The sequence below is a fragment of the Dipodomys merriami genome, unplaced genomic scaffold (genome assembly GCF_024711535.1).
Source record: "Dipodomys merriami isolate MVZ:Mamm:240054 unplaced genomic scaffold, mDipMer1.0.p SCAF_81, whole genome shotgun sequence".
Taxonomy (NCBI): domain Eukaryota; kingdom Metazoa; phylum Chordata; class Mammalia; order Rodentia; family Heteromyidae; genus Dipodomys; species Dipodomys merriami.
The window spans coordinates 4,368,108-4,512,286 of record NW_027206413.1 but is presented as its reverse complement, the minus strand read 5'-3'; the positions used below and the strand labels follow the sequence as shown (position 1 = coordinate 4,512,286).

The 144,179-nt window shown below is 40.0% G+C and overlaps 1 protein-coding gene, 1 long non-coding RNA gene and 1 pseudogene across 3 annotated transcripts; 1 reads left to right on the top strand and 2 right to left on the bottom strand.

Moving 5' to 3' along the window:
- Positions 1-30,918: 30,918 nt before the first annotated feature.
- Positions 30,919-51,137, bottom strand: LOC138819682 (uncharacterized). The gene is made up of 3 exons (XR_011369572.1): positions 51,035-51,137; positions 38,696-38,777; positions 30,919-33,023 (listed from the first exon to the last, which is right to left on the bottom strand). It is a non-coding gene; the product is annotated as an uncharacterized lncRNA (long non-coding RNA).
- Positions 51,138-52,008: 871 nt separating this feature from the next.
- LOC138819724 (centrosomal protein of 120 kDa) lies at positions 52,009-112,274 on the top strand. Of its 2 annotated transcripts, XM_070011269.1 has the most exons (21): positions 52,009-52,096; positions 52,326-52,406; positions 56,656-56,812; positions 58,352-58,466; positions 60,225-60,366; positions 62,263-62,411; positions 64,784-64,981; positions 67,717-67,944; positions 69,036-69,252; positions 70,324-70,501; positions 73,834-73,983; positions 75,223-75,405; positions 76,097-76,196; positions 76,283-76,435; positions 76,871-76,960; positions 83,533-83,625; positions 85,238-85,399; positions 90,338-90,460; positions 97,677-97,775; positions 107,613-107,758; positions 110,501-112,274. In XM_070011269.1, the coding sequence occupies exons 2-21, from the start codon at positions 52,358-52,360 to the stop codon at positions 110,733-110,735; spliced, it is 2,967 nt and encodes a 988-aa protein (XP_069867370.1). In that variant the 5' UTR covers positions 52,009-52,096; positions 52,326-52,357; the 3' UTR covers positions 110,736-112,274. The 2 variants fall into 2 exon arrangements, with proteins under 2 accessions (XP_069867370.1, XP_069867371.1); XM_070011270.1 differs by lacking the exons at positions 52,009-52,096; positions 52,326-52,406; positions 56,656-56,812; positions 58,352-58,466 and having other exon boundaries at positions 60,343-60,421.
- A 13,892-nt stretch (positions 112,275-126,166) lies between these two features.
- Positions 126,167-127,034, bottom strand: LOC138819721 (centromere protein N pseudogene; annotated as a pseudogene).
- Positions 127,035-144,179: the final 17,145 nt, after the last annotated feature.

The window sequence follows — 144,179 nt, the reverse complement described above, 5'->3', positions numbered from 1 at the left end:
AGATCTAGTTAGAGAACTAGTAAGAGCTAGACTACGGGTGGTTTATCCTTAAATGTGAACCAGAATTTGCCTAGTAGGTTACTGCTCTTGGCTTTATTGCAGATTATGTCTAATGATTTTATACTCATGACCTTGATGAATGCCTTCCCCTGCTTTGCTACCACAAACACATTTGTTGCTTAGCTGCCTGCATATGAGAAGCTCTTTCCCACCCACTTGCCACCAACTCGAAGAAACACTGCTCTTCCAGAATCTGAGCTGTCAGCCACGACGGAATCAACCCCCACAGTAACTGCAAACGTACTTATTATGTGCTCTTTTGAATCTGATGTGTGAAAGTCTGCTGTATTTTCTCTAATGGAAAGCAACACTGTGCATATTTATAGACTTTTCTAAATTGGATTTAAAAAGGCTTTTAGTGATTTTTACAAGACAATGTCACAATTGTTGGATTTTTTGAGTAATTTTCATTGTTGGCAGAATGGGTTTTTTTTTTTAAGAAAGAAAAAAATGGATACTATAAAACCACGGGAATTTCACATGTGGGTGGCAATTCACTTAGACATATCCATTTAAGCTGAAATGAACAAACTTAGGAGTGTGATTCTGTCTGCAATCAGTTTCTAGAACATACCCCAGACACACCACAGGATAGCATGGTGGAGGAGGAGAAGGGCATGGGTGTGGGCATGGGAGCTGTGACCCCATGGAGAGATCTTGCTCACTGTTCCTGCCCGAGTATGAAGCATTCTCCCGCCCACGCCCGCACACACGCAGACCAGGCCAGCCCGACACAGAGCACTGGATTGCAGGGAATGGAAAACAGTGGGATAGTTTATTACAGGTTCAGACACAGTCTAAGGATTTCTAAATTGATACAAAAAAGCAATTTGAAACCATTCTTTTCATAGATCTGTATCCTCTTTTAAGGATCTTACATGTGTAATATTTAATTTATTTTAAGGTTCATTATACACACACTGTTTAAATATTTTATGTACTTATTTGTGTGTGGGAGGGTGTGTGTGTGTGTTGGTGTGGGGGGGTGTTGGTGTGTGTGTGTGTGTGTTGGTATGTGTTGGTGTGGGGGTGTGGGTGCGGGTGTTGGTGTGTGTGTGTGTTGGTGTGGGGGGTGTGGGTGCGGGTGTTGGTGTGGGTGAGGGTTTTGGTGTGTGTATGTTAGTGTGTGTTAGTGTGTATGTTGTGTGTGTGTTGGTGTGTGGGTGTGTTGGTGGGGGGTGTTGGTGGGGGGTGTGGGTGTGTGTGTTGGTGTGTGGGGGTGTTGGTGTGGGTGTGGGTGTTGGGGTGTTGTGTGTGTGTTGTGTGGGGGGGGTGTTGGTGTGGGGGGGTGTGTGGGTGTGGAGGGGTGTGTGTTGGTGTGGGGGGTGTTGGTGTGGGGGGGTGGTGTGGGGGGGTGGTGGTATGGGGTGGTATGTGTGTGTGGGTGTGTGGGTGCGGGTGTTGGTGTATGTGTGTGTTGGTGTGGGGGTGTGGGTACGGGTGTTGGTGTGGGTGCGGGTGTTGGTGTGTGTATGTTAGTGTGTGTTAGTGTGTGTGTTGTGTGTGTTGGTGTGGGGGTGTGTTGGTGGGGGGTGTGGGTGTCTGTGTTGGTGTGTGGGAGTGTGGGTGTGGGTGTTGGGGTGTTGTATGTGTGTTGGTGTGGGGGGGTGTTGGTGTGTGTGTGTGTGTGGGTGTGGAGGGGTGTGTGTTGGTGTGGGGGGGTGTTGGTGTGGGGGGGTGTTGGTGTGGGGTGGTATGTTGGTGTGGGGGTGTGGGTGCGGGTGTTGGTGTGTGTGTTGGTGGGGGGTGTGGGTGTGGGTGTGAGTGTGTGTGTTGGTGGGGGTGTGTGTTGGTGTGGGGGGGTGTGGGTGCGGGTGTTGGTGTGTGTGTGTGTGTTGGTGGGGGGTGTTGGTGTGGGGGGTGTGGGTGCGGGTGTTGGTGTGTGTGTTGGTGTGTGTGTGTGTATGTGTTGGTGTGGGGGGGTGTTGGTGTGGGGGGTTGTGGATGCCAGTGTTGGTGTGGGTGTGGGTGTTAGTGTGGGTGTTGGTGTGTGTGTGTTGGTGTGGGGTGGTGTGTTGGTGTGGGGGGTGTGGGTGTTGGTGTGTGTGTGTGTTGGCAGGGGGGGTGTTGGTGTGGGGGGTGTGGGTATGGGTGTTAGTGCGTGTGTGTTGGTGTGTGTGTGTGTGTGTTGGTGTGGGGGGTGTTGGTGTGTGTGTGGGTGTTGGTGTCGGGGGGGGCCTGTGGGTACCGTGTTGGGGCATAAACTCAGGGCCTCACCCATGCTCTGACTTGGCTTTTCCACATAAAGCTGGTGCCCTACGACTTGTGCAACAGTTCCATTTTCTAGCTTTTTGGTGGTTAACTGGAGATAAGAGTCCCACAGATTTGTCTGCTTGAGCTGCCTTCAAACTGGGATCACTATATCTTAGTCTCCTGAGTAGCTAGAATTACAGGCATGAGCCACCTGCACAGGACATAAATGCTATTTTCAGATCAAAGCCTGCACGGGCTAGCCTTGCCTCTGCTCCTTCCATGACACAATTGAGGTAAGTACCTACCATGCTCAGACAGGAAGATAAAGGCAACCCTTAAGAAGCTGTCTACCAGGAAGAAGGACGCCGAACAAATAACAAACATCAGTCATCATACACTGTTTAACTGAAATGTACGTTCCAGAGGAGGCTGAGCAGCAAAGGCTTGAGTGAACACTGATAGCGAGATTGGAGGGATGATGAAACAGAACCGACCTTCACGTGGCCATGTTCTGTCTTGCTATGATAACTTTAGTTCTCTCTATAATCTTGTATCTTAGAGACAGGGATAATGAAAATCCTGAAATGGACTCGGCCTACCTTTCCTTCAGCTGAAATGAAGATTATAAGACATCTATCGGGCTCTGTTCTTAAGATCACTTCATACTCCACTGCAAAGGATTTAAGGCTCTCTGGTCCTGCACGAAGCATCCTCACCTGGGAAGGGCTGGGCAGGTAACTGAGGGCCGCAGGCGGCAGATACTCACCCAGAGCATTCAGGTAAAGGACGTGTGTCTCTGGAGGTTAGCTGCCTCACCATCTGCCTTGAACAAGGTAGATTTTTAACTGAGGCTCAAAGATAAGCTGGAGGCAATCAGGCAGATCGTGTCTGCGAAGGTCAATCTAGGAAACAGGGATCCAGGTTCTTGCAAGTCCCTTGGGCAAGGATAAGAGAGTAGCAAGAAGCAAAGCTGGGTTCTTACTCAGATCAGGTCGAGAGATTAAAAAACAAGTTTCTGGCCACTAACCTGAAGGCTCAGAAACAAGAGAATTGTATTTTAGGACTATGCCAGATTTAACTGTAAGGCATTATCTGACCTAAGAAAGCGTTACTGAATGAATGCACAGTCCTCTCAGAACGACTAGAGGTTTTACGTGCTTTCTAAGTGAGAGTATGTATGTAATGAAAAACATCAGATAAGGGCTAAAGCTACTGTCAAATATGTAAGTGTGTGAGAACGGAGAGTATTGGGATATCACAAACTGAAACATCAGGGTGGGAAAATGCTACCTTTAGATGTATCTGGGCTGAGAAGGTGGCTCAGTGGTAGAGCGCTTGCCTTGCATGCATGAGGCCCTGGGTTCAATTCCTCAGCACCGTATAAGAAAAAGCTGAAAGTGGTGCTGTGGCTCAAGTGGTAGAGCACTAGCCTTGAGCTGAAGAGCTGAGGGACAGCGCCCAGGCCCAGAGTTCAGGCCCCATGACTGGACCCCCCCCCAAAAAAAAACAAACAAAAAAATAGAAGTATCTATTGTGTATTTATATTATTTTATAGATATATCTATCTGTCTATCTATCTGAGACCCTTCCCATCCACCATGACTATAGACCAAGCCATATATATATATATATATATATATATTATATATATATATATATATATATATACACATACAGGTATACATCTGTATATACACATACATACATGTGTACATTTGTATACACATGTATAAAGATGTATACATGTATGTATGTGTGTACATATGTATGTATGCATGCATGCATGTATGTGTATACATGTCTTGCCTATTCTAATTCCAAGACCCTAGTTTGATCAATTGTACTTTCACTGAATTTTAATATCAGAGGGAAGGAAAGTATGGGAAATAATTGATGTTGTCTCACTTTTAAATTTTTTGATTGTTCTGTATTTTGTTTTTGTATTGTGATATACAGAAAAGTTACAGTTATATAAGTTATATAAGTTATATAAGTTGCTGTCTCACTCTTAAGTCTGGACTTCACTGGACACTTGGATTCCCAAGGCTGTTCTGGTTCCTGTCTTTTTGAAAGTCTGAGTCTTCAATATACCTTGTATTCTGGAAAGAGCCACATTCCTCCAGTGTATTATTTTCTTCATTTAAATTAGCTGAGATCATTTCTGTTGCTTACAAAAAAAGTATCGTAAGTGACTCAGTATAAAAAATAACAGCAAGTTTCCAGTTCTTTTCAGAATCAGCTTTCCCAAAGGTAGAGTCAGAATCAATGCTCCCCAACTGCGATTTGTGGAGCTCCAAAAGCTTTTCTCTGTCAGGAGAATCATTATTTCTCCAGGAACCTACCAGGCCAGGCTAATGTCCTCCCACATCCTGTTCTGGTAACTAATGAATGCATTTTTCCAAGTCCCCAAAAGCATGACATGTCATTTCTCTAAAATTTAAAACAAGTCTATGTCAATAGTTCGCTAAATGTTGTCTTTTGTGTTCAATGTTGTAAAAGAAATGTCAGTTCTAAAATAAATATATCACAATATATTTTTGATATATTCTAAAATTGTATGAAAGTTTTCAGACAAGTAAATATTTAAATTGAAAGCCTATTTTATTAATGATGTGAGCAAGAAAATAGTACTTTTCATATTAAAGAGACCGAGCAAAATAAACCTTTTTAGGTCAAGGTTGAAAGTTTTTTTCAGGATTATTTATGGATTTACAAAATTTAGTAGTTGAACTTTTTTTCTATGTCTTTGGTTCAGTCTTACCATTTTAATTATAAAAACTCAGAGATCCATAAATGGGGAACCTGTCACAATGGACCTTAAACTAAAAAGAAGAGCCTGAAGTTATTTGTAGACGTTTTCACTGGCAATCAATATGGTATTGATTTTCTATTCTTGCTGCTCTTGCAGTAATGTCCTTGGCTTGAGACTCAACCTAGGCTAGGAAATATTGGCAAATAAAATAGTTCCAGCTTAAGGACATGAAGGGAGACAACAAGACATTGAAAGCCTGGATGTACATTAGAGATGTACTATCAGAGAAACACGCTAGTCAGAAGATAATACCATAATGCACCAGGCTGAAACGAAGCCCAGGATTAGTTCCAGGTTTTACTCTTCACAGCTGAAGTTTAGATCTGCATCTTATGCCTGAGTCTGCTTTCATTCACAACACCATCTTTGCAAAACTACCGGAAGTACACACCTCACTGACTAAATCAAGAGCATTACCTCAGTTCACAAGGAAAAACAGAATCTCATACAAATTTAAAAGGAACTGATCAAATTGGAAAAATTTACACTCATCATCTAAACTCATAATACACCTGCCATTAAAGAAGCCTTGGGGGAAGTTCCTTATAGAATGGAGCACATTAATTTCTTATAAAATGGATCCTATTCAGGTCTATGGTAAGTAATTCTCAGGTAAAGATCAAATCCCAAATTTTCAAGTGGGAATACTAGATTCTAAAAATGGGCATATATTTATAAGTATAATTTCAATGAGTGCGGAGAAATTCACTCAAAGTGGCTTTCAGAAGATGAATCTATGCTTTCCCAATTGTATAGTATTATTTTGTGCTGTCATTAATCATATCTAAGTTTCACACATATAAAAAAATGCGAACATGGCTGAAAGTGAACTCTGCCTCTCGGTCAGCTGTGACCATAGGACGTCTGCTTTCAAATACTTCTTTTCTTCTGGGGAACATTTACTGTCTGAGATGCGTTAGTCTACCATCATTCGTCATTATCAAAGCTACTGAGACAAGTTCATGTAGATAATTTTCAAGGATATTTCAGAGTAGCAGTATGAAAGCATTACTTAATTTTTTGTATTACAATATTTGGGGCAAGGGTCACATTCGTTTTTCCAAAGTAAAAGCTTAAACAAGCACATAGGAAATGTGGACTTGGTTGCAAGTAGTACAACACTGCATAATGACAAAGGCTGGAAATTCAACTGGGCATGTAAAGAAGTTCAGTCTGTCAAAAAGGAGGCTTTACCAGCACTACAGACTGACTGACATCAGTAAGAGTTCACATGGGAGGCAAGACCCACCAGCACCTGCGTTAATTCTTCATTTATTGATGGTTCCACTTTGTTCCAAAGCATGAACATGAGTATTTTTATAAACCACATTTTCCATTCAATCAGTTCTGTTACTCTCCTTTCATATACACCACAGTTGCTCTTTTATTCTGGATAGTAAAAGAAAGGTAGCCAGGCGTTGGCGGCTCACACCTATAATCCCACCTACTCAGGAGACTGAGATCTGAAGATTGAGGTTCTAAGCCAGCCAAGGCAGAAAAATCCACGAGACTCAACTCCAGTTTACCAGCCAAACGCCAGCAATGGAACGTGGCTCACGTGGTAGAGTGCTACACTGAGTGAAAAAGCTAAGAGACAGTGCCCAGGCCCTGAGTTCAAGTCACAGTATTGGCAAAAAGTAGAGCTCAGCTTTAAATTACACAATCAACTCTGCAAATTACACAAATATACTACCTTGATTAAAATTGCCCTTTAAATGATTGACTAGTATGTGGTTATGAATGTAGAAAGTAAATTCTTTGTATAGTTTTTTTTTTTGAAAGATTAGCGCCCATTTGAATAAAGGATAATAATCAGACACCAAAATAGAAAAGAAAAGAGCTGTTTGGTCAGTTTTCCTGGTAGATCTGAAATTGGTATAAAGGTACTATACAGAGCCAGTTAGACCTATACCCACTTTCCCAGTGCTCTATACCACCTCTTGAAGCAGATAGCTACAGGAAACCTTGGTAGCCCAAGTCTCTCTATCAAGACTTGTTTGATAATGACTAGCAAGACATTAAGTGTTGAGAACAGATTTTGATTGATTTGCAAGATTGGTTTTCTATCTGGTATGCTTAGACAAAATTAAGCTTTTATTAAAGTCTGCAATTCTGCCATTCAATTTTTGTTTGTGCTAGTCCTGAGGCTTGAACTCAGGGCCTGGGTGCTGTAGCCCTGAACTCTTTTGCTCATGCCTCGCACTCTATACCTTGAGCCACAACTCCACTTCTGGCTCTTTTGGGAGGGGGGTACTTAATCAGAGATAAGTCTTCACTGCTCAGGCTGGCTTCAATCCATGATCCTCACATCTCAGCCTCCTGAGTAGCTAGGATTACATGCATGAACTGTGTCTGGCTTAGTCATTAAAATTTAATCACATTTAATCTCTGGTCACCTTAAATGAATATTCTTTGATGATAAGCTTTGTTAATGTCCTAAGGTCATACAGAAAGTAAATACTGTAATCACATGTTGGATTCTCTGACATATTTCTTCTCACATTTGAATTGCCATAAACATCTCCCTCCAACTTTCTAAGTGTCCTGGCATGGACAATAGGTCCTGAAAGAGGAAAGCAAAGGTAGTTGGATGAAATTGTTGTCTCTGTTGGTATCTAATAGTTTAAAGTTAGTGAACAACAACAGACTTGATTTCAAAACAGGTAAATATTGAAGGGATGTCGGGGTTTGGAGGGATGAGGGAGAATGATGGAAGGGGTGACATTGATGAAGATGAGTTGCAAATGAACTGTGCAACTTATGGTCAGGGACGGGAGCGGGGAACCTGGGGAAAGCCAAGGAAGGGGTGAGTAACATGGTCCAAGAAGCATCATACTCATTACCCGACTTATGGAATTGTAACCCCTTTGTACAACTCCTGAATGATAGAGATAGGAATTGGAACCCATTTGTACAACTCCTTAATGATAGCAATCGAAATCATAACCCTTGTGGGCTACTCCTTAATGATAATAAAGGGGAAAAAAAGCATTGTACTCTCAGACTGACATGTTGTATTAAAACCCCTCTGTACAACTACTAAAGATAATTTTTAAAAGGCCAGCTAACATGACAACAAATTAACACAAGCACTTTAAGAATGCATTTAACCTAGCTACTCAGGAGACTAAGAGCTGAGGATTAAGGTTCAAAGCTAGCCTAGACAGGAAAAAAAATGCATTTAAACAAATACATATGCAACTAAAAATGAACTTCATTCATTGTTTCTTTAAAATTCAAGCAAATTAAAACACAAAATATGTTTTCAAGTAATGGGGATGAAATAGTAAAACTCAAAATCTGATATAGTTGGTTAAAAGCACAGCCTTCCCAGGTGTGAAAATTAGAGCAGTTATTGAAAAACATGAAGAATTGGATAGAGATAATTGGAAGTAACTGAATGGTTAAAAGTAGCTTGTTCCTTTCTGGAGGAAGCCCTTCCTGCCTTGCTTGAAAACCTGTAGGGCTTTGTCTAAGGAAGTCATCAAATAAAGGAATGCTGAGTCCTGTGCCCGTCCCATTGACACTGGCTATCTCCTGGCCTCTCAGAATCCCTAGAGAACAGCCCACAGAGGTCTGCTTGGTTACTCTAACAACAGCCTTGTAGGCCTGGAAAGTTTGTCTTGAACCATCACAACTCAGTCCCAGCTCCCCACCGCGTCCTCAGACCTGAGTCCTCACACAAACACACCCAGAACATTACGTCTGAATGCACATGTAGAAGTTCACTGTAGTAACAAGTGTACACCATGATTTTCTTTATGAACCGCCATGAAAGTGGAATGCAGTCATTTACTAGAGTAACTGTGCATTAGGGAAAGGAAAACCCAGATCTTTCAGGGATTATTAGACATTGGCTCTAACCCCAGGGGTGAAGATAGATCATGGATATGGTTCACTGGTTTCAACAGAAGCTTTAAGAGATTAGGTGATGAATAGAGTTTTGACCCATAAAGGTTCAGTGAGTTCCTGAATCTATGTTTGGAATTCTTGATTCCTAAATGGATTGTCACTATAGATGACCTGAACAGATGACCAACTCTTCATTCTGGATTCTTGACCCTCAGAGTAAGTGTGTGTGTGTGCTTTTTAAGCATAATTGTTGCTAATACTGATTGTTTACTATTAAAAATATACTTGTTTTAAGAATTAGTCATATGGTAACTGTACCTCTTATGATAGGAAGGATTAAGTAAAAATCTTAGAACTCTCTCTTCCTGTTGGAAGAATAAATCAAAATCATGTAATATTCTAGGAAGAGACTAAAAGAAGACATAAAGCAAGGCACTGATGGCTCACTCTTGCAGTCTTAACTACATCAGGAGATCTGATGATCAAGGTTCAAATCTAGCCCAAGCACACAAATCTGTGAGACTCCTATCTCTAATTAACTAGCAAAAAGCTGGAAGTGAAGATGTGGCTCAAGTGGTAGAGTACCAGCCTTGTGCAAAATGTCCAAGCAAGAGCATGAGGCTCTGAGCTCAAGCCCCAGTACTGGCACAAAAAGAAAAAAAGACTTAAAAAACATAGAGCTTACACATTTATAAAATGTATAGAATTTATAAATGTAACTTTATGTAAATTTACAAATTTACAGATGGGGTTGTTTGCAAATGTATACAGATATATTAACTGGAGTATGGTATTTGCAGGGGAGAATGCAAATGATGCAATTCCTTAGAAACACTTACAGTCCAACAAAACGAATATCAGGCCACATCCTTGAAGGGGGTAGGAGAGGTCAAAGGGAGGAAAGAAGAGAAGGAGAGGGAGAATGCCGTCATAATATTCAATGTATATCCTGTGAAACTAAGAAAATTGAGCGGAAGCCTAGGAGGGAGAATGATGAAGGGGTAACACAGATCACATTGCCTTGTACTTACCAACTGATTTGTTGAATGGCAACCACTTCCTACGACTACTTAAAGACAAGAGAGATATAATTAAAATAACAATGATAATCACATGCTCATAAGACTAATACCCTTATGAAAAGTGCATTTCCCAAAATGAGAGGCACTGTGTTGTTCTACCTTCTTCCAACTATATCATTACTGTCTGGTGTAATAGAAAACAGCGGTAGGTGTGCGCTTCTCAGCACTCGTGCTGTTATGATACTGCTTTGGATGATCCATTTTAAGACGTGCCTCACAGAGATGTCATTGAAAAGGGGAAGACTATCCTCTCAGGTCCTTCAGATGCTTAGGTTGTCCTTGGAAAACTCCAGGGGGCACTCAGGATGAGACTAACAAGTATCACAATAGTACTGGGTGGGGGCGTTTTGTACCCTTAGTATTACTCATGGGGAGTGGGTAATGCCCAGAGGTCCTTGGGATCCACTGCTCTTGGTTTTTGTATGCACCAGATGTATTTCCAGAAGACATGAGGTTTGCTGTTCTAGTAAACTAACTGTAGGACTTACCTCTAGGTCTTTTCAAGAGTGTGCACCAGTACTGGGACTGGAACTCAGGGCCTGGACACTGTCCCTTAGCTTTTTCACCCAATGCCGTCTGTCACCCTACCACTTGAGCCATATCTCCACCTCTGGATTTTTTGGATATGCATCTTAAGAACTTTCCTGCCTGGGCTGGCTTCAAGCCATGATTCTCAGCCTCCTGAGTAGCTAGGATTACAGGTGTGAGCAACTAGCTCCCAGTTTATCTCTAGGTCTTGACTTGCTGCTTCTTCATAGTTCCATAGTCAATGCCTCCTCCTTGCAGTACATAGAGGTCAGCGTGTCTGATTTTGTGGAAAATATGAAGCGTCTGAGGAAAGGGCACACGTCAACATTGTTTTGTTCAATAAAATGCAATACAAATTATTGCATTTATGTCTTATTAAAGTATTATTGATCCATAAAAGAAAATACATTTGTGACCGTGTCTATTTCATATGTATGTGTGTCTGATGATATGTATTTGTGTATGTATATGTATTCACATATGTGTGTATTAATTTATGTTTATGAAGGTACATAAAATTTACAAAATCTAAAAAAGGATATAGAAAGAGCTCCTTTGGTTAAAGCAGAATTCACCTAGGACTCAGAAAAATCTTCCACAAGCACTCTTGTATACATGATTGTCATAAACTTTATCTGGTTTACAAATCACAGTGACCAATACAGATATTTCTTTACTGGATCAAATGATCTGACAAATAATATTTCAAAAAACAAACTCACTTGACAGAAACAGTGATATACTTACCTTGTTTCATGATTACAATTCCTGAGCTCTAAGACTACATAGTGATTATCTTACCATCTCATATGGCATCATGATTGTCAACTAAATTACTGTATCATACTGATAATAACTGAAAATAGAAAGTAGCAATGACTTTCTACGGGACTGCCATTTGTCTGAAGCACATAGAGATATCCTCTCAATATAAAGGTCCAGTTATTACCCCCTCAGCTTGCTCCCAATACCATTAAAGAAACAGCCCTTACTACACCTCATTGGATTTTGGAAGCAACAACAATGCAACTGTGTTTCTTTGATCTGTTTGCAGGAGGATCCAAGGTGCCTCAAGTTTTAACAAGAACCTTGAACCAAAAGTGTTTAGGTAGTCAAAGTCTCAGTGCAAGCTGTCTGGTGGCTCACACCTGTAATCCTAGCTGAGATCTGAGGTTCTAAGTTTGAAGCCAGCCTGGGCAGAAACGTCCACGAGACTCTTATCTTCAATTAATCAGCCAAAAGCCAGAAGCGCAGCTGTGAATCAAGTTGTAGAGCACCAACCTTTTGCAAAAAAAAAAAAAAAAAAAAAGCTAAGGGGAAGCACCTGGGCCCTGAGTTCAAGTCTCAGTGCAGCAAAAATGCTGCACTTGAGCAGTTCCTACCACTCGATGGTCATGGTCTAGTGAGGCCAACACGGCTCAAGATTTCTTTCTGCGGCTGAGTGGAAACCTTCGAAACCCTGTGGAGATTCCAATAAATGACTGGCAGAAGAGGCCCCAGGGTATTTGTGAATAAGCACAACCTCTTTGCCAAGTAATAATGTTCCATCTGAGAAACAGCTTTCAGTGGCTACTGGGCCCCGGTAAAGAATGAATGGAAGAGATTTGTAATAAAATTGGACATTGTCTAAGGCACGCTCGTGCCCATTCAGTAAGCTCATGAAAAAAGAAGCGGACACACAGTGACAGATAAACTACGCGAGGGCTAACTGCATGGACTCTTCCCACCAGACTGACAGGCATTGCCACTTCCGGCTGTCCAGTGTTTTATCAGCAAAAGCTAGACGTGAGCCTCCACGGTGGTTCCCAAATCCAGAAGAACCAGAAAAGGCCCCTGGTGCCAAGGTAATGACGCTGCTCCCTCAAGGGAACCTTTTTTTTTTTTAACCATTACTGGAATGAGCAATTGTTCGGGGTTTCAGTTTGCTTTTCCTAACCGTCCTCTATCTAACTGTCGTATCTCAGCGCACACAGCCATCCGTGGATTTAATGAACACTATTTATTAGCAATCTCTTGAAAATATTACTTCTGATCCATTTATCTTTTCAGTCCAATAAGGTAATAGACTGATATCCCTGGAAGCACAATCATCATTCACATCCTTTGAAAGTAACTTGCCTTCACAGGATGGCAGAATGCTCTGCTGTACTGTTGTGTGTGCTCTTAAATTAGTCCATGTTTTGGACTAAAACATGGGATATGTTAACCTTATAAAGGAAAGAGGTTTGTTTAGCTCACAGTTCTAGACATTGAAGGACAAAGGGTTAGTATTAGCTTGTCTCTGGTGAGGACCTAGGGTTGATGGGATTACAGGACAGAAGTACACATGGGAGTAAAAAAGCCATAACTGCTGGGCACTGGTGGCTCACGCCTGTAATCCTAGCTATTCGGGAGGCTGAGATATGAGGATCACGGTTCAAAGCCATCCCCAGGGAAGAAAGTCCATGGGACTCATCATCAATAAACCACCAGAAAACTAGAAGTGGCACCATGGCTCTAGCCTTGAGCTGAAGAGCTGAGGAACAGCGCCCAGGTCCAGAGGTCAAGCCCCAGGACTGACAAAAAAATAATAATAAACAATAACCTCCCGAAAAATAAAATATTTAGGAATTAACCTAACCAAAGATGTAAAAGAACTATTTAATGAGAACTATAAAAAGTTAAAGAAAGAAATTGCAGAAGACACTAGGAAATGGAAAGACCTCCCATGCTCCTGGATAGGCCGACTTAATATAGTAAAGATGGTAATACTTCCAAAACTAATATACAAATTCAACGCAATTCCTATTAAAATCCCAATGACGTACATCACTGAAATACAGAAAACAGTCCAAAAATTCATATGGAACAACAAAAGACCTAGAATAGCCAAAACAATTCTAGGGGATAAAGACAATATGGGAGGGATATCCATGCCGAACTTCAAACTCTACTACAGAGCTATAATAACAAAGACAGCATGGTACTGGCACAAAAACAGACCCGAAGACCAATGGAACAGAATAGAAGATCCAGAAATAAATCCACAGGCCTACAGCCAGCTGATATTCGACAAAGGAGCCAAAGACATACAATGGAAGAAACACAGCCTCTTCAACCGCTGGTGCTGGGAAAACTGGGCAGCCACATGCAGAAAACTAAAAGTGGACCCCAGCCTATCACCATGCACCAACATCAACTCAAAATGGATTAAAGACCTTAACATTAAACCTGAATCTCTGAAACTACTGCAGGACAGAGTAGGAGAGACACTTGAACTAATAGGCACAGGAAGGAACTTCCTGAACAGAGTCCCAGGGTCACAACAAATTGGAGAGAGACTCGACAAATGGGACTACCTTAAAATAAAAAGCTTCTTCACAGATAAAGCTATCGCAACCAAGCTAGAAAGACAACCAACTAATTGGGAAAAAATATTTACCAGCAATATATCAGACAAGGGGTTAACATCCTGTATATACAGGGAACTCAAGAAACTAATCCCTCCCAAACCCAACAAACCAATTACTAAATGGGCAAGGGAACTAAAGAGGGACTTCTCAAATGAAGAAATAAAAATGGCAAAGAAACACATGAGGAAATGTTCATCATCCCTGGTGGTGAAGGAAATGCAAATAAAGACAACCCTGAGATACCACCTTACCCCAGTCAGAATGTCCCACATCCACAAATCAGCCAACGACAAATGCTGGAGGGGATGTGGAGAACGAGGAACGCTATTACACTGCTGGTGGGAATGTACACTCATACAACCACTTTGGAAAGCAGTCTGGAGGGTCCTTAGAAAGCTAAAGATTGACCTCCCTTACGACCCAGTCATACCACTTCTAGGCATCTACCCTGAACAACAGGAACCAATATACAAGGACACGTGCACCTCCATGTTTATTGCAGCACTGTTCGCAATAGCTAGGATATGGAAACAACCTAGATGCCCCACCACAGATGAATGGATCCAAAAATTGTGGTATCTATACACAATGGAATATTATGCAGCCATTAGAAATGACAAAATAATGGCATTTGCAGGGAAATGGATGGAGCTAGAAGGAATCATGTTGAGCGAGGTAAGCCAAGAACGAAGAGACAAACAGTACATGGTCTCCCTGATAAGTGGATGATGAATCCAAAATGTTAGTTGATATGACAAAACTAACAGGACTTAAGAAACAAAGAACTCCCACTCATCTGGTTGAACCACTACTAAATATCCCCATGCTGCTGATCACATATATGGTATATAACATATGAGCACCGTTATATATTACAGACTGTGATAGACAATTTGCTCGAGGAAAGTTAGAATGAACTTGTGACTTTAAATGAGCATCATTATTCCACAATACTGTGAATTTCCGGAAATTAAGTAATCACTTAATCACAATCAAAAAAAAAAAAAAGAACCTTGGGGAAGGGAGGGAGGGAGGGGATGGTAGGGGGAAAACAATGGAGGGGGTAACAATGTTCAAGAGGAAGTGTACTCATTACCTCACTCATGTAACTGTAACCCTCTGTATAGTATCTTTACAATAAAAAAATTAAAAAAAAAAAAAAAAAAGCAGCTCAGGGACAGTGCCCAGGCCCTGAGTTCAAGCCCCAGTACTGGCAAAAAAATAAAATAAACTTTTCTTAGTTATAAAAAAAAAATAATAATAATAAAGCAAGTTATATACTTCCAAGATATAATAATGGGGTAAGTATAGGACAGGCTTTTTCTTCTAAAAGGGAGGAATTGGAGAGTAGACAGGATCAACCCAAAGCTAAGCCAAAACCCAGCAGAAACAACCTTAAATCCTGATTTAGTTAGCTTTCTGTCACTATAACAAAATGTCTGAGGTAATCAAAGTACTAAAAGATTTACTTTTTTTTTTCTCACAGTTTTAGAAGTTCTCATCCATAATCAAGCAACCTTGTTTCTTTGGGCCTGTGGCAGGAAAAAGTGGCTGAGAAAACACCCTGGTCTCTGAGAAGGGAGCGAAGAGAAAGCATGAGCGAGGGACCCACAGTCCCCTTGGGGAGCATGTCTCCCGCTATCGAAGGCGCCCCAGCAGGTGCTAGCCCCATCCCGAAGCGCCAGCCTCCAACCTCAGACCTTCGAGGGCACTCACACCACAGACAACGCGCAGCTTTCCACCAGAGGCAAAAGTCGATGTTCTTTCACCTACAGTGTCTCAGTGTCGGCTACAAAACGCCTGAGAACTGGAGATTTATAACAGAAATTTGTTTCACAGTTCTAGAAACTGGGAAGACGGAAAGCGAAGGTGCCCGCAGAGTTAGCGAGAACCTGTCTTTGCTTTGTATGTGGTGCCTTCTTTCTGTGTCTTTCTAGCAGGAAAGAAGACAAGGTTACAGTTAGTAGCTCTCTCCTCTGTCTGTCTGACTGTCTCTCTGTGTCTCTATGTCTGTGTTTCTCTCATTCTCCCTCTCTTTCTCTCTCTTTCTTTTTTTCTCCCCCACAGCAGTGTTTGAAGTCAGGTCTTGAGCTCTTACGTGGCTTCTTGCTAAAGAAAAAAAAAAGCACTTATCTCATCTGAACCACACCTTCAGCCTAGCTTTTTGCAGGCTAATTGGAGATGGAGTCTCGTGCACTTTCCTGCCCAGGCTGACTTTGAACTGCAGTCCTTCACATCTCAGCCTCCTGAATATGTCACATGTCTGAGCGAATGTACCCAAGAACCTGGAGATAGCATATTTGATCCCGTAATAAGAGAAATTACACAATGGAGAATTCTGCTCAACTCTTGAAGATGCCTGACTCTTCAAGACATTCAAGCACAAAGGGCCAATATTAGCTTTACAAGAAAAGACAACTTAACAATCAACAATCTAATGTCATGATACTTAGCATATTGTAGCAACTTAGCATTTTATTTAAACATGTCAACTACAGATAAAAGACAAAGTAAAAGCCAGGCTTGTGACTGTAGTCTTTGCTACTCAAGGAGGCTGAGATCTGAGGATTGCCAGCCTGGGCAGAAAAGTCCATGAGACTCTTATTTCCAATGAATCACAAAAAGCTGGAAGTGGAGCTGTGACTGCAGTGGTGGAGCACTAGATTCAGCACAAACGCTCATGGACAGTGTCCAGGCCCAGAGTCCAAGCCCCAGGATGGACAAAAATAAAATAAACAAACAAATCTTTCTTTAAAACTAGGATTCAACATTTGTTTTAACATTAACAGAATCTTAGTGTTGCAAAAGAATCTTGGCATTCTCTTACAATTCATTGAAATGAGATTTAACTCTTTTTCTTCTGGGTCTTGAATCAGGACTCTGAGAACTTCCTTAGCTTTTTCACTCCAGGCTGGCATTCTACTATTTGAGCCACAACTCCACTTTGGGACTTTTGGTAGCTAATTAGAGATAAGAGTCCCAGAGACTTTTCTACCTAGACGGGCTTCAAGCTGTGCTCCTCAGATCTCAGCCTCTGGAGTTGCTAGGCTAACAGGTATGAGCCTGTGCCACCCAGCTGAGATTTAACACGGGAGGAAAGAAAGCCTCACATAATCCTGATGAGTGTAAAGACAAGTTGACCATCATGGGGTCATAACGCTGCCATGTGACTTCATTATATGATTTTCCTCAAAGAGAAAAGTGTTTTTTCATCTGGATTGCATTCAAGGGGTTCTCTGGAAGGCGCTCATGCACTTGCCTGGGCTGAGAGACTGAGAGGAGCAGAAGTACTTTTCCTAAGCAATCTCGAGCAGCAAACCAGAGAGGCAGACATCAATTATGATGGGAAGGTATTGCCAAAAAGAAAAGAAAAGCTTAGGAATCCAGCCAGGTGCTGGGAAATAGAGGAAACAAACACAGCCCTAGAGGGATCAGGGAAAAGGCTTTTAGCCCAGAGTTCACAAAATATAGCACAGTTCATGGCATGCAAACAGTCCAGCGAATGGAAAGAGGTCACGGCAGACCAAGCCTATAAGGTGAAAGCCTCTTGATTTCAGCCCAGGAGGCAGCTACCAGAAATCCAAACGATTAGAGTCCTGTGGGCTTGAGCCCATGAGCCAAACCCATACTCTGCCCATACAGCAGAGTAGCTGAGGCCTGGCGCTCAGCTCTGGGGGATGCCTCCCATAGCCCTTTGTAGGTCACTGGGCAACGTGTGTACATGCAGAAGAAAAGTGATCTACCCTGCTTCATCAAGTTACCCAAGTACTCTCTGTCCTTTTTATTTAGACACCGAACTGGGCTGCTAGTATATAACGAGATCCCTCCCCTACTACACATCAAGCAATCTGTTCACCGCTTACATCACTTTCTCTCTTCTCTCCCACCCCCACTGATCCCCTCAATTTACCTAGTCCCGTTTTCCCATATGTACATTGAGTATTATGGCTACCCGCCCTTCCTCTGTCTGTTCATTTATCCTCCCCCCCTCCGTCTCACCATCTGCTCCTGGCAACACATGTTCCAGCCTCCTGCTAGTCATTGTTGAATTGTAATTTAGTTGTTCTGAGGAGTTACACCATTGATACTTCCCAGACATTTAGTTATCAGCAGACTACACGTCATTAGATTGTCCTCAATATTTCTGTGGTCTGATTTTACCTTCTTAAAAGCATATTCTCATTAAGTGTATCTAATGGTTAGCTAAAAGAGCCACATATGCCAAAAAAATTTTTAATTGTTTTATTGAAATTTCATGCCTTGTACAGGACACTATTTCTGAACATATGCAAATTACAAAAGACAATGTTTTTTCACAATCATAAGACTGACATTTGGTTCAATCAGTTAATACCACTAGCAGTGAACCAAAGGAACGAAGACTCTTGCCTTCATGGGTCTGCTTGAGGTCTCAAATTAATCTTTTTTTTTCTGATTGACAACTGAATTTATTTACATTTTCATTAATGCTTTTAATATTTATTTGCAAGGAACTCAAGCATAGTGAGAAATGCCTCATCACCAGGCAAATACCTGAGAAATCATCATTCCGATGACTCTTACTTGTTTAGCTTCTAGACAGATATTCAATGTGTATGTGTTTATACACACACAAATGGTCACCTACGACACATTCTATTCCACTCGTTCACCTGAACTAGTATCATGGCTTCTCCTAAATGCAAGGAAAATTGGGACCTAAAATCCTCCCTATGCCTGGAGGAGCGGAGAGCTGGCCATGTAAGTAATGGAAATGCAAAAGCCATGTCTGAAAACTGCATTGTTGTCAGATGCCAGAGGCTCACGCCTGTAATCCCAGCTACTCAGAAGGCTGAGATCTGAGGATCAAGGTTCAAAACCAGTGTGGGCAGAAAAGTTGGCGAGACTCATTTCCAACTGATCAGCAAAAACTCAAAAGTGGCTCAAGTGGTAGATACTAGCCTTGAGCAAAAAAGCTAAGGTATAGATTCCAGGTCCTGACTCCAATCCCCAGTACTGGCACAAAAGAAAAGAAAAGTGGATTGTTAATGTGAGTTTCCCCGGGTGGTACTTCCCATATTGTGGGTGTTCAAGAAACAGAGATTGGTTAGCCAGCATTAACAGCACATGCATAGCCATTGACAGTGTAATCAATCAGCATCATTAGTATAAATTAGTCAAAAAGTTATCATCACAAGTTAGAGCTGAATTACTGTGATCATTTCAGACAAAGTAAACACAGATGATAAATGGTAAATATATGGGAAATCATTCTAGTACTGGATTGGCTCATGATTATGAACCAAACTTACCTGCAAAAGTGAGTTATGGAACCGCTCAGTTTGACAAGAAAGAAGAATGCTATCTATGCTTATAACACAACAGCCAAAGGCAAGGAAACCTGTAGGTCCATCAACAGATGAATAGACAAGCAAAATCTGGTGTATACATGCAATGGAATATTACTCAGCCTTAACATTGTGCTTCTTTTTTCTTCTAAGAGAGGGCAAAGGAGGGGCACAGAAAGAGAGGGAGGGAGGTGAGAAAATGTCATCGTGCTATTCAGTGTACACTATGTGGACAATGACCCCAGTCGACAGGGGTGGGAGGGGAAAACTAGGGGAAAGAGAAGGAATGGGTGACATTGTCCAAAAAAAGGAAACGTACTCATTACCTGACTTATGAAATGGTAGCCCCTCCGTAGAGCACCTTAATAACAATAAAATTATATTCTTAAAAATGATGGAAGCTCTGACATTTGTTGCAACATTGATGCACTTGAAGATACTGTGCTGAATAAGTCTGTCAAAAAGGAATCCATTTTAGTTCTTCAAGTAGTCAAGTTCACAAAGAAAAAGTAGAAGCTGGTCACCAGGGGCTGCAGCAGGGGAAGAATTGGGAGTTATGGTTTAACAAGCATAGAGCTTTACTTTTGTAAGATGAGATGGATACTTGCACCAAACTGTGAATCAACTTCATGACACTGAAAAATACTGCTTAAAAATTATGAAAGTGCTGGGTGCCGGTGGTTCACACCCGCAATCTAGCTACTCAAGAGCTTGAGATCTGGGGATCACAGTTTGAAGCCAGCCCTGGCAGGAACGTCTGTGCGACTCTGATCTACCAAAAGATCCAGAAATGGAGCTGTGGCTCAAGTGGTAGAGCACTAACCTTGAGCAAAAGAAGCTCAGGGACAGAGCCCAGACCCTGAGTTCAAACTCCAGAGCTGGTACAAAAAACATTTATGAAAATGAACATTTATTTTTGAGACCAAGTCTAATTATGTAGCCTGAGCTGGGCTTTGAAATGGCGACTGTTCGACTCAGCTTCATGAGTGCTGGACATCTACTTGCCCTGAGCATGGTAAATTTGATGTTACATTTTATGACAAAGAAGGAAAAGGACATGAGCAAAATTCTCTAGAACACAATGACAAAATTCTATAAGAAAAGTTTAAATTCACTTTGGGGCTGTGGTTTTGCTCTGATTTCTTAGAGAAATTTAAGAAGCAATAGAACTGGAAGTGGAGGTGTGATTCAAGCAGTACAGCATCAGCCTTCGGTGAAAAAAGAATGCAAAAGCACAAGGCCCTGAGTTCAAGCTTCAGTACTGGCAGGGGCAAAGAAAGAGGAAGAAAAAGGAGGAGTAAAAGGGGAAAGAGAAGGGGAAGTGAGAAGGGAAGGAAAGGGGAAGGAGGGAAGTAAAAGGGGAGAGGGAGAGAGAAGGGGAAGAGGAGGAACAGGGGAAGAGGAGGAAGAACGGAGGGAGAAGGAGGAAGGAAGAAAAGAAGATGAAGAAATAGAGCTGAGAGAAATGAAGTATCAAACTAGAAAGTGGGAAGGTTCTAGAAAGAATGGGTATAGGGGAAAGAATGAGTATAGCAGAGTGAGACCAGCTCAGATGGTGACAAAGTCTAGGGCATTTCCATGGAACGAGAGGCAGAGGCAGACTGAAGGAAAAGCTAATGGAATCAAAGAACTAAGAGGCTACAGTGTTGGATGGGACGGCCTAGGACTGTGTGAATTACCCACGTGGATGGCAGAGGCCGGAATAAAGAGGAAGATTGTGAAAAACAGGACCAAGTTTTAATAAGTGAAATAGACAGTTCACACTATTTGGTCAGCATGCCTAGACTATATTTAGCTTCTAGACATCTAACATACACCATCTCAGCTTAGAAGAGTTGCCTTTTGTAAATTCGAATAACCACTAACGAGCTAAGAAAAGAAACATAGCAAACCCATGGACTGTTCAAGTCTGCAAAAGCAGCACATTCCTTCCCTTTAGGAAATCTGCGTGGGAAAGCACATTACAATCAGAAGCTATTTTGTGAGCATGGAATGAGAGCAAGGGTAGTGATGGCTACGGGGAAGAGGGAGAGTTGTAAGGTTTAAATGCCTGTGACATCATCCTGAAGTAATTTGATTTATCAGCCTCCAAAGTGAAGTCACATGCTGCTGGGGCCTCAAGATCAGCCTCAGGGTTCAATCACTGCGCCCCACACCCCATCCCCCCGAACACATGAAACAGCGCCACATCTTTAAACTCTCCTCTCTTTTCCTTTCATCTCTTTTCCTTTAATTTTTTTCTGTTCCTTTCTTTTGTGCCAGAACAGGGGCTTGAACTCAGCATCTGGGTGCTCTCCCTTAGCTTTTTCTTTTTTTTTCAGGACTCTACTGTTTTCAGCCCAGGCTGGCTTTGAACCATGATGCTCAGTTCTAAGCCTCCTAAGTAGCGAAAGCCCGGCTCTTCCTTTTTTCTCGGTATTTACTCTCTCTGTCCAATTTTAATTCATCTATTTTTAAATGGAAATTAACAAAAGTGTTTAATATGGATTTAGTTCTAATACAACTAAGGAATTATTCTGATCTTGTTAGTTATGTTGGTATTTGCCATGGAGTAAACATTTGAATCCTCCCCCCCCCCCAAATTCTTACATTGAAGCCCTCAATCTCAAAGGGATGACATTTGGGAAGAGGCTGTGGGATATGCTTAGATCTAGGCGTGTCGTGATGGGGAAGTCTTTGGGGTAGAAATGATGCCTTTGTATAAAAAAAGGAGAGAGGCAGGCTTCTGCAGGGGGTCAGTCAGGGAGGGCTAAATGAGGATGTGACCGGAAAGAAACTCTTCACCAAGAACGTAACCATCCTGATCTCAGACGTGCCGTCTCAGACACAAGTTTGTTCTTTAAGCCACCCAAGCGGTGGCATTTTTATGACAGTCCCAACGAAGAACATTTTTCCCACATCATTCTTTGGTGTCAGTGATAGTAGCTTGTGAAGAGCTAAGTAGTTGACAACCATTTTTAATAACTATTGTTAAGAGTAGTCGGGTAAGATGAAAGAAGCAAAGACTGGATGCACACCTAAGTGTATAGGGTTTAAGATGACAAGATCAGAAAATGTTTTTTCTAGCTCCTTTCTTTTCAGTAAAGGTGGAAATGAGGAAGTCTCCTAAGACTGACTAAACCTTTGAAAGAAGAAGAAGAAGGAGAAAGATGGAGGAGGAGGAGGAGGAGGAGGAGGAGGAGGAGGAGGAGGAGGAGGAGGAGGAGGAGGAGGAGGGGGAGGAGGAGGAGGGGGAGGAGGAGGAGGGGGAGGAGGAGGAGGGGGAGGAGGAGGAGAGAGGATGGATGGTGGTTAATTTTGGTTGTCAACTTGACTGGGTGGGGAGATGCCTACAACACTGGTATGGCACCCTTGTTGGTGTATCTGGGTGGGTGTTTCCAGAGAAGATTGGCTTGAGTGTCAGCAAATTGAGTGAGCAAGACTCACTCAGAATGCGGGTAGCACCATCCAATAAGAAATAGCACAGGAAGAAAAGCCAAATGAAGGCAGCCTCCCTGTATGTATGCTCAGGCCTTTCTGAGCCAGCACATCCTTTGTTGCTGTTGTCACCTGTGGACTTCAGGCTCCAGATTCTTCAGCCTTTGAATGTGGCCTTGCAAGCAGCAACTCCCAGAGGGTTTCGGGAGCCCAGCCTCACACTGGAGTTATGTCCCTGGTCTCTGTTGTTTTACAATGCCTAGCCTCATGGACTGAGCAGCTACTTTTTCCCAGATTTCTAGTCTCCAGGTAATCATTGTGTGCCTCTTTGGCCTCTGCCCATGTATGCCAACCTAATGATTATGTGTGTTTGTAGTTGCAGAAATATAATTATGTAATATAACAACATATGTTCTGTTCCTCTAGAGAATCGTGTGTGAGTGGTTCTGATTTTGGAAATAATGAACACTATTTTGGAGTAGCCCCGATGAAGAACTGGAGAATAGGTGAAGTAACATAAATACCTTCATAGGTCAGATGAGGATTGAGGTTAATGCTTACGAGTGTAAGGTAACATGGACCTGCTTAGCGTAGCGTTTTTCTCCAGTAGAATGTACAAGCCTGAGTAGACTTGGTAAAGGCAGGGAAAGAGAGGTCTTCAAGGTTAGTAATATTCCAGGAGGGAGGACAGAAGAACACTTGAAAAAGGAGGTCAGGGTATTGGGAAGAGGATGTGTAAGTGTTGGATTATAGGTAACTAAGCTATATAACAGGGAAGTAAAGTCAAAGGGTTGTCAGGAAACAGATGAAAGGTCAATGGACAGGTGATCTAGAAGAATCAAGAGTTGACAAAGGAGGAGGTAACAATGCTCCATAGGAAATGGACTCATAACCTTACTCATGTAACTGGAACCCCTCTGCACAGTACCTTTACAATAAAAAATATATATTTAATAAAAAAAAGAGTTGTGCTGAGTAAAATTAAGAAGAAACTACGAAAAGGGAAACTTGGATCACAGCACAGATTACTTAGTCATCCTTAAGGTGGGTATCTTCTGTGCTTCTAAGTTCCAAGGAATGACCGTGGGAATGGGCAGCTAGAGTATGATTAATGGAGGTGGTAAGAGGCATGTGCGGCAGATATCTATACTACCTGGGCATGCAGTAGTTTGGGATAGAGAAGAAGAATAAGCTAGGTGACAAAAACAGAATGGAAGGGGATAAGCTAGAACAAGATTATAAAAGAGGACTTAGAGAGGTGAAAGGGGAAAATAATCCAAGTATATTATATAAATATGTAGAAAAGTCACGATGACAATTTAGTATAATACATGGCAATAATTTGTATGTGTGTGTGACAGTCCTGGGGATCGAAGTCAGTGTCGGCACTGTCCCTGAGCCTTTTTGCTCAAGGCTAGCACTCTACCAATTGAGCCACAGCTCCACTCCTGGCTTTTTTGGTGGTTAATTAGAAAGAAGAGTCTCATGGACTTTCTTTTTTTTTTTTTTTCTTTTCTCATGGACTTTCTTGCTCAGGTTGGCTGAGAGCCAAGATCTTCAGCTCTCAGTCTCTCGAGTAGCTAGGATTACAGGCTTGAGCCACTGGCGTCTGGTTAGCAATAAAATTTTTATTGGCATTCTTCCCACATTAAAACATCTGTCCCTATTATAATGATGCATGAGATTTAAATTTTCTTTGGAGACTCCCTTTCCTCTGAGTAGGCTAAGTCATTTGTTTTGCCTAATTCCCAACTTCCTTCTAAAGAAAATTAGAAGCCAGGCGCTGGTGGCTCATTTCTGTAATTCTTCTTACACAGGACTAAAATATGGAGGACAAAGCTTTTAAGGACAGCTCAGAAAGCCAAGTATGCTTAGACTCCAATGACAAGGTAACCACATAAAAGCAGGACTAAATGTGTAACCCAGCCAAGCAACTACCAGGCCCTGAGTTCAAATTCCAGTACAAAGAAAAGAAATGAAAAATAATATTAGGAGCATTGTAATGCAATTGCTCTCCTAGTGAGAATTTGTCACAAACTAAAAGGATGTATGATTCCAGAAAATTTGGAAAAGCCATAACAACATTTCCAATATTTACACAGATGTTTTCTGCTCTCTATACGCACTTGTCTCTATTGATTTTTTTTTCTGGGTGAATGTGATTTGGCTTGGAATATGCACTGTGTTGCGAGTATCTTTGCTTGATGATTTAATAAGTAAATTCTTCAACGCAGAAATGGAATAAGATGTCAATCATTGTCTCACTGAGATATGCTTTTAGATTAGGCATGAAATGGATTATTGTTTGCAATACATGCTGCGTATGCTCTATAGTACTATTTTGGGAAGCAAAACTCGGTGTAAAATATGCACTATTTTATATTTATACACACACAAAGCGATAAATGCACAGAAAATAGTCATCTGTCCGGTCAGCATTTACTCACTGTCTCCTGAGAGCCGGCCGCTGCTGGAGGCTCTGTGGATGTGGCCGTGTGTGGAGCAAGGAGATTCCGCTTCCTGAGCATTGCACCTCCGGGAAGAAAGCAGACACCAAAGCAGTATTTCAGGCCTGGTTACTACACAAGGGAAATAGCGAGTGCCGTGGGCATGTTAAACAGACAATGATAAAGACTAGTGTCCAAAACATGAATAGAGGTTATTTCTGGAAACCCAGAAAGATGGCAAGTGATTTTTTAAATGTTTTCCCTGTTTATTCTTTTTATTTCCCACACTTTCTGTTTTCTTTTATTGTGAAAATACTGTACAGAGGGGTTACAATTAGATAATGAGTACATTTCTTATCAAGCATTGTAGCCTCCTCCTTTGTTTCCCCTTCTCATCCCTTCCCATCCTCCCCCCGCTCCCCCCCCCCACTTTCTGTTTAGAGCAAACCTTGTGTGTGTGATTGTGTTTGGGGAGGGGGAGTTACTGGGATTTGAAATTGGGGCTTAGGCTACCACTTGAGTCACACTTCCATTCTGACTTTTTGGTGGTTAGCTGGAGAGGAGGCCCTTGGGTTTATCTCCCCAGCCTGGATTTGAACTGAGATCCTCGATCTAAGCTTCTTGAGTAGCTAAGATTACACACATGAACCCTTGGTACCCTGTTAGAGCATTTTTTCCCTATTACTTAGGAGTCTTTCAAAAAACAAAATGAAGAAGGAAGAGAGGTAAGAATAGAGAAGGAAAGAAGGGAGGAAGGGAGAGAAAGGAAAAAATAGAGGAAAGAAGTTGCACAGACAATTAGATGATAATTTTACCTATAATAAGGAGGTTTATTATGACAATTGTCTCACACAATGATGGTGGCCAAGAGGCAGGAAGCTGGTAGTGTAATTCAGACCAAACCCAGAGGCCTGGGAAGCACAGGGCCTATGGTGAAACTCTCAATCAAAACTCGAAGTTCTGAGAGCTTGGCTGGTGGCTTGGGAGATGTGGGTAAAAATCTTTACATACAAAAGCCTGAGCCCCCGGAGATGTGAAATCTAAGAGCAGAGGATGGAGATGCTGAAGGAAATCGAGTACATCTTTCCTTGTCCTGTTGTACTCTCTGCAAGCAGTCAGCAGATGGGCTTATGTGAAAGCATATTGTCTGTATTCAGTCTACTGATTTAAATGTTGATGTACTCCAGAAAAACCCAGGTAGACATGCGCACACAGAAGTCCTGCTTAACCAGCTATCTGGGCATCCTTTACCCAATCAAGCTGACACATAAAATTAATAATTTAATTTTAACAACATTTGTGTTAAAACAGGAGACTTAATTTTCTTTGAGTGAAAAAAACATCACACAACACTGTAGTTCTGCTTCATCTCCAGCAATTTTAACCAACAACTTTAGAATTGGAAAGTTTATTTGCAAACTAAGAACAAGGTTGTGGGGCTGGAAAAACATCCCAGTTCAGTGCTAAAATGTATGCTGAGCACTTGTGAGTCTCTGAGCTCAGTCCCTTGAATAAAAAAAAAGGAAGAAAAAAGAGAGAAAATAATGTTATATTCTTTTCCCTTACAGAGCAAAGTCAGTATTTCAAAGACATATCTACATCTTAGGTTCACTGCTGCATTATTCATTATGGCCAACATATGGGAATAACCTAAGTACTTATCAATAGGTGAAAGTGTATAGATGCGCACACACATACATATGTACACATACTTATCCACACAAATGGAATATTATTCAGCCACTACTATTATTATATATTACTTATATATAATAATTATGATATATTATTATTCAGCCAGTAAATTCTGCTATTGGCAACAATATGGGATGAACTTAGAGGGCACTATACTAAATGAGATAAGCCATACACAGAGAAACAAATACTCTATGATCTCATTTTATCTATAGAATCTAGAAGACTGGGTGCCAGTGGCCTATATCTATAATCTTAGCTATATAGAAAGCTGAGATTGAAGGATTGTGATTCAAGCTAGCCTGGGCAGGAAAGTCCTTGAAGATCTTATCTCCAATTAACCACCCAAAAGCCCCCAGTGGAACTGTGGCTCAAGTGGTAGAACACTAGCCTTGAGTGACAAAGGGACAGCACTCAGTCCTGAGTTCAAGTCCTAGGAGTAGTGTGTGTGTGTGTGTGTGTGTGTGTGTGTGTGTGTGTGTGCACGCACACGCGTGCATGCGTGCCTACACACACACACACACACACACACACACACACACACACACACACACACACACACAGAGTGAACTCATAGAAGCCAAGAACAGAATGGTGCAGTGTACGTGAGGATATAGACTTATTACATTCGTTACATTTATAACATAACAAATGTACTCAACACTCAAACTTGGACTACAGTGTAGGGCCTTGTAGAGTTTTCAAGTTCTTTGAAATAATTTGGCACACAGCTAGACACAAAAAGAGTATGAATACCGAGTAGAATTGTTCCTGTGATATCAATATGCTAAAGGCAAGGTACAAACTACAAACTAGGGTGATTCCTTGTTTTTCAAATGAAAGTGAGTTATCCATTGCTTCTGCCTAGTAACTGGTAAACAAGTTGAACTTTTTAACTTTAAAGGAAATACTTAGGAAGAAATGCATGGCATTTTGCAACTTATTTGAGCTTCCTTTAAGCCAAATTTCAGACTTCAGTATGTTGAATGAAAGCACTACGATCATAGACAGTAGTAGAAGCATCATATTTATGTGGCCTTTAGAAAGAGATCAGTGATGAATGAAGCCAAGACAGCACAGCAAGGGTTAATGTGGAAAATGGTGTGACAGAGACCACAGCAGGGCTGTGGTCCTGGCAATTAGCTAATGTCAGTGATCCTCTTAAGAAATGCTCTCCAGGACAGCTAATAAATCATAGCCAGCCATCATTAATAATCCATGACAGACAGAAAAGGGAGCAAAAGAGAAAGGCAGGAGCACTCAGTAACAAGATACACAGCAAAGCATGAAGTATCTTATAATTAGACTTTTCCTACACCAGAAGACCCAGAAGGCTTTGTAGTGACTAGTTCAACAAATCACTATAGGGTTCATAAGTATATAGTAAGGATGTAAGATTTTTCATTTGCTCCATTTCATTTAAACTCTGTGGGGACATGCTGAATTGAAACACCATTTGAACAATTATTTAAAGATATTTTTTAAAAATGAAACAAAGAACCATCTGAATAAGCCCTCCCCAATAAAAGAAAAGAAAGAAAAGAAAAGAAACCAAAATAAATGAATTAAGTCGGGAGCCAGTAGCTCATACCTGTAATTCTAGCTACTCAGGAGGCTGATATCTGCGGATCATGATTCAAAGCCAGCATGAGCAGCAAATTAACCAAAAAAGAGCCAGAAGTAGCTGTGGTTCAAACGATAGAGTGCTAGCCTTGAACAAGAAAAGAAGCCAGGCCTAAGAACTGGCACAAAAAGAAAGAAAGTGAAAAAGGAAGGGAGGGAAGAAGGGATGGAGAAAGGGAGAAAGGAATGAAGGGAAGAAGGAAGAAAGGAACAAAGGAAGGAAGAATCAAGGATAGAGAGAGAAAGGCAGGCAGGCAGGCAGGCAGGCAGGCAGGCAGGCAGGCAGGCAGGCAGGAAGGAAGGAAGGAAGGAAGGAAGGAAGGAAGGAAGGAAGGAAGGAAGGAAGGAAGGAAGGAAGGAAGGAGGGAAAGAAGGTGGGTGCCTGAATTATATAGTTAAGACTTTGTTTCAAAAAAATTAAAGTTATAGTCATCACACTTTGCTAAGCATTTTAGCAGCAATTCTCAACAATAAGAACATTATGTATATAAAATAAGCATAAATAAGAATATTTATATCTCAAACCATAATAATATTGTTGCTAACAAATTTAACAGTAATTCATCTAACATAATTAGCTCTTTGAGCTTCTCCAATGATCTCCAAAATACTTTTGTAATTTTCTTTCAAACAATAATCCAATTAAGGTTCCAGGATCTGCTTGATTAAGTCTCTAGAAATGCAAGTTTTCTGTGTAAGGAATAAGAGTAATCAAACTATTTAACCTGAAACAAAATACTGAGGATCATTTAATATTTAGCACTCAAGTTTGAGCAAGCAAGTTGGTTTTCTGACTGAAAATGCTTTTCTCTTGAGCCAATTACTTCATAAATAAACACACAAGTGTGTTACATTTCTTTTTTCTTTTTATTATTTTTTATTGTCAACGTGATGTAAAGAAGGGTCACAGTTACATAAGATAATGAGTACCTTTCTTCCTTTCTTCCTTCCTTCCTTCCTTCCTTCCTACCTTCCTTCCTTCCTTCCTTCCTTCCTTTCTTTCTTTCTTTCTTTCTTTCTTTCTTTCTTTCGTCGGTCATGGGGCTTGAACTCTGGGCTTAGGCGCTGTCCCTCAGCTCTTCAGCTCAAGGCTAGCACCCTATCACTTGAGCCACAGCACCACTTCTGGTTTTCTGGTGGTTTATTGGAAATAAGAGTCTCACAGGCTTTCCTGCCCAGGCTGGCTTTGAACGGGTCCTCAGATCTCAGCCTCCTGAGTAGCTAGGATTACAGGCATGAGCCACCTGCTCCGGGCTACATTTCTTTTTGAACAGTGTTACCCTTTCCCTAATTTTCTGCCACTCCCCTTCTCCCTAAGTTGTAAAGTTAATTTCCAACATAGTGTCTAGTATCACTGTTGCATTGGTTCACCCTTTGACCCCACTGTTTCTGGGATTCTCCTTCCCTTTCCAGATCAGATAAAATTATATACAAGACAAAGGCTACAGAAATCACTATTTCCGAGTCCTAGGTCGAAGGTTTATTCTCCACGTGGGCCTCCTCCACAGTATATTCCATGCTCTAGGTTATCACTAGATAAAGGATTGGCCTTTGTCACCACAGGAATTAGATAGGTGCATATAAATGGTTAGGTGAAGTCTATTAGGCCTTGAGATACTCCCTTGGTGAAACATCCTTGTATGCAAATGGCCTTTAGCATGCACATGCTTACAGGAGGGAATGCTCTGAATGGAGCTTCTCTTAGCATCGGTGGCTGCAATGAGGGACACGCTGAGATAAATGCTAAATGCCAAATGAAGCTGGACATCTGGTTCTTCCATTCTACCTACCAACCATCCAAGTGTAGAAGCTGTTAAATACAAATATCTGAGCTAACCTCCGATGGCTAATAGTTTGTCCTTTCACTTCCCCTTTCCTCTCCCACTCCTCCATCTTTAATGGACATGCAGAAAGAATGTGACAGTGATGGATAGCCTCATAGCACCACAACGAAGTCTGCAGGTCTGCTTCTAGATGCACAAGACTGAAAGCTGATAACCTTTCACCCCTTTGCATATATTCAAATGTCATGTGGCATCCTACAGGGTGACATCAGACTTGTTCAGCTTCAGCCTGTTGATCAGTTCTGTCATTTTCAGGAGGTGGTAAATGCTGGTTTATTTACTGTGGTTCCAACAATAGGAATTAGATGATACAACTTGCATTTCAGCTGCCTTTGTTCTGTGTATTCATAGATTTCTTGCTTCTAATGAGAAAGAATGACCAAACAGGAGCATTCTCTTCTCTAAGTAACTGATGTGTTTGAGGGTTTTGGGGGAGGGGTATTTTTTGCTACTAAAATGAAATGCCAGAAATTGTGTACTTTAAAAAATATTTTAATTTAATTTTATTGTAAAGGTGCTGTACAGATGGGTTACAGTTAGTAAGTAAGGTAATGAGTGTATTTCTCATTGAACATCGTTATTCCCTCCCTCATTTTCTCCCACTTTCCTTGCACCCCACCCCAAATTGTAAAGTTCATTTCTAACAGAGTGTCTTGTGAGTTTGCTGTTGCATTGGTTTACCCTTTGTCTTTTGTCTCACGATTTTTTTTTATTCCCCTTCCCTTCCCCAAATCAGATAAATGTATATACAAGACACAGGGTACTAAAATAAAAAATAGTGACAACAGGGGGTAAACCAAAGGAAAAAAATGAAGGGAAAAAAATAATTTCACACAGTACATTAAAAAATTAAAAAACGACAAAAACCTCGTTTCCATATCTTTGAGTTCATTTTGATTAGCATCATTTTATATGGTCATATGTACATAGCTATTGAGCTATTGTGATCCTCTGCTAGAACTATCTTAGACATAGGCTGACTATTACAAATGGGGACAACCATCGAGCCTAGATTTCTTTGGGTTTGGCTTACTTCACTTAATATGATTTTCCCCCCAAGTCTTTCCATTTCCTTACAAATGGGGTGATATCATTCTTTCTGATGGAAGCATAGAATTCCATTGTGTGTGTGTACCACATTTTCCTGGTCCATTCATCTACTGAGGGGCATCTGTGTTGGTTCCATATTTTACCTATGGTAAATAATGCTGAAATGAACATGGTTGTGCTGGTAGCTTTAGTGTGGCCTTGTTTCTGATCATTTGGGTAAATGCCTAGGAGTGGGATTGCTGGATCACAGGGGAGCTCTCTATATATAGTCTTTTGAGGAAGCTCCATACTACTTTCTAGTGTGGCTGAACAAGTTTACACTCCCACCAACAGTGTAGTCGTGTTCCCTTTTGGCCATATCCTTGCCAGCATCTGTTATTATTTGTTTTCTCAATACTTGCCATTCTAACTGGGGTAAGGTGGAATCTCAACATAGTTTTGATTTACATTTCTTCTATGGCAAGAGATGTTGAATATTTCTTCATGTGCCTATTGGCTATTCTTATTTTCTCTCCAGAGGAGACTTAAAAAAATTCTTTAGTCCACTTATTAAAGGGGTAGTTGTTTCTTTGAGGTTTTGTTATTGGGGGTGGTTAATTTTTTGAGCTCTAGGTATATTTTTGATATGAAGCCTATGTATGTTGTATAGCTAGTGAAGATCTCCCAATCTGCGGGCTTTCTATTGATCTTGCTAGCTATGTCCTTTGCCCTGCAGAAGCTCTGCAGCTTCATGCAATCCCATTTGTCCAGCCTACCCAGGTTTTTGTTTGTTTGTTTTCCCAGTCCTGGGCTTGAACTCTGGGCCTGGGTGCTGTCCCTCAGCTCTTCAGCTCAAGGCTAGCGCTCTACCACTTGAGCCACAGCGCCACTTCCTGCTTTTTCTGCTTATGTGGTGCTGAAGAATAGAACCCAGGGCCTCATGCATGCAAGGCAAGCACTCTACCACTGAGCCAACTTCCCAGCCCGTTCTTTTCTTTTTTTTTTTTTTTCGAGATTTTACAGGTATTTTGCAGGTATAGCTGCTATATGACTGAAAGTCTTTGTTTGCTGGGAGGGGGGAAGGAAGGGAGGTAGGGAAGGGAATGCCTCTAGCATGCCTACCCTGGTAAAGTTGACCCTTCCTGGGAGAAGCTTCCTGGGCAGAGCAACTTTCCCCTGAGTGGAGCTGACTCTCACTGGTCAGATTCCTTTGCCTTGTTGAAAAATAGCACCTCAGTCATTGCTTCTATGGCCCAAGGTATCTGTTAGCTGCTCGGGCAGGCTCTGTCAATATCAAAGATGGTGTCCTCTGGTGTGGGGGGAGGGCTACCTTCCAGAAGCTGTTGTGTGAGGAGTGAGGTTGTCTTTTGTGGGGTATTCATGCTTTCCCTTGGGTTTTTGGACTGTCCGTGATTGGCATCGGTCTGTGGCCAGCAGGATGTGGCTCTCTGCACCTCGTCATCCATCTCGTGCTGACAGTGAGTGAGAAGCCATGTGCACTCTGTCTCTGGTACCTTTCAACGGTGGGGCTGCCATCCTGTGCTCAAATCAGTCTTCTTATGCATGCTGCCCGAATTTTCCCTTCTGGGCAAAACCTCTGTACTGTTACAGTTCTCTTGGTGTGTCTCTCTAGCCGCGGACTTTTCACTGGGTCGCTAAAACTGGTTTCTTGGAGACAGCTCAGTTAGAGCCCAGCTGCACCTCTGCCATCTTCCTCCGCCTCTGAGTTTATGGATTTGTAAAGAAAAAAGGTTTGTTTAGCTCATAGTTTTGGAGGGTGAACGTCCATCTATATAGTATCACCTCTGGTGAGCTGGCTTTTTATCAATATCACGTGGAAGATTACACTACAATCAAAGTAGCTTCGGAAGGAGAGATCAGAATGAGGCCAAGAAGCTACAGCAAAGGGGAAGTGTCAATGTTGTGATCTCATACAAGGCAGCACCTCTTAAAAGTTCTACCCCTTCTTACATTACCATGCTACCATGCTTCCAATGAATCCTTGAAAAATAAAACACACCTGCTGGGCACTGGTGGCTCAGGCCTGTAATCCTAGCTAGTCCGGAAGATGAGATCTGAAGATCTAGGTTTGAAGCCAGCTGGGGCCGGTTGTGAGACTCTTATACCCAACAAATCTACACAAAGTTGGATGATGAGCTGTGGCTCAAGGGGTAGAGTACTAGCCTTGAGCAAACAAACAAAAACTAAATCAAAACCCTCAGCACCAGTGCTCAGGCCTGAGTTCAAGCCCCAGGCTCAAAAAAAAAAAAAGGGAGGAAACAAAATACATCAAAACAATAGCAGCTGAGTTCATGTCTTTATTAGCATTTTGTCCCTTTAAAACTTAATAACATCTCATTTCTATATCCTATGATCTGTTTAGTAAAATGATCATTTTGATTTTTCTATGCAGATTAGTTTTGAAACATCAGTGTTTGCAAGAGAACATTCTGATAATTCATGGGTGCTAGCAGTGTTTTTGAATTTTGCTCATGAACAATAATCCTTTCCCAATTATAAAACTTGCTCTGTGCATAGCACAACCCAGAATATAAATTGTCTTCACTATTTATTTATGTATTTATTTGTTTTGCTGATATTGGGTCTTGAACTAAGGGCTTGAGTGCTGTCCCTTGGCTTTTTTGCTCATGGCTGGTACTCTACTACTTGAGCTACACCTCTACTTCCTGCTTTTTTGGTGGTTAACTGGAGAGAAAACTCCTATGAACTCTCCTGCCAAGGCTGACTTGAAACCATGATCCCCACCTCTCAGCCCCCTGAGTAGCTAGGATTACAGGGATGTGCCACAGGTGCCTGACTAGGTGTTTTCACTCTTAAGGTTTTTCCTCTAGCATTTGTTTCTGGCAAGCTGCTAGTTCTCTAATTGCTCCACATCAAGCCAGTCCCTCTCTTTTCTTACATACTTGAATGGCACTTAGTTATATTAAAAGCTGCGATGGTTAAAAAAAAATATTGGAAATTCTATGTGAAAAACATTCTATCAACATTCCCAGCTCAAGGTAGTTAAACAAAAGTGTTTACTGTTGGTATGCAGAGATAGCTCCAGGACCAAGTTATTACTAATGCATGAGAAAACATTGTCATTTTTTATTAGAGTTGATTCAGAGCTAAAACTCACTAAAGTAGAAATACTACTAGATGAGCTACAAGCAGAATTAGCTATTCTTTAGGATATTTTAGCCAACCAAAATCACAATTAACTTAGCAGTACGTTTATTGTCAAAAGGCCTCTCAGTAGGGAACTCTGAAGCTGAGTTGTTGACCTGGAAAAGGTTGGAGGGGTTGGAATGCTGCCTCGATGGTACTGGGCACGCTGAGAACCAGCCACGGAAAGGTTGGGGACAGCTCTGGAGAGCTTTAAGAGCCCGGAAGGCCGCCCCCTTCCTTAGAGTTGGAAGGGCTGAGGGCTGGACCTTGAAAGCTAGATAGAATAGAATACATGTCTGAATCATGCCTGGATTGCAATCTTCACTCCCCAAACAAGAAGGGAGCCAGCTATTCACAGAAATTCTGTTTTGTCTCCATGATTGTAATAATAGCACAGATGTCTTGTTTTCTGCATATCCCATGGTAACCTTCCTGGTACTAAATCTAATAAATAAGCTTGCTTATGGGAAATCGGGGTCCAGATGCCGGTGAGCACCAAAACCCCTGGTCTCTGCTGTCTCTATGTCTTTTCTCATTTCTTTGGCTCTGGAATCTCTTCGAGCTGTCCAAGGTGGTAGGCGGCAACACTTCTCAGTGGAACAGGGATTCCCAACTGCCAGTCTATGGTAAATTGATGGGAACTTTAGAGAGAGGTTGATAGCAGCTCTTCAGATAGTTGTGTACAACCTGCCACCAACTGTACTTCTTTGGATCCTGTAGTAATAGCAGATGTAAATGCTTGTGCACACAAACATTATCCACCCAGAATACCCTGTAGAAAAAATGGTTGGCATGCTCCACTACTAGCAAAGCATCATTTCCTCGCTGCCTTCCAACGCCACCACCTTCTGCATATTAATTTCCTTTCTGAGTTGGACACTGTCAGTTTCATGTCTTTAATTCTAGTTACTTGAGGATTATGGGTTCAAAGACAGCCCCGGCATAAAAGTCCATCATACTCTTTTTTTGGGGGGGGAGGGTCCGGTCGTGGGGCCTGAACTCTGGGCCTGGGCACTGTCCCTCAGCTCTTCAGCTCAAGGCTAGCACTCTACCACTTGAGCCACAGCTCCACTTCTGGCTTTTTTTCTTATGTGGTGCTGGGGAATTGAAGCCAGGGCCTCATGCATGCAAGGCAAGCGCTCTACCACTGAGCCACCTTCCCAGCCCTCCATCATACTCTTATCTCCACTGAACCACCAAAAAGCCAGAAGTCAAGCCATGACTCAAATGTCAGAGTGCCAGCCTTGAGCAAAAACTCTAAGGGACAGCGTTCAAGCCCCGAGTTCAAGCCCTAGTACCAGCACCAGAACAAGAACAAAAATGAAAACGAACCCAAACCCTTCTTGTTATTCTGAATCTCAAAGAAAATGTCTTCTAGGTAATAATAACTTGATTGGTCACCTCAATTGATAGAGCACTGACATTAGAATTTTGCTCATAGTTGCTATCATGGAAAATTCATCATTTTGATGGTAAGTTGTTGAGGCAGTTTGTGCCCTTGGGATGGTTTAAGAATGCTGTGCATACCCGAGGCTTTGCCTCTGCCTAATCACACAAGAATGTAGAGAATACATTTAGAGAATACATATTCTGAAAATAGTACAGGAATGTATCATAGCCTAAAACTGGACATGGAGAGGACACTCTTAACACTAGTTGCTCAAAGAGGAAGTGAGGGCTTCATTTGTATCTAGCCTCGATGAGTTCTGGACTGAGGTGGGGTAAGATTTCAGTACTTGTGAGGAACTTCTGGCTGGACTTTGATGAATCCATTTCTCAGGCCAAGTGTCTGTGGCTCATGCCTGTCTGTGTTCCTAGCTACCCAGGAGGCTGAGACCTGAGGATCAGTGTTCAAAGCCAGCCAAGGCAGAAAACTGTAAGATTCTTATCTCCAATTGACTTCTCCTTGTCCCACAGGGCAACAGTTGACAGGTGTGCACCACTGTACCCAGCTGTTGGGCGACAGGGCATCTTGTGAACTTGAACTGTGATTCTCTCCATCTCAGCCTCCCAAGCAGCTAGGATCGTAGGCATGACACACCAGCACTTGATTGTTCTTTCCTAGATTTTGAATGATTCTCCAGAAGGAAGGATTGGGTTTGTCTTTGTTCTTATGCTCCTGTGACTCAATAAAAAGTATGTGATATAGAGGAATCAAAAGCAACCAATCAGTGATTCATTAATAGTCACCAAGGTGACTAGGTGGAAAAAACGGATAGAATTTTCACCAAGTTAAAAAAAAATGTTAGTTCTTAAAAAATTCTAAAAGAAAGAAAAATTGGATTTCTGGCTTAATTACTGTATCCAATCTTCTGAGCTCTTGTTTAATGTGTTTAGACATACATAAATTTATTTAGGCTACTACAGTCCCTTTTAGTTAAAATAGAATTTTTTTGTCATCCTCACAACCTTCAAGCATTAATGAAACTGTTTAATTTATGCCTGAGGCTAAGTCACTTACCAGATGAAGTCACATCCAGAATTCAGATATGGGGCTTAAATCACTTCGGGACAACGAAATCTCTGCTCAGTGCCACCGAGGCAAGTTAATGAAGACTAGGTCTGAGTGGTGGGAGGTGGGGGCTCTAATCCTGATCGTGTGGCCAATTAACTTGTGATATCTCTGCTAATCAAGGCAGACCCCATGCTGGGGGTGGAGGGTCAGACTTACAATCCTAGCTAATCAGCAGGCAAGGACTGCTGTTCAAAGTCAGTCTGGGCAGAAAAGTTCATAAGACTCTTATCTCCAATTAATCACCAAAAGGCTAGAAGAAGAGCTGTGGCTCAAGTGGTAGAGCACCAATTTTTTGAGCAGAAAAGACTAAGGGACATCTCCCAGGCCCTGGGTGGCCCCCAAACATTACTAGTTCATCACTAGCATAAAGCAGGGTCAGGGTCTTTTGAACAGATTCTAAGATAGTATCACAATGGAAGCAAACACAAAACTTCACAGAAAATGTTGTGTTAGGATATTTTGCTGCTATTGTTGTTATATCGTTTTTCCTATTATGGTAGGATCTAAGAGCATTGGAACTAGATAACCCTGAATGCATCTCCATTAGATGATTCCTAAAGTTGGGTGCCAGTGGTGCACATCTCTCATCCTAGCTACTCAGGAGGCTGAAATCTGAAGATCGAGGTTCTAAGCTAGCCCAGGGAAGAAAGGCCATGAGACTCTTATCTCCAATTAACCAGCAAAAATTAGAAGTGGAGCTGTGGCCCAAGTGGTAGAGTGTAAGCCTTGAGCAAAAAAACTCAGGGACAGCACCCAAGCCCTGAGTTCAAGCTCCCAGACTGGAACCCCAAAATACATACATAAATAATCTCCACTCTAAGGTTCTGGAAGGGCTGGGAAGGTAGCTCAGTGGTAGAGTGCTTGCCTTGCATGCCTGAGGCCCTGGGTTCGATTCCTCAGCACCACAGAAGCAAAAAGAAAAAAGCCAGAAGTGGTGCTGTGGCTCAAGTGGTAGAGCGCTAGCCAAGAGCTGAGGGACAGTGCCCAGGCCCAGAGTTCAGGCCCCACAACTGGATGCAAAAAACAAAAACAAAAACAAAAAAAGGTTCTGGGAACCTCCTACTCAAATGCTGAAGCTCACGTGAAAAGAAGCAAAGCTGGCCATGAGCCACAATTTGTTCTAGTGATCACACCAAACACTGCCTTCAAAATAACGAGCTTCTGAAGAAGCTAAAACTGGTTTTATTCTTAGCCTTAGAGTGAGTAGCCTGCTTATAATACAAAGGTAACAGACTTGATGTTAAGAGTGCTCTATTCCCTGCAAATCTAATATCCACATCCAATGAATCTGCCACGGACAATTACAGTTGCAAAAATTAGAAATGATTATGGTAATTCTCCTTTAGAGGTTAACCAGATGGGATGTGGAATTTTTTCAAGGTTACCTGCTATATTTTATAAAGACAACCCCTTTTTTTGTCTCTGTAAAACACCAAATCCTTTAAAAAATTAAAGATAGAGCTATCATTTCTTTATCTCATTGAAAAAGATAGAGCAACACAATGTTCCGATTAGCATAAACAGACAACAGAGATTCTCTCTTCTGTTACAGTCACAGATCTCTGATAGACGGCATTATGTCTGGTACAAGTTATCAAGGAAGGACCAGAAGTTTTTTTGCGATATGACATAAACAAAGGCATAGAAAGCAGAAGGGAAAAGAAAACTGTAGCCACCCTAGAATATTGAAACCATGTAACATTTTACTAACCTTTTAAAATTCCCAAGATTCAGGCCTAAGTCTGGAGTAGTAGGTTGGTTTGCTGAGATAAAATTAGGTATTTCTAACAATCCTAAGGAATGGAAGAACAGAAACCAAATAGTCATTCTGAAATTTTGTCATAATAGAAACAAGTTATCAAGAGAAATAATTAGTAATTGAAATGGCGTGTATTGAAATCCTCCCACCCCCTACACATATCAAATAAACCTATCTTTACCCCCAAAGTAGACTAGGCTGGAGAATAGTTTGTGAGCAATAGTTTGTTATCTAGCTCTTATTTATATGAATAGGTTTGAGGAAAATCAAGATCTCCAGATGACAACCCATTAATCTATTAGTTAGTGTTTTTAAGATGCTGAACTCTTTCAATTTATAGCATTTGATGGGGAAACACTTTTTATGAGCCTTTCCGATTGCTACACATATTGTGACTGCTCTGTGGTCTGCACTGTCTCAAGGATATTTGTAAAGAGATGAGGAGCTCATGCCTAGAATCCTAGCTACTCAGTAGCCTGAGATCTAAGGGTCATGGTTCAAAACCAGCTTGGGAAGGCAAGTCTGTGAGACTCTCATCTCCAATTAACCAGCAAAAAGCCAGAAATGGAGGTGTGACTCAAGTGGTAGAGTCAAGAGGTAGAGTGCCAGCCTTGAGTAAAAAACTCAAGAGACAGTGCCTAGGCCCTGAGTTCAAGCAACAGTACTACCATATTCACACACACAGACACACACAGACACACACACACACGCATGCATGCATGCACACATAGATGTGGAAAAATAGAGAAAGTACTGTTGTTTAGTATGAAGGGCAGTCCTAGAAAATACAGTAAGGGCTTCTGTAACAATAGGTGGGCATGCTTTATACTCAGTGTAACAAACATAGTAACCTTTCCAGAGCAAAGGACAAGCATGGCTATTGCCCACTACCATATAGTCTGGCTCTGTGAGTGAGCTCGGGTTCTTTCCCTCTTACACAATACCAGTGTGTTACAGCTGTCTGTGTGTTGTTCTATGGACGTTAGTGAAGCTGGGAACCAGCCCCAAAATTCTGGCACGCTGGCTACTGCTATTGCCGCCCTCCATCTCTAGTCCAGGAGTCCTAACTCTCTGCCCAGCATCCCTGAAGCTATGGTAGCATAAGCTGTGAGTGAGCAAAAATCTCAGAATTTTCATAGTTCCTGACATTGGTAATGACTGACTTTGGTAATCACTGTGGAAATATCATAGGCTCTTCTCTGAAAGTTTGGTAAATAATGAAAAAGATCATGCTTTCTAGGGAGAGGTGAGAGAAAGGGTAAACAGGTCTGACTGCCAATCACAACAAGCCTTTGAAGTACCAGTACTTGCTGATACAAAAACTCCGTCTTGTCTGAGTTCTTAGTATTGATAGAGCTTAGATGACAAGGGAAATTCACATGCAGCTCATAAAAACTGTGTGTGTGTGTGTGTGTGTGTGTGTGTGTGTGTGTGTGTGTGTGATTGAATGCAGCTCATAAAAACTGTGTGTGTGTGTGTGTGTGTGTGTGTGTGTGTGTGTGTGTGTGTGTGTGTGTGTGTGTGTGTGTGTGTGTGTGTGTGTGTGTGTGTGTGTGTGTGTGTGTGTGTGTGTGTGTGTGTGTGTGTGTGTGTGTGTGTGTGTGTGTGTGTGATTGAATTCCTAGCCAGGCACTAGAAGCTCACGTCTGTAATCTTAGCCACTCACAAGGCTGAGATCTGAGGATCCTGGTTTGAAGTCAGCCCAGGCAGCAAAATGCTTCACTCAAAGTAAGCAGCTGTTTCTAAGGAGAACTTAATGTTCACGGCTATTTCCTCTCTACCTTCAGCTATTCATCAGTGTCCTTTCAGCAAGTATACATTAAAACGGAGTCAAAGCATGTATTCCCCAAACTATGAAAAATTGTTGGCAGGTTCTAAGTATGTCTGCTGAAAATAACACCAGAAAGTAATTCTGGATGCAAGGAAAGGTATTAATTTTCTTCTTCTAGCCTTTCAGTCAGCGAGGCTAGATTTTAATCCTTTTTCATCCTCTTTAAAACAATCTCCATGCAGAGAAACAGATGGTTTACCAGCCTGGCACACCTGTTTAACTGGTTACTCTTTGAGCTGAAAACACAAAGACTCCCAGAGATTTACTAAAAATACTGCACAATTATAACACACACTTCCCACTCTACAGAGTGGGAAGAACCGAGGTGTTTTCCAGTTCTTAAAAAATTTTATTTTTCTCATTAATAAAAAGGTATTTTAATTCAAATTAAGGCAGATCAACTATTTCTTGTCTTAATGGTAAAAGCAAAAAACATGCTCATTGTAATAATTTCAAACAATTAGAAAAATACGAAATATTTTTTAAAAACTACCCTACACCCACTATAAAGATTTTGCGTACCATACTTCCAGGCATCTTTCAACATAGAGATTAACAGAATTAAGGTAATGCTATCTACATTTTACTATAGTCTGCTCTTTTCAAATGTATGTCATGTTCTATATATGCTTCTCTGTCAGACCTCAATAATCATTTTTCATGCTGGCATAATAGTCAATGGTTTTACCATACTTGGTAAGTTAACACTGAATAACAACTGGGTTATTCTGATTTCTTACTTTGATATACGAATTCCATATACCTATAAAATTCTCAAGTATTTATTTTTATTATCTCTGAGATCAATTAATAGCACTATTGTATAACTAAATTAAAGCTTATGTTGTTTTTTGGAGGTTGTTGCCAAATTGTCTTGTAAAAGTTTTGTATCACTTTATATTCCTACCAATATTACAGGTGTTTATATTTTCTAACCAGCTTACTGATCCACCAACCCTGGGTATTTGATAGCTAAACACATCATCAAAATACTTATAGTTGAAAAATTATGAATCAGTTTTGTGTCTTTTCATATTTCTGTAAACACTGAGCATATTCTTACTTGCCCGGTGGCCATTTATATTATTTTCATCACTTACTTAAGAAACATTTTTGGTATTGGGATTTGAATTCAAGGACTCAAGTCTTTTGTTCAGCTTCCTTGCTCACTTGGTGCTCTACCACTTAAGCCAGTTCCACCCCAGCTTCTTGCTAAATATTTTGAGAAATTTAGTCTTGTAGACTTTTCTACCTGGGCTGGCTTTAAACTATGATTCTCCAGACATTAGTCTTCTGAGTAGCTAGGATAGCGGATGTGAAGCTGATACCTGGCTATGGGCTCATATTTTTATTAGATTTTTTTTCTAACTGCCTTGAAGGTACAAGAGAGTCATAATGTATTTCTTACACTTCAAGAATCTCTAAGAGTACCAGCAAATTACCCTGCTGATGGACAAAACATGCATGCAGCTAGGGGAAAAAAACGATCAAAACAGTTCGTGTTCTATTCTCAGAAGAGATTTCAGCAGAAACCTGGTGGCTCATGCAGAAAATTCTGTGAGACTCTCCAATTAACCAGCAAAAAGCTGGAAGTTGAGCTGTGGCTGAAGTGGTAGTGTCAGCCTTAAGTGAAATCAGTCAATCGAGAGGTTACAGCCTTGAGTTCAAGCCTCAGTATGAGCACACGTGTGCACATGCACACACACACACACACACACACACAATAGAAATACAGTATTTTATGTTTGATTCCTAAGAGAGATCACATTATTAAAAAATAAACAGGGATCACATTATTAGCAATCTATATGTTTAATAAAAGGGAAAGAAAAATAGTAAGAGAACCAATGACTTATACACTCTACTTTTGCCCACCTGCTGTCCATTAAACAAACAGATTTCATTTTCCATTTTTCTTAGAACCAGTTACAGTGACCTTAAACTTAATGTGGTAGGTGCTATGCTAACTTCTTGACTCCCCATACTTTGAAGTAGTTATTATTAAATACATTTTGTAGAGGAGAAAACTGAGGCTTAGGAAGGTAACTTCCCAAGGTCACAAAGCTAGTGAATAGGTCTGAGGCTGAGATTTTATTGTAGCTTCACTTTAGTTCCTATTCATTGTTTAAGAAAACAAATGCTGCTGGGCTAGGGGGTTGGTACTGGAGCTTGAATTCAGGGCCTCACACTCTCGCTTGTCTTTTTGTTCAAGGCTGACTTGTATCTCCAATTCTGGCTTTTTGCTGGTTAACTGGAGAAAAGAGTCTCACAGACTATTCTGCCCAGGCTGGCTTTGAACCTTGCTACTCAGATCTCAGCCTTCTGAGTAGCTAGGATTATCAGTAGGAGCTGTCTTTGACTGGCTGACTCTTCATAACAGGAGAATTCATAAAATGTGAGAACCTACCCTGACCAACAGATCAGATCAGCTGTACAGCAGAGGCAACTCCCCCAAATCTGAGCAGGTCTTAAGGCTGGCCTAGGGCCTCTGTTTCCACACAAGGCAGCTCCTTTTAGTCCAGTGTTTGCTGGAGAGAGGTGTGCACTGCTAGACAGGATGTTAGGTGATATAAATAACACTGAATCACATAGTGAAAGTGATTTAATTTCCTTGCAGCTCTTAGAAGGAAGTCCTTGGACAGACAGGCTGTGTTTTGTCAGTAATGCTTTTAACACCTGCTAATTCCTCTTTAGCCTCTCAATCTTTTAATTTTTTTCTTGTTGTAAACAGGCCTCGGGCTCAAGAGCCTTGGGCAAGCAGTATTCATTAGCCTTAACTAATTCTTTTCTTGTTGTTACATTTTTTTTTTCATGAATTTGTAAAGTTTTGTTTTATCTCTGTTTGGACTGAGTGATGCTGTTTTCCAATTGAAATAACAGTATGTTTTAAAGCTCAATATAAAGAATTTATGTTATAAAAACTGAATTGGTTCTAAAGGACAATATTAATGATAGCACAGGTGGTAGGCAGATTGGGTAATTTAAGGGGAATCTGAAATGTTAGAAATGTTGCTTAGCCAGGTGCTTAGCCAGGTGCTAGTGGTTCACACTTGTAATCCTAGCTACTCAGGAAGCTGAGATGTAGGGATTGTAGTTCAAAGCCAGCTTGGCAGGGGAGGTGGGAGGGGCAGTTTCAGGGAAGGCTGCAAGACATTTATCTCCAACCAAACACTATGGCTCAGGTGGTAGAGTGCTAGCCCTAAGTGAAAAAGCTAAGGAACAGAACCCAGGCCCCAAGTTCAGGACCCAGTACCAGAACAAAAACCAAAACTATTGCTCTATCTAGACATACTGATTTTACTGACAAGCCATCCACTCTTAAGGGAAAGGCACTTCTAGTTACTCCCCAAGCCGTCACACTCAATGCTCACCATCATTTGTTTTTAGGGATCATTTTCCCAGGTGAGCTGACTTCTTCAATGAACAGGGCAGAACTGCCTTTGACCTTAATTCTCCTGAAAGTTATCCCATCAAATATTTAAAATAAAACGCCAACCCATGGGGCAGGGGTTCACACTCTAGATCCTTCCACTTTTAGATCAGTGTCAATCCTAGTACTAATTGGGTTCTCAATAGTAATACAGCAGTTAACAAGAGTTTAGTGAACATACATATAAAGAAAGTTATACTTTCAACTCAGGAAATCCCATCTGATTCAGATTTTTTTCCCATTTTTATTCCTTCATCACATTTATTTTACTTGTGTTTCTTTCTTCCCTACAGGATTTACTTTAATCCAATTTCAGGACTCAGGTAGCACAATTAGAAGACTAGGATTCTGTGTGTGTTGGCTAGTTTATGATTTATCTGAAAGACCAAACTCTCAAGTTTGCTTAAATAAACTGTTCTTATACCTGCACAAAGGCTTTAGTAGATGGGGAAATGCTCATGGTAATTTTAATAAGGAAAGAAATTTATAAGACAGAATTTCTGGTAAAAGCACTAATTTTTTAAAGCATTATATACATATATGTTCATTCATATATAATTGGAAAACTATGCCATAATATTCTTTAGGTGGAGACTAAGGGTTTATTGATTTTTGTTCTTTTTTAAGAAATTATCATTATCAGTTCAACATGTCAGTTTGTGAGTACAATGAACCTTAATCAATGTCAGCCCTTCTAGGTGTTATTGTCTTTAGACTTTTTTTTTTAATACATTCTTAATTTTCTTCATGGAATTTGTACTTTAAATTTGAAAAACATACTTAAAAATACATCCTGCTCAGATATTTCCAAAATGTAGCTTCTATCACCAAGAATGGAGCCCATTTTAGTGGGGGATTTTTGAGAAGTTTCTATTCTTTTCTGCTGAGAAAAACAAAGCAGTGCGTCAGCCCTGCATCATTCCTTACTAAGGAAACCATCTGAGGTGTGGCCTAGGTCAGCATAACACATCTGGCTTGTTGTTTCCCTTAGTTAGTGTGGTGGTAAAGGGATTACAAAACAATAGCTTTTATCATGGGATTTGTGAAAACCTAATCATTAAATATAGAGGCTGATGCTAGGATGAAATTTCAGCCACCAGACACATCATCATATTCCTTTGTAGCCACTTACTTCTTCTGACACTGCTTTTCAGTGTGTGTGTGTGTGTGTTATGTTCTGGTACTGGGGCTGAAGCTCAGGACCTGGACATCATCACTTATCTTTTCACTCAAGGCTTGTGTTCTCCCACTCAGGATTCTACAGCTCTAGCTTTGGCTTTGGGGCGGTTCATTGGAGATAAAAGTCTAATGGATTTTTCTATCTGGGCTGGCTTTGAACCACGATCCTCTCCGCTCTGAGCCTCCTGAGTAGCTAACTTACAGGTATGAGCCACTGGTGCCTGGCTGTCAACCTTTTCAATCCCTGAAAGATCCAACAAGGCATCTAAGAGTCACCGATTTTCTGTAGGAAGAGAGACTGAGCCTCATTCAGGTACAAATCCAACCAAGGAAAGGGAATTCCAATGGAATAAAAACCACCAGAGACTTCTGAGACCTAACTACTCTCTACTTCTTGGTCTTTTGCTGAATATTTAGGTGACTATTTTCAGCCCACACCCTACATTTAAAAAAAAAAAAAGAAGCCTTATTTTTCTGCTTAGATGTTGTTGATCCTGCCAAGTCTTCATTCTCTCTCATCGTACATCACGTGGTCCTGTCTTCACCACCCATTCACTTGGGGGAATGGTGACCACCTCCTGTTCTAAGCTATGCCTGGTACTTAAAGGGTTTTCTCAACCCCTTGCCTTAATGGTTGGCTTAGGGACTGGGCCTCTGGAAGTCGCCATGGGCACTCTCCTGGCTACAGGTTTAGCTCAGAAATAAACAGAAAGGGAAGGGGGAGGCAGTGGGCTCCTAGAAGAGCCATGTTCTCCTCTAGCAGTCACTGCGTGCGGGCATGAAACCAGGCTTGCTCCTTCCCCACCCCACTGAGCAAGGTGACCCGAGAACCAAGCAACTCAGAGCGGAGGGCCCTTAGAGGCGTCTCCACAATAACCAGGGCCATACACTTCGCTATTCTCTAAATCGGTTGTGGTCACTTTTTCCTTTTTTTCCAGCTATCAGTCTGCTGCCACAGTATGTCTATAGTGAAGTATTCTTCAAAGTACAGGTTTACCATCCCATTACTCCATGCGTTTTGTGTGAACTCGATTTCATACAGATCGCAAAAAGTGAAATTGCATTAGTCTATAAGTATTGATTTAAGTTAATTCCATGTTAAATATTAATTCTAAAAGTTTCCATTAAATACGACATAACAATATGGATAGGTTATGAGAGATTTAAAGCTTTTAGCAATCCAAAATGTCAATGATCTTAAAGTAAATCTCAATAATAGGATTTATGCTTAAACTATATTTTACCTGAAGTGTCCTTGAGATCGAATCTTAAAATATCAATGCTGATAAGAAATGATTAAAATACCTTTATCTGTGAATAATTTATGGAGCACATATCATCAACCTGAAGAACTACAGAGTTCAGTAACTGTAGTACAACTAGAAAATAATCCTTGCATTTTATTAAAACTGAATCATTCAGTTCTTTAAATGTATTGCAATACTTAAAAATAGCACTAAAAGGGCTGGGAAGGTGGCTCAGTGGTAGAGCGCTTGCCTTGCATGCATGAGGCCCTGGGTTTGATTCCTCAGCACCACATGAGCAAAAAGAAAAAAGCCAGAAGTGGTGCTGTGGCTCAAGTGGTAGAGCGCTAGCCTTGAGCTGAAGAGCTGAGGGACAGCACCCAGGCCCAGAGTTCAGGCCCCACGACCAGACCCTCCTCCCCCCCAAAAAATAGCACTAAAACCATAAAAGTAGAAGCACAGAAATAAGAAAATATAGAGTTGAGTTCTTTTCTTAAGGTGTGAAATTATTCCTCTTCAATGGAATTGTTTTATAACTTGTGTGTCTAGTAGGGTAGGCAGGTGCTAAGAGACATGTAATCATGTTATTTTCTAGAGGACATGTGACTGTATTGAAAGCCCATGTTTTTATTTATTACTACTTTGGTACCAAAATAATTGTGGAACATTTTGATCGACAGCCTCCTGCCCTTCAGCCATGCTTATTTGCAGTTTCTACTTTCTCTCCATTAAACTCAGCAATATTTATTTTGCATACTTGGAACCATAGGCACTTCGGTGTCCATCTTCCATTATTTACTTATATTTAATTTGCTGGATTTATACATTCTTACATATTACAACAGCATGTGGCCACAGGGGAAATAAAGTAGTTAAACTGGCTGACTATTGATCATTTAGCATGAAATTGATTTGTTTTGTTGATACAAGAAAGTAAGAAAATACTTATACCAAAAGAGAAAGCTCTTAAATTTGTTGAAAAATGCATTAAATGACATGTTTTTTTTTAAAAGAAATTTAATTGTAAAGGTGATATACCAAGGGGTTACAGTTACGTAGGTAAGGAAATGAGTGCAGTTCTTGAACGTTGTTACCCTTTCTCTGGTTTTCTCCGCTTTCCTTCCTTTCTCACTCTGTTTCCCCCCAAGCTGTAAAGGTCATTTCCAATATAGGTTCTTGTGAGTATCACTGTTGCATTGGTTCACCCTTTGTCCTTTGTCTCACCATTTCTACGACTGCTGTTTTTTTCTATTTAATGGTTTATAGTTGAGATTCAGATTCAAAGTCAGGATCTGATAAGGTCTAAAGAAATAATATGAATGATCACTAGACTTTACTTCCAAAAAAATGTAAAATATTTTAATCTGATGAGACTTTGTTCTAGGGAGAAGAATTTGTGAACAGAAACATCATTGAGCGAAATTTTGACTGAAAAACATACATGGATATATTACCTATGAAAATAATCATAGTTAATTTCTTTAATGGTAGATTAAAAAGAGGAAAACTGTGTGAAACAATTTGTCGTATTAGGTTTTGGAGTATTCTTGATTTAAATGGATTTGAAGTTAATGTAACAACCAGCTATGAAATTCTACCTTTTCATATCAAATTGATAGCATTAGGGACCTATACTCATGAGAACCTGGTTGAGCAAGTAGAAAACTAATTGATCTAAGCAGAACACTTCAAAGGAAAAGGCAAACAAGAAACCTGACTACTCATGTAAAATGAGTGTCCCCTAAGCTCTAGTCTTAGAAGTGCTAAGCTGACTGTTTGGATAGGATGATAATTGGGACTGTTGAGATGCATTTATTAGAACTATTCAATACTTTTTTTTTTAAGTGAAAGTGATCTCAAGCCTTGGAAAATCTGCTCTGCTTTCATAAAACATAGATGCTTACTTTAAGAAAGAAAAAGTCACCAGTGACCACTACTTCAAATTGATATTTGATAAATTTGTTCAACTCCCTTGTGGAAGTTCAGAGGTAAATTTTTCAAGATTGACAGCTATCTGGGTTTTGGTCTTTGAAATTTGAAGAAACCCTTGGGAACCCCATGGAGCCTGAGTCTATATTGGTTTAGCTAAGAAATAGGAGACAGCCCTTGAAATTTCTGGTTTCTACAAAGAATTGAAGTGCAAAAAGTTTATCAAAAAGTAGAAGCTAGTATTCAAATACAGAAAAATGATACCATAACATTGTAGATTGAATATTCTAAGACACATTTACAATTTTGATAAATTTACTATACAATAGAGAATAGTACTCAAATATATATCATGTCAAGTTAGGTCTAGCGTCCATTTATAAGCTAAAATATATTAGTTTTTCATTTATTCAACAAATGTATTGAAAGATTATTGTAGGCCAGATGCTTTTCTAGACCTTGGGGATAAGAAATGAGAGTCCTATCTCATGGGACTTAATTTTAATAGATTGTGTTTTACTGGCAATTGTGCTAACAACATAATCTGTTAACTTCAATGAAGAGTTGGGCCTCATGGTATCTAAACAGTGCTAAAATTTCCAGCAGGGAAATAACAAGTAATAAAACATTGTTTCAAGTGTGCCTTGTTGAATAGAGGTCATTTTGGTGTGTTCATATTTCTTAACAGAAATAACAGAATCTGATTTGTTAATATTGCCTGCATGGAAGACTAACCTATGATACCCACATCGATTTTTGCTTTTGTGCTCATCCTGGGGCTTGTACTCAAGACCTGAGCGCTGTCTCTGAGCTTTTGTACGCCAGGCTAGCTCTCTACTTGAGTCACAGCTCCATTTTTCTTTTTGGTAGTTAATTGGAGATTAGAGCCTCTTAGACCTTCCTTCCCTGGGATGGCTTTGAACCATGTCCCTCAGATCTCAGCTGCCTGAGTAACTAGGATTACAGCTGTGAGGCACTGGTGCCTGGCAATACCAATATCTGAACATAATGTAATACTGCAGCAGAACACCTTATTAGAGGAGGCTGAAAAACAGATAACTTTTAGAGAATTTGTTTATCAACTACATCTCATTGTATCCAAGGGCACTAGTGTAAGTTTTGCAGGTCTAGCTCATTAGTTTGCCTCATTTATAGAATTTAACATTTATAGAATAAACTAACACTTATCCCATTCAACAATCATGAAGACCTCTCAGGAAGCAGCCAATCAAGTACATGTGGAAAAACTGTAATATCCAAGCAGACCTTCCTAAGAACTTCATTCACTATATTGATATGTGATGGAAATATATATTGAGGGCAATTACTTTAATTTCCTCCAATCCCATGGAGTAGTTAGGTGGAAGCAGGCTACTGCTTCCTTAGACATGATACTTTTCCCCATTAAGTGCTATTCAATTATTTTTTAATGTGAATCTGGCTCGAGAATATTGGTGATAGCTCGGTGCTGTGGCTCACATCTATAATCCTAGCTATTCAGAAGGCTATCTGAGGATTGTGGTTCAAAGGCTACCCAGGCAGGAAAGTACACAAGACTCTTATCTCCAATTAACCACCAAAAAAGCTGGAAGTGGTGCTGTGGTTCGTGGTAGAGTGCTAGCCTTGAGTGAAAAACCTAAAGGACAATGCCCAGGCCAAGTAGAAGCCTCAGTAACAGCATGTTCACATGCATACATACATGAATATAGGTGGTGAGATGGAGGTCAGTTTTTGTAGATGCTGGAAAACAGGGGAGAGGGATCCATATCCATGGACAGATTTTGTGTCGGGTGAAGGCTGAAGATGTAGTCCAAAACTATTTTCCTTAGACTTACATTTTATCTTTAGAAACAATGCAAAGGCTATCATACCAAATGTCCATATTTGTTTTGTGTAAAAACAATGTTTTAATTTCTTGCCATTGATACTGTTGCTCCTCAGTATGATGAAGTGTATTTCTCCTCTGTTTTCCTGGTTTAGCGCCATGTTGCTGGGGCATTTGTGTCTCCAGATTGAGAATGGGTAGCCTAAAGTTAACCCTTGGAATGCCTGAGCCCTGATGGTTATCAAATTGCTCAAGTTATCCAACTTCATTTTCTCAACTGCTAACAGGTAGTTAAAAATGCCAGTGTTTCTGGAAAGATCAATATGTATTAACTAGTTTATGCAATAATCTGAACTTGTGTTATATATAAACATGAAATGGTTTATTTTTTATCCACTTACTGCTTTCAAGCTACACAGCATTTCAAAACCAACCTGGGCAGGAAACTCTGCAATTAGCAAGCAAAAAGTTGGAAGTGGAGGTGTGGCTCAAATGGTGGAGCATAGGCCATAACCAAAAAAGCTGAGGTATGGTGCCCGGGTCCCGAGTTCAAGACTCACTACGGTCACATACAACCCATACACAAAGACTTTCAAGGGAAAAAAGTAATAAATACAACATTACAGTAGATAAAAGACACTCAAATGTAGTGTAATTCGGAACTTGTTTGGATGCTGATTTGAGCTGTAGCTAGGATGACAGGCGTGAGCCACTGGCGCCTGGCTTAAGAATCTACTTTTTCGGGGCACTGATCAAAAGGGATGAATGGGTGTGCTGTCAGACACCGCATCGCCGAAGTCCACTGGTCTCGGGTCTAACTGCGGACGACGCGAGGCTGACCCCGCCATCTTACCTAGTTCACTAGGTCTGACATCTTCCACCGGATGCGGCTTGGTAATGCGCCCTGGCGCTTCCAGAAGGGTGTGGCGTGGGCCAAAGGCCCTGGGAGCTTTTCAGACGTGATCCAGGCCCATCCCCAAGTCCTTCCTCCCTCCCCCTCCCCCGCCCTCCTCCTCCTCCCCCCCTCCCCCGCCAGGCCCCCCGCCCTCCTCCTCCTCCCCCGCCCTCCTCCTCCCCCCTCCCCCGCCCTCCTCCTCCCCCTCTCCCCCGCCCTCCTCCTCCCCCCTCCCCGCCCGGCCCCCGCCCTCCTCCTCCTCTTCCTCCCCCCCTCCCCCGCCCTCCTCCTCCTCCTCCCCCCCCCGCCCGGCCCCCGCCCTCCTCCTCCCCCCCGCCCGGCCCCCGCCTGCCCCCTCTTCGTCTGTAGGGCACGAAGAGGGGGAGAAAACCGGAGCGAGAACACGGAAGGAGGCCTGGGAGGCGTTATGTGCGATCTCCAGACGGCGTCTGGTTTAACAGGGCCGGAAGCCGGCGGGCGAGGTCAGGGGACCTCCGCAGGCCTTGACGTCAGCGCCCCCCTCACCGTCTCCCCCAAACCCAGACAGGGCAGCGTGGGGAGTCCCGGGCGCACACCCAGGCCCCGCTCTGCGGCTGGCCGCCTGAAAGCACGCTGACCCGGAAAACGAGCTTCCGCCGCGTGCACACCGCGGACACGACGGCACGCCCCAAGCCGTGGACCACGTCTACGACAGCCGCGGGGACGCTTTACGGCAGCGGCGCGCCTGCGCACAAGTCCCCCCTCCCCCCCGCCGGCCTCCCCCGGCCGGCCGGCCGGCAGGCGGCGCTGTGGGCACGGCGAGCTGCTCTCTCCCTCGGGGCTCGGGAACCCAACGTCCGAGGGCGGCGGTGACGCGGGCCGCGGGCGTTCTATCCCCGCCGGCCCTGGACTCTATGGCTCTTCTTCCTCCAGCCTCCCCCGGGCTCTGGGCCCGCCGCCCCGGTTGCTAGGCGGAAGCGTGGCGCGGCGGCGGCGGCGGCTGCCGGGGCGTTTGAAAAGCGGCCCAGCCGGCGGCAGCAGGTCCTGAGGCGGCGGACTCGCTTCCGAGGGCCGCGGGGCCGGGTCGCGGAGCGGCTTCCGCGTCCCGTCACGGGCCGGGCGCGGGCCGGGGCCGGGGGAGGCCGGGGCCGGGGGAGGCCGGGGCGCGCCGCGGGCCCGGAGCGGCGCCGCGCGGCGGGGGCTGCGGCGGGCGGGCGCCCCGGGGCCTCCCGCCGCTCACCCGCGGCCTCTCCCCCCCGACCCGCCGCAGACCCCGCCTCCGGCCGCCCGCCCGCCGCGACCATGGTCTCCAAGTCCGACCAGCTCCTCATCGTCGTGTCCATCCTCGAAGGTGAGCGGCGCGGCGCCGGCGGCCGCATCCGGGGCTCGGAGGCCCGGCGCGCGTGCGCGCGGCCCGCCCGACCCCGACCCCGACCCCGACCCTGACCCCGACCCCGACCCCGAGGGTGCGGGGCCCGGGCCGCGGAGTGGAGGCGCCGGGCTCGGACGGCCCCGGGCGGTGCGGTGCGGTGCGGTGCGCACGGTGGCCCAGCCTCCCGTGTGCTGGAGGGCGCACGGTGTACCGCCGGGCCCGAGGGCCGGGGGGCCGCGGGGAGTACACCTAGCTCTTGAATCGGGAAGCCATCCGCTGAAGAGAAGGTACGGCTGCCGAAACACCGCAGACCCTCTCGCAGCCCGGCCGGAGAGCGCCACGGCTTCCGTCGAGGCCCTGGGTCCTGAGGGCCTTTCCCTTGTAGCGTGGGAGACCCCGTCCCCCTGGGATGATCAGTCACTCTTAGTAACCTGGACGGTGAATACATACAGGTCTTGAGGGTAGAGCATGATGGTTGAAGTGTCTTTTATTGTAAACGTCTGATAGCCGAGGGCAGGAAAGAAAAATCATCCCTGGGCCAGGCATTGATGGCTCACACCTATAATTCCAGCCTTTCAGGAGGCTGAGATCTGAGGATTGTGGTTCAAAGCCAGCCCAAGCAGGAAAGTCCCAAGACTTCTTAACTCTGCCCAAAAGCCAGAAGTAGAGCTATGGCTCACGTGGTAAGAGTGCCAACCTTGAGGGGAAAAGCTAAGGGGCAGCACTTGTCCTTATTCGAGCCCCAGTATTGGTGTGTGAGCCTGTACGCGCGCACACACGAAGTTGTTCCCCCAGCAACTGGATGATCAGGACCACAAGTCTGTGGGAATGAAATGCTGGGTGGAGCACTGGGGAAGGTAGCAGGACCTCCAGCGGTGAATATTTAGGAACATCCTCCAAGACAGCAAAAAAAAATCCTGTCTAGTTGGAGTGTGGTGAGGATCTTGAAAGCCAAGTAGTTCAGAATTCATGTTCTAAGAAATAGGTTGGTGGTAGATAGTCCTAAATAGGAGAGCACTTTACACAAGTTTAGCAGTAGCCTTTGGGGAGAAAAACCTAGAGTCAGGAATGTCAGTTAGCTTGTTGCCACAACATACCTAACCTTGGTATATAGTCCTTTCTCCAAACTGTTCCTGCTCTTGTGTTTGTTTATTTTCCCTTTCAGTACAACCTTACAGTTGCCCCAAGCCAAGAACCTGGAGTTCCTAAGAACTTGACTCTTTCCCATCCCTATCTTACAAATGGCTACCTGGTGTTGTGGATTTCTAAATAATAGCAGGGGTCTCCATATAAACTTTTTTTATACTTTTTTATTGTAAAAATACTGTACAGAGGGGATACAGTTACATGAGCAAGGTAATGAGTACATTTCCTATCAAGCATTGTTGTTTTTCCCCTACCATCCTTTCCCTTCCACTTCCACAACTACACTTCCCCTGCCCCCAAATTGTAAAGTTCATTTTTCTTTTCTTTTCTTTTTTTTGTAAAGTTCATTTTTCAACAGTGTCTTGTGCATCCCATTGTTACAATTGGTCAACCTGTATCCCTATTTAAGCATTTTTTTCCCTTCCCCTCCCAAATTAGAAAAGTGTATATACAAGATGCAGGGCACCAACATCAAATACAGTGGAGGAGGAGCATACAAAGAAACAAAAAAAAAAAATCACATGATACATTATAAATTATGTTAGAAACAATAGCAAGAAAGCAAAAACCACTTGTGTCCCTATCTTGGTGTTCATTTCACTTCACATCTGGTCATATGTACATTGCTTTTGACCTTTTCTGCTTGTCTCAGCCGTATAAACTTTTTTTTTTCAGCCATATAAACTTTCAAATGGACAAATTTCCACTGTGAATACCTGGATTAGAGGCATTTGTTATCCACTAACCTATTGTAGTAATCTTCAATAATATATTTCCTACATTTTTTCTTCCTCCTAGAAACATCTAACATTTCCTACAATCTGGCAATAACCATTATGACATTAAATCTTACAGTCTTCAGATTTTTCTGTTCCTTAAAAGGCAATGACTGCTCCTTAGAATAGCAAATGTTATCCTTTGTGGCTCTGTCAGTCTCTTATACAGCCAGCTTCTCCCTTATATTGACTGCTTTTAATTTCTTGTCTTCAGTTCTGGGAATACCTTTTATTCAAAAGAAATTGAATTCCTACTGAAAAGTAACATTTAAACTGTGAATCAAATTTCAAGGAAAGGATAAGGCTTCTTTTTTTTTTTATTGTGAAAATACCATACAGAGGAGTTACAATTACATGGGCAAGATAATGAGTACATTTCTTATCAAGCATTGTTAACTCCTCCTTTGTTTCCCCTTCCTACCCTTCCCATCTCCCTCCCCACTCCCCCCCAAAGTTGTAAAGTTCGTTTTTCGACATAACAACTTGTACATCTCCCTGTTGCAATAGGTCCACTTATATCCCTATTTAAACAATTTGTTTTTCCCCTTCCCCTCCACAAATTATACCAACATCAAATACAGTGAAAGCAAGAGTTATACCATGGGGGAGGGACATACAATGCAACAAAGAAATCATCTTAGGGATAAGACTTCTTTTGGTCTTAATATGTTCCTTGTCTTTGGGTTGAGGCAGGCATCTTGTTCTACTGCCTTTCCTCTGTTCTCAGATAAATTGTGATCTTTGGTATCATTATCTGACTGAAACTGTAAGTTAACATATATGAAGTTCACTTTCATGTGAAATTTATAAGAGAAACTAATGATCTTGTAGAGCAGTCAGAAATGAGGTTCTGAGAGAGGCCTTTGGGTACTAATGAAAGAATTGGGCTGTGCGTGTCACCACTCAGAGTGGAGTGTTTACCCTCAAGTGAGAGCCTCAGGATGAGACTCAAATTTGCAGTCCAGTCTTTTCTGACCAAGTAGCTTCAGCTAGAGTAGCAATAGAACTCCTTAATAGTGGTCCCTTCACCAGACTTTTTTGTTTATGAACTGTGACTGCTTTATCAAATATTTTTTTTATTACTCCAGTTTTTTTTTTATTACAGATGATGATAGAGAAACTAATTTAAAAAAAAATGTGCCAGGTACCAGTAATAGAATTTTGCATTTTTCAGGGTTTTTCGAAAAAGACATTTTTACTTTTTTTTTGTCAGTCATGGGGCTTGAACTCTGGTCCTGGGTGCTGTCCCTCATCTCTTCAACTCAAGGCAAGCACTTTACCACTTGAGCCACAGTGCCACTTCCAGTTTTCTGGTAGTTTATTGGAGGAGGTAAGAGTGTCACGGGCTTTCCTGCCTGGGCTGGCTTTGAACTGTGATCCTCAGATCTCAGCCTCCTGAGTAGCTAGGATTACAGGCCTGAGCTATTGGCGCCTGGCTTCCTTTTTATTAATGGAGCATGGTGGACGTTTTTAATTTTGTTCAGATGGTGGCAGAACCTCGCAAAGCTGATACCACTACTGATTCATAACATACTGCTATTACTGGCCCTTTATATAAATAAAAAACATACCTATGCATATAGATATATGCATATTTATATATAATTTGAATTTTTGGAAACATTAGATGTGCTATCAACTTTGGAAAAAGTATCCCAGTTTACTGAGTTGGCATTGTGTGGAAATTAATAGCCATATAGGTCTAGAAATGTTAAACCTAATTTTCCATTTATATAGGAGTAAATACATAGTATTAAATATGTAAGATCTTATCTATGTGAATTTGATTACAGAAACTAATCTGAGTCTGTGAGACTTTTTTGTCTATTATGGGGCTTGAACTCTGGGCCTGAGTGCTGTTGCTCAGCTCTTCAACTCAGGGCTAGCTCTACCATTTGAGCCACAGCACCATTTCTGGTTTTCTGGTGGTTTATTGGAGATAAGACTCTCATGGACTTTCCTGCCCGGGCTGGCTTTGAAACTGGAGCCTCAGATCTCAGCCTCCTGAGTAGCTAGGATTATAGGCCCGAGCCACTGGCACCTGGCTCTGTGAGACTCTTATATGCAATTAACCACCAAAAATCTGGAAGGAGAGCTGGGGCTCAAGTGGTAGAGTGCTAATCTTGATCAAAAAAAGCTCAGGAATAGTGCTCAACCCCTGAGTTCAAACCCTAGGACTGGCATGCATGCACACACATACACACACATACACATACACATACACGCACACACACACACTCACTACTAAATGAGCCTACTTGGTTTTTGTATATTTCCAACTAATCTGCATACTGTTGTTTCTTCAGGTCGCCATTTTCCCAAACGTCCAAAGCATACGCTTATAGTAGAAGCAAAATTTGATGGAGAGCAGTTGGCTACTGATCCTGTGGACCATACTGACCAGCCAGAATTTGCTACTGAGCTAGCCTGGGAAATTGATAGGAAAGTTCTTCATCAGCACAGGTGACTGCTATTTGCAAATTACTGTCTTCTTTGGTCTTTAGAGAGTCTAGTATCTAAAATGGATTTAAAGTTATGGCATCTTATTTTTTCATGAACTCTGTGACCAGAACAGCAAGATATTTGTGTATTAAATGATTGAAAATGTATTTCTGTCTGGGAAACCATTCCAGTACTGGCCTTTTCTTAGTATTAAATGAACTGAGAACAGGAAGTTAAGAGAATGAAATTAAGGAAAAATGTACTTGTTCGTTTGGCTAGTTTCTGTGGATTTATTTAAAGGGATGCTGAATTCTTACAGAGTATCAAAAAGTTTTAAGTTTTTTGTGGCTCTGTAATACCTGCTGAAATAGGGTTCTGCTGTGGGGTGCCACAGTCCACACCTGTATTTGGGCTTACAGTTGTGAGTACCCAGGGATACCACTTTGGCTGTTGCAGGCTGAGAAAATGATAGACAAATTTAAAAGTGATGATTTTGTGCTTAAAGCAGTTAAATAGTAATTCCACTAGATAAACCTAATGACAGAATCAATTCAGCTTAGTAATGAACTAGTATGTGAACTAGTAATAAACTAGAGCTATTCTAGTTTATTAAACTAAAAGATCTCATGCTATAATAATCAGTAACGTTGTGAATCAAGTACATTGAATTATTAATTTAAAATTATTTTGTGGGATAGCATATATTGTAGTTTGTATTTTATATCTGATGTTGTGGTGTAAGAAAGGTTATCAAAAATCAGTCCTGAGGATTCATAATTTTTGACTATCAAAAGGCTTTGAAGATTAAGAAAGCCTGTTCTTACTTAATAACTCTTTAGAGGAAAAAACTAAAATTTTAACTTTTTTGCGGGATGGTTATGGGTCTTTATCTCGGGGTCTGGGAAGCGCTGTCCCTGATCTCTTTCACTCAAGGCTAGTGCTTTATGATTTTGAGCCACATCTCCTCTCTGGTTTTCTGGTGACTAATTGGAGATAATAATCTCATGGACTTTCCTGCCCAGATTGGCTTTGAATCCTCAGATCTCAGCCTCTTGATTAGCTAGGATTACAGACGTGAGCCACCAGTGCCTGGCCTAAAATTTCAACTTTTTTTTTTTGTAGTAGTATAGAGGCAAATATATTTTACAGTTCTTTCTGGTCAAAGAGGTCATTTTGTGTTTCTCTGTGTGTGCTAGTCCTGGGCACTGTCTCTGAGCTTTTTTAAAGCTCAAGGCTGGTGTTCTACCACTTGAGCCATGGCTCCACTTCCTGTTTTTTTGGTGGTTAATTGGAGTAAGAGTCTCATGGACTTTTATGCCCAGGCTGGCTTCAAATTGTGATCCTTAGATCTCAGCTTCGAGAGTAGCAAGGATTATAGGAATGAGCCATTGGTGCCTGGACTGAAGAGGTCTTCTTCAAAATAAAATAGAAAATAGATATAGCTTACCCAATTATCATTAAATTTTAGTTATTTGGATAATGCCATTTTTTTCAAGTTTAATATTGAATGTTCAATTTTGAGAAAAAACTATCTTATTTATTACATAAATTGTTTTGCAGGTTACAGCGTACTCCAATCAAACTCCAGTGCTTTGCCTTGAATCCTTCATCTTCAGCCAAAGAAATCATAGGTTACATTGTTCTGGACTTAAGAACTGCTCAAGAAACAAAACAGGTATTGTCCTCTTGATATTTCTATGTTAGACATTGATTACTTTCAGTAGACACTGGATTAGTGAAAATAAAATAAAATACTGGACCTGAAACAAATTGCATACTTGAGCCAGTGGCATAGCTCTGATGTTTTGGTCATGAACTTGATTTAGAAAAATCAACCTTTTTCATTATTCCTTTGAACTCTTTCTCAAAGAAATTTGTCTCTGTGCTCCAACCTATGTTTAAGTAGCTATGAGCTCAACCTTAACATCTTCAAGTCCAGAGCTTTTATTTAAAATTCTTGAACGTGTTCCTTGCTGTAGAAAATGGTCATCCCTCTCTTGTTGTATGAGATAGAAACAGAAATCTTTCCTGATATTTGGCTTCCCTTTTTTCATAGTTCTCCATTCTTCTTGATCTGTCTACTATTCTGCATTTCACTAATGCTACCTCAGTTTCTTATTTTACTTTCATAATCACCTCCTCATTGGTTTCCCTGCTTCCTGTTCCTTACAGATGCTTTCAGGGAACCAGCTGCACATTATGTGACATTAAGTGTATATCAGTGACATTGTTATCTATTTAAAATTGCATTTATGTTAGTCTTGTCTTTCACTCTGGCATGAATCATTGTGTCATATTCTAATACTAGTACATTAGTACATATAATACGCACTCATGGGCAGATTTTCCCGGTTTGTGAGAATTCCAGGTAGTCTGGATAGGAGTTTCTGATGTTGCTGGAGTGAGGGTTACTCTATATAGAACTTTATTCAGTGACAGTAATAGTTCATAACTCAGAACTATATTATCAGGCCTTTAGTTTTCTTTAGTATTTTTTTTATTAGCAGTAAGATTTTCTTAATTGATGTCAGTATTATAAAGCAGAAATGAGGCAGGAAGAAAAGGTATACAAAGCATGAAATAATAGGCATTAGGGAAATAGAAAACTACATTTTCTATATCTAATGTGAGGAATGCAGGGACAAAGGGTGAAAATAATCCAGCAAGCCCAACACCGGTGACTCACGCCTGTAATCCTAGCTACTCAGGAGGCTGAGATCTGAGGATCCAGGTTCAAAGCCAGCCCAGGCAGGAAAGTCCATGAGACTCTTATCTCCAATAAACCACTCAGAAAACTGGAAGTGGTGCTGTGACTCAAGTGGTAGAGTGCTAGCCTTGAGCTGAAGAGCTGAGGGACAGCTCCCAAGCCCAGAGTTCAAGTTCCAGGACAGACAAAAAATAAAACAAAAATGTAGCAGTGCTACTTACTGGACATTGTGTTGAAAATGAACTATAAAACTGTGGGTGGGAGATAGAAGGGAAAAACTGGGAGAGAGCAAGGGAAGGGGTGAAAGTATCCAAAAAGCAATGTACTCTTTACCTGACTTACATAACTGTAACCCTTCTGTATATCACCTTTATAATAACAACGTAAAAATTTAAGAAAAAAATCATGTGAGAAGAAGTAGAAGGTTGTAAAGATAGAAAGAAATAGCTTTTTTCTTTCCTTTAATATTTTACCTGTTGAAGCATAAGAATGGGAGAAACGAAGGCAGCCTCAATGTTTTAAGTTATTTTTCCAAAGGGAAATCCAGTTGATGGCTTCCAAAGTGGAATTAATTCCTTTCTAATAAAATGTGGGAGGGGGAGATAGTTAAGAGAGGAAAATTGCTGACAAACTAAAGGTCGTTTATTTAGAACCTTAATGAGCATTTCCAATAGGTTTTTTTCCTATTATCTATTAAGATGTTCCTGTTCTGTTGTTTTGCTCTAGGCACCAAAATGGTACCAGTTGCTGAGTAATAAATACACCAAGTTCAAATCTGAGATACAGATAAGCATCACTTTGGAAACAGATACAAAAGCACCGGTGGATAGTTTTAAAGCAAAGGGGGCTCCCCCTCGAGATGGAAAAGGTTTGTGCACCATCTCTAAAGGCATTCTCTGAGAAGTTCATCTATGGACTAGAAGGTTAGGAGGGGATAGCACAAGGAGAACCGTGTGGGAGGGTTAGCTGAGCTTACACAGGGAACTGGACAAACTTAACATCTATTTTCTTTCTTTCTTTCTTGTTTTTTTTTTTTTTTTTAATTCGGTCCTGAGGCTTGAACTCTGGGCCTGGGCACTGTCCCTCAGCTCTTCAGCTCAAGACTAGCCCTCTACCACTTGAGCCACAGCACCACATCTGGCTTTTTCTGCTTATGTGTTGCTGAGGAATTGAACCCAGGGCCTCATGAATGCAAGGCAAGCGCTCTACCACTGAGCCACCTTCCCAGCCCCTTAACATCTATTTTCAATCCAAGTACATCAGACAAATATTGTGATGTTGTAACACCTCCAGCACTTGTTGTTTTAACTCATTTGAAATCTTGCAAAGAGATATTTTTTCTTTTCCTCATCTGGTATAATCTAGAACAAAGAATTTTGTATTTTTGAAAATTGCTGCTTAGTTTTGCCATCACTGTCATTAAGGGTGTGGAGTGAAATTGGATAGCACAGAGAGTTGCACATAGAGCAACCTCATCCATCATCAACATCCCAAACCTAGGATGTGATCACAACTGGGGAAATTTCATTGATACTTCATTGTTGCTAGAAGTCCATGGTTGTGTGCAGAATACTTGCACTTCCCTGAAGCTTTTCTGTGTAACCCCTCCCCTCACCTAGATCCTACATTACTTTGAGTATGTTCTCCACAGTTCACATGTGGGAAATTGAGTGCTAGGTTTAATGGTATTTTTGCTATAAGTATTTATTAGCTACAGCATGTTTTTTTTTAATGTTGTACTAATGTACTAATTATCTAGTTTACTTTTTTAAAATTGGCTTTAAGGGGGGGGGTTGTTACCTTTCCACATGTGTTCAGTGTTTGCCAATCTGTCTCATCCCCCATCTAAAACGTTTCGACAACTTTTATTGATCTATTTGTATAGTTGCAAATGCTCTATTTTAATTGTATTTGACCGCCTTCATTTCCTTTTTAATCCAGTCATTTCCCACCAGTACCTACTTCCTGACAGAATGTATTTCCCTTTACCCCCCTTTCTGTTATCAGTCAACAGCTTTCATATAACAAGTTGTTCCCCACCTTTTTTTTTTATGAAGGCTTTTTACATGCAGATTTCGTATGGATACTTATGTCATCTGTATTGTTTTTTTCCTTACCAGGGACTTAGGCAGATCTAGGTTTTCTACCTCCCAGCTTAGATTCACTGTGAAACCTATTTTAGATGTTTTTTCTATATGGTTTATTGATTTTATGAAAATGTTATCAGAATATTTTTGGCAGTAAAATTTGAACTCAGGGTCTCAAGTGATAGACTTTTACTGCTTAGTTGGCCCTCGACCATGTGAGTAACACCTTTAACCTGGCTTTTTTTAAAGAAAATTGTTTTAGAGATGGAGCCAGGTTTTCTGTTGAGTGTCTTCAAACCCTAGTCCTCCATATATCAGCCTAGTAAATAGCTAGGATTACAGGCCTGAACCACTGATGCCTGGCTAGACTATGTTTTTTGTATATGGAAAAACAAAATTAAATGAAGTTTATTTAGAGTACATATAAGAATTAAAGAAAACCTTTTTATATATTAGCTGTATGCATGAAAATTGCCGAGGAAATTGAAAAATATAATCAGCTTTTATAATCTTAAAATGGTGCCTGCCTAAAATACCAATCCTTACAAGGTTCCAGGCCAGGTTGAGCTACAGAGGAAGACATTGTCTCAAAATTGAATGAATGAAATAAAAAGTAAAACCTTACAATAATTTATAGCAAACCGCAGTCTGATGTAATTGTGTTTTTGTCTGTGAAGTGCTTGCTAGCCTCCCTGGACTTGACCCGAAGGACATTGTAGCGGTGCTGAATGAGGAGGGAGGTTACCACCAGATCGGGCCAGCAGAGTATTGTACTGACTCCTTCATTATGTCAGTGACCATAGCCTTTGCCACCCAGTTGGAGCAGGTAAGATGCTAGTGATTAGGAAATTAGTGATTCATGAAGAACTTAGAAAACACCTTATTTCTTAAACCTTTATCCTTTAGATAGATAGTAAATAGATTTGTATATATACAGTTTAAAATTTGAGATAAAAATGTGCTCATACCAGAAACATTTTTACTTTGTGAAAAGGTATCTAGATATCAGTATCTTGATAACAATAAATTTTATGATTTGGAGAGATTGACTAACAATAAACATTGCCATTGTCCTGTGCAAAACTTTCAGAACTGATGGAGGGAATTTTTCCGTTTGCCTCTTGAATCATGTACATTTTGATAAGCAATGTCAGGAACAATTTTTCTCAGAAATACTTAATGCCTGTTGGGTCTGGGATTATATTTTACCTTGCTTGTAAGCTAACAAGTTAGCATGTTCCTTTCATGAAGATGGTAAAAGATTGGAGAGTTTAGTTCTGGATCAAAAGACTATAGTATTCCCAGCACTGAGAGCAACCTGAATATCAGTATATTTTCTTCAGTTCTTTTTACCTTGAATTCCATGTGGGGTATACAGAAAGGCAAGTAAGTGGTTTTATCTCTGCTGAGGAAAATAATGTGGGAACATGCATTATTTTTATTGTAAGCAGTAAGCAGTCTTAGTTTTTTTTTCAGGAAGACATATTAACTTCTCAAGATTACCAGCTATAGAAATGGCCCTGGGAATTGGCCTGGGTAAAGAATAGTCAAGGCCTGTATTCCTGATACTCAGCAAGGATGCTCATGGTATACTGCCTCTTGCCAGCTGTGGCGCAGGACAGCATTTGCTGTTATCCTGTTGTCTTTCTTAACGAGAAGTCCACTTTTCTTGACTTTTTATTGGGTGATAGCATCTGGAATAAATTCATATTTTTAAGAATAGAGATGGGTTTATGGTGCGTGCGTGCGTGCGTGCGTGCGTGCGTGCGTGCGTGCGTGCGTGTTTAAATTTACTAGGACTTAAACTCAAGGCCTGGGATCTGTCCCTTACTTTTTCTGCTCAAGGCTTTTGAGGCTCAAGTGGTAGCACTTGAGCCACACCTCTACTTCTGGCTTTATTGGAGACTTACACAGACTTTCTTGCGTGGGCTAACTTTGAACCAAAATCCTTTCATCTCTCTCACATCTCAGCCTCCTGAGTAATCAGGATTAGAGTTGTGAGCCACTAACTCCTGGCTTATGATTAAAATTTTTGTTAGACTTGGCTTTTTTACATATATACACCCCCCATTGACATTTCACAAGTGAAATATGCATTTAGTGACGACATTTTTATTTTACTTAAAAGGTATCTAATTTTTCCCTTCAAGATTATCAGGTTAAGACTCTTTTTAAAGGAAAATTTGACTTTGTCTTACTAAATTCATGCCTACTACAAGAAGGATTTTTAAAAATATTTTTTCTAATTTATTTTTAAAGTAGTATAGAGATGTCATGAGTACAGTGTATCTTAGATAAGAAGGATATGTTACTGTATGTGTTCTTGGGATGTTTTTCCTTTTCCCCTACTTTTCCATTTTACGTACTTTTGTCTGTCTCCATCAGTATACATCTTTTGTACATCTTTTTCTTCATAAAGCTCTGCTTGAGGATTGCCTTAGCTTAGAGTTCTACTTTTTAGGAGTATAGGTGGTTCTCTCAATGTATGTAAACCCATGTGAGTAGAAACTGTCTAGTCAAACATGAATACATTTTAAAATATAGGATAAAAGGAATAACTTACATTTATTGAGTATCTGTTGTATTCAATACTGCACTTTAAATATCTAGGTGATTATTGCTTTTTTACTATCTGAAATAGACTGTAACTTTATTATTATTATTTCTTTTTGCTGGTCATGGAGCTTGAACTCTGGGCCTGGGCACTGTTCTGAGCTCTTCGGCTCAAGGCTAGCACTCTACCACTATTTTCTGTTGGCTGACACATGGAATGTTCACAACTTCTCACTTAATAACATTCTAGTGAACATTTAGGGTCTGTTAAGAATTTAATTTTTTTTTGTAGGATAAATATCTTATTTTTTGATTATATACATCTGTATGTGAGTCTTAGCAGTTCTGAGAAATTATGTTCCAATTAGATGAGGCCTACTTTTCTGATATTAATTCATAGGTTTTCTAGGCCTTTTTTAACTTCTGACATAGACCAGGATATTTTATATTAAATGACCTGGATTCAGATTCTCCTATTTACCATTTATAAAGTGCAGCCTTTGTTGGTAAAGGCTATTAATTTGGTAGAGAATGGTTAATTTTTAAAGACTTTTAAAAACCAACATTATGGGAAGTAATTTAGAGTACAATAGACATGTTCAGTGATTAACAGAGTAATATTCATCTTTTTCTTTGCATGCTTAGCTAATTCCGTGTACCATGAAACTTCCAGAAAGACAACCTGAATTTTTCTTTTACTATTCTTTATTGGGAAATGATGTCACAAATGAACCCTTCAATGATTTGATCAATCCAAACTTTGAGCCAGAGAGAGCATCTGTTCATATTCGCAGCAGTGTAGAAATGCTTCGTGTTTACTTGGCTCTTCACTCTAAACTACAGGTGAGTAATATGGCAAGTTTTTGTTTTGTTTTTTAATTGAAGATGGGTTTTGGATTTGGTCTTGAACTCTATTCTGTTTCAGTAGTGGAGGTCTTTCTGCCATGTTTAAATTTTTTTTTTATGTATTAGCTTAGTTACTGGAATTACAGTTACTTCAGAATTTTAGAAGATAACACTTCTCCACCCAGTTATTGAGAAAAGAGGTATATCACTTATTTTAGTATACTATAGTAGGAAATTTTACCAGAACCTAGAGATGTGGTCACAGGTCATACTTTACATTTCAGATTTACTTTGTTGTTAAAATTAGAGATTATGACAACTTTCTAAAACCTACTCTTGGGTATTTTTTAAACCTTTTTTGTTTGTTTTGGCAGGCCAGAATTTGAGTTTAAGACCACCTACTTTCTAGGCAGGTACTCTACCACTTGAGCTATGCCTCTCATCCATTTTTGCTTAGTTTCCTTCCTTTCTTTCTCTTTCTTTCCCTTTCTTTCTCTTTTTTTTGTCTGTCATGGGGGCTGAACACGGCCTGGGCGCTGTCCCTCAGCTCTTCAGCTCAGGCTAGTGCCCTACCACAGTGCTACTTCAGGCTTTTTCTGCTTATGTGGTGCTGAGGAACTGAACCCAGGGCCTCAGGCATGTGAAGTAAGCACTCTACCACTGAGTCAACTTCCCAGCCCTAGTTGCTTTTCTGATAACATGTCTTAGTGCTTCTCACTTCTTCCTCCAAATACAATCCAGTGATGAATGGACCATACTTTAAGCAAATGGTTATCTAATCCTGTGCCACTTCACTTTTACTGCCTCACTGATATTTGATTAAAAGTAACCATCCTAAAAGATAAAAGAGTAATTGTGTATATATGCTTGTGTGCCCGAGTGTGCATGCACACACACCCCTCTACTGCAGTTGAACCTCCGGGCCTGGGTGCTGTTCCTTAGTTTTTCACTCAAGGCTGATACTCTACTACTTGAGCCACATCTCTGCTTTGACTGGTTAATTGGATTCCTGCCTAAGCTAGCTTCAAGCTACAATCCTCAGATCTCAGCCTTCTGAGTAAATGAGATTACAGGTGTGAGTTACTAGGATTTGGATTAGATTTACTTTTACATAGCATCTGATTTAGAAAATGTTCACACAGTGAGAATGGTAGCACATGCTTTCCACTTGGGAGGAAGAAATGGGGAGGATCATGTAGTTCTAGGTCAACCTGGGCATAAAGTGCAAACCTACATCAATAACCAGTGCAAAAAGGGGCTAGAAGTATAGCTCAAGGGGAAATGTCTGCCAGCATGTGGCCCTGAATGCAATCTCTGGTACCGCCAAATTAAGACAAGTTATACTGAATAATGGATTTACGCTTGTAATCTTAGCCACTTGAGAGGCTAAGATTGGAGGATCACAGTTCAAGGCCAGCATGAATAACGTGGGAAGCTGAGATAGTGACGATTATAGTTCCAAGCCAGCTCAGGGAACAAGAATCCAGGAGACTCCATTTTAGTGCAACAAATTGGGCATGGTATTGTATACCTGTCATCCCAGCTAAGGTGGTATGTTGCTGTGTAGTGGCATGGCTGGGACAAAAAGTGAGACTGTCTCAGATGGCTTTCAGGCAGCGCTTCTGATTGGCAGGCACGAGGTTCAACCCCCAGTACTGCATTAAAAATAAAAAAACAAAAAACCTTTTTCATGTAACTGTAACCCTCTGTACAGTATTTTTATGATAAAAAAACATTAAAATTTTTTTTTAAAAAAAGAAAAGATAAAGTTGTAAGTTGGGCCTGTTACCACATGCTGATAATCGAAAAATGTTTAAACTAATTATTCTTCAGTATACTGTTTTCCAAGCCTTCCACCTAGTATGGGAACAGAATAGTCCCATGATAGGCTCCTATTTCTTCTTTCCTTAGTGCAGCTTTTAGCATGTTGAGCTTTTGCCTAGCCACCATTGACTAACAGTACTTTTCATTCCAGGAGCACTGTTTTACTTTTTGGTGTTGTGCCCTTGATTTTATAATACAAAGCCCTAGAATAAAACTAAAAACAATCAAGGTATTTTATGCAGGAAGAAGGCAAAATTATTTGAGGTTTTAAAGTTCCAAATTGGGCTGATCCACTGACTTAATTTTTAGAATTATGTTTGAATTAATGTCAAGGTGGAAGTAGAATCTGGTGGTTCTGGTGGTCCACAACCGTAATTCTAGCTACTCAGGAGCTGGAACCTGAAGGTTAATGGTTCTAAGCCAACCCTGGCAGAAAAGTTTATGAGACTACATGTGGAGACTGTATCTCCAATGAGCCAGCAAAAAGACTGGCTGGATGAATGGCTCAACTCATAAGGTGTCAGCTGTGAGCAAGAAGCTAAGTGAGCAAAAGGTCTGGTGTTCAAAAAATCGGAAATCCACTTAAGGTATTTTTCTATTTAAATTCATATATTCATTTTTTATTATGAAATTTGCATATGCAAAGTAGCATAATGAAATAATAAAGTACTCATTCACTGAAGAGACAAAAAAATGATAATATCTGTGTATACCTCATAGATAAAGAAATGAAAAAGAGCTGAGAACTGTTATTGAGTCCCCATTGATCTGTCTTACCACCAGTCTTAACAGTCATGCATGAGAATTTCATTACTCTGTGCAGTCTTTTATAACTTATATTAAGTTTATAGTATTTAAAAAGGAAGAGACAATACAAAGTTGTGTTTTGATTTTTCATTTTGTTTTAGATCCATCTCTGCTGTGGAGACCAGTCTCTGGGCAGTACAGAAATACCTTTAAGTGGATTGCTAAGAAAGGGCAGCACAGAAATCAACCAGCGCCCTGTCACAATTGAGGGAGCTTTTACCCTTGACCCACCAAATCGAGCTAAACAAAAGCTTGCACCTATTCCTCTGGATCTGGCCCCAACTGTGGGAGTGTCTGTGGCCCTGCAGAGAGAAGGCATCGAGTCCCAGGTGAGGAATGACTGTTTCCCTCTTCCCAGCGTCTCCTGTACCTCATTACCAAAGAACCTCAAGAGTTACCTGGCATAACAGTGTCTTCATTCTTAAACAGTAGCCTACATTATATAAGCTCTTTTCTGAATAAAACTTTCAGAAAAGTGCAGAGGTTTCTGCTGTATAGTGTGTGACTGTGCTCATAGCCCACTTAGTTTTGGGACCATCTTCTTGTGTAGTAGAAAATGTTTCCTTCCTTTCCCAGCTTACAATGTTTTTACTCTTAGGAGGGGTGAGGATGTCTGTGTAAGGCTCACGGAGTCATTTAGTATGGGGCAGGCCAGGTGTGTAATGTTTTCCTCAGCTGCCTGTGGCCGGTCTTGTGATGGGATAATTTGGTGTGGCTGGTAGTGGTAACCATTAGCAGAATAAAAGGTTCTCCACCCTGCAAGGAACTGATAAAAGGCAGCACTTGGAGACCTAGTTTTAGAGACTCCGCAGAGGTGGTATCTTTTTGATTTTGACACGAACCCAGCTAAAATAAAAGTTTGGGCTCATTAGAGTTTGTAGCCTCCATAATCGTAGGCAGATTTTGTAGCAGAGATGGGCATTTATTTGAATGTGAATTATTTTTCATTGTATCTCTGCAAAATCAAGTTTAATGTCTTGCAAAGAATCAGTCTATAGGTAGGTGGTAAATTAAAGATAGAAAAGCTGGAAAACAAATAATGGTTTATAGGGTAGTGTAGCAAAGTAAGAAATCCTCCTACTAGATGTCTGTTTTATTCTGTGTAGGATATAGGCCTCTACTATGCTCTGACCTATTCCCAGGGTCACCTAAGCCTGACTTTTCTCATATATCCCTTCTTACCCATTAGGATGTATTTTGATACTCTACTCTTGGATGTATGTCCTTCCTGTTCATCTTCCTTTTTCTGGTCCTAGATGCTATAAGAAAATTTGCAAATTATGAAGAAAAGTAGACTAGGAATATCCAAACTGGGAAAGGAAGCTTGTGGTTTAAAAAAAAAAAACACAACGTCAAGTTTTTGCTTAATTATGAAGGAAAATATTTTGCAAATTATACATTATTTAAAAATTGTTTTTAGTCTTTAATTGAATTAAAGACCCAGAATGGACATGAGCCTGAGCGTTCAAGCAAGAGAGTTTTAACCCCCGTAAAGGAGAGGACACTTGCTGGGCCAAAGTCACCAAGTGTGTCCCCTGCTCCAGCTCGCGACCAGACACCTCCAACCAAAGATGAAGCGACGGAGAGTGAGGTGGAAAGCCTACAGTACGATAAGGAACCAAAACCAAGTCCCAAAGGTAAGGTGTTCTTTTCACACATCTCTGATATGTTAGATTTTGTGATCATCTAATAAATGACTATGAGAACTTCCTTGGGTTTTAAGTAAAAATGTTGCGTATTTTATGAACTGAAAATATGTGATGATATAAGACATTTCAGTTTGAGAAATGTAATTCTTTCAAATAGATTTATTTTTTTTAATGGTGCTGGAGAATTAACCTGAGCCATGCCCCCCAGCCCTTTTTGCTTTATTTTTGGAATAGGGTTTATGTTGCTAGGATGACAGATGTGTGCCACTACATTCAGCTGTTGTTTGGTTTGGGGGGGGAGGGGCTCATTAACTTTTTACCTATGCTGGCCTTGATTTTGACTGCCATCTTCTTGTTGGCTATGTCACAAGTAGCTGAGATGATAGGCATGAGCCGCTAGCCCCAGCTCAAGAAGGTTTTTAACTAGTAACTTAAAAAAAGCAAGTTATCTGGAATTTTAGAGAAAAGAGCTAGTAACTGCCTTATCTTGTAAAGTCATAATTATTTTTGATTATACAGGATCTGAGAATGTTTATATCTGGTTTTATAAAGTTTTTCTATCCATTGATAAAATTCTACCATTATAACTACTAGTATAGAAAGTAATGCTGGGTTAGGAATTAGAAGTTTGGGGTACAAGGTTTATTTGAGTAGCTGTTCTTATTAAGCATCACAATCCAATTAAGTTCTAACTCTTTTGGAACTATTTTATTTGTTCTGGAAATAATTGCAACTTGCTTAAAGAGTGATGTTATTATATCTCCAGTATGGCCCTATGTAGCTAAACTAGGTTCAAACCTGCACTCTTCCTGGCTAAGCCTCTTGACTTTTGGGATTATAAGCTTGCACAGGCATACACCTTTCAGATCTTTATATTATTCTAAAATTAAAATTTAGTTTGGGGTAGGACATTTTAAAGATGTTCATGTCTGTAGTTATAAGTTCATAAAAATAGTCAAATTCCTCCTTGCTTGAAGATAAATTAGATAGCTTTAAATCATCTGAATTTCTTTTGTTTGCTTATTGGTGGTGGTTTTTAAATTTTTGTGTTCATTTTAGGTATTAGTTCTTCTCTACCTGCTTCAGTGGCCCAGCCAGTGGCTCCATCCAATGTTTCAGAAACAGCTTCACGACAGAAGATTGCTGTTCCAGCAACATCACATCATTTTTGCTTTTCCATAGACTTGAGGAGTATCCATGGCTTGGAAATTGGCTATCCTGTCAACTGTATATTAAGGTGTGATTTGATTTTATGTGAGGAGAAATGTCTTTCTTCTGCCTTGGGAAACTGCAGAGAAATGCCACCAAAGAATTAAAACTTTCGTTTAACCTATGGCATGAACAGGAAGTAAGGCAATATTCTAGTGACTGAACTTAAAGTGGCATTGGTGGTATGAAAGGTACCAGTCTTATCTATTCTAATATTATAGTTGTACATATTTGTAATCATTTATTGATGTTGACATTTAAAATGTAGTGCTCTTGAACTTCAGAGGGTTTTTGTTGTAGTTTTCTGGAAGGAAATGCTACAAGTCAAAGTAATGATACGACGGTATCTAATTTTTCCATAAAATAATTACAGTGGGAGGCTTATTTTCCTTATATGTACATATTATAGTTGCAAATCAAAACCATCTTAATGAGTTTACGTAGAATGTCCACATTTGATACATACTGTCAGTTAAATACCTTTATCAATAGCCTGTAACACAGGAATGTGTTTGTAGTCTTTAGCTTCTCTTTCTCATAAATTTCTTTGACTCATGGAATAGCATGTGACATAAAGTGCTTGTTTTCCATGATGAAAGTGAGGAAGGCTCAGTGTCATTAGCTCATACCTATAAGCCTAGTTACTCAGGAGACTGAGATCTGAGGATTGCAGCTCAAAGCAAGTTTGGGCAGGAAAATCCATGAGACTCTTATTTCCAATTAACCACCACAAGGTCAGAAGTAGAGCTGTGGCTTAAGTTGTAGAGTGTTAGACTTGAGCTGAAAAAGCTCAGAGACTGTGCCCAAGCCATGTCTTTTAGGCCAACAGCAAAACGAAAGGAGAGAAAATGTTTTCGTCATCTCAGAATGCTGACATGGAGTCTCAGCAGCTGCACACTGTTCCTGCCTTTCCTTGATGCATACCTACATTCAAGTCTTGCACCTGATTTTCCCACCATCTAATGTTTTCTAGAGTCATTTCCAGTTCCCCCAATACTTCGTTATGAATAATGGAGCTCACACTGAGCATGATTATGTTTGCAAAATTGAAAAACTGTATTTTCCCAGCTTAGACTCAGTTTTGCATTTGACATGTTAAGTGCTAAAAATCTTTGCTGTTGTTTTTTTTATCTGGAAATTCAAGATGGAAAATAGATTTTCTCTCATGGACATAGTTTTTCCCAAAAGGTTTTCTTTATTTCAAAAATAGAATTGCGGGGCTGGGAAGGTGGCTCAGTGGTAGAGCGCTTGCCTTGCATGCATGAGGCCCTGGGTTCGATTCCTCAGCACCACATAAGCAGGAAAAAAAAAGCCGGAAGTGGCACTGTGGCTCAAGTGGTAGAGTGTTAGCCTTGAGCTGAAGAGCTGAGGGACAGCGCCCAGCCCAGAGTTCAGGCCTCACAACCGGACCCCCCCCCCAAAAAAAAAAAATAGAATTACTACTTAATGTCCACTTTTGGGGGGTTTGTTTTTGCCTTTTCTACCCTTTACTCTTAGCTAAGATCTCTGTGCTGCCGCTGTTGCTGGAGGATTTGACTGTAATAAATCTGGAGAAGATGTTAGATTAGATACAGGAGAGGAAGTCTTAACCAAGCCTGTAAAGAAAACATTCACACTTACCTGTGTTTGCTGCTTGCTATCAGGACCACTTGTTTAATCACTGAATGTCTGTGTGATGCCCTGTTACAGTCCATGAGCCACATGCACAACTCAACTTTTGAGGGTGACAGATTCATAAACAAGTCAAATTATGAGAACTGTAGTTCACTTGGTAAAGAAAAGGAAATTGTATGGTTAGGAAATAATACGTAGTTACTGCCCACTGAACACTACATAGAGCTACTTTCCTCTCCTATAGTAAGGCAATAGGAATTGAAATTCTAGTACGTGAACTCCCTCTGACATAGGTTGATGTCAGTAGAATTGGGTAAATAATACAGGTGAACACATAGGAATTCTTTTTGTTGGAAACAATTTTTACTAGAATTTAAGTGGTATTTGATATATGATGTGGTATGGGATTTAAGCAAGCATTGTAATATTTTAATTTGGTTTTATTATCAATACTGAGAATTGAACTCAAAACACTTTATTAGTTGATTCATACCCCCAAATCCATTTTTTTTCTTTTGCTTGCTTGCCTCCCTCTCTTCTCTTCCTAACTTTCTTCCCGCCCCCTTTCCCTCTCTTCCCCCCTCTCCCTCCCTCCCTTCTTTCTCCCTTCCTTCCCCTATCTCCTTTCCCTCCCCTCTCCCCTTTCTTTCTCTCCCACCTCTCCTGCCCTCCCCCATTCCCTCCCTCTCTCTCCCCCCACCCCATCTCCCTCTCCCCCATCTCTCTCTTTCTCTTTCTTGTTTGTTTCTTTGTTTTTCTCAGATATGATCTAGCACTGATGTTGCCCAGGCTAGCCTCAAACCATAATTGTCTTTCTTCCACCTCCCAAGTAATTGGAATTATAGGCATGTACCACCACACCCAGCTATATTTGGCTTTAAATACAGAGTTAGTTTAGCAGTAGTCAGGCATTCTTCATTTAGTTTACTATGGTTTTAAGAAACGAAAAAAGAAATAGTGTGATGTTACTCTGATTCATCTAGTATACATTTGAATTACTTTTATTCTGATTCTCTGTTCAGAGACAAATCATTATGAATTCTTTTATACTGACTAATAAATATCAGGACCTTATTGTCTAAAGGAAAGTAGGTTTAGAGATTAGTTTAGCAGGCTGGGATGCAGCTCAGTGCAAGTGCTTGCCTAGCAAGTGCAATGTCCTGGGTTCAATCCCCAGTACCAAAAAAAGAAAAGACAAAAAATACAGCTAAAAAAAGGAAATTAGATTTAGCAAGCCAGCTACCCTCCCTGCTGTTCAGTTTTCTTGGTCGTCCTGGAGTTTAACCCAGGGCCTTATGCAGAAAAGGCAGATGCTCTGCCCCTGAGCCATATCCCCAGCCCTTCTTCCCATTAGTTATTTTTCAAGTAGAGTATTGCACTGGGACCCTGGCCTACTTAGAGCTGTACGTGGATAACGTGTGTACTGCCATGCCTGGCTTAGTGAAATATAATTGTTGCCTGGGCTAGCCTCAAAATGTGATCCTCCCAATTACATTTGCAAGGCACGCGCCTGGCCCAGCATTTAATGAGCACATAATACATGGCAGAAGCTGCTTGCTTATTTGTGGGAATGCAAAGATGAAAAAGGATGTGCACTGACAAGCAACTCTTAAATTACAGCTCAGCATTCCTATTATTTTTCATTTAAAAATTGGTTATAGTTTTTAAATGGTATAGTTTTTAAATCCAGACGTGAAGACTGCTGTGTAGATGGTACAGTAACACTTTCTGTTTCTTAAATTCTAGGTACTCCTATCCATTCTTTGGAAGTGCAGCTCCTATCATGACTAACCCCCCTGTGGAAGTTCGGAAGAACATGGAAGTTTTTCTCCCCCAGTCTTACTGTGCATTTGATTTTGCAACTGTGCCTCATCAGCTGCAGGACACCTTCTTACGGTAATGTGTATGTTATGTGGATTTTTTTTTGTTTTGTTTTCCCAGGTCAGTACTTGAAAATTTGGTATCTAGACTTAAATCCATAGCACTGTATGAATTTGAGAATCAAACAAATTTACTGGTACTGTAACTGATATTTTCACTTTTACCACACACTTACAGGTTTGTTATAAAATCTGTTTGCCTGCGTTTAGATACTTAAAGTTTGTTAAAAAAAAAAAAATCTGTGATTAATGAGGAAGCTTTAAGTATAGTGGTGTTTTCTTTACATAAGGAGATAAATAAAAATATTTAGCTTTGCTTGAGTCACGAAGTTAACTGTAGTATGTTACTTAATTTCTTTTTTTTTTTTTCTTTTTGCTGGTCCTGGAGCTTAAACTCAGGGCCTGGGTGCTGTCCCTGTGTCCTTTTGTGCTAAAGGCTACTGCTCTACCACTTCAGCCACAGTGCCACTTCTGGCTTTTTCTGAGTAGTTTATTGGAGATAGTGTTTCATGGACTTTTCTGCCCCAGCTGGCTTTGAACCAGTATCCTCAGATCTCAGTCTCCTGAATAGCTAGGATTATAGGTGTGAGCCACCAGTGCCCAAATTTTTCTACTGTTTTTCACATGTAAAAATCTAGCCATTTGAAATAGATGTTCAAAGGAAAATGAGACCTATAAAACATTTTTTACTTTCCACAATTTTGTTTTGTTTTTGAGTCCAGTCATGGGGCTTGTACTCTGGACTTGGGTACTGTCCCTCAGCTCAAGGCTAGTGCTCTACCACTTGAGCCACAGCATCACTTCTGGCTTTTTTCTTTTTGCTTATGTGGTGCTGAGGAATCGAACCCAGGGCCTCAGGCATGCAAGGCAAGCACTCTACCACTGAGCCACCTTCCAAACCCAATATTTTTTACTTTTCATAGAATATAATAATCCAAATTAATACAGTCCTAAAGGAAAAATGTAGGAGTCACAAATTTTATAACCATTGTGGTAATTACAACAATTTATATATTGCCTAAAAGCAATATAGAAACAAATTAGTTCTTCATGCTGGTTTCCTGTGAAATTGAGCCTTTAACAGTTTTGTTAGATTATTTTCTAGGTAAAAACAGCAAGTCTAACAATAAGTTAGCAATAAGTTAACAGTAAGTCTGACAATAATTTCCTGCCTTAGGGAATGCCAAGATTTTAGTTGAGAAAAGGCTCTAGTGGAGGACTGGCAGATGAGAACTCATGTTTTTCTTTTCCTTAGGATTCCCCTGCTCGTTGAATTGTGGCACAAGGATAAAATGAGTAAAGACTTACTCCTGGGTGTTGCAAGAATCCAGCTTTCTAACATCTTGTCTTCAGAAAAAACTCGATTTTTAGGCTCAAATGGTGAACAGTGCTGGCGCCAAACCTACAGTGAGAGTGTGCCTGTTATAGCAGCACAGGGGTAATGTATCTTCTGCACCGTTTTTTACTTTCATAAGCATTCTGATTAACAAACCCCAGCCTTACTGTTTCATGTCCTGTTTTGGCTGGTCAGGTTTGTTTGTTTGTCTTTTAATTTTATTGCTTGCATTCTGAAGTAAAAAAAAAAATCTTTGTTGCTTTGTATGTCCCTCCCACACAGTATAACCCCTGCTTTCACTGTATTTGATGTCGGTATAATTTGTGGAGGGGAAGGGGAAGGGGAAAAACAAATTGTTTAAATAGGAATACAGATGGACCCATTGCAACAATGAGATGTACAAGTCTTTATGTCAAAAATGAACTTTACAACTTTGGTCCGGGAGAGGAGAGAATGGGAAGGAATGGAAAGGGGAAACAAAGGAGGCTACAATGCTTGATAAGAAATGTACTCACTATCTTGTCCATGTAATTGTAACCCCTCTGTACAGTATTTTCACAATAAAAAAAAACCATACTGCTATAATACTACTACCACTTTAGGAGAAAAACAAAGGAGCATGTGTTTGGGAGATCTTGAAGTCTAAAGACTGTTGGAGTTTCAGCAGCAGAGGTGTCAGGTATAAGTTATGTTGCTTACTCCTGAGTATTAGAGTACTGAATGGAGAAGTAAAAGGAAGAATAACATAAAAGTGTTTCTGTGGCTTTTAAGATACTTTTTATTTCTCTTGTAGGGCAAATAACAGGATAGTAGACCTTTCTTACACAGTGATTCTAGAAGATTATGGACTAGTAAAAATGCGTGAGATTTTTGTCTCTGAGTCTTCATCTCAGGTAAATATAATGGAGTCTTATCAAATGCCTTAAGACGGACTTAATGTGAGAGTGTGATTAAAACTGTGCTTTGTCATCTTTGTTAGGGTTTATCTACTGTACAACAGAAGACGCCTTCACTTCCTCCAGCACCTTGTCCCTCAGAGGTTCAGCTGGAGCCTCGCGAAACTTTGGAATACAAAGCAGCCCTTGAGCTGGAGATGTGGAAGGAGATGCAAGAAGACATTTTTGAAAATCAGGTTACTTTAAAAAAATCTATTCTTGTGTACTTGGTATATATTTTTCCTTTTCTGTTAGTAGGTTTTCTTTCCATATTCTTACCTGTTTTGCTTAGATGTCAACAATGCCTTCTGTTAAAGAAAAACAGAATAAACATTTAAAATGGGACAATTTGGCATAAGACTTTCACTAAATTTTGTCAAAATTAATAGTATATTATTCTTTTAGCTCAGATTCTTACATGGTCTACTCATTTGGAACTTAGACTAATAGTTACTAAAGGAGAGGATTAGAAAACAGAACCGCTTAATTTTCTTCTGCTTACGTGGATGTTGTTTCCCTCAAGCAATTTCTGTTTTTACCAAAAAAATAAAATTCCTGTAAAAATACTAGGTTCATTGTTGATTTGAAATATTTGGAGTTTCTTTTAACAACTCTGTTTTTACCCTTGGTAGTTGAAGCAGAAAGAATTGGCTCATATGCAAGCTCTTGCTGAGGAGTGGAAAAAAAGAGACCGGGAAAGAGAATCGATAGTGAAGAAAAAGGTGATAACTTGTGGAAACTTGAGGGAGGAGGGGAAGAATTCTAATGATAATACCTTGTACCTGCTTTAAAGAAAACCTTTGGAAAGAATAGTCTGCATAATGGATTGTATGGACATAGGTGAGGTAGATGGATAAGTCAGATAACATTGTGATTTTATCTTTCTACATTTTGAAGTGGTAGATGTCTTACACAGGACTTTAAAAACAAAAAATATTGCCTCTTTTATAAAAAAGAAAATAGCACATTTTAACATATATGTAAAAATTACATTGTAACCTGTAAATGAATAAAAAGCACCCCTTTTTTTTAGCTGTTTTTAAGAATTCAATCATGAAATAAGGCCTTTTTTTTGTTTTTTTTGTTTTTTTAAATGAAAACAAGACGTTTTTATGACTTTTGTTTGGTAGAACATCAGTACCCTTCAAAATCCTACTCTTAAAATACAAATTCTTGTGTTTACAAAGTATTCACAATTTCAGCCTTGTTCCTTATATTCTAAAACACAGCATCTATCTCCTTACGAAGTGATCACAAATAACAACTGCCCAAGGGAAGCCCTTGCCTGTCGGGCATCCACCTATCCCATGCTGGCCTTCCTTTTACTTTAAACTAGTTGGATCCTGTTTACCAAGGGGCTAGTCTGCAGTTCTAGCTGCTGCATCTATCTGTTCTGTTTTGAAAACCTCGTCCATATTGTATGGGTATGACACTGATATGATGGGCCAGAGACTGATAGGATGCCTCCTTGAACTCAAGGTTTCTTTTCTGTTAGCAAAGCCAATCTTAGTGAAGGAAGGCAGGAAAGGAGCTCAGAAACAACAGGGCTCTGGACACCAGCTGATTTTACCATATCAAGTGACACAGTAAAAACAAGTCTTCACATTATATAGTTAGGACCTACTGCAGAGATATGCTTCAGAAAGAGATGCTCTGGTAGGAGGATGGGCGGGAGGCCAGACAACAGGCACTCTGAATCCTAAGTCTGTGCTGGGTGAAGTCCCAACCTGCTGGTGTTGCAGATTTGCAGAGTACTTTGGCCAGTGGTTCCATCTAGGGCCTGCTGATCTAAGTGATGCAGCTTTTGACCTCTGAGAATAGGCCCCCAACTGGTGGGAAAAACAAAGGAAGATGAGCATGGTGTAGACAAGGTCTGCACATCTGAAGACAAGCAGACATTGGCACTGGAACCAGAGCTGAAGTGTATGCAAGAGCCCTGTGAGGCCATATTTTCTGGTATAGCACATACCAGCAGAAGACTAGGGACTGCTTGTGAAGCAAAGGGATAGTGCTCAGGTGGCTGCAATTAAATAACAAGTGTTAAAGCCTTTGTTTTCTTTCTTTCTTTTTTTTTTTTCTCTGTTGTGGGGCCTGAATTCTGGGCCTGGGTGCTGTCCCTCAAGGTGAGCGCTGTACCACTTGAGCCAGAGCACCATTTCTGGCTTTTTCTGCTTATGTGGTGCTGAGGAATCGAACCCAGGGCCTCATGCATGCAAGGCAAGCACTCCACCACTGAGCCACCTTCCCAGCCCAAAGCCTTTCTTTTTTTTGCAAAAGAACTCAAAAGCAAGTAAAGAGCCATTGTTGGCCTATCCTACCTCTAAAAGGTGCTCCTGACCTTCTGCCAGGGGGTGGTCACTCTCATATAGCAGCACGATTGTATTCTCGCTGACCAGCTGAACCACAGGTGTGCTTCTGCTCCAATGGAGTTAAGCAAGAGCATGCTGGCCCCATTGGATCCACCTTTGAATGTGTGGACAGAATGCTTTCTGCAGGGGCTGCCCAGTGGTCTATACCAAGCTAGGCCAGGGCAGCAGCAATGAGTCTGTGACCCAGTTTTAGACGTATCTTTTTGTTTTGTTTCGTTTTTGGTTGGTTGGTTTTTTTGTCGGTCGTGGGGCTTGAAATCTGGGCTTGGGCACTGTCCCTGAGCTCTTCAGTTCATAGTGAGCACTCTACCACTTGAGCCACAGTACCACTTCCTACCTAGATGTATCTTTTAAAATGATCATCTGAGGATTTATTCTGGAGGAAGAGAGGGGGAGGCTAGCCCAAACAAAAAGTATGTGAGTTTTATACTAAGTAATAAGTACAGAACTCATGTATTGCATATTAATGGAATTCTAGAGCTCTGGGCAATATGTTAATGTTCTGAAGATAAGTTTATCCTTGAATCATTTGTTCCATGGTAGAGTCCTTTTAGTATTCAGGTTTGCAAAATTCAAATAATGATCAAATTTGGAAAATTAATAAAATTGGACACATAGTGACGATTTCAACTTATGACATAACTGAACATAGTTTTACAAGAAATAGTTATTTTCAATAGAGTCAGGCAAAAAAAAAATCAAGTTGAAAGTTTCTGTTTGTTACCTAAAATGGTAATAGTGATTTTTTTTTTTTCTGTTGGGAATTTATTCCATCTATACAATTATTTCCTCCATCCGAGCTTGAATTCATGAACTCTGAGCTACTAGGAACTCTAATCAGAATAAAGATGATGGTGGATGCCTAATAAGTATTTGAACTATTTATTTGAATTAGTCATATTGGAAAAGTAGACTTGAATTTACCATTTTCTTTCAACCAAAGTGCATTTTGGGACTAAATACTTCATTTGTCTTAAAGTGCCCTATTTTGAAAGAACATTATCAGCTAGGATATGTTAACATCCATAATTGGTCTTAAATAATCTTAGAAGCCACTGTAAAATCAAGTTAATAGGGAGAAACAAATAGTTCTTCAATATGAGATGTTTAAAGTAAAATTCTCTGCGAATCAACTATAGAATTTTATGTGCATAATGTTTGAGTTGTTTCTGAAGGTTGTTAGGTCTATGTGTAATTTCTTTAATACTTGGAAAGTGTGCCTGAAGGAGTATGGGTGTACCTGATCTCTGCTTTACATGGTACTGCCTATAGTGGTCTCATCTATGAGCACTCTCAGCCCCCGCCCAGAGGAGGACATCAGTCCTACATAAGAGATTATGAGGAGGCTTTCGTAGATAATACAAGTACCTCGTTGCTTCATTTATAAGTTACCTCCAGTGCTTTTGATGGGCTTTCCACACAAGCAAACAAAGTTTTATTTCAGTGTAGGACTATTGCATTAAGAAATTGTGCATATTTTGATGTTAGATGGGAGGACAAAGTGTGTTCAAAATATAAGGTGGGATAGGTTGACAGGGGAGGGACAAAACTGGGAGAAAATGAGGGAAGAGATGACACTGTTCAAAAAGAAATGTACTGACCTATGTAACTATAACCTCTCTGTATATGACCTTTACAATAAAATACATTTAAAAAATGAAAATAAAAAATTAAAGTTTAGACTAGATTATGTGATGGCTTTTCTAGCCAGTATTCAGGAGTGAATGAAGTCCTTGTGACCTAACATGCCCATTGTTGGTAAAGAATTAACTTTCTCTCGTGCATCTATATTGGTAGAATGATATACCATCTCCAGAAAGAAAGATAGTTAATTTTCTGTGCTCTGTGGTGCAGATGATGAATCCTAGTTGAGAAAGATGGAGATTTGAGAAACACTGTTGTTGTTTTTAATTTTTTATTGTTAAGATACTATACAGAGGGTTACAGTTACATGAGCAAGGTAATAAGTACACTTCCTATTGAGCATTGTTACCCCCTCCATAGTTTTCCCCTTACTATCCCTTCCCTCCCTACCTTCCCTGAGGTTCTTTTTTTTTTTAATTGTGATTAAGTGATTACATAATATCTCAAATTTCACAGTATTGTGGAATAATGATGCTCATTTAAAGTCACAAGTTCATTCTAACTTTCCTGGAGCAAATTGTCTATCACAGTCTATAACATATAACGGTGTACATATATACACCATACATGTGATCAGCAGCATGGGGATATTTAGTAGTGGTTCTACCAGATGAGTGGGAGTTCTTTGGAGAAACACTGTTTTAAAAGGATATTTTTATTTAGATAAATAAATAATTATTTTAGTCATTCTGATAGAAGAGTAGATAGAAAAGAAGAAAGTGAATATTAAAGTCAGGGAGACTTGGAAAGCAATATTTATAAATGAAAATGGAAGCTGTACATGAATATAAGATTACAGAGAAGGGGGGTGGGTATTGAAGAGGATGAAAGGACGTTTGAATCCTTATACCTTGAGGGGTCCTCAGTGCTCCCCTGTAGTCCTGGTGTGTCCCTGGTCTGTTCATTGTCTGACCCTCAAGAACAGTGAATCCACACAGGTTGTCTCTTCACAAACTGTCCTCCTTCACCTTTACCCAGTGTGAGCTTTTTAAAAGCTTGCTTAACTTGGCTTTCCTGTGTTCTCCTACTATTCTACTAGATCCATCCTTTACATATTTTGGCTTATTCCTGGAACCAGTCCTTGACTATATTCTTTTTCTCTATATAGACTAACTCCTTTGGTGATCTAAGCATTATGTAAATCAAATCACTCACCTCTAATAAACACCTCTTTCCATTTCCAAATTTAGCTTCTGTCCTGGATTCTATACTTGGCTATTTTACTTCTATTCTCTAGAAATTTGTTCCTTTTGATTTTTTCCATCTTAACAAATAATACTGCCTTTTATTCATTTATTTACTCAATGTACAAACTAATTCACCCTTAATTGTCTTTCATGTTATACCCATTTCCTGGCCCCCTGTACCTTGTTATATACATATTGGTCCAAAAGTGGAGCTTTTAAAATATAAGACAGAATAATGTATTCCTCTGTTCAGAACTCATCATACTGCGCCTTATACTTAGAATAAAATGGGAAATTCTTAGTAGAATGTGCAAGTCCTTGCATGGTCTCTGTCCATTTTCTCCCGTCAGTCTGTGCCAACCACTCTGACCTTCTGGTTGTGCCTCAGATATGCTGAGCTACCTCTCTCCTAAAGATCTGTGAAACACTTTCTTCTGGAGCTACAATTTGGTCTCTGCTTAGAATAACTTCTGAGGCCTTCTCTGACTACCACATCCAAAATAATGCCCCCCTTTTGTCCCCTGGCACTCTGTTCTCATTCTTCATAGCATTGACTGGTATTAAATATGCACTTGTGGCTTGCATAGTAGATCACCCTTGTAATCCTAGCTACTTGGGAAGCTGAGAATCATGTTTTGAGGCCAGCACAGGCAAAAAGATCATGAGATACCCATCTTAACCAAAAGTTAACTTAAAAAGTTAGGTAGGTAATGTGCTTCTGCTATGGGAGAAGTGTAGTCCAAGCCACCAGGGGAGAAAGCAAGACCCTATCCAAAAATGAAAAGGGTGGAGGGAGTGGCTCAAGTGATAAAAGAGTGCTTGCCTAGCAAGCACAAGGCCTTGAGTTCAAACCCCCGTGCTCCCAAAATAAACAGCATTTGCTTATTTATATTTTACCTTTACCAAGAATACAACCTTGTTTTGCTTGGTGAATGTTAAATGTATAGAATGATTCCAAGTTTTTAATTTTTTAAGTTTGTGACATGAAAAATAACAATGTACAGCAAATATTGTTTAGGTTTTCAGGCCTGAAACTCTAGAGGAGATTTGACTTTGTAATACAAATTTGGGAGTTCTTAGTATATGTGATGGTAGGAAGATAAGATCGCCACCTAAGAGGCCTCCAGAAGCAGAACTCTGGTGAGAACCCAAATATTTGAATAGTTGTGATAATGATTTGGTTAAGGATGGAAAGCATGCTTAGCATGTTTTTAGATACACCAAAAAAGTAAATGGTACAATTAACAGAACATCATTTTAGAGGACTTAATAAAAATGACCTAGATTCTCCATTTTAAAGAATGTGGGAATAATAATGTGACCAGTGATGGAAATAGGTGTTTATTTTGGAGAAGAAAAAAGACTAAGAAGATATTTGGCTGTTACCAGATTTGAATACAGGAAGATACATTTTCTCTGTCCATGTGTAGAAATAGGGTTAAATGGACAGTAGCCCTCTGAGAAGCATCATACCAGCCATTTATTGGTGTAGCAAAGGGATTGGGATGTGCCCTCAGACTAGATAGTGACAAAAGCAAACAATTTAATTTAGAAAGTTCTAAATTAAAACACACACACATGCACGCATGCACACGCATGCGTGCACAGGCAAGAGGAGAGCCCTACAAGGCTGTGTATGTAGATTTCGTACACTGAATTGGACTCTGGTCCTTAAAAGCAGACTTCTTTGTACCTCAGTTTCTTCATGTCTACAAGACCAAGCAGGAACTCTGTTCCTGGAATGTAGTAAAAGATAAGTTCTGAAGCAGTAGAGAATTGATTTGCAGCTGGCTGTCCAATGTAGTAACTGGATTAGTTAAAAAAAATGAGAGAGTGTGATTAAGAACAATACTGGAAGATTTAGGAGCTTGGCTTGACTAAGCACTCTTGACTACAAGCATCTTTTTGAGACATTTTTTAAAGACAGTCAAACAAATGCACCATTGTGTTTTCATTCCTTTTGAATGAATATTTTGAGTTGAGGCATGTACTTTGACTCTTTCCAATTCTTAGGTCCTATTTCAATAAAATAATAGGTGTTTCAGATTTTCTGTATTTTGAATAAGAGAAGTAAATAACTTTTTTCTGTTTTAGGTGGCTGAATATAGCATTCTAGAGGGAAAACTTCAAAAAACCCTAATTGAATTAGAGAAACGAGAGCAGCAGCTGGCCAGTGCAGAATCCGAGGTACTTCATTCACCTATCATATCTTTATTTTACTGCCTAAACATTATACCATTTTTTTTTTACTTTATAAATCATGGAAATTGTTTTTCAGACATTATAGGGAAAACTGATACTCACTAAATAAAGCATATGTATTAGAACATTGGGAATGGGCCGGGTGCTGGTGGCTTACACCTGTAATCCTAGCTACTCAGGAGGCTGAGATCTGAGAATTACAGTTCAAAACCAGCCTAGACAGGAAAGTCCATGAGACTTTTGTCTCCAATTAGTCACCAGAAAACTGGAAGTGGCATTATGGCTTAAAGTAGTAGAGTGCTAGCCTTGAACTAAAGAGCTCAGAGACTGTGCTGAGGCCCTGAGTTTAAGCCCCATGACCAAAAAAAAATTTTTTTTTTGATGGGAATGGGTAGAAAAATGTTTGTTATTTGAAGTAGTCGACCTTCTTTTAGCCACTGGGCTAACTTCTTCCCATAATAGGAGTTTTTGGTTTACTTCGCCATTATGTGAAAGGGTGGATAAACATGGAATTCTGAGCCTAGTGTGGCAGTGTAAACTCCATACTCTCAGGGGGCTAAAGCAGGAGAATCATGAATTCAAAGCTAACCTAAGCTAGATAGGAAACTCTTTCTCAAAACATAAGAAAGATTACATCCTAACAATTAGCATTAAATTAGGTCTTAACTAGATTATATTAAAAAAAAGTTTTTCTAGAAATGAATTTAAATAGTATTATATTAAATTTATATGTCCATTCTCTAACCATAATATTTCTTAAAAATTTGGGCAACCACCCTAATCTGTCTAATTTCTGAAATTTCTTTTTTTTTTTTTTTTTTGGGTCCGGTCGTGGGGCCTGAACTCTGGGCCTGGGCGCTGTCCCTCAGCTCTTCAGCTCAAGGCTAGTGCTGTACCACTTGAGCCACAGCGCCACTTCCGGCTTTTTACTTTTTGCTTATGTGGTGCTGAGGAATTAAACCCAGGGCCTCAGGCATGCAAGGCAAGTTCTCTACCACTGAGCCACCTTCCCAGCCCTCTGAAATTTCTAAATGATTTAGGGTTTAAACTTAAATATATCTTCTTAAGTGCTTAGGCAAAGAATCAACAGTTTCTATAATTAAAAAAAACAAAAAACCTCAGGCATGTTTCTTTTATATAATTGTACTAAAGTCTATCCAAATGGGAATTTTCATTTGAGCTTATACAGGTTATATATGGATTTTTTATAGTTTCATATATTAGTATTAAGTGATAAACAATTTTAATCATTGTGTATTTTTTATTGTCTTTAGTTTTACAATGGTGTTCAGTTCAATAGATAAGTTTATAAGTACACTGCATCTTGGTCAATGTCACGTCTTCCAATCTTTGTCTCCAACCCATAACTTCATGGATCCATTTTCTCATGTGTACATTGGATATAATGACTGTATTCTCCCACCCTTCCTTTTTCCATTAATCTCACCATATATTTAAACATTGATTGTCTAAACATTAACTCTCTAATACAAAGAAGTATTCTGAACACTTCACTGATGGTAGTGATGATCAACTGTTTCACAGTTTGACACAGCTAGTAATAGGTCAACCTGTTAAGGATGTTTTTGTTTTTAAGGTTCAAAGGGAGAAAAGGGAACTTCAGTCTGAACGCGAGCGGAACCTACAAGAACTTCAAGACTCCATCCGTAGAGCCAAAGAAGACTGTGTTCACCAAGTGGAGCTGGAGAGGTTGAAGACTCGGCAGATAGAAGAGGATAAACACCGGCTTCAGCAGCAGGTGCTCCAAAAGTTGATAAAATTCACTGATTTAGACCATTAATCATATGCATTAGACTAGATTCAAATTTATTTAATCTTGGATCTTGTTTTCTAAGTTAAAGCTTGGAATAATTTTTTTGCTCTTAAAACTATTTTTTTTGGGGGGGGGGGTGGTTTCCGGTTGTGGGGCCTGAACTCTGGGCCTGGGCGCTGTCCCTCAGCTCTTCAGCTCAAGGCTAGCACACTACCACTTGAGCCATAGCGCCACTTCCGGCTTTTTTCTTTTTTGCTTATGTGGTGCTGAGGAATCAAACCCAGGGCCTCATGCATGCAAGGCAAGCGCTCTACCACTGAGCCACCTTCCCAGCCCCTCTTAAAACTATTTATGTGAAACTGTCCTGTATTTCAAGTGACTACAATATAAAATATTTTTCTGATAGCTTTTTGCAAACGTAGATATTCTTGAGGCACTGGATCAAATTCAGTTAAGAACCAGATTTTATGGGAGAATTATTTATTGCACACACCATTTCCTTACCTAGTTTGCTTTCCATCCCGGAGCTCCAGCCAACCAGTTGTTTAGAGAAGCCATCAATGGTTTAAGTCACCCAAGTACAGTAGGAGTTTTCCATTTCTTGCTAAAATTTCCTGTGTACACTGTTGTCACTGTTTTTCTCTATTCTCGTCTTCTATGTCTTGCTTTCCTCAACCCACTGGCATTGATTTAGGGTATTTCTCATGCAGTCTTCCTTTGTCTATTAAACGTTGAACTTACTCCAAAGTCAGGGCTTGCTTTCTGGTTGTGTTGTTGTGCTTTCCCTGAGATAGGGTCTTGCTGTATAGCTCAGGCTGGCTTTGAATTCATGACTCTCCTGCTTCCACTGCTCAAGTTGTTGAAATTACAGGTATGTACTAACACACTGGCTCTCAGGACTTACTGTTTACTACAGTGTATGTCCATGACTTCAGAGAATCTGTACATCTGGTACTTCCACATGAATATTTTCAAGACTTTTCCTTTACATTCTTGTCCCATGAATTAATTGCCTTTTTGATATCTTTACTTAGAGCTCCTAAAAGCATTTTAATTCAGTTTGATCTTCTCATCTGTACCTTGCCTTCCTTCCGTAAGTGTTCTTTATTTTAGTGATAGGCTCATCCAGTTTCATGTTGCAGCACGTATTTTTGAAATTTTGGACTCATGACACCTTCTTACAGTTTTTCTGTATCTTCTGCCATTTATAGATAAAGATCTGAATCATTACCTTATCTACCAGCATCTGCATCATCTGAACCCAGCCTGTCTCTCTAACCTCATCTCTCCTTTTTCCCTCTCTGCTGTGTATTCTCCAGCCACACTGGATTCCTGTCAGGGCCTCACTGCTCACTTCCCCAGAGAATTTTGTGTACTGTATTGTCTGGACCTTGTGAATTCTATTTTTTTAACATTATACTAAATTTTATTACAAAGATCAAGTCCTCTAAAGTATACAGAAAGAAATACATTTATAGCAATAAATTCATTCTGACTTTTGAGATTTCTGCAATATTGAATACCTTAGAAAAATGTGGAATTCATAAAGTTTTGAGAAACAAAGCTTCTACAACCAAAGATTACATTCAGTCATATTTGGAGGTCACATAAAGACAAACTTAAAAAATACAGAATTAACATGGTTTTTAAAAAAACAAAGGAATTGAGAAATGATCATGAATATTAAATACAGGTAAACTAAATTACTAAAACAATTATACAAAGGTAAAAGCATTTACCAAAGTTAATTATTAATAGAAAAACAACTCTACTTACATTTGCTAATCTATGATTTTATCCTTTTTTTGGTGGGGGGTGGTCTGGTAGTGGGGCTTGAACTCTGGGCCTGGGCGCTGTCCCTCAGCTCTTCAGCTCAAGGCTAGCACTCTACCACTTGAGCCACAGTGCCACTTCTGGCTTTTTTCTTTTTGCTTATGTGGTGCTGACGAATCGAACCCAGGGCCTCAGGCATGCAAGGCAAGCGCTCTACCACTGAGCCACCTTCCCAACCCTATGATTTTATTCTTAAGCTAGACAAGTCAAAGTATATATACACAAATATTCTTAGTATTGTTGTTTATAAAACTGAAATGCCTTCCTGGGGCCAGTGGCTCATGCCTGGAATCCTAGGTACTTAGGAAGCTGAGGTCTGAGGGTCACAGTTTGAAGCCAGCTCAGGCAGGAAAGTCTGTGAATCTTTATCTCCATTAAATCACAGGATCATGTCTTCCCCTCACCCACCAAAAGAAAAAAAACAACAACCCTGAAATGCCTAAACTAACTTGAATATTCAAGAAAAACAAATTATATCAACATATTAGAATATATTTTTTAACTGTAGATCTGTACATATAAAAATAGAAGTGTATGACAACAGACATGTGTACATGCATACATATATATGTGTGTATATATGTATATATGTATATACACATCACCTTAAGCGTTAACAGTATAGCATTTTTTTTTTAATGGACACTGGGTTGAACTAACATCCTTGTGCTTGCTAGGCAGGTGCTCTGTTTGAGCCACATTATAAGTCTTATTGGAAATTTTTATAAAATATAACAAAGCCATATAAACAATAAACTCTTGAAAACATTCAGAAAATGACTGTCAGTTCCTTCACAACTTTTCTGTCTACCTCCTGTATTTTTAAATCTAGTTTTTCTCAAATATTAACTCTTCACTTAAATTTAAATGTCTACTTTTTGAAAATAAGATCAGGTCAAAAAAATAAACCCCAGACTCTAAAAATAGTCACTTTATAAATATTAACAAAAATGAGGACCTACCATGTCCACATTTACGTTTCCTCTTGTCAAGTATAAGATCTGAATTCAAATTCCAGTACTGCCAAGGTGAAAAATAATAATAAATCAACAAATAGATTTTTTAAATTATATTTTTATTACTTTGTGGTAGTTTTACAAAAGGGTTACCATTCACTGTGTCAGTTTATGAGTACAACTATTCATTCTTTTAATTTTCAGTTAAAGCATTATTATCTCAAAAACTCTTTGAACTCTAGTTATTATTAAATGTTGTCATGGACTATTACTTTAGGGTTATTTTTTTAGGATGTATCAGTTTTAATTTTCATTAGCATGATAATTTTATCAATGTCAGATTGTTTCATAGTAACTCTGTGGTTTAACCATTATATGTCTGGAGCCCAGACTAATTTTCAGCAGTGATAAGGACTCAGATATTTGCAGAAAAAAAAAGAGATGAAGCTATTAAAAATTAAGCTTATCTTTCTTCTAAAATACCACTGTTGATTAAATATGTCTGACAAGTGTCTTCAGTGTCTTCTGTCTTGAACAGTAGCTGACAGCAGCTTAGGGTCAGTGACGGTCCTTTTATTTCTGTGGTTATAAGAATGAATTTGATTGTTGCTATGGGATTCTGATCTAAGTTGTGAAAAACTTGTAAATGTAAGCAGTTATCAGAATCACTAGTAGTGTTGGTATAATATTAGGTATATTACTTTTGTTGTTGTTTAAAACAGAAGAGAGGTGCTTAAGAATGGTTTGAACTTTGGATATTAAAAGAATTAAACTTCAGAAAAGGGAATCACAAAATAGGCAAAGGACAAAGGGTAAACAGTGCAAACAGCGATACAAGACACTGTGTTGGAAATGAACTTTTACAACTTGGGGCAGGGTGACAGAACAATGGAGGGGCTAACAATGTTCCACAAGAAATGTACTTGTTACCTTAATCGTGTAACTGTGACCCCTCTGACATCACCCTTACAACAACATTAAACCATAAAAAAGAATTAAACTTCAACTATATGGAAATAGAAAACAGCTCACTACCCAAACATGTGAGGTACATATTAATTACAATCGGTGATGGTTTAATAGCTACTTTTTACAATTTTTTTTCAGCATTTTATCTTTAGTAACATCTTACATCTCAGGAAAGAGATGACTGATCTATCATGGATGGTCACATTATAGTATGACTTGGGAAGGTATCTTAGACAATTTTTATATTTAATAAAAACAAAATTTTCAGATTAAAAAAAAAAAGTATGGCAGTCATCCCCCCCATTTAGCCTTTCCTCTTCTCCCCCTCCCTTTTCTCCATTATATATATATATATATATATATATATATATATATATATATATATATTTATTATTATTTTTTTGGTCATGGGGCTGGAACTCGGCCTGGGCGCTATTACTCAGTTCTTCAGCTCAAGGAAAGCTCTATGGCTTGAGCCACAGCGCCACTTCTGGTCTTCTAGTGGTTTATTGGAGATAAGAGTCTCACAGACTTTTCCTGCCCGGGCTGGCTTTGAATCATGATCCTCAGATCTCAGCCTCCTGAGTAGCTAGGATTACAGGTATGAGCCACCGGCACCCTGCTTATGTTGATTTTTTAAAAAATTATATTTTATTGTAAAGGTGCTATACAGAGGGGTCACAGTTACATGAGTAAGGTCATGAGTACATTTTTTGTCGAACATTGTTCCTCCCTTTCTCTCCTGCTATCCCATCCCTCTCCTCCCCACCCCCAGCCAAAGTTGTAAAGTTCATTTCCAACATAGTATCTTGTGAGTATCATTGTTGCATTGGGTCATCCTGTGTCCTTGCTTCACCTCCCTCTCCCTCTTTTAATTTATGAAGTGTTGACTACTTTCTTTAGAGACTGATGTTAAGGATAAGAATATATAGTATTTTTGCTTCTACTGATTAACTCACTAGGCAAAGCTTGTTAGAACTCCTTCACTATTTAGCTCTTTGACCTTAAATTTTTAGATTTTTTTTTATTTTCTTCATTTTACTTTATGCGTTTCCAAAAATTTTTAATGTGAACATGCTTTAGAATTTAAAAGAGATTTAATTGAATTCCATGTAATAGCCATCTGATTGTTTTTAAATGGCTGTAACTACTTCTTTAAATACAGCTTAATGATGCTGAAAATAAATATAAGCTTTTGGAAAAAGAGTTCCAACAATTCAAGGATCAACAAAACAACAAACCAGAAATACGTCTCCAATCTGAAATAAATCTTCTCACCTTGGAAAAGGTACCGTGTCTTTTTTTTTTTTTGTCACTTTAGCTAGTTGCAGTAATCAGTTTGTAAAATCAATACCTACTGTGTATGTATACAGTGTAATAATGTTTCACTATAATTTTCTAATATCAAAAATATAAGGTTTAAGGTACGTGGTACTGTGAATAATTTGAATTTATTGGGTTATATCAGTTACAGCTTACATTAATTACTACATTGGATTGTAAACAGATCTAACTCTAGAAACAAAGACATTTACAAAACTCAGTTTCAAAACATAGACAGTATCTAGGAAGCAGGAAATGGCAAGTGTCCTGTCAGTCTGCTTTAGGATGCCTCTGATACTGCATGGCACTGGGTCCTGGATCCTCTGATTCTAGATCATACTACTGCACTCTTAGAATTTTAGCTACAATATACTATTCTGTGTATCCTGTAAATTTGGTTCAAAGCATACACCTGTAGCTTTTTAGCTGAGAAGGAGGAATATTGTTCTCATTTTAGTTTTTGTGGTTCAGTGTAAAACCCTGCCTCTCATTTTGTATTGGGATTCTGCCACAAACAATGTTTGGGGGCGAGGTACTGTAAAATATCTGATGTCCAGTAGGCATCCTAAGTTTGAACAAATATATTGAGATCTGAGAGAAGAAAAGGAGCTAGCAAAGTAGAGAGCTATGGGAAGTGTGCCCAGGGAGCACCTGTAAGTCAGAGAAATACTATACAGGATAAGGTTTAAAATGCAGCCTTTAAAATCATGACAGGTTCAGAGTTCCAAGTTTGCTTTGAATCTATAGAGTTATTGACATGAATAGGCAACTCCTTAACTTTGGTTCAAATTCTGGCTTTGTTACCTTGGGCTAGCTAGTTCTTTTACTTTTCTGCTTCTGTGTCTTTTAACAAGGCTAGTAAAATTGATTAAAGAATTAGATGAGTTAATAGTTCTAAAATGCTTGGCATAGAACCTGGGACACTGTTTTACCTAACTATTGGCTCTTACTGACAAATAAAATTTAAGTAACTTGTGGCACCATTGGAGAGTGTTGAGTAACCATAGTTTTTTTGTTTGGTTGGTTGGTTGGTTTTGGTAGTGGGGCTTTAACTCAGGGCCTAGTCACTGTCCCTGAGTTCTTTTACTCAAGGCTAGTGCTCTACCACTTTGAGCCACAGTGCCACTTCGAGAAATATTGATGTTTAATTGAAGATAAGTCTCATGGAGACTTTTCAGCCCAGGCTGGCTTTGAACCGTGGTCCTTAGACCTCAGCCTCCTGAGTAGCTAGGATTACAGGCATGAGCCACTGGTACCTGGCCTACTTTGATCTTTATATTAAAAAAGAAATCCAAGTGTGTGAAAGGCTTTCCTTGAATGACTTAAGAGACTGGTTTTGGCCTTTTTATACGCAGGATCCCTTTATATGTTTTTTGTCTTAGGAAAAAGATAATTTATCTAAAGATAACATAGTAAAAATTATTGAAAATACAAACACTTGTAATCACTGTATTAAAAATTAAAACTAGAAATGCTTCAGCATTTTTATTCATCCAAAATAGTATACAGTAACCAAAAACATTTATTAAAAATAATTATTTTCGGGGCTGGGAAGGTGGTTCAGTGGTAGAGTTCTTGCCTTGCATATGTGAGGCCATGGGTTCGATTCCTCAGCACCACATAAGCAAAAAGAAAAAAGCCGGAAGTGGTGCTGTGGCTCAAGTGGTAGAGCGCTAGCCTTGAGCTGAAGAGCTGAGGGAGAGCGCCCAGGCCCAGTGTTCAGGCCCCACGACTGGACCCTCCCCCCCCCCAAAAAAATATTTTCTAACACCAAAAATTGTGAAAATAACAGTATTTAACCTTTTTGGGCATCTCTTCAGTATGCAGGTAATAGAGGACACTTACCTGCTTTTGTAGTCTGCAGTGCTGCTGTGCTGCTGTGCACATCGTATAACCTTTAGAAAAGTCCACTTTATACTCAAGAAGTGAATGAAAGAAGAAAAGACAGTGCTTTAGCATTATTATGAAAAACGTATTAACCTCCCAGAACTTTGAGGTTAAAACCCTAGATTTAGTGATTATCATAGAACGTTTTAAACTAAATTCAGTCACCTCCCCTGAAAATTGTTATTCATGTAGTGTTACTGAGCTTGATGAATGTTTCTGAGCCTGTCATGCACCAAGGTGTTTTAGTGCCTCCTTACTCTGTTTCTTAAATATTTGGAAACATTCATGATTTCTTCATTTTTGGCCATCTCTGTATTTCTTTACAAGTGAGTTTGAATTGAGGTGGGCAGTTTTTATTCCTTTTTGATAAAACCAGATATAAAAAAGAATTTGAGTTTATAAATTGTACCTACCAAAAATATTTGAAGCATTCATTAGACAACCCTCATCATTTAAACAGGTGTCAAAGTATTTTCATTTTACCTTGGGAAATTCAGACACCAGATATCAAAATTATAACTGGAGCCTTACCATAGTATCTGATTGTGGCCTGGTTGACTGCAGAATACATACCTATAAATTATAAATGACTTTTTATAGTTTTATCCTTTTGCTAAAAGGATAAAGATCAGTAAACATAGTAAAAGTATTAACAGTGCTATTAAGAGAAATGGTTACTTAAATTGCTTTGGTATTCAAGTTAATAAATTTATCAGCTAATAAATTATTTTTATTCTAAGACTTCTCAACTCTTCTGAAGATTCTTTGTAAATCTTTTTGGAGCCAGAAGAGGGCAGAGTTTTATTTCTTAAAAAGCAATAGAAAGAAGCATAAGGAAAAAAAACTATCTGCTTAGCCTGTAAGTTCTGATTATTTTGAATTGACAGCTTTTTTCTTTTATTAGATCCCTATTTTTTCAATGTAATACATATATTCCCTCTTTTCCTGGAAAGGGAGAGAAATGCCATGAGCATTATCTAATTACTAAGTAATTCTTGATTCTATTATATAAGAAATGAATAATAATTTTTGTGACTTTCTTTTACCTAAGAAATGCTTTTTACATACTTTAAAAATAATTGGCACTTTAGAAACATACAATATGCAAAGCATATAATTTAGGAAGGCCTACACAAGTTGAAGATAGAAAAAGCAAATTAGAAAATGCAGAGTTTGGGTTTTTTGTTGTTTTGGTTTTTTTGTCTGAAACTGGAATTCAGACTCTTGATCTGATGCTTTTGCTCATTGGCCACACCTAAAACTCCATAGATTTCTAATCTAGCTCATTTATGTAGTGTATTTAAGAATATTTGGTATGCATTGTGTGCCTACTCTCAGGGCAAATAGGGAGAAAAGAGAATAAAGTATATTATCAAGTTCAGGCATTGGTGGTTCATGCCTGTAATCCTCGCTTATCCAGGAGGCTGAGATCTGAGGATCATGGTTCAGAGCCAACCCAGGCAGCAAAGTCTATGAGATTCTTAATTAATCACCAAAAAGCCAGATGTAGAATTGTGGCTCAAATCTGAGAGCATTAATTAGCCTTGAGTTAAAAACTAAGGAACAGCAAGTACCCAGGCTCTAACTTCAAGCACTAGTATTGGCACACAAAAATAAACTCAAAACAGCTGGATGCCAGTGGCTCACACCTGTAATCCTAGCTACTCAGGAGGCTCAGATCTGAGGATCATGATTCAAAGCCAGCCCAGGCAGGAAAGTCTGTGAGACTCTTATCTCCAATAAACCACTAGAACCAATAAACCACTGTGGCTCAAGCAGTAGAGCCTTGAGCCGAAAAGAGCTGAGGGATAGTGCCCAAGTCCAGCGTTCAATCCCCACGACTGACCCCCAAAAAAAAAACCCCACCACACATACACACACACACACACACACACTCTCTCTCTCTCCCTCCCTCTCTCTCTCTCTCTCTCTCTCTCTCTCTCTCTCTCTCTCTCCCCTTTGGGGCTTAACTTTTAACTTTTAAATAGTTTGTTACAAAATTAAGGAGGTGACAACAGTAAATAACTGAATAATATACAAAAGATTATGATAGAAGCCTTTGACAATTCTCAAATTTTGGTGTTTAGTACTGGAAGATTTAAGAGAGTCTTGTGTTGAGGTAGAATTAAGCTTTAAGATATATAAGCAGAAAAGGAAAAGACTTGGAAGGTCCAGGGTAACGTGGGTGAGGAGCATGCAGGGCATAGGAAGATGGATTTCCTCTTGAGGAGTACTAAACACGTAAGTTGAGCAGGTATGGAAATTACATTTCCATATGAAGTGAGCACCTTAAATCCTGTAGTTGGAGGAGTAAGCATAATACTGTAGGCAAAGAGTAGTTGATCTTTTAGTAAAGAGTGAATTGGTATGGAGTTGGCAGGATTTGTGGACAAATTTGAAGCTGGTGAGACAAGGCCCTCAGGATAAGTTGAGATGAGACAGAGCTAAAGAAATGGCAGTAGGAATATAATAAAATACAAACTGAAAATACTTCAAGGAAGGGCTGGGAAGGTGGCTCAGTGGTAGAGTGCTTGCTTTGCATGCCTGAGGCCCTGGGTTCGATTCCTCAGCACCACATAAGCAAAAAAACAAAACAAAAAAAAAAAAAACGAAAAAATCCGGAAGTGGCACTGTGGCTCAAATGGTAGAGCGCTAGCCTTGAGCTGAAGAAGAGCTGAGGGACAGAGCCCAGGCCCAGAGTTCAGGCCCCACGACTGGACTCCCCCCCCCCCCAAAAAAAAAATACTTAAAGCAAGAGATATGTCTTTCCTTGTGACAGACTGAAATAGATTAGAAACAAAAACAATGCCAAAGCTGTAGTAGAAAACTTGAATTATGGCTGTCAAGGGTAGAAATAGGGAAATTGGGAACCAATAAGTGTTAACCTGTGTTTTTAGTGTTCAGTAGTCTCTGAATGACTCTAGGTCTTTAGCTGTTATCCTTGCAGAAGTGTATAACTTGCCTCAAAGTAAATTACTTCAATCATGAACCAATGAACCCTTAAATAAAAGGAAGGAGCTGGAAATATGGCTTAGTGGTAAAGTGCTTGTCTAGCATGTAGGAAGCCGTTTTCCTCAGTACCACGTACACAGAAAAGGCTAGAAGTTGTGCTATGGCTCAAGTGGTAGAATGCTAGCCTTGAGCAAAAGAAGCTCAGGGACAGTGGCCAGGCCCTGAGTTCAAGCCCCAGGACTGGCAAAAAAAAAAAAAAGTACAAGCAGAGTGTGGTGTTTCATGCATGTAATCTTTGCCCTTAGGAGGCTAAGTCCAGAGGATCACATGTTTGAGGCAAGTCTGGGTGACATAGCCAGAATCCGTCTCAAGAAGCCAAAAAGAAAAAATCAAGTGCAAAAGCTTGCAAGTGTCTCAAATCTAGTTCATAATAAGAACTCTTAACTCAAGGTTTTGAATACCTTGAAATTATATCATAGCATTGGTTATATGTATTTTTCTGGGAATTGGGCTCATATTTCTTTCACATCATAAAATGTATATCCTTAAAAAGTGGTAAAATGGCTAGGCGCCAGTTGGTGGCTCATGCCTATAATCCTAACTACTTAGGACGCTGAGATCTGAGGATTGTGGATCAAAGCCAGCCCAAGCAGGAAAGTCCATGAGACTCTTATCTCCAGTTAATCACAGAAAAAGCCAGAAGTGATGCTGTGTCTCAAGTGGTTGAGTGCATAGCTTTGAGCAAAAGGAGCTTAGGGACAGTGCCTAGGCCCAGAGTTCAAGGTCTGAGACCACTCCCCCCTTACCCCCCCAAAAAAAGAAAAAATGATCAAATGAGTTAGGTGAATAATGTTTGGATATTAGATTTGCTAGATAAGATTTTTATTTGTTAGATAAAACAGTTGTATATAGAACTCTTTGTATTTTACTGAGAACAACTATGCAAATGTGAATTCTTTTAATATATGTGGCAGGTATTTTTCAGTAAAGCTGATCTATCAGACCTCTCTTAGGCCCATGCAGGATATTAGACCTAGTCAAGGACTAGGTCATGGACAAGATCTGTTCTGTAATTGAATACTATTCTTTTATCTCACAGCTATAGAAAATATTTTCTATTCTTCTGAGGTATGGCCTGTTGTTAAATTATCTTGAAATGAATGTAAGTCTTTAGAGATAAGTGGAGGAGATTATCTCTAATAATCTCAGCAATATTATTCTACTTAAAATGCTTGAGTCAGGTTGTAAAATGTCAACACACCTAAATCCAAGCACTAGGGATTTATAAAGCAGAAAAGAGCTTGACTCTATTTAGACATATTTTACTACAGAGTGTGTTCTGGTTTTCTGTGAAGGAAGTTTGGCACTCTGGTTTCTCTTTTATTTTCATATGAGTTTTCTGAAGTTGGAATTTTTATAGTGTCTTCATTTTTGTTTTCCTATCCAACACTGGGAGTTGTATGTATGGGAAAAACTACACTTGATATAAAAAAAATTGACCAGTTCAGAGCAACAGTGTTTTACTGTAATTCAAGCAGATTTGTTACATTATCACTTAATAGTAAAACTGTCTGTTGGCTCCGTGAATTTGTTTGGTACTTGGTTCGAAACACTGAGTACATTCCAAAGCAGAGCCAAGTTGGCTTCAGTTCATGTACAACAGAATGCCTGCTGCAAGTATAAATAACCGTGTTTTTAATTGAATCACTTTGTTTTCCTTTATAGATTTGAGGAAAAATAAGAAGTAAAAATTAAATGTGTGTTATTAAAGAACATTGTTTTTCTTACTCTTGGGTTTAAATTCTTGAAATAGTTTTGACTTTGCATTCTTTCTTAGTGGCTTCTTGATAAAAACATTGTACTATTTCAAATGTTCAATAGTTTTGCCAAAATAGTTATTAAAAGTATCTCGATTATCTATCTTTATTATAAAACAAATTTTCACATAATGAGAGGACTTTAAAAGGAAAATTGGGTTTCTAAGTGTGCTAGCTAAATTGGAATGTTAACAGTTAGAGCTGCTTTTTGTAAAACATAAATGTATTTTTCATTCCATGTAATATACATATGTGAGTACATTTATAGTTAACTGTCTGGAGGTTAAGACTAATTCAGTCCTTTTTAGTGTAGACTGCTAGGCAATAAAAATAAGACTATATTTTAAACAAGAAAATGTTCATGTGCCATAATATTTATAGTAAATTATATAACAGTTTTAGATGATGTCGTATGTTTCACTATATAAACTCTTTTCTTAAGCCAGACTCTTTGTATATATTATCTTTCAGTGATTGTACACAGTGGTGTAGTGTTTCACTTGATACAATTTTAATCACTGTTAGGTTGAACTTGAAAGAAAGTTGGAATCTGCAACTAAGTCTAAACTCCATTATAAGCAGCAGTGGGGACGAGCTTTGAAAGAACTTGCCAGACTTAAACAGGTATGTCGTTTATGGCCTATTTTTTTCCTCTGTCTTTTTCCCTATTTCTTTACAAGTTTTTCTATCTGGCAACATCTTTTATGTTCAGATGTTTTCTTTTCAATTTCCAATGCTGTTTTTTGAAGGTAAGGGCTTTTTAAATGTGTTATACACAAGATCCTCCTTTTTTATAATTAAAAACTAAGACCTTTAGATCTTTTTATTTTCAATCAATTACCGTTATCTTTTAGAAGTAATTTACTTCTACTTACAAACAAGTACTTCTTCTTGGTATTAATCTTTCTATTCATAGAGCTAGGGAAGGAGGGAAGCAGTTCAAAGTTAACATTTAAACATTTTAAACGTTTTAAAATATTATTCCCTGGTAAGAAATTAAGCAATCATTGCATGATTTTAACAATTTATACCATGGTGTGAGTTCACTGAGAATTCTTGCTTTTTTTTTTTTTTTTTAATTCCTCCTAGTAGATAACTACTATTAGTTTCAAGGAGTTAATTTTAACTTTAAGTATAATTTCTTCAAATAATTAAGTTGAAGAAAACATGAGCAAGTTACTTTGTTGACCTAAAACTTTTTAAGAACTAGTAATGGTTTGATTTTTTAAAATTTGCTTTTTCTTATTATGTGAATTTTATTTAGAATATTTGTTGCATAGTGAGTTTTAGATTTGTATTTTTCTTAATTTGTCTCCATTATTATCAAATACTATTGATTGTCTTTGGGTGATGACTAAGGTGATACTTATCACCTTTGTAGAGGACTGCTAGACTGTGTGAATTTAGAAAATACATGCTAATGTGGCTTGTAGACAAGAAGAGATTGTAAACATTACAAATGAAGACACGTAGATATCCACACAGTGAAAATACAGGTTGTATATCTCTTATTCAAAATGCTTGGGCCCAGAAGTATTTTGAATTTCATATTTTTCAGATTTTGGGATGCTTAGGTGTATATAATGAAGTATTTTGGGAATGGCACCTAGGTATAAACAAAAGGCTATTTGTTTCATATACATTTTTTTTAGCATATAGCAGAAGATAGGCGTTTTTTGTTGTTGTTTTTGTTTTGGCTTTTTACATGTCTGTGTGTTCCTACCCAGACAATAAAGAAAGGTGAATTATACCACTTTTGATTTTGTATTGGCACTCATAAGGTTTTGGGCTTGGATTTTCAAAATCTGGTGTTAAATGTGTATTGTTTTAATTCTGGCAAGACTGAGAATGGGCATTATTATATTACTGGGGCATCCTATATTATATTAAAGACACTGCACTAAGGGTACAGATATAAGGAAGACATAAGCCTTGCCCTCAGGGAGTAGTTTGGAATATAGTAATAAGGAATACACAATAGTAATACTTACTGCTCTGAAAAAAAAAGAAAACAAATTACTTAGGAAAGGAAAGTACATAGAACTTTGAAAAGGTGTCATAAATGAAGAGGTATTTGAGATAGCCCTCTAAAGATGATTAGTCAGGATTTTAGTGGTGGAATTAGTTGTATTTAGGGAATTAGAGGGAGTAATGCAAACTTAGTGAATAACATGCTCATCACAAAGAAGCATAGTCTGTTCTTGTAAAATGCAGAAGATCCATTTTAGAGGTCACTTCAGGAATGAGGTGGTAGCCATGCGTATACACCAAGAACATTCTTGCCAAAGATAATGCAAAGGGTTCAAGCTGTAGTATCTGGAAAGAGTGTTAACTTATGGAAATATAGTTGTTAAGAAGCCAGTTGAAATATGGGAAAGAGATAAGATTAAAAATGTGAACATTTTAGGTTTTACCGAAATTCTGCAGGCAGTAAGATATATGCATCTTTTGAGAGTGTGAATGGGCTAAAAGAGAGCTTGAGGAGCCTACCAGAGAGAACCTGGAATTCTTAATGTTAAAGATGAGGAAAAACTAAGGAAGAAAAATACCAACTAGAGAGAAAGGGTAAAAAGAATTATGATGTGAAATAGTATTAATGTTTGCTATGTTTGCCCAGGAATAGATAAGCCCTTCAGAGTTTTTTTTTTTTTTCATTTAATCCTAATAAACATTTTTATGAAGCTGGTAGTATTCTCATTTCATAAAGAAAGAACGTGAGACTTAAAGGTAAGTTGTGTGTGATCACACAGGTGTTAAGTGATAGAGATATGAATTCAAGTCTTTAAACAGAATTCAGGCTGCATCCCTTTCATGATTTTATTATTTTAGTCCAAAGAAACCATGGGATAAAAGAATTTCAAGGAGAAGAAAATAAGAAAGACAAGTTTACTGAATGAGAACTAGTTATGAGTTAGTGAGGTAAATGCCATCATTGATGTTGATGTTATCAAATCAGTGAACATGAAAACCAAAGTGACTAAGGTAGAAGAAATTAATTCAAAGTCATGATGCCAAGATATCTAGGTTACAATCTTGTTCGTATGTATATATTGTATATTATGCCCTTTCTAAAGTTGGTTGTAGGGGAGAGAGAGAGAGTGTGTGTGTGTGGGGTGCTGGTCCTGGGTCTTGAACTCAGGGCCTTGGTGCTGTTCCTTAGCTCATTTCCTCAGTAGTAGCGCTCTATTGTGTGTATGGGGGGGGCGGGGGGGAGGAGGCGGTGGTTCTGGTCCTGGAGCTGGAATTCAGGTTCTCAGTGCTATCCCTGAGTTCATTCCTCAATGGTAGCGCTCTACCGCTTGAGCACAGTTCCATGTGTGACATTTGGTGGTTAATTGGAGATGAGTCTTGCAAACATTTCTACACAGGCTGCCTTTGAACCACTATCCTCAGATCTTAGCCTCTTGATTGAGTAGCTGGATTATAGGCATGAGCCACTGTACCCAGCAGAGGTGGTTTTAAAATATGAGTCAAAATGTTCTAAACGGTATTGCCTGAGCTCATAATTCGTGTTCTTGCTTAACTGGAATGTTGAGGTCATCTCTTTTAAGAGGATATTGAATGTAAAATAGTGTCATCCTCCTCCTTAACATAGTCACCCTCTTGTTTGCTGTCTTCTTTATTTTATTCATCTACTTTCAATTTATTCTTTCTACTATCTAGCCCAATAAAGCTTTGACAAGGTAGTTTTCATATGCCTTCTTTCTCTTGGTTTAGGATAGAAAACTGTTAAACTTAGACTCTATGAAAGGAAATGAAAGTAACCATTCAGTCTTGGTGCAGGGTTGTTTGTTGTTCTCTGATTGAGGACCATTTTTATTCCTCATCCCACAAACGTTATGCTTTAGAAGCAATACCATAAACAAATTTTAAGGTCACTAGGAATCATTGATGTTTTGCAGACCACACTGGGATGCAATAATTTCAGAAGAAAAGTAATAAACCTTGGGATTGCCTCAGTGAATTTTGCTCCGCCACTAGCTGTTTTTGGAAGATTAAAATTAATAACCACCAAATCACTACATTTCATCTGTGTGAAAATTGCTTCAAATTTTTCCTTAAAATTCTTTTTATTAAAAGCACATTTATTGTGTTTGGATGTAAAACTGGAATTGTCTCTCTGCTTTTGTTCAGAGAATTGTTTGTGCAACTTCTTGTTTAAATTGGATTAGTACCATGTTAATTTTACATTGCCTCTGGTGAATAGCCACGGGGCTATAATCTCTGCCAGTAATTTGTCACATCAAAACCCTCCAGAGGGCCATACAAAACATTTGTGTGGTTCGGATTAGACAGAGAAAGCCATATCTGAGATTGTTAATAAACGTTAATGACAAAACGCAGCTGGTAAAGCTTGGAAATAAGATCTAATGCTTGGTAGCCATTGCCAAAAGAATGTCTAAACAAAGATTTCCATTACTCAAAGGTAACCTAGTAAGTCAATTTGTGAATTAAAAAATCATAACCTTCTAATTATTTAGAAGAAAATTTAACTTCTGATTCACAACCATAAAAGCTTGTTTCCAAGTTGTAAGCTTTGTAAAAGTTTTCTTTTATAATCAAGACAGGAATAGCTGTAATATATAAATAAGTATAACATAAAATGAGTCCTAAATTAGGAAACAAGGATATGATAACCTCATATTCTGCGGTTGGTAACTTGAGACAACACTAAAAAAGTTCTACTTGTTAGATATCTTGTGAACCACTTAGTTTTTTCTTATCCCTAATTTGAAAATACACTGTACAAATATTTTAAAACACAAATACTTAAAATGAAATTGATCCACAAATACTTGACTATCTGTTAATCCTTAATTTGTAGTTGATAATATATTTATATACACATATATATCTAAAAACATTTAACACTTTAGAGTATAGTTTCAGATAACCAGAATAAAAGCTACTACATTAAAATATAAATGAATCATTGTTATAAAATATAAGTTTGTTGTAGAAAACATTTTTACTATGTCAAATATATAAAAGCTAGATATGTTTGTTCCCAGGACAGGAAACAGAACTAAGATTCTAGGTAGGATGTGGGTCCCTTACCATATTTGTGCACAGTAGATCTGTTTAAAACTAAGCTGTTATAGTTAGTTAAAACAACACAGACTTCATCGGCTGACATCAGCGCTGTCTTGTCCAGCCCTCCTGCTTATCCACTCGGGGTAATTAATTTGATTAATTTATAAGTAATTTAGCCAAGGATGGGATGTAAATCTTTGTTTAAGAAAACAGTTGGAGGTCCAAGTCTTGGTTAAAAACTGTGTCTTGAAACCATCCAGGCCCTCCTACTGACTTGTCAGCTCTGGGTTATTTTCAGAAAACTTGACTTGAGTTCCTTAGTTTAGTTCTAAGTTTTCCCACAGACTTCCATGGTATGTGTGAGTGGGAGAGCAAGTAGTGGCCACTTTTGAGCCGCTGTTTAGTCTAGTGTATGTATGTTTACATCTTTTCTCTGGATTTATAGGATGTCAAGGCAAAATAAAGATTATACTCAATTGATTGAGGAGACTTTAACCCAGAGCACCTGGCAGTAGAGAGCATTTTTCACTAACCTCTAATTTTTTCATATATGTGTGATTATTGTTAATATTACATGCTTGATCTAAAACTCAAGGCATTTAAAGAATTTTCTTACATGTTTTAGAATATAAATATTTCAAGTTTTATAAAGTAGCCTAAGGCTAAATAAGCAATTGACATAAAGTCATACTTTAGTTTACTACAAAATGCAAATTGTGTTGTTCTATGCAACATTGAAAATAAAAGTCAATATTTTATGCCCTTCTCAGCCAGAGACGACAATCCGATATATTTTTGTCTGAATATTTTTTCTTCCTTTAAAATAATTACTTTGTCACTTAAATGCACATTCCAGAAATGAATCTTACGTTTTTCTTGAAAAAAAATATAAATCTTTCTTTAAAGAAAGAAAGAAATACAATGCTTTGGAACTGTGCAGCTTTCTCAGCTGCATCTTCTCCCTTGTTTCCAGTGGTAACCACTGTCTTAAAAATGTATCTATTAACAGCACTGCTTGGTTTTTATGGTTTTAATCTTTCTGTCCATTCCCAATGAATATACCAGTTATATAGTTTTGTTATTTGTTTGTGGTACTGAGGCTTGATACCATTTTAGCCACTCTACCAGCCCTATATGTAGTTCTTTTAATAGTGGATATTTTTTTCCCCCTAGGTTTTTTTTTTTTTTATCATAAAACAACACTGAATATTTCTTGTACATATAACAGTTTTAGATGTGTTCAGAAGTAGAGTTTTTGGTACTAGTAAATACCCGTTTTTTTTGGGGGGGGGTGCTTCATTAAATATTGCCTAATGCTTTTCTAACATGGCTGTATGAGTTTCAGTGGTATTGCTTAATTGTTCCTGTCTTTCACATCATTGCCAACATTTGTCTGTTTCTAGTTGTCTTATAATTTTCATTTTGATCACCTCATGAGTTAAGCTTTCATTCAACTTGTTACTAAGGAGTTGAGCTTTTTTTTTCATGTTTATTGGACACATACTGCCTTTTAAAGGAAAAAAGATAAGTAAGACTGACAGATGATTTCATGAAAGTAAAGAAGCTCATAAGATAGAATAACATCCTTAAGGTACTGAAAAAAACAACAACCCTGAAACTTAAAGTTCTCTGAAAATATTCTAACAGAAGTTGAAAGAATTTGTCACAGCAAAGCTGAAAAATGAAACGGGACTTTTTAATAGATGAAAGCACTGAAGCATAAGAAAATAGAGGGTAATGAAAACTAAGTGCCAAGCTAGAGGGAAATAATGCTTGTGGAAAAACAGTAATTAAAGTATTTCTTGAGTGAGAAATACACGTAAAATTTAAATTCATGAAAAATAGTACAAAAATATGAAGGGAGTTAAAATGTGTAAAATATGCTTTATGTTCTGTAGTATAATAAAGGTTCTCAGTATCTATTAAATGAGAAATACATATTTAAAGAAAGGATCAAAGAATACCATAAAAGAAAATTGACATAAAATTGTCAATGTAAGATAAGAAATATAGAAGTAGATGATTGGGTAGAAAAAAGTAATGGAAAGATTTAAATTCCTTTATATTACCAATTGCTTTAAATATGAATGGATTGAATGTTCCCATTAAAGGCAAATATTAAGTAAAAAGCTAAATTCAAAACTGAAAGCCTGATAATATGCTACTTATGTGACATATTTTAAATATAAGGATGCATAATAGTTCAATTTTGAAATAGGGATATATATATCTATATAGATATAGATATATATATTCTATTAACAGTAACAAGAGCTATTCTAGCCAGGAGTAGTAGCAGCAAGTGCCTATAATCCCAGCTGAGTTAGAGGGAGGCTGAGTTAGAATTGTGCTTTGAGGCCAGTTGAGGCAAATTCTCAAAGCACTGTGTGAAAACCAAATTTAAAGCAAAAGGAATTATGGCTTGAGGCCCTGAATTCAATCTTAGTACTGCTAAATAGAGAAGAGAGAGAGACTTGGAAGAGAGAGAAAAAGCAACATTCACAGTGGCAGATGGGTAGAGTAACAATTGCACATTTGTATTTACCTGATGGCATAGCCACAAACTACGTAAAGTAAGAATCGGTAAAACTAACGGATCCTTAAGAATGATAAGAGACTTCATCATAGCTTCCTCCTGAAAACTCTTATCACCAGAAAACTGGTAAAGATACTATATTTAAACAACACAAGTCACTATTAGTATATCTAGAAAACCTCATTGAAAAAGTCCAGAATAGAGATTATTTTCTAGTGTATAAGGAACATTTAGCCAATTGCTCATATTATGTATTAACATAGTAATTCTTTTTTTGGGGCGGTGGTGGGTCCGGTTGTGGGGCCTGAACTCTTGGCCTGGGCACTGTCCCTCAGCTCTTCAGCTCAAGGCTAGTGCTCTACCACTTGAGCCACAGCGCCACTTCCGGCTTTTTTCTTTTTGCTTGTGTGGTGCTGAGGAATCGAACCCAGGGCCTCAGGCATGCAAGGCAAGTGCTCTACCACTGAGCCACCTTCCCAGCCCTAACATAGTAATTCTTAATACATTTCATAATATATTCCAGAATGTTTTCTGATCATAATGAAATTAAGCTAGAAATTAATCATTGTCCCCAAGGATTGGATATTACTTAGCATGCTACCAATAATGGGAAAGTTAACACCACAGTGAAATTAGAAAATATTTTTAACTGAGAAATAATGAAAGTACAACTTATCAATTATGCTAGAGGAAAATTGCAATGACCTATTTAAGCAAAATATTTAAATCCTGTAAATATCTTCTTCAAAAACCTAGTGTAAGCTGGGTGCTAGTGGCTTATGCCTGTAATCCTAGCTACTCACTCAGGCAGCTTATCTGAGGATTGCAGTTCAAAGCTAGCCCAGGCAGGAAAGTCCATGAGACTCTTACCTCCAATGAACTACTCAGAAAGAGCTAGATTGTGTATATGCATATAATGGAACGCCATCTAATGCTGTGAGTAATCAACTACACAGAATCTTGAAGTCAGTGTTAGGTAAAAGAAGTCCAATACTAACTATTAAATGCCACACAATCCTATGTAGAACTCACCTGTGATGTTGGAATTCAGGTAGTACTATCAGGGAAATGTGAAGTGGATAGGAGTGACAGAGGGACTCTGCAACTCCGATTGTCTTTTCAGTGGGTGGTTCACTTTGTAAATGTTTAGCAAAATGTATATTTAGGATTTGGTACTTACGATTTTTATTATAATTCATTAAATTTACATTTTAAAACTATATAACACCTCTATATTTTGATTCAGCTCTCACTTTGAGGTTCTGTTCTAAAGAAAGAAAAACACTATCGCGGGGCTGGGAAGGTGGCTCAGTGGTAGAGTGCTTGCCTTGCATGGCTGAGGCCCTGGGTTCGATTCCCCAGCACCACATAAGCAGGGGGAAAAAAAGCCGAAAGTGGCGCTGTGGCTCAAGTGGTAGAGCACTAGCCTTGAGCTGAAGAGCTGAGGGACAGCGCCCAGGCCCAGAGTTCAGGCCCCTCAACTGGACCAAAAAAACACTATCGCTAAAGAGTTCATGACCTGTGTGTTTAGATAATAGGATATTTTAGCAATCGAGACTAATTGAAGAAATTATGGAATATCCATTTTGTGGAATGCTATTTATTTATTTATTTATTTTGGTCAGTCATGGGGCTTGAACTCTGGGCTTGGGCGCTGTCCCTGTGCTCTTCAGCTCAAGGCGAGCACTCTACCGCTTGAGCCACAGTGCCACTTCCAGTTTTCTAGTGGTTTATTGGAGATAAGAGTCTCACAGAGTTTCCTGCCCTGGCTTTGAACCATGATCCTCAGAACTCGGCTTCCTGAGTAGCTAAGATTACAGGCGTGAGCCACCGGCGCCTGGCTTTGCATATTTATTTTTAAGAAATTTATCGGCTCTCCTGGAAGAATTGTTCATTTCTTTTAAATATATGCTAAGGTGTATTATTTGACTCTGTTTTTAAGGAAAGTGGATGCGTAGATTTTTGTAAACATTTTTATTGTTATTATTAAGGTGATAACAGAGGAGTTACCATTTCTTTTTTTTTTTATGAGCCTGGAAAAGTGGAAAACCATGTTTTCCTGAAAATTAGGAATTAGGGACCAGGGACTGTTATTAAAATGTAAACACTATTAAAAATTTTCTACTTACTAAATTTTTTTTTGTATCTTAACATAATTATTTCCTATATGCTGCTTTCTTTCATTTTTTTCCCTATTGCTTGTAAGCTGTTCCTTAAAGTAGAATGATTACTTCTTTGTTTTTACTATTTTTAAGTAGTCATACAAAGGGTTTCAATTCAACATGTATATAGATAATGCTCTCTGGCTTTCATTTTGTTATCCATGACATTTAGTTAACCTCAGTCACCAATTGGGTTATGAATAATTATAATAGCAAAAAGAAACTTAAATAATATTCAGAGAAAACCTGGAATTTCTAGATTCCATATGACTCAGTTGGCATTTTGTGGCTATATCAACCACAAGTCACTCTCATATGAAATAGATCTTTGCGGCGCGCGCCTTCTCGACCAGCGAGGAAGAACGAACACCACACCAGGAGTCTTCTCAGATCACGCTTTATTGGAGAGCCTTCTTAGTTGTAGGAGAGCTTGGGCGCGAGAGAGCGTGCACAGAAAACATGGCCGCTTATATAGGGAATAGGAACACGGGTCTTTCTATCATTGGTCGTCTGCCTTTCACCGTCACCAGGTGCCACGGGATTGGCTGGGGACTCTACGTGGCTCGCGCATGCGCAAAGCCCAGGACCCACCGTCCCGCCAAGCACCGCCTGAAATGGAGTGGTTACCTCAAAGCTGCAAGGGAGTGGGCGCCATCTTGTAATGGCGTTTACCCTGGCTCCCTACAGATATGTATTTCTGACATGTGTCTGACTGTTGTTTCTTTCAAGAGGGAACAAGAGAGTCAAATGGCTCGTCTTAAAAAGCAGCAAGAAGAATTGGACCAGATGCGACTGCGTTACCTCGCTGCAGAGGAAAAAGATACAGTGAAAACTGAGCAACAGGAATTGTTGGATATAAGAAATGAATTGAACAGGTATAATTCTTAAAAGAGGTTTTTTTAAGCAAAACAAAAATTCTAACAGGGTAACCTTTTAATTAGGTCTTTGCTGATCAGGAAAACTAGAGCTTTAGATCTCAAGGATAAAGTACATTAAGTATATTAAGACATTAACAAAATTAACTTTCATATGGTCAGCAAATTTGATATGCAGAAATGCCATCTTTGTTTAAGTCGCCTTTTTGGTTTCAGTGCTGTGTATTTACTATGTAGCCCTAGCTGGTCCGAAAACTTAGCTGTCCTTTTGCCTCAGACTCCCATCTGCTGAGATTCCCAGTTTGTACCACCAAAGCAGCTGAGGAGAAGGAACTGTCTAACAGGGTAGATGATACAAAGCTACAGGTTCCTAGTGGCAGAAAGTATGTGAGTGGAATCTAGACAATGTTTATCTAGACCCAGAATTTTTCAACCGTGTTTTCAAAGTTTTCTCTCATATTTTAAGGGCATCTTAAGCTATCAGATTCCAGATTTTTATTATGATCATCTTGTTATCCGTGACATTTAGTTAACCTCAGTCACCAATTAGGTTGTGAATGATTATAATAGCAAAAAGAAAATCAAATAATACTCAAATAATATTCAGAGAAAACTTGGAATTTCTAGGTTACGTATAACTCAGTTGGCATTTTGTGGCTATATCAACCACAAGTCACTCTCTTATGAAATAGATACATTTCTGACATGTGTCTGACTCTTGTTTCTATGCATTTTAGTAACTACTTTGGTAAGGATAATCAGTTCATATGTAAACAGATGACACAAAAAGGGAATGATTAGACTTCCTGGTTTGGCACTGTGTGTGTCCTTAAGTTTTTCTGTAAGACCTTCCCCCATGATGACTGTAAGAAGGATGGTAGAGAGTTAGCACTGGTAGCTTGTAATTCTACCGAGAAGGTTGAGATCCAGAAGATCACAGTTTGAAGTCAGCCTGGACAGAAAAGTGTGCTAGACTCCATCTCCAAAATAACCAAAAAGCCAGGCTGGAGGAATGGCTCATGTAGTAAGAGTGCCACTAAGCAAGCCAAACCCGTGTGAGGCCTTGAGTTCAAATCCCAATGCTGGTCAAGAAAACCAGGAGCTAGTGACTCAAGCCTAATGCTAGCTAGCTACTCTGGATACTGAGATTTGAGGATCTCAATTCAAATGCAGAAAAGTCCTGGAGGCTCTTTTCTTCAGTCTGGCAAAAAAAAAAAAAAAAAAAAAAAAAAAAGCTGCACGGAAAGTATGACTCGAGATAGCACCAGCCAGGAGCAAAAGAACTTGAGAGTTCAAGGTCCTGAGTTCAAGCCCTCATACTAGCACCAAAAAAGAAAAAGAATAATAAGGTAGCAAAAACAACTCCTCAGAACTATACACTACACCTCCACCTGTACATATGCACTGGTGAAATTCAGTGGGGATTTTGGCACTATTAGCCAATGGGTATCAACACGCAGTACTTCGTAGCAATCGGGTTCTCTGCCTGGTGTCTGCAGACGGCAGACGGCAGACTTTCGCTTTTCTTTTCTTTGGTGAGAGCTTCATGTTTCAGAGGCCAGCTGAGCAAAGGAAACATGCAGTTTGTGTGGCAACTGCCTGCGTGCCTGCATAGTAACTGCAGTTGCCATGCACTGTGAACCAAGTCTTCCTGCTTCTGTCATAGACTTTGTGAACATTCACAAAGGACTTGCTTCTCATTGCTTTGCTGTTCTGAAGACCATCTCAAAGCAGGGCCTTAGGCCAATTGTTTTATCTTACCAAGACACAAGTTAATACATTCTATAGCCAGTTACTTCATAACTTTAGCATTGATATTACTTGTACATTCTAAGTTAGAATGCATTCCACATCCGAAAATAGTGTTACTCTTGCTTAGTATAGTATTACTGTTACCTTCCATTTTCGAGGCACTATAATTAACATATTCTGTTAAAAATACTCAACTCCCAAAACAGCACCTGCTTTGTGTGCATGCCTCTTGAAGCAGGCGTTTGTTTTTAGATTTTTGCTTTCTGTAAATAATTGTATACTAGCTCCTTTTCTTGTGTGGACCTTTCTTGATTGGCTGTACTACTCCCAAAACTCTTGAGAATAAGTAATTATTGAATGAATTTAAAGAAAAAAATTATATTCAAATAAGAAATATTTAATTACAACCTAACAAGTAAAAGGGTAATGAAATGCTGGTACATCTAATGATGAAACCATAAAACTATTTACAAGATACTTGATGTGGGAGAACATTCCTTACAAGGCACGTGTAAGTAGACGTGTGCAGCATTGTGTATCACTTAACTTTCCAGAAAATGTACATACGTCCATTTTAATTTAAAAAATTAAAAATTAAATGTTACCCATTTTGGCTTTCTGGAAAAAATTGAAAGGATTTTATTTTCTTTATCAATTCTAAAATGTCTACAGTTTTCATGCTACTTTTGTTTAGGGTCTTTTTATATAGCTCAGACTAGCCTCTGTCCACCTGCCTCAGCCTCCCACGTTCTGGGATTGTAAACATGCATCACCACACCTAATTCTTTTCATGTGTTTTGTAACTCAGAAAGCCTGTTTTTTTTAACTGTTTTCAATAAGTATTTGGACTCTGGCTAGTCACGTGATACATTGATTTGGGCTTTTTCCTGAAAATACTACTAAAACTTTACCAGTGGGTCTTTTTAATTGTGCTGTTCAGACTGTAACAGTATCGGTTGCTTACTAGCACTGCACTTGTTGACTTTTCAGGTTAAGGCAGCAAGAACAAAAGCAGAACCAGGCTTCCAGCGAGACTGCGAGTAGAAGAATGGGAGGTCCACAGGGCTCCACTGAAGAGGAAGGTTTGGATGATTACCTGACTCGCCTAATAGAAGAAAGGGACACTCTGATGAGGACGGGTGTGTACAATCATGAGGACCGGATCATAAGTGAACTCGACCGACAGATCAGAGAGGTTCTGACTAAAAACAGTGCCAGTAATTAGTAACATTTGGGAAGTCTCTTCAGAGACTCCAGGTCTAAATTTTCATTTCGTTTTAATATCGTCAAAAATAGAGAAAATAGATATTTTTAAATGCTCCATTCAGTTTTTATAAGCTGGATTTTATATATTACTGTACAGTATTTATTTGCTTTCATTTACTTTATGCTACCTCTCCCATGCTGGTTTTATTTGTAATCGCATTTAAAATAACTCTTCACAGTGTTTCTCAGTTTAAATGGCTAGCTTTCAGAACAGCTTTTCATTAAATTTGTTCTAGGAGAAATGGCCTCAGTCATTTCCAGTTGTAGAATTTTTTATGTTGAGCCGAAAGAAAATATGTTGCACTTTAAAGATGCTGCGTCTTGTTCCATTTGATTGTAGATAGCATAAAAACTGAGGCCAGCTAGTCACGTAGCTATTTTTTAAAAACTCCATTTTATGTGACCTGTCTTTTTCCTTGTATTACTTTGAACGTGTATTACTTGCAAAAGACAAGCTTGACAACAGCAGTGTCAGAGCAGGGAAGCCATGTGACAGACTGGGGCAAAGTCATCATTTGTTTAATGCAGTTCACATAGTTTAGGCTTGTCTCAAGAGCTTTTCGAATCGTAAGATTTTCAGTATACTCAATAAGCCCTGTCAGTCTCCTGCTCAAGACAGCAATATTTGCTTTTGGAATTTTTTTTTCCCTTTTCCGGTAATAGAAATATCCTAGCTGTTAAGCCTCTGTCATAGAATATGGAAACAGACACAAAGGTTTTAGCAAAAAAACAAAGAGAAGCAGAACTGGTGCTTTTTTGTTTTTGTTTTTGTTTTTCTTCCTGTAATATTAATCAGTCTTTGAAAAGCACATGAGCTTATGTCCCTGGACCCCACAGCGCCGTGTCTGCGTGGAACTGCAGGGCTCCAGCCCCTCTCATGTTCTTCAGAGCCACTGTTAGTTCTCAGCGCCACATTGCACACTTTACACAGAATTGAAAAAGCTTATTGGTGAATTCTCAGATTAGGTTGGGTCTTGAAAAATTTGGATTTCCAATTATACATTTAAATCTGTACTTTAGGAAGTATTACTATCTACCATTAACTTTAATAAAAGCAGAATAGATTATCTAGTAATGCTAAATTAATTTTCTATTACTTTCAACAAAGTATATTTATTTGGGAAACGAAAGCCCTATCCTATTATATATATAAATATATTTTTCTTTATTAACAAAGTTTAATTTTCTAAAAACCTGACAATAACAGATAAAGTTACTGAATGAGAGGATAATGAATCAGCTAATCATAGCAGGAATTTGAAATATGAATTATGGTTCGACATTTTTCTCTCGTTGATTTTATGCTACATGAATCAAACAAAAGTGTTCTTTTTGTTGGACTGTGATGCCTATAATGTTCCAAACACTAGAGGGGGCCTTAGATTTAAAGAAACAGAAAGGACTTTTCTAGAATGTTTGTGTGTTTTATTTTTGCCTTCTGGAAAGCTATCTCTGGCTATTGTAATTTAAAAAATAAAATCATAATTGTATGTATGCATAGTTGAGTTCTTTAGTATGTTTTTCTTTCCAAACAAACTGGATAAAATATTTGGCTCTTCCTTTTCAAGTCACTGTATTTTTGTTTATCTCAGTGCTGACAGATATAAAGGTTTCTTAAAATGAACTGAGTCTGAAATTTTAGCAATCTTTTATAGTCCACCAGCAACAGCCCCTCCGATAGTAAGTGGCATTTTATGCATTTACGCTGATTGCTTTGCCAAGTTGTTATATGAGCCCAACACATTAACAAGTCTGACCACACTGGGTGAGTATGCGAATAAGCTCCCTAATTACTACATGTAACAGGAGACCGTCTATCACCTGTTTTAAGACGAAATAAAATGTACCCTTCAACTTTCATGAAGTGCGGTTTCCACATCGAAGGCTAGCATGTACTGCAGGAAAGAGGTGTTATGTCTGCTGGGTCTACCTAACAGTACCTCCACATACATTTTTAAGAGTTTCTTTACGAGGATATCCCAATAGTTTCTATCTGGAATCAAGTTCTGGTTACTTCAAGTAAATGTGGGCATTTGAGTATGATTTAAGGATACAGTGACCTCTGCTCAAAGTGAACAGGAGACAGCCTAGTCTGATGAGATGATTTTCTCCTTCACATACTGCCTGGTCCAGATATATCTCCCAGCCTAATCCGAGTGCACAGAGTGAGCTTATCTCTGCCCAACTCTGAATGGCCTGTTCTGCTTCATGGGAGTCTGAAGGAAGGGTCTTCTGGTAGTTAGGGACATTACTATTGTGTCTGCCTAGACTACAATGATTTTTTCTCAGTGATGTACTTTATCTACCATTTTTAAAAATTACTGGTTTTTTAAATCATTTTAGAATATACTGCGAATTTGCCTATAATAAAGGAATCCCAGGTTTGATATTTAAAATTTGAAGGTGTCAAAAAGCTATTTTCCTCTATGACATTTTCTAAAGTAAAGTATGTAACATACTTTCCGTTGAATAACAAACATCTAGAAAGCCAACATAAAGAGCATAACTTTTATCATAAGAATAGGCTCAACTGTTCTTTTAGCTAACATCTCCTAAATCATTGACTTGAAATATCGTGAAAAATAGGTAACATTCTTCTGTAACATTTCTGAGCAATCTTGATGCTAAAAATAGATTATTGATACAAGGCTTATGTCATTGGTATCAGAGTTACATACTTTTTCATGTCTTTATAAGCTTTGGGGATTATCAGAAATATATTAATCAATCAGAACATGTGTATGTCCCACGCGGGACAGAAACCAGATCTATCTCATTCTCTAGCGTAGTGCCTTTCGGACAGTCAGCGGTCCCTCCCTGTACCTGGGGAATTGGCTCCAGAACTGATGTTGATACCAAAATCCATACTGTTCAAGTTCCTTGTGTAAAATGGTGTTGATTTTAAATGTAGTCCAACTATGGACACAAACTTGAGAGTTTTTTCAGGAGATGACTACTTCCCTAAATTGGTTCTTTTTTTTTTTTTTTTTAACTACTTCCCTAATTGGTTCTTTTTTTGTTGGTGGTAGGTAGTCCAGTTGTTTGTTGAGGGTGTTATTAACTGATTAAATTATTTCTGTGGGAGGGTTGAATGATTTTGAATATTATTTGAAATTTTAAATGTCTTTGAGATTTGATTGTGACAGTTACTGTGTTACCCAAGAAGCCTAGACGTAATGTACAGTTTTTCTGCTACCTGTTCTAGCATCAGGCATGTCTCTTCTAGCCAGTGGGCCTTTGGGTCCCATGACTTCTGAGACAAAGGTAGAACTCATCTATCTTGGTCTAATTAGCAAAATAGAAACAGAATTGTTCTTCACTGAAACTGAAGAAAGATTTGTTCACTGATTTTGTTCCCAACCTCTGTCTGGCATCAAATTAGACTCCACTGCTGCTGGGAACGTAACTGGTCTCCTTTTATCTGTTTCTTGCGGGGGTGGGTTGGGAGGGGGTGTCTTTCTGTTTTCTTAGAAATGTTTTTACAGATGTAGGCCTTTTGGGTATGAAGTTGAAGTGGAAACTTAGAAGTTTAACGTTCAAATTTGAATAGGGTTGAGATCTGTTTAGAAAGATTAATTTATAGATAAATAACTTACTGACTGATTCATTAATGTACAGTGATCCCTAGGGGCTTTTAAAAAAGATGTAGTCATTATATTCTTAAGGTTTGAAGAATGTTAAGCCTGTCATTCAGAATAGAAGAGACCTAAAATAGGACCCATTTGTAATTTCTCTTGAAAACACTTCACCCACAAATATGTAGATAAACATTTTTTTTCCTTTTTCAAATTACTTATGGATAATGAAGCCTTTTTCTCAATTAAAATAGTAGCTACTTAATAGCATGTGGATACATTGAGTGAATAATGACCCTTCCCTAGTAGTTTAAATTAAACGTTGGCTGAGACAGAGTAAGACTGACTGTTGTACTTTGACATTATTGCATGAGTAAGTTAATATTTACACAACTGTGTGAGAGAGTCTATGCCTGGTAAGCTGCAATATATCATTCATTTCTTCAGCAAATATAATGAAAAGATGGGGTAGGACCAAAAGCATTATTAAAACACACTAGTTCCATTTGTAAGACTTTTTGTAATCTGTTTTCTTGAGAGCAATTATGAATCTCAAGCAAGATTACTAACATGTTTCTAGAGTTCAGATTGTACATAAAATATAAGTGCGCTGAAGGAAATGTGTCAGGTCTCAATAGAGAAGATGAAGCATTAACATACAGTATGAAGCTTAGGTCATCCTGATAGCATTGCCCACCTGATTGTCACCTTCCAGGAAGGAAATGCCACCTCCTGGAGGCCAGTCCTGTAATTCCCAGTCAGGTGAAGGAGTTTGTCAGTCAAGGCCACTCCAGGCAAACAGTTATCAAGACTACATCTAAGCAGACAAGCTGCATATGGTGGTACCTATCTGTAATTCTAGCTACTCAGGTGGAATGTAAAACAAATTTCTGATGACATGGCTCAGGTGTAGAGTACCTGCCTAGCAAGCACAAAAGTTCAAAACCAGTGTTGCCACCCCCTGCCCCCGCAAAAAAAGAATAATGAACTTGTTTTACTAGGCCAAGTAGGAATTTATTCATTCAAAAAGATATCCACATAATGTATGTGTATATATAATATATGTGACTACATACATTGTAGTGATTTGTTTATAAAATTATAAAGTTTACATTGTTTTATGTGCCTTAGAAATTTACATTACTTTTACTATTAAATTGTGAAAGTAAGCATCAGTAATTCACACCTGTATCTCACCTCCTCAGGAGCCTGAAATCTGAGATACCAGCGCAGGCAGGGAAGTCCATGTGATTCCTATCTCTAATTAACCACCAAATGTCAGAAGTGGAGCTTTAGCTCAAGTTGTAGAGCAAAAAACCTAGGGACAGGGCCCAGACCCTGAGTTCAAGCTCCAAGACCAGTACCCCCCCCCCAAAAAAAATGGTGAAAGTGATGAGGATTATACCACTTGCATGTGACCAAGAGTACCAAACAAGCCAGGAGCTAGTGGCTCACTCCTGTAATCGTATCTACTCAGGAGGCTAAGATTTAAGAATAGTTTCAAAACTGGCCCAAATCCAGCAGACAAAATCCAAGAGACTTTTATCTCCAGTTAACCAGCAAAAAGCCAGAATAGGAGGTGTGGCTCAAGTGGTAGAGCATAAACCATGAGGGAACACTGAGCAAGAGTTTGAAGTCCTGAGTTAAAACTGCAGTACCAGCAAACACATAGACACACGAGTACAAGCTGGAGGCATGGCTCATGAAGAGTGTCAACTGAGCATTCAAGCTGAGTTAAGATTGAGGCCTTGAGTTCAACCCCCAGTACCACCAAGCAAATAAGGGAAGGGGGAAATGGTAAAGGGATGACATACCAGCCAAGATGCAGTCTAGTCATAAATTGGCATACTGAGTTGAAACCCTTTTATACTTCTACCTAAAGATAAAAAATAGACCATTTTAAACCCTTACTATGTAATGAAAAGTAAAGAATGAAATAGCATGTGTACATTTTTCCTTCTTATGCTTTAATCACACTCATTGCCAGTTGCACAATTGACAAAACAATTTTTAATCAGAATTATTACTAAAATCTATAATTATGCATGTACTCATGTCGAAAAGAGACCTTTTTCAAATTCAGTAAGAGTATTAGATACTAAATTTGTTATCATACCTGTGAGCAGAGAAGAAAATTTGGTCATAGGCTACATCAGATTAGATGCTCATATGGAAAAATGCAGAGGTAGAGTCTAAAGACACTTAAAAAAAGATCTACTTATTGGTCAGTGTTCCTAGAAAGTTGGCTATCATCAAAACAATATTTTCTTTATTTTGTACCAATAAGATAAGTAATGTATATTGGCTGTTATTCAGCAGTTGCCTATATTAGGTACAGTTTTTATACCTAATCAAAAGTTGTTAAATAAAAAGCTAAATGGGCATGGAGAACAAAGTTGTCTATCAAAGGTTGTAGGGAGAGGGGTAAAGGTAAACTCTAAGGTCTTCAAATCCATACACTCAAATGTATTCGGTAGAATATGGTGATAGCGTAATGCCAAGGTCGCAGGACCCCCGACAAGAAGACCACCGGGAGTCAGATTCTACAGCTGTTTTATTTAAACGGTCTGCAGCTCAGGCCTTGTCCTACACTCCAACACAGCGGAGCATAGGAGGAGAGCCCCGAGCTAAGGATTTGCAGGTCTTATATAGGCACACAATCAACCAGGTGTTTTGATTACCATCACGTGTTGCTTTGCTAGATAGAAACAAGCAACACGTGGTGGTCACTGCCTCAAACTTTAACCTTTCAATAGCTGTTTGGAATGTACTCAGTGCTATAATCTGAATGTTTGGGGTTCTCCAAATTAATCACCACTGATATTAGGAAATGATTAGACCACCATGAAGGTGGAGCTTTCTGGATTGGAATTAGTGTTCTTACTAGTATACTCAAGTCACATAGTCTTTCTAGCCTTTAGAACAGTGTAAGAAGTATCATTTGTAAGGTATTAGGCTTCTGGTGTTTTGTTCTAATGGCCCAGACAGATTTAGACAAACAATATTAGTGGCCAATTGAGAAAAAACATTTGATTAAAAAAAAAAATCCTTTTCCTTTCTTTCCCTCTCCTCTCTTCCTTCTCCCCTTCTCCTCTTCCCCTTCCCCTCCCCCTCCCCTCTCCCTCTCCTCCTCTCCTCTTCTTTTATGGTGCTGGTTCTGGCTGGGCTTTTTGCTCAGGGCCTGGAGAGTGACCTGAGTTTTTTTGCTCACAGCTAGCACTCTTAACACTTGAGCCACTATTCCACTTTTGGAATTTTGATAGTTAAATAGAGATAACAGCTGGCTTCCAACTACAGAACTACAACACTCAGATCTCAGCCTCTTGAGTACATAGGATTGTGAGCATTAGCCACCAGCACCCAGCAAATCTCCCTCCTTCCTTCCTTCCTGCCTTCCTTCCTTCCTTCTTTCTTTTTTTTTTTTTTTTGGTCATGGGGTTTGAACTCAGGGCCTGGGACTATCCCTGAGCTCTTTTGCACAAGGCTAGCTAACTTTTACCACTTTGGGCCACAAGTTCACTTCTAGTTTTCCATGGTTAATTGGAGATAAGAGTCTCATGAACTTTTCCTTCCTGGCCTAGCTTTGAATCTTGATCTTTAGATCTCAGCCTCCTGAGTAGCTAGGATTGCAGGCGTGAGCCACCAGCACCCAGCTTTCCCTTCTTTATTTTAAAAAAAAATTTTTTTTCAGAGAAATTCAAGATTTCTGACAGCCACCACTATCTTCCCCCTATCCCCCAGGGACTTAGAACAGATATGTGTTTTAAGAGCGTGGCTAGCTTAGGGGTAGACAATAGAAAAAGAGTAGACAGAGATTGAGATAACCTTAAATCTGTGAAAGAAGAACCAAGTAAGACACAAGTCCAGTAAGAGTAGGGAAAAACCTTAAGCCTTTATACCAGGCTAATTGGCAAAGGTTTTCCCTTATAATTGAGCAAGTCTGCAAAATTGAAACATATAGATCTCTCATTAAATGCCAGATTTTCAATAAAAGATTATAAGGCCCGGAAAGAAACAGGAAGACCTGACCAAATGAAAAAGGAAACAAAACAAACAAAAAACTAATTTACAACATCAAAAAGCACAGGCTTCGCACAAGATTGTTTTTAACAACTGCTTTCAGTATGTGTGAAAAGCTAAGTGAGAACACAGTAAAAAAAAAAAAAAAAAAAAAAAAAACTAAAGAAACAAAGATAATACAATGAAATTCCTATATTGTTTATATTAAAAAGACCCAAACAAAAATTCCGGTGAACTGAATTGAAATAGTCCCCAGCAGAGTTGATCAGCACAAACAAGTTAAAGAAAAAACAATCCATAACTTGAAAATAAATCACCTGAAATGATCGAATCTAAGGAAAAAAATAGAAGCAACATAAACAAGTAACTGACCGGACCAAGGAGACCAATGTACACATTATGGAAGTCCCATGGAGGGAAGAAATGGAGACAATGACCAAAAACTGAAAATAGGAGGACATAACTGGATCTACAAATTCAAGAAGCTAAATGGATTGCAAGGATTCTGATAATCACTGCCAAAAGAAAACATGCGTGGAATCCAACTACTTAGGATTAAATTTGGATTGTGGATTAAGACACTGTGGCAAAAAATTTAAAAAGCTCACTACAGAAGCCAGGCATGGTGGGGTGCAGCTGTGACCCCAGCGGTGTGAGCCACCCTTAGGAAGACTGACTGCTCTGAGGCTTGCAGAAACACGAGACCCTGTCAAGAAAAAACAAAAACAAAAAATGCTGGAAAGAGGGGAATATGACTCAAATGGTAGAATGCCTGCCCGCCTAACAAATGTGAGGCCCCAAAGTCCAAGACAAAGAGAAGCTTGATAGCAACAAAAGTGACCTGTTAGGGGATCATCAATAACATTTTCAGCAGATTTCTCCATTGACAAAGCAAGGGCTAGAGGACAGTAGGAGCATACATTCACAGTGCTGGAAGAAAAAGACTGTCAATCCATAATTCTGTACATGGCAATCCAACCTCAAAACTGAATGAGAAATGAAGCCTTTCTGAGATAAACAAGCTGAGGGGAATCATTACTTCTAGTCCTGTCCTACAAGAATGTTAGAGACCTCAAGTTGGAATGAACTATATTAGTAACTTAAAGTCATAAAAGTATAAATTTATTTTCTGAAAGTGAATACATGGATAAATATAAAAGCCAATAATGTGATTTTGCCTATTAGTCTACTTTTTTGTTCTTTTATAGGAATAAAACCCTGAAAATCAAAAAGCTCTATTAATGGGCATAATATATAAAGATACAGTTTGTGAATCGTGGCAAAAGTGGGAAAGGGCAAGAAAGAATTCTTTTGTTTTTGTTTTTTTGTGCTAGTCCTGGGGCTGTGAACTCAGGGCTGAGGTGCTATTCCTTTTTTGTTCAAGAATTATACTCTACCACTTGAACCACAGCTGCTGGTTTTTAGTGGTTAATTGGAGATAAGAGTCTGGGGTTTGTTTTCCTGGGCTGGCTTCAAACCATGATCTTCAGAGCTCAGCCTCCTGGGTAGCTAGGGTTACAGGTGTGAGCCACTGGCAAATAAAGGGTTTTTATAAATAATTGAAGTTAATCTCCAAAGTGAGAGTAAAAAAATAAAAAAATGAATATAATAGAATGAAGAGGGTAATCAAAACATCACTACAGAATTCAACAAAAAAAGCAAAAAGGGAGAACTAATTATATTTATATTTATATATATTTAAAGTAATATATATATGTATTTAAAGTAATTACTTTAAATATAGTGAATTAAATTCCTAATCGAAAGACACAAGCTGGGGAGGAGGTAGGAAAGGAGGGGATATGGCTCAGTGATAGTGATTTCCTACTATGCACAAGCCTGGGTTTAACTCCTAGCACTACTTCAAAAATAAGACAAAAGCGTGTTCCTAGCTCCCTAATTTCCTAGAAAATAAGGAACCAGAAAAAAAGAACCAAATCTAGCAGAAGGGAAGAGCTACATAATTAAAGCTAAAGCATGAACAAAATAAAAATAAGAAAGAAAAAATATGTGAAACAAGTTTGTTCTTTGAAAAGACTGACAAAATGGTCAAATCTTTACCTAGATTATCTAAGAGAGCTGACCTAACTAAAATCAAAAATGAAAGTGAGAATATTAATAGTGCTTTTATAGATATAAAGAAAATTACAACAATATTGCAAACCATTTTATGTCAAAATGTTGGTTAACTTTGGATGAAATGGATAAAGTCCTAAAAACACACAACTTACCAAGACTGAGTCATGAATAGAAAATCTGAAAAGATCTACTACTAGTAGAGTCTCAACCAGTAATGGAAAACATTCTTCCAAAGAAAACCCAGCACCAGATGGCTTCATTTGTGAATCAATGTATTTTTTTAAGATGAACTCTAATTCTCTTGAAACTCAATAATTGAACATGGAAGACTTTCAAATGCATTTTATGAGACAGCTCTAAGCTCATCCGAAAGTCAGGAAAAGCCACTGTCAGAAAATTATAAATGATGAATACTGATGCACATGTCCTAGGTATAATACCAAGGAATAGAATTCAACAATACACTGAAAGAATTACCCAAGACCAAGTGGGATTTATTCCTGAAATCCAAAGATGATTCGACATACAAACCAAAAATCAAGCAAAATCAATCATACATTATCTGAAGGAGTAAACAAACCCTGCAAAATGATCTCAATTGATACAGAATAAAAAGCACTTGCACACCTTTTTTATGATTTAAAAAAAATGGCTCAACAAACTAGGAATTGAGGTCAACATAAAAAGGTCATAAATGCTATGGTCACTAGTAGCTCACACCTGTAATTCTTGCTACTCAGGAGGCTGAGACTTGAAGGATTAAGGTTCTTAGCCTGAACAGAAAAGTCCAAGAGACTTCATTCCCAATTAACCAGCAAAAGGCCAGGCTGGAGGCATGGCTCAAGTTGTAGAGGGCTATCCAAGCAAATATTTCAAACTCTGGTAATGGCAACAACAACAACAAAAAGTCTAAACATGGAAATGCGTAGTGACAAAAAACAATAAAGACTAAAGCTTTTCCTCTAAGGAGTAAGACAAGAATTCCTGCATTTAGCATTTTTGTTCACAGCACTGACAGAACAAATAGCCAAGAAAAATGAAACACCTCTAAGTCAGAAAGGATGAATTAAACTATCTGTTCGCAGACTACATCTTATATACAGAAAATGCCAATGTTTCCCATCCACACCCAAATTCCTGTTAAGCAGGAAATTCAACAAAGTTGCAGAATACAAAATCAACAGGTAAAAATCTGTTGTTTCTGTACACTAATAACAGACAATCTGAAAAAAGAAATTGAAGAAATAATTCCATTTCCAAAGTGCATGAAAAACAATACTTAAGAATAAATTTAACCGAGGAGGTGAAAGACCTCTAAATGAAAACTAAAAGAAACTGAAGAAGAAACCAATATGTGGAGAACTATGAGGTCTGTGATCATGGACTGAAAGAAGATTGTTACGCTGTCAATGCTACCAAAAGTAATCTACGATTTTAGTTCAATACACATCAAAACGCAACAACTTCTCATGAGCGGGTACCTTTAAGATTCATGTGACATTTCAGTCTTCTAGTCCCTTTGTGCTGCCATCACAAAACACCTGAGGCTAGATTACAAACCTAATCATGGTTCTAGAAAACAAGGTCAGACTCCAGGTACTGGGAGATTTGGTGTCCTGTCCAGTGAAGCCAGCCCTCTGCTCCCAAGATGATGCCTTGTTGCTGCCGCAGAGAGAGCATCGCTGTGGCCTCATGTGGCAGAAGGGCTAGAAAGGCACAGCAGCTCTTTTTAACTCTGATCATAATCATTCACTTAACAACCTCCCCAAGACTGCACCTCTGTGGCTGCCAGGACGCCGGCTCTTTGTAAGCTTTCAGGAGAAAAAATTATTCAAACCATAGAAAACTATGAATAGCAGAAGTATCCTGAAGAAAGAAAGAAATTCTCATACTCTGAGTTCAAAACTTAACCACGAAGCCACAGTAATCCAAATAGTGTGATATAAAGCCAGAGACCAGTAGAAGTGAATACAGAGCCCAGACATAAAACTTCAACAAGACTTGTTCGGTTTTGCCCAAGACCATTCAATGTGAAAAGACTTATCTTCCACAAATGATACTGGGAAAACATCTACCTGGAAAAGGAGATTGGGCCTGTATCTAACACCACACACAAAAAGTAATCAAAATGCATCCACAGAGCTGGGCACTGAACTCCTAGCTACTTAGGAGGCTGAGATCTGAAGATCATAGTCCAAAGTTAGCCTGGACAGCAAAAAGCCAAGAGTAGAGACACAACTTAAGTGGTAGAGCATCAGCCTTGAATGGAAAAGCCTAGCAACAGTGCTAGGCCCTTAGTTTAAAGCCCAGTACCAGCATAAAAGAAGGAGGAGGAAAAGATAAAAACATATATTGCCGATACTCAGGAGAATAGAAAGGAGAATGACGGGGTCATCGGATGGCATCCAACAGCACGTTTAGTTCTTAAAAGTAGAAAGGAAAAAAGGAAAATGTTGGGTCATAGAGCTCCAGCCAATGAGCAAGTGTCAGCTACCAGGCTTGAGTCCTGGTCTCAGAAAACAATAACAACAACTAATAATCATCGTCATAATGCTAACACTTGTACCTAAAATACTTTAACTTATAAATTTAAATATTTCATATTAAACAATAACAAAAACTACCATCAACGAAGTGGGTGATGGCGGTGCTCTGTTTAGCCGGCACCAGCTCCTCGACGTGTTATGGTGTGGTCACCGCCTCAGGTGATCCTTTGTCTCATTGTCTGAGGATGGGTCAGGTAAGGCCTTGGTACAGTCAGTGCTGGGGGGGAAGGGGTTGTGAGGGGAGGGCGGGTAGCTGTCACAGGAAATGTATCCATCAGTCCTGATTCTCAGGTGGTTGCAAAGTGACAGCAGGAGAGAATCGGCCATGGAAGCTCAGATGCCCAGCCAATCTCCTGCTTTTAGTTTATTCTAAATTAAATGGGGTCGTCAAGTCAGTGCTTTTCAGCAAAAGCAGCTTTTAAGTACCTGTTATGCTACCATGACAGTTACAAATAAGACAATCACTCAAAAAAATGTATTTTCAGTCGGTCATGGGGCTTGAACTTGGGGCTGAGGCGCTGTCCCTGAGCTCTTTTGCTCAAGGCTGGCACTCTACCACCCTGAGCCACAGCTCCACTTCTGGTTTTCCAGTGATTAATTGGAGGGAAGAGTCTCAGGGACTTTCCTGCCTGGGCTGGCTTTAAATGGTGATCCTCAGATCTCAGCCTCCACAGTAGCTGGAATTACAGGTGTGAACCACCAGAGCCAGACTATCACTCAAAATTTAACCAATCAAGTAATTGCTTTGCTTGGCTTCTACATTCAGCCTGTAAAACTGTCCCTGTGACCCGTCCAGCTGCTGCGGTGTCAGCACTGCTGCCCGATTCATGATCTCTGCTAGCTCAAGTAACTCTTCAAAGCTCTTCAAAACTCAAAGTAACTCTCAAAACTCTTCAAAGCCCTGTCTACCCATGGATGGCCCTGGATGGTAGAGGTGTTCTTCAACTTCCTGGTTTGTATGCAAAAATCACAGGTCCCTGAGATTCCCTCCTGAAAAACATCTCAAGGTGCCTCACAATCAAAGTCTCACATTATGCAAGTTTTAGCACGGATTTATTTTAGTAAGGGTTAAAGTAGGGTGAGATGAAGGAGGAAAAACATTTCCTGCTCCTCATGCAAGAAATGGGAGATGAAGAGCCCAATGGCAGCTGTTACCTGCAACCTCACATGTGCTCTTGTTACCTGGCAACAACCTGCACCCACGAAACAAGGTTCTGGTTGGCTAGAAGGGTGCTGCTTGTTATCCTAAAATATGGAGTCTCTGCTCCTACCTGGATGATACAGGAGCCACCGGGCTTCCTTTTCTCATCTGAGCGCCTCTTTTTTTTCTCAGCATTCACAGAGAGTTACCTGGCTTTTACGATTTCCAAGGAGAGGGCAGTTTTAGCCACGTGCAGTCTCCCAGGTCTCATAACTTAGCGTTTTAAATGGAGAGTTCTTCATTTGCTTTTTCAGTTGCTTTCTGGGTTTAACTTCTGAGTGTGGCTTGTTTATATTTGTTTAAAACATAACGTAACTTTCTCATCTTCTCATCAATATCTATTCTGCCTCACTTAGAAATTAAGGTTATATTTTTCAAAGATTTTTTTTTCTTTAATGATGCATTCCTCTTGATATTTTCCTAACCTATTGAAACCCTACAGTGTTAAGTCCTGCTTCTTCCCCTTGGTTTTGCAGTGTGGCATTTTCTACACGCTTCCCTGTGCCCATTCAGGGAGCATCTGTACAGCCACTGCCTTTCCCTCTTCAGATGCTGTGAGGTGTAACAAAATCACAAAATAACAGAATAACAAAATAGAGAAAAGAAAGGCCTATTGAAGGGTAACCAAGCCATAGCTATTCCAAAAGAAATAAAAGTTGGTTCACCAAACATCATGCCACACGCCAAAATAAATCCCACCAGGAAAATACATTTTCTTTCTTTCTTTTTTTTTTTTTTAAGTGAAACTAAACAACCTTAGGGTGCTGAGGGTCTTTGAAAACATGAAGGCAAAGAAATAATTCCTGAAGGAAAGGATTGATGGATTTAATTTCTTTAAGTCAAGAAACAACATAAATAAAACTAAAATGAAAACAACAAACTAGGGGAAAATATTTGCAACACATTTGACAGATTGATGTCTTTATTATATAAGTAAATAATAAGCTGTATGTGCAAGGATGTGTGTGAAAGGATTTTATAATAGTGATAAATTAGATAATGCAGTTTATAAAGTGGGGAAAATTTATGGAATGCCCTCCAAAGGTTCTGCATTTATTATAAATTAAGTTATAAAAGGATACTTTGAAAATAATATGCACAATGTATATGTATGCTCATAAATAAAATACTTAAATACTTAGAAAATGTTCCCAGCTAATTAAGTAAAAGTTGTAACACAGCATGTTTGAGATGATACAAATTTTAAGTAAGTCTATGTTGATAAAACATTGAAGATACAATTAATTCTGGAAGATGTGATTCTTGGTATTTGGTTATTTTGGGGTGCTTTACAAAATGTCAGTAATGCTATGTAGATTTTAACCCAAACCCTAGTGTTCCTTACTTTTTTTTTTTTTTTTTTTTTACCATTTTCTCATTGTCTTTATTCACAAATCAGTACAATATGATGGTAAATCTGTTACACGTGTGATAAAATAGATTATGGAAAACAACACTTATGACAACACAATTATAGGTACTCTCAGATATGTAACCTCTTGTAATAGCTTTCTGGACCCAATTCTGCCCTCTGAATGGGTCAATTTTATGACTCTCCTAGAAATTTTGAGTTGGGCAGTTTTTTTTTTTTTTTGGTTCTCCTTTCTAAGATCCAAAGCTTACTTGCAAATCCCTAGACATCAGCCACTGGAACCAGACCTCTTAGGCCTGAGGAGAGATCTAGTGCCCCGTGCTTGGTGCTCTGGGGTAGGGGTGGGGTCAATCTGGAACCATGCATCTTCCTGCATCTTCCTCTGGTCCATCTCTCATGCACACAACTGCTGGAGTTAGCAGGAAAGGGGCCACACGGAGAGGAGGAAAGCATCCACCCAACACGAACAGTTCTAAGTTTTCAACATGGATGAATCCCTAGCATGGAGATTTACAGATTCGCCATCCAGCTAGCCATAAACAGGAACGTGCATATAACATGGTCAAGGAGCACTGAGCTCACCCAACCACAAAGCTCTTATTTATCTCTACTTTTAAAATAATTCTTTCTCTTGCTGGGTATGCAAGTGAGCAAAGGGGAAAGTGGTGCATCTGCTATACCAGCTGGCGCTAAGGATTTCAGTGCTTCTAAAAGATGTGGGCTAGAGAACTTGACCAGACACCGGAGGGGCTCCTCCCGCTCAGCCAAGATGCTCCTGTTTATGTCACTCTTGAACTTCGTTTCAAGCTTATATTGTGCAAATTCGAGTTGTGGTTGAGGATAGTCTCCAAAAGTTTCTTCAGTTATTCTTTGGATTCTCTCCTTTTCTACTGTGTTTTCGTGAATGAGCCTGGGATCCACATTTCTATTTTGTCCAAGGTTTCTTTCTTGTAGAGGTTTTGTAGAGTTGTGATTTTCAAATACCTGGTTATACTGTTTAAAAACAATGGCCTTGAGTGAGTCCAGGTGTCGGCTTCTCAGGTCCATTTTCATTATCTGGTGGTGGTTGCTAGCCATTTTCAGTGCATTTCTTAATGCTCTCTGAAGAGTTTCCTTAAATGAACTTTTGAATTGTTCCATATCGAAAAGGTTAACATCATCATCTGGTTCTTCACTCATCTGAAAAACATCCCAAACTTTGTGGTTCCGGCGAGCTTGAGTATAAATGATGTCTAAAAGGGCTTGAGACTTGCAGACTTCTTCTCACACAACAGGACCAAGTCCAGAGCTAGCTGTTCCTTTCTCTGCTGGAAGTTTACAGTCTGAAGTTGTTCTTCAGGAAAAAAATCCCAGGCTTTTAGGATTGTCATCATTTCATACATGGGGATTTTCAAGATGGTCCTCCTGAGAAACTCAGCAACAGTCTCCTCCATCTCTCAGCCCACATCTCCAGCTGCTCGCCGGCAGCCGCTCCCACCGAGGCGCCTTCAAAACCTCCAATGTTCCTTACTTTTTTCTTTTTCTTTTTCTGTTGTTTTTTTTTTGGTGCTGGTCATAGGATTTCAACTCAAAGCCTGGGCACTGTCTCTGAGTCCCTCCATCTGAGCATAGTGCCACTTTCCACTTTTTAGTGGTTAATTGGAGCTAAGAAGTCTCACAGACTTTCCTGCCAGAGGTGGCTTCAAACCGCAGTCCTTAGATCTCAGCCTCTCTGGTACGCATGCTTAGAAGTGTGCATCACTGACTGCCCAGCTAATGCTTCTGACTTTAAAACACACTGTACAGAGGCAACGCGTGAGTAGGGACTGGAGGGAGAAACTCGCGGAAAGTGAAGGAAGGGTTGCATGGTCCAAAAGAAAAGTGCGCACTGTCTGACCTATGAAACGGTAACCCCGCCGTAGGACGCCTCAATAAGAACAGCAAGTTTATGTATTTTTAAACATCATACAAAAATAAAAATCAACTGAGCTCAAAGGATGGACTCAGAGACCAGAAGTACAACACAAGTGAGACTTTCGCGTTGGCTCTGAGAGATGGGCTGGCACACTGAATGAAATGAAAGCAAGCCATTCAGCCCTAAAGTCCCCGTCCCTTATTGGCTGGGTACTGTGGAGTTCACCTCTCCAGGGTGTCTGGGAAGTTACATTATATGCACCTTTTGAGTTGGGTTGCATTTTAGGCTTGGCTTTTTGGCTATTTCCACCACCACCCCCTGTTTGTTCTTTTGTGTTAGGAAGGGTTTTCTGGGTATTGAAATAAGGACACGGGAGCTGGGTAACGCCATCTTGGCATCTTGATAGAAGCTGCTAGACGATGAGTATGCTCTGAGATCTCTAGAGGTGATGGAGCAAATATGTCATAGGTTCTGATTGTTTCCCTGCACAAGTCTGCTCTGCCCGTGTGTGACACTTTTATTAGAAATGCGCATCCTCATCCAGCTTGCTTTGTTTCATGAAGAACACTTTTGTTAAGGCTCGGTCTCTACTGCAAGCACATGGTTTTTGTCTTTAAAAGCTATGTGCTAGCTCTGTTCTGGGCTGGACATCTTTGGGACAGGAGTCTGGCTGTAGACCGCCCACGCTTCCAATACAACCTCCCAAAATGTGGCTTCTCTGTTTTCTCCCATACAACAAACAGTATTTGCCTTCTCACATTTATCGTTTCTAGTCCTCTCCCCTATCCCCCCATCCCTGCTTTTTGTTCATTTTGTAGAAGTTCATTGTCTTGTCTGTCTGCTGTTAGCCCTGCTTTCTGTTTTCTAGGAGATGATGAAGAATAAACTGAGCATTTCTGTTATATATTTTGTTGTTGGTCTTCATTTTTAAATTATTTTTAAGTAGTTGAATAAAGTGGTTTGAACAACACCATATTGTTGATAAGCATAGTTCAATCGTTTTCTTCAACAACAAAAAAAGCACCACATTTCTTTCATAAGTCTTTTTCTTTTTTTTTCCAGTCCTTGAACTGGAAAAACTGGGCTTGAACTCAGGGCCTAGATACTATCCCCTCTCTGTGCTCAAGGCTAGCGCTCTACACTTGAGCCACAGTGCCACTTCAGTTTCTGCTGTTTGTTTGTTTGTTTTTTCAGTCGGCCTGAACTCTGGGCCTGGACGCTGTCCCTCAGCTCTTCAGCTCAGGGTGAGTGCTCTACCACTTGAGCCACAGCGCCACTTTTGGCTTTTTTCTTTTTGCTTAAGTGGTGCTGAGGAATCGAACCCAGGGCCTCAGGCATGCAAGGCAAGCGCTCTACCACTGAGCCACCTTCCCAGCCCTCAAAGTCTTACTTTGTAACTAATTTTTTTTTTCCACTCAGACGTGGGCTCTGACACCCACTGGTGCTTCTGTGAGTCTTTCAAGGCCAATTCTTCTCATGGGATAATTATGTCTTGGCTCTTGCTCCTGTCCTGTCCTCTTCTCTCTTCTCCCTTCCCATCCCCACCAGGATTACCTTGGAACCTGGATCTTCAGATCTCATGCTACGGATCAAAGGCGTGCCCAGCATGTGTTCCTGTTCTTAAAGCTTGACGTTGATTGGAATATTTTAAATCATATCATGGTAGCGCGTAGCATACTCTCACTCACTCTCTCTCTCTCTCTCTCTCTCTCTCTCTCTCTCTCTCTCTCTCTCTCTCTCTCTCTCTCTCTCCTCTCTCTCTCTCTCTCTCTCTCTCTCTCTCTCTCTCTCTCTCTCTCTCTCTCTCTCTCTCTCTCTCTCTCTCTCTCTCTCTCTCTCTCTCTCTCTCTCTCTCTCTCTCTCTCTCTCTCCTCTCTCTCACAGATCCCCAAAGATGCCTTCAGGTATCCTGGAAGCTGAGAAGTTTGGTGTTGGGCTTCAGACCAGAGATATAGGTCTCATTAGCAGCCCAGCCAATTAAAGTCTCCTGCTATGTTTTCTGCTGAACAAGTACCGGTTGTGAAAGCATGTCTTGGAAAGTTGGAGGTTTTGTAGTTCCCAGGGTTAATGCCTCCAGATTTTAAAATAGTGCTTGTTTCTGCTATGCCTTCACTTTTCAAAACTTCTCCCACTCACGGCCCTGCTCAGTCATTTTCATTTCTAAACATCCATGTCTGCTGACACTTCTAACAAAATGGAACGTCCTAGCCTCACAGCCTTAAAAGGGATCCCAGACCCAAAGGGACTGCAAGCCAAATGAAAGGCGGGATTCCTCTTGAACGCCCACTGGGGGGCTAGAAAGACAGAGGCTCTCCCTGATTCGGTTCCTGAACCACTGTTCTCGGAAGCTCACGGAGGATCCCCCCATCACATCCCTTCCAGGATGCAGCTTCCGTCCAGTTTTCTTTTCCTTTCCCGGAAGCCTGACTGCAAAGCGAGGCAGATGGTTTTGAGTTCACCAGTGTTGGTCGAGAAGCACAAAGGCCTCAGGTCATCTAGCATCATGGAAGAACAGGTGAAGACCATGACTTTAATAGCCAGGCCTGGAAACCAAGAACCATCATTTGAAAGCACAAAACCAGGTGGATTGAAACTCAGATGAGGAGGACATCACCTTCACACAGGCTAAGAAACTTAAGAGTCTTTCATGCTACTTGAAAAGGTGCTCAAGGCCTGGTACTAGTGGCTCACGCCTGTAATCCTAGCTACTCAAAAGGCTGAGATCTAAGGATCGCGGTTGAAAGCCAGCCCTGGGCAGGAAAGTCTGTGAGACTATTATCTCCAGTTAACCATTACAAAGTTGGACGTGACGCTGTGGCTCAATCGGTAGAGTGCCTAGCCTTCAGCAAGAATGCTCAGGGACAGTGTCCAGGCCCTGAGTTCAAGCTCTGCAACTGACCAAAAAAAAAAAGAGAAAGAGAGAAAGAGAAAGAAATGAAGGAAAGCAGGAAGGAAGGAAGGAAGGAAGGAAGGAAGGAAGGAAGGAAGGAAGGAAGGAAGGAAGGAAGGAAGGAAGGAAGGAAAAGAAAAAGAAACTGTGCACAAGTAATGAATTCAAGTGTAAAATTGAAAGAGCAGGAAAGATACAATGGGGCTGGAATGCCATCTTCCATGATGCTTCTATTTGTTTTCTATTTGGAAACATGTTTCATGGTTATGAAGTAGAAAAGGGTTTCTGTTTTGCTTGTTTTTGAGACAGGGTCTCCCTCATGTAACACAAGCTGGTGGCCTTGAGCTCAAAATCTTCACACACACACACACACACACACACACAATCTCTCTCACACACACGCATACACACACACACACACCATCGCAAGTTTGATTGTTAAATTACATTAAAAATAAAAATCAGCCAGATGCTAGTGGCTCACATCTTGTGATCCTTGCTGCTCAGGAGACTGAGGACTAACGTTTGAAGCCAGCTGGGGCAGGAAAGTCCTTGAGACTTAATGTCTAATTAATCACCAAAAAACTGCAAGTGGTTTAAGTGGTAGAGTGCTAGCCTTGAGCACAAGAGCTCATTGACAGTGCTCAGGCCTTGAATTGAAGCCCCAGGCCAGGCTCAAAGAACACAAACCAAAACCAAACACAAACCAACAAAAAAAAAGCCTAAAAATATTCCTTCATCAAAATTCACTATAAGGAGCCTTGCTATAATCCTAGCTACTCAGGAGGCAGAGATTGATTGGAATGATCACAGTTTGAGGACAGCCAGGACAAAAAGTGCAAGCATATTAGAAAAACAGTGAAAACAACAATGATTGGCTTCAGTGGTAGGGTACTGTGCAAAACTAGAAGTTCAAGTCTTAGTACCACCAAAAGAAAAGAAAGAAAAGGAGTATAGTTATTATGAAAATGCAACCTAACGTCCTGAGAAGGACTGTTTGTTACCACAACAGTGGTAAAAGAAATTATGGTGGTATTAAATATCACTGAATACATACAATAAGATGTTTAATGTAGTATAGAAAACAATTTGGTCTTAGTTGACAACGAATATTAACTAATTTGGCACAGAACAGAATTTGACATCAATATTCATTATTAATTAGTGTTGACTAACTTACAGTATAAAAACAATTTAACAATACTAATCAATGAGTAATTAATGTTAATTGAGTATTCAAATTATTTGACATTAGCCATGAAGATGAACATACCATGACCTGGTAGTTCCATTTCAGTTAGGCCTGGAAAATTTTAGTATGTATTTTAGGAGAAGCATATAAAAATGTTCACAACAGCCGATTCGAGTTAGACACACAGGCAACAGCCCTAATGTGCTCAGAAGGAAGAAAGTAGCCGTGAATGAACCCCAAAGGGGTGCCAAGGAACAGGGCCACAGTGAAACTGAGACAAAATTTACCAGCTTAAATACAACACCCTCTCCCCGCTTTTCTTGATGCAGGTGCTCGGGTTCAAGCTCAGGACTGGGGTGCTGTGCTTTCATCTTTCCACTTAAAGCTGGCGCTTTACCATTTGCACCAAAGCTCCATTTCAGGGTTTGTTTGTTTTTTTTTTTTTGGTCCTGGGGCTTGAAGTCAAGTCCCTGATGCTTTTCCTGAGCTTTTTTTTGCTCAAGGCTAGTGCTATACTACCTGAGCCACAGCCCCAATTCTGCCTTTATGGTGGTTAATTGGAGAAAAGAGTTTCACAGACTGACCTGTCTTGGGATGGCTTCAAACCACAGTCCTCAGATTTCAGCCTCCTGAGTAGCTAGAATTACAACAGTGAGCCACCTGCACCCAGGTTAATAATTTTGCTGATGAAAATGCATAATAAAACATACATTGTAGCAAGGGAAGAGAAAGGAATAGAGAGTCATTCTGAGGGAAACACAATATATACACTTCTGAAATACCATGGCGAAAACAGTTAGTACAATTAACAACACACTAAAAAGAAAAAGAAAAGGAAGAAAGTAAATGACAGGAAAGTAAAACAGGCTGGGGGAGGTACCAGTGGGAGAGGGGAGGGCCAAGGAAGGGGTGAGTGGAGATGAGTATGGTCAATATAGTCATTTGCATATAGGAAGTCTGTTGACATTTTAAGAAGGGGGAGGGGGAGGCTGATAGAGGGGCTGAGGCTGATCAGGGTACAGTCTACATAAGAGGAAATGCCACAGTGAAACCTTCCTTTGTATAACTAATGTATGCTGATAAGCAAACATTATGAAAGGGGCAAACTTAAAAGTACACACTAAGGTAGGAGGGGATGAGCACTGGAGAACTCAGCACGGGAATCAGTTATTTTACACAACATGTTCACCGTGTAATTACCATCTGCACTTTGCATATATTTTAAATATCCTTTTGCACCAGCTTCATAGTCGAAAATACGGACCTGTGGCTGCCTTGATGCACAGATTATATCTAAATCTGTGCTTTTTAGGAGAATGTTTTCCCATAGAACTCATCTCCTGGCTTTACTATTGGAAAAGAAACAAATACATCCTCATTATCCCCATAAACACAAAGGACATCTTCAAAGAGAAATTTCAGGCAGAGGAGGCTGACAGAATAAAACCACCACCCAGCTACTCAAAGCCAAACGTCTGTCCGGTGACAGCCTTTAATTCCAGCGATAAGGCTGTAAATTCCCATCCAGGCCTGGAGTTTCATGTAAACACCCCAAGAGCCTGAGGACCACAGACAGAGGCAGAAAGGAGGGGGGGGCTGGGCTGCCTTGCCCTGTGTGTGTGTGTGTGTGTGTGTGTGTGTGTGTGTGTGTGTGTGTGTGTGTGTGTGTGTGTGTGTGTGTGTGTGTGTGTGTGTGTGTGTGTGTGTGTGTGTGTGTGTGTGTGTGTGTGTGTGTGCGCGCGCATGCGCACGCACGCATGCATGTGCTCACTCTTGAAGCACACACGCCAGGTCCATCCAGTGTGTCCCTGGCACTGGGAAGGGTACCAGGAGCCTGGCAGTGCCCCGTCCGGATCCAGAGGTCGGTCCCTCATGGGCCCTCGGCACAGCTGGGCGCCCCCATGCCCCCTGCAACCAGCCTGGGGAATGGAAATGACTGCTATTCCAGAACGGCCGCTCAGGAGTGCAAAAAGGAAAAAAGAAATAAAGGCAAAGCGAAAAGGAAGAAGGGAGGGAGGGAAGTGAGTGAGGAGGGAGGGAGGAGGGAAGGGAGGAGGGAGGGAGGGAGGGAGGGAGGGAGGGAGGGAGGGCAGTTGGAATGGCAGTTCAGCCTGTGGTTCAGTCTGCGGCCGCAGTGCCTGCTTAGAGCTGATGAGATATATATATATATATATATACATGCTTTTAGTTTGGGGTGGGAGGCGGGAGCAGCCAAATGTTAATGACTGCTAGAGTATCCGCTCAACTATTTTTTTTACATTAAAATAAAAGGTGCATTAGAAAAGCTTTTCAGTCACATACTAGAATATTTTGAGTTAACTTGATTGAAGTATGATTTATATGCAATAAAAGACACTTGTAAGGATCCATACAGGTTAGTGGGCTTAATTCGTGTAACTGCAGTGAAGCTGTAGAATGCCCCACCCCCCGCGCTCCTCCCAGATTTCCTGTGCCCCCTCCTGCCAGCCACCCCTGGCCCTCAATCTCTGACCTGCTTTCTGTCACTATTACTTTCGTTGTTTCTAGAATTTCACATAAACAAAATTAGCTCAGATCTTTTTCATTCAGAGCATCCCACCCCTCATTCTGATAAACTTCGATTTTCTGAGAAGTTTCTCTAGATTCTCATTGCTTTAAAAGGGCATGAATTTTCGGAAGCTCACGCCTGTAATCCCAGCAACTCAGGAGGCTGAGATCTGAGGATCAAGGTTCAAAGCCAGCCCAGGCAGGAAAGTCCATGAAAAAAAAATGCTGAAAGTGGAGCTGTGGCTCAAGTGGTAGAGGCTAGCTTTGAGATAAAAAACTTAGGGACAGTGCTCAGACCCTGAGTTCAAGTCCCACCAGAACTGGCACAAAAACAACAACAAAAAGGGGGCATGATTCACTTTGTTTATTCCCCTGTCTTTTAAGTTTAAAGCCAGAAAAATAACATAACCTAAGTCAAAGTACATACGCAGGCAGCTCCCATAGAGTTCCCGCCCCCCCCCCCCCATCACGTGCCTTGAACTTGACCTAGGCGCTGTTCCTGAGCAGGCGAACCACTTGAGCCACAGTGCCACTTCTGGCTTTTTCTGAGGAGTTTATTAGAGATGAAGAGTCTCATGGGCTTTCCTGCCCAGGCTGGCTTTGAACTGGGATCCTCAGATCTAAGAATTCTCCTGAGTAGCTAGGATTACAAGCGAGAGCCACGGGCGCCCAGTTCCATCAAGCTTTTTAAAAAAGCATTTCTACTATCCATCGTCCATGTGTGCGAACTAGACACAAGATCCAACTCCAGAGCAAATGCCAAGTGTCAGCCTTGGTGAGTCTGACAAGGTCCATTTACAATCTTCAGAAATGGAACGGAGAAGAAAACTCTGATGAGTCATGAAACCGTGAAAAATAAAGAGCTGCCAGTTGGAATCATCGGTCCACATTTCTTCTTCAGCCTGTCGCTGAGGGGAGCCCTGGAGGAAGGAGGCTTCTCTTAGAGTTGGGTTAATGCCATGTTCTGCACTGATTGACATTCGCTCAGCTCAGGTAGAGCTGACGTTCTGTGTGTGTGTGTGTGTGTGTGTGTGTGTGTATGGGGTGTGGTGTGGGGTGTGGTGTGTGCATGTGTGTGTGTGCAGTTCATTGGAGATCAGAGTCTCATGTCTGATGCACTTTCCTGTCCAGGCTGGCTTGAACCCACGATCCTCAGATCTCAGCATCCTGAGTAGCTAGGATGACAGGCGTGAGCCTTGGGCACCTGGCTTGAGCTGAAGGTTCTTTACAGTGGGCAGCCCCAAGGTCCTTCTCTTCACAGCAATGTCTGCCTGGGTGCAAGGCTTCCTAGACACTTCAGCATTGATTGGTTCCCTGGCACAGTGTCCGCCCATCTCCTCTATCTTCCAGCCATCCATCAGCTGTGGAGGCTTTCCAGGACCCGCAAGTCACGCGATCATACAACTTCACTCACCATGGTAGAAAATGAGAACCCAGACTGATTTCCTGCCTTCTGTTTTAGTGACCTACCATATCTATTTTAATGGCAATTAAACTCTGGTGCCCTCTCTTATCTCTGTTGGCTAATGTATTCCAAAGGGAATAATCCCAAATCTGAAGCCTGTACAATATTAAAAGACCCATGGATGCTTAATCAGAGCAAACAAAGGATTTGGTTTGTATAAACTGCAAAAGCTCATGTCTTTTATGTCCAGAGAGCAGGACTGAAAGATGACAATAAATCATTTCAAGAAACAGCATAATGTAAATGCTGTATGTTTATTTAAAACGTGAGGCAATCATTTCTCTAGAGCTCTAGGCCAACTACAGAAAGAGACTTGTCACATGAGGCCAAGAGGCCTGCAGGCAGAAGATGGGCAAGACCTCAGGGCTTTTCCTCCCTGGGCTTGTGAGAGAAATGATAAGCTCACTCTTAGAACCAACTCAACCCAGAGGGTCCTGAACAGTAAAACAACCCTTTAATTCATTTCTAGCCACTTGTAGGTAAGTAATTGGGATATGCAGTATACATATCAATGTTGTGTGTGTGTGTGTGTGTGTGTGTGTGTGTGTGTGTGTGTGTGTGTGTGTGTGTGTGCCAGTACTGGGGCTTGAACTCAGGGGCTTATGGTTTCACTTGGCTTTTTCACTCAAGGCAGATGCAATACCACTTAAGCCACAGCTCCTCTTCCAGCTTGTTGGTGGTTAATGGGGAATAAGAGTCTTGTAGTCTTTTCTGCCTGAGTTGGCTTTGAACCATAAGCCCTTAGATCTTAGCCGCCTGAGTAACTAGAATTATAGGCGTGAGTTCACCAGTGCCCAGCTTCAGATGGTTTTAAAGAGAGTAAAAGGCCATGTCCTTTTTTTTTTTTTTGGTCTGAGTTAAAATGAAAACTCCAGCAAAACAAGTCAAACAAGCTGCCAAGTTTAACCTGCCACAATGACATTCACATTCTGTTTATCTCCTTACGACATCCTGCTGACTGTGGGTGTGCTGGAAGTTTTTTTTCTTCCTCACTGATTTATTTGATGGAGAAAGAGAGGAGGAGGAGGATGGGTGAGTTTTAGTGGGAAGCTCATTTATTTCTCATATGCTGAGTTGCTGTCTGTGCGTACACGTTCTCAAGAGTCACAAAGAAACTTTAAGGAATCGCCCAGAAAAAGTACATGGTTTGTTTGTAGTTAGGAGAATGGATCCTTGGATAGAAAACAGGTATGAAAAATAAATACTGCCAGGTGAGGTGCTGGTGGCTCATCACCGCGATCCTCGCCACTCAGGAGGCTGGAATCCAGAGGGGCATTGTTTGGAATTAGCTAGGGCAGAAAAAGTCTATAAGACTCCATCTCCAATCAACCAGCAAAAACCCAGGCTGGAGGCATGGCTGAAGTGGTAGAGCCACAACTATTATTGAGAAAGCTGAACAAACAGGAGACTCTTGAGTTCAAACCTCAGTCCTGGCACACACTCTTGAGTGCATACACACTATATATATTATTTTATATCTTACATGTTATATAACATATATAATGCAACTTCAAGAAAATGGAAAATCTGAGCTTTCATGAATGTTAATACAAATCACATAGCTCAAAAGGAAAGTGGCATCTCATCATTGTCACTGCTGGTGAAGCATTTTCTCTACGTTTTTCCAAGGAAGGTCACAGTGCACTTGGGCATAAATGTGCAGACTATCTGCCTATTAAAGTCACTTATGGGATGAGCTCAATTGTGTGTTTCCCTGACTCAAGCAACAAAGAAAAGTACGAGTAGGAGGATCACAGTCCAAGTCAGCCTCGGCATAAAGTGAAACCCTACCTCAAAAATAACCAGTGCAAAGAGGGGCTGGAGGCCTGGCCGAAATAGCAGAGCACCAGTCTGCCAAGTGCGAGGTCCTGAGTTCAAACCCATTCCTACTATAAAAATTAACGACATAAAAATCACTGACATTATTTAGTTGAGGCATTGTATTGCTAATGGTAAGAAGATAATGTACTTGGTGCTGTTTTGTCATATGCTGTTTTGCATAATTTAAAAATGAAAGTTACTTTCTTTATCTTTTTTCCTTCTTTCTTTCTTTCTTTCTTTCTTTCTTTCTTTCTTTCTTTCTTTCTTTCTTTCTTCCTTCCTTTCTTTCTCTTTCTTGGTGCTGATTGTGGGGCTTGAACTCAGGTCTGGGCACTGTTCCTGAGCTTTTTTGCTCAAGGCTAGTGCCATACCACTTGAGCCACACCTCTCATTCTGGCTTTTTTGGTGTGAATTGGAGATAATAAACTCAGGGACTTCTCAGCCCAGGCTGACGTTGAACCACAATCCTCAGATCTAAGCCTCCAGAGTAACTAGGATTGCGGGTGTGCGCCACCAGCGCCTGTCCTAAAAATAAAAGTTTCTTATAAAATCAAACTGACATTTATATGTGTATTTAAAGCATCAAAAAGGCAAAATTGCAAGCCTCTGCCTTCGAAAACTATGATGGAGATACTAAAGTAAAATACAAATATAATGAAGCATGTTAGTATAAAAGATAATATAACCAGTGGCTCACACGTATAATCCTAGCTTCTCAGGAGGTTGAGAAGATTAAGAAGAGTGTGGTTCAAGGCCAGCCCAGGCAGAAAAGTCTGTGAGATTCCACCTCTAGTTAACCAGTGAAATACTGGGCTGCAGGTGTGGGTCAAGTGATAGAGTGCCAGCCATGAGCAAGAAACCCAAGAGAATATAGAGGACCTGAGTTCAGCCCCGATATTACCAAAAAGTGAAAAACAAAAAAACCCAAAAACTTAGCCTTTGCAAACTTGAGGAGCTTTCGTTTCGCATTATCCATGGCAATATTTGCTGGAAATCTTCGAAGGAGAAGATCACTCCTTCCCATGGAGAAACCAGAGAGAGAGGGGTAGAATGACTTTGCTGGAAGATAGGACCGGGGAGGAGGGAAAGGAGGCACATAGCTCCAAGACATGGTCCAAGACCCACACACTGGTCCACCCACAAATATTCCCCAGGCTTCCCTGTTGGGCAGGTGCTAGGCTCATACAAGGTGCTCTGGGTGCTGGCTAAACAAACTGGTTCAGATGTCATTCTTTTAGAGCCAATAAGAAAAAAAAAAACTAATGAATTTTCGGTTTTTGTTGCCACACCCATTTGAATGTGTTAAATAACTTTAATATGCCAATTAAGTGGACCATCTCAAAGTATTTCTTAAAAGGTATTTAAGCGGAAAAGTGATAGTGCAATAATGAATTAAGAATGACAATCTTTGAAGCAGATTTATTTTGGCCACATACCTCGTGGACCTGTTAGGTTTTTTTCTTTTTTCTTTTCTGAGCACTATGATATATTAACCTTTTATTTAATTTTGAGATAATTTTGATATTTAAAAATACCAGTAGAGTGAGACACCAGTGGCTCATGCCTGTAATCATTGCTGCTCAGGAGGCTGAGATCTGAGAATTGCTCTTCAAAAAGCCAGCACAGAGAGGAAAGTCTGTGAGACTCTTTATCTCCAATTAACCACTCAAAACTGGAAGTAGTAGAGAGCTAGCCTTGAGCAAAAGAGCTCAGGGACAACACCCAAGCCCAGAGTTCAAGTCCTAAAACTGACAGACAGACAAACAAACAAAAACAGTACAAGTGGGCACAGTGGCCTATACCAGCAGGTGTGGCGATAGAAGTAGGGAACATCTTAGTTCAGTTACCAAGACTTAACCAATAATCTTAACCAATAAGTTAGGTGTGCTGGTATGCACCTGTAATTCTCACTATGGATAGGACAGGAATAGGCAGGAAGGTCTTAAGGCTATCTAGAAAATCTATAATAATAAGAAGCTCTAAGTAAGTAAACAAAAATGCAGATTCTAGCTGAAAAGTAACTGAAGCTTTTAACGGAGCCATTGTTCAAGTGGTAGAGTACCTCCCTAGCAAGCACAAGACCCTGAGTTCAAACCCCAGTATAATATCTATCTATCATCTATCTATCTATCTATCTATCTATCTATCTATCTATCTATCTATCTATCTATCTATCTATCTATCTATCTATCTATCTATCTATCTATCTATCTATCTATCTGTCTGTCTGTCTATCTATCTATCTATCTATCTATCTATCTATCTATCTATCTACCTATCTAATCAGTAGAAAACCATCTTTTCCATTATGTTTTCTAGAGACTTGGAAAGGAAAGGTAGTTACAGATCCTGTGTGAAGAATGCAGAAGCTAGGTTTAAATTGCTCTGGATTATATTCAGATTTTACCACTCCATAACCCATCTGGTTGGGTAAATGCTTGAACTTCTCTCCGTTTTTGCTTTCTCGGTTGTAAAATGTGGGTAATTATAGCACCTGTCTCATTAAGTCGATATAAGAATTGATGACTGGGCATGGATGGCACCCGTCATGGATGAAGTGCTCTGTAATGGTTAGCCAGTTATTATTTTAGGTGTTGAGAAAATAGCAGTGAATACTTGCTATCCTTGTCATGAAGACTGCATTCTAGAGCCATGTCCCAGGCAATAATGTATGGACTGTGGAGAGAGGGGGGGGGGGAGGGAGGGAGGGAGAGAGGGAGGGAGGGAGAGCAAGCAAGCGCCTGTTGGCTTGAGGAATAATTGTAGCTAGAAACCTGAGGTGATCATTGCTGTGGATGCAGAGAGCTGATGAGAGAGGAAAAGGCCACATGTGTGTGCAGAGAAAACCAGAACAGGAGGGAGACGTCAATATGCCTGGAAAGGCCTCGGGTTGCCAGCAACATTTGTTTGCTCTGCACTAGAGCCATTAAGTTCTTCAGTGTCCGTGGACATGTGCGATCTCTTCACTGCTCTGTACTTTCTATTGTGATGGGAAGGACGGGAGGCCTGAGCAGGTGGAAGGTGGGGTGATCTCTGGGGTGTCCCTCTGTGGTGCTGCGGTCTGTGCTGACAGGGGGACCCCAAGGCCTCTGCTGCCCTTGCGGGCTGCAGCGTGCTCTGCTCCTGAGAATGTGCTCTGCTCCTGAGAATGTGCTCTGCTCCTGAGAATGTGCTCTGCTCCTGAGAATGTGCTCTGCTCCTGAGAATGTGCTCTGCTCGGTGCATGCTAAGCTCGCCATGTCCTGTCTGTGCCAGTTCTCTCCCCCAGGACCTGCTGGGAACCCTCTCGGTCCTTTTGGCTCCCAGTCAGGCTGACTCCGCACAGGTGCTCTGAGTGCTGAGCCGTCTCGTAGCAGACATTGGGCGTGTTTCATTTTGTTTTCTGCCATAAGCAGGTTTATGGCCGGAAAGAACTTATTGCTAGATGAAAGTCCGTTACACCAGGTAATTCCACAGCGATTAAAACAACGGTGCCCAGTTTAGGAATCCAACTGTGTGAATCATAAATACGTTAAAACTAGTGCTGGCATTCAGCACAAGCCGCACCCAAGCAACTTGAACACAAGAGGACGGAGCTTCTCATAGCCAGGACATGATTCCTCCTAGCCATCACTGACTGATTCTTCCATGCCATACGACTCCTGCGCTGGAAGCTGGGCTTAGAATAGGCTTAACTGGGAGGCCCTTCTAATAGCACGGCACTGCGAGTAGGAAGTGGAGAAGTTTGGGGCATTTGGAGGAGGGATGAAGTTGAGCTATCTAGAATCAGAAAAGAAGCACGTGATCCTGTTCTACCAACTGCTGCTGACCCCTGGAATCCATGACCTGGTCAATACCTTGTGATTTGCAACGAAGCCAGAGAGAGAGACAGAGAAGAAAAATGACTAAGAATAGAGGAAGAAGGCTAAGAACTTTCTGTCCTGCTATATCACAAGAAACACATAGCATTCGCCACAGCCCTCATGGAGGTAATTCAAGCTGGCTGTGCACCTGCGTTAGCCTCTGTCACCTTGTCAAAACCTCTGGGCAAAAGTTCCTCACCGAGGGCTGGGATGTAGCTCAGTGGCAAAGCACTTGCCTAGCAAGTGCAACGTCCTGGGTTCCATCCCCAGTACCAAAAAAGAAAAGACAAAAAAAATACAGTTAAAATAAAAAAACCAAACAAAAGTTCCTCACCGATAAACCACTCCCTCAAGGAAGGCTGGGCTGCTAACGTGCCCATGCCTTCCATACTGCGGCAGATTGTGTCTCTGTCAATGGTTAGTCCGCTGCTGGGGCCAGAGCCTTCACCGTGCCTTCACCTTCCAAAAAGCCCCACCTCTGATCATTGCTGCATGGAGAACCAAGCCCGCCATGTAGCAGCTCGAGGAAGTTCATGTCAGACCCAAACCAGCACAGTACCCTAAGTTCTACACTTAACATTTAATGTTTCTGCGTATCTAGTATCCATCTCTTAACCCCAAAGAATAAGTGAGGAATTTGAGCCAAGAATGGCAGGAAGGTTTCCCCAACTTCTACCTTCCAGGGGGTCATATACTTGGGCTGGATTTGAATGGGCTCAGTTGTTAGAATAAGGGTCCAGGCTGGGTGCTGGTAGCTCACATCTGTAATCCCAGCTGATACTCAGGAGGCTGAGGTCTGAGGATTGAGGTTCAAAGCCAGTCCAGGCAGAACAGTCCATAAGATTCTTATCTCCAATTAACCAGCCAAAAGCCAGATGTGTAGGTGTGGATCGAGTGGTAGAGCACCAGCCTGGAGTGAAAAAAAAAAAAAACCAAGTGAGAGTGCTAGGCCTTGAGTTCAAGTCCCAGTTCCAGCATGCAGACAGACAGCAGACAGACAGACAGACAGACACACACACACACACACACACACACACACACATACACACACACACACACACACACACACACACACACACAGGTCTAATAAGACACTCAGTCCCTTTTCAGCAATCCAGGATCATGGTACCTAAAGCCAGAGAGATTCCAGAAGCCCACAGCAGGAAACATTTCCTTCAGTGTGCTCGTGTCCTTGGGCCCTAGTGGACGAGGTCTGGGGCTCTGATGAGTCACATCTGTGGTAGCGTCTGCAGTCGACTGCTGCTTTACACACCGTTTGCACGCCGGTGGTTCCATCGTACAGACGGTACAGCCGTTGCTCAGCCTCCCCAGCTCGGGAACTTGAAGGTTAATAAAATCATATGGGGTCGGCTTTCATATCTGCAAAGACAGGTTTTTCTGGGCCTGCTTAGTCAGCTTCATGGCTGGCACTTTGAGTTTTCTCAAATGGCTCTTACACTTTGTTTGGAAATGTCTTTCCACATGACACCTAACGGGGAGAAAGAAAGCCCGTGCAAATAAGAAACCCGCCTGGCAGGTGTTTTAACAGCTCTAACATTATAATGCCAAGAGCTCATTCTAATATCTTCATAAATGACCGGGCCCTGTGGGCACCATTACTGTTTTCTTAGTTCTATTCATAGACTCTCGTCCCTGGTCCCACCACTGATAGTTCACCACGTACATTGTAGAAATACAAGCAGACTCTATTTTGGAAGTTTCTTTTTCTTTCTTCCAGACTTGACATTACATGGTTGATCAGAATTAATCATAATTTACACTTTTGGGGGGGGAAGGGGAGCACAATTTTCTTGTTTTACTTTCTCGAAGACGGGGCTGTCAGACCAGAGAAAGGTCTATTTGTGAGTAAAATCTTTTGAAACACAGAATCCATTTGATTCATGAAAACTCTTCCAAAAGTCTGTTCTCTTTGCCTCTTCAAAGGGGTCAAATGCCAGCTGGAAAGTGTTTTGAATAGAAAACCCATTGCTGTCTGTCATCTTCTGGGCTTGGTAAGCACAGGTGAGCCCCCAAACTCCTGACTCAGCTCGGTAACATCACTGACAGCCATGCCGGACACCCCAATGGTTTGTAAATTTTACGTTATTGTTGCTATAGAGGTGATGCACGAGAGGCTACATTAAACGAGTCAGGTAATGAGTGCATTTCCTTCCACGCAGTGTCATCTGCTCCCTCCTTCTCTCCCATTCCCTCCCTCCCGTCTCCACGCACGAGTCGCACAGTTCACTTTCATCCATGTCCAGTGCGCTCTACTGCGGCACTTGTTCACCCTTTTTCCTCGGGTTCTGTGCCCTCCCCCGACCGAGACACGCAGGTGAATACCCTGCAAGGAAGGTAAACACGGCAGAATTGACAAAGATGAAAAACCAAAAAAGAAAGAAGAAAAAAACCAAGTCTTTCATTTCCATATCTTAAGGAGTTTGTGTCCGTCTGTTTATTGTTTTTGTTTTTGTTTTTTGTCGGTCGTGGGGCTTAAACTCTGGGCCTAAGTGCTGTTCCTCAGCTCTTCAACTCAACGCTAGCGCTCTACCACTTGAGCCACATGGCCACTTCCTGTTTATTGTTTTATATAAATATGAAGATGCACTTAGGCCTTTTGATTGAGCCTTTGTGATTCTCTCCTAAGGACCTCCTCTTTTGGTCTCACTGTGTGTCACTATCTCGAATCCTGGGATACCACCAGTTTCTAAGACATTCATTCACTTAATTTTTTTTTGAAAGAGCAACTTCTATACATAGCTAACAACTCAAATAGATTAAAGGATCCACACAAACCGGACGCCAAAAGCTCACACCTGTTATCCAAGCCTCTCAGGAGGCTGAGATCTGAGAATCGCGGTTCAAAGCCAGCCCATCCAGCAAAGTCCGTGAGACTCTTATCTCCAATAAGCCACCAGAAAACCCGAAGTGGTGCTGTGACTCAAAGGATAGAGCGCTCACCTTGAGCTGAAGAGCTGAG

Excerpts from the sequence above, each read along its gene's own strand:
- LOC138819724 (XM_070011269.1), top strand. The coding sequence starts at position 52,358 with ATGGTCTCCAAGTCCGACCAGCTCCTCATCGTCGTGTCCATCCTCGAA. Across the intron at positions 64,982-67,716 it reads CTCTTCACTCTAAACTACAG|ATCCATCTCTGCTGTGGAGA; the intron begins GTGAGTAATATG and ends ATTTTGTTTTAG. Across the intron at positions 107,759-110,500 it reads ATAAGAAATGAATTGAACAG|GTTAAGGCAGCAAGAACAAA; the intron begins GTATAATTCTTA and ends TTGACTTTTCAG.